Below are 134615 nucleotides of genomic sequence, written 5' to 3'. Positions count from 1 at the left end.
GGAGGGTGGAGGCCCCATCGGGAAGAAAGGAGGAGCTACGGAGTAAAAATAAAACCCCCAAACCACCTCCTGAGATCGCGGTTGGGGCCCAAGGCACCCAAGCCACAGGCAGGATGAGGTCTGCACACACGAGCTGGGGCAGGGAGAGGGCTGCCAAGGTGCAGGGCCTGCAGGTCAGGGGAAGGGACAGGGACTAAGGAGACAGAGCAGGGCTGGGCCAGCTCAGGAGCTGACCCGACAGGATCGGTGACCTCAGGAACAGGGGGCCTCGACCATGGTACCACTGATGTTCGGGGTGACCTGCTCTCGGGCAGGGGCTGCCCTGTGCACTGCAGGGCATTTCACAGCATCCTCGGCCTCCACCGTGACCCCCACTGTGACAACCCAAACTGCCTCCAGATGTGGCTGAATGCCCACTGAAGAACCACTGTTGTGAAGGAATGGTGAGGCCGTGTGGCCTGGAACCACTGGGCAGCCTGCCTTCTGGGGGTGCACCAGCTGGAACCCACCTCACAGTGGAGGAGGCTGGAGCAGGTGACCCGGGTGCCAGGGCCCTGTGGCACTCTGCCAGCAGGCAGCCTCCAGGCGTCTGGGTCTGCACGCCCCTGCACAGGCCGGCCAGTTGTATCCCCAGCACTCATGGCCCCAGCTGAGCTCTGTCTCCAGACTCAGCCAGGGAAGGGTGGGGTGAGCCACGGGGCAGCTCCCGCAGGCGGGCTGGAAGGAAACACCGGGAACAGATGCTCAGCGGCCATGGGCGTCAGCCAAGGGCGCCACCGGCAGGCCAAGGCCCTGCTGGGAGGCCTGTGGAGCTGAGGCCAGACTTGGCACCAGGAGGGCATGGTCCATTCCACCCGAGGGAGGCTCCACTGCTGAGGCCCAGGCCTGGCCCTGGGACCCCTGCCCCACCCACAGTTGAGGAAACTGAGACCCAGAAAGGATGCCCTTGTCCTGGTCCTCAGCCGGGACCCAAAGGGCTGCCAGAGGCCTGAACACTGCCCCCTAGTGGCCGCCCGTAGAAGCAGTCCTGTGCCCTCAAGGGCCTCTGGTCTCCTCCAGGTCAGGGTCAGCTTCACCCTTCTCACATCCACTCTACAGCTGCTCTAGAAGTCCATCTCCCCTGATGGACAGGGACTCAGGCCCCACGGTTAGAAGCCTGCTTACCCGGCTGGCAGGCACGCACAGGACAGGGGCCCACCTGGTTCACTGAAGCATCGGGGTTGTCTGTTCCCTTCCAGGAGAAATGCTGGGAAGCCCGTGTCCAAACACACCCCCTGACCCCAGATCTGCTCGACCTGCAGGGAACCGAACGCAACCCAGGCCACAGATGCATCTCTGACAAAACACGAGGAGCCTGCACCGCCCTGGTGTGAAGCAGGACGGGGGCATGAGCAACGGAACTGTGCCCCTCGCAGATGCCACTCCGGGGCTCAGGAGAGACGTACCCACCTTCCCCTCCCTGAACCCAACATCAGAAGCAGGGCAGACACTGAGGATGCGAACGAGCCTCGCCTGCACTCACGGACTCTGACCAGGCTCCTCTGCCCGCAGTCCAGCCCCCCAAGCCTGGATACAGAGGCCCAGGGGGCCACCACTATTAGCGATAACACGTTCCCCTCCACGCAGGAGAAACCTGGGATTTCTGAGGACCACTGGCTCACATTAAGGCTCCAGACTTCCCCAGCTCCATAAACGGCACCCCTTCCTCAGCCGGCCCAACCCTGGACCTTCCAGAGTAGGCCATCCCTTCCTGGTGAGCCCCTCGCCACCCCCCTTCAGGGCCTCAGAAAGTGGCAGAGGCCAAGGAGCCCACAGCAGGCCACACGTCCCCAGCTTCAGCTGAGCAGGACGGCTCAGAAGGTCAGTTGAGGCCCAGGTAGCAGGGCCTGAAGGACTCCACCCATCATCTCTGAGATCAGGGCGTCTTTCCTGCCTCCCCTCCCTGTCTCCCCAGTGAGGCCCTCTCTGCCCCCTCAACTGTGCAGGTCCAGCTGCACGCATGGTTTTTTTCCAATAAACAGGTCTTACAGCACCACACGCTGCACAGTTGGTTGATCCTGGCACCACAGAGAAGGAGCGCTGACTATGAGCTCTGCTCGGGTTTTTCGACTGCAGAGGGTCAACCGTGTACCCTAATCACGTCACCGCCTGCATCCGGGCACTCCCTAACCTCCGAGCTGGTCCCCTTGGCACAGTCCCCATCTGCGTGCTCATCAGGGGCTGGGCTAGAACTCTTCTCAGCTGTCCCCACAGAACCGGTTCATGAACAGTCAGGCTGTCACCCCTGCAAGCCCTGGCACCAGGACAGGGGCCAGCTCGGGGAAGGGACTGCCAATCTGCCACCCAGGACCCTTGTGTCTCTTTTAATAGTAGATGCTGGCGCCAGCCTCAACCCCAAGACAGCTCACCCCAGGCAGAAGAGGGTCCAGGCCGGCAAGGATGGCTAAATTCTCCAAGTATTTATTACAATGGGTCATCCACAGTAACAGGGCTGGGGGAGAGACACAAGAGACTCATCTGCCCTTCAGGTAGATCTTAGGGGTCTGCCAGCCTGCGGGGGCTTCCTTCAGGCCCGCCTTCCGCCAGATGCGCCTCAGGTCTCTCTCGAATCTCATCTGCGAGGGCAGAGAGAGGGACCACCAACAGGTCTGCGGCACAGCCACGCACCTCAACCACCCTGCCCAGCTCTGGAGCGAGGGCCCACACTCACCTGCTTCCGTTTCAGGCGTCCCTCCCTGACTTTCCGCCGCAGGAACCGAGTCCTCTTGACCAGCTTGCGGTACTTGTGATGATTCATCTTCCGCCGGCGGATCTTGAGCACGTTTTTGCACTGTATCTGAGGTGCGTCCCAGACCTCCTTACCCCCCTGCTCGACCCCTTCCCCCACCTGGCTGGGCGGACACTCATAGACTTGGGCTGGGAACACAGTCCCTGAGGTCCCAGCGTCCAGTCTGGGCAGGAGGTAGCGAACGGTCAGCCAGCTCTCCAGGGGACTGACAGACATCTTCCTGGGGACCAGCATCTCCTCAAGCTCCATGTGGACCCGCCTGTCAGGGAGGGACGCAACCCCACCTGGGTCTATAGGTTGCATGCTGTAGAGAGGCCTGCAGGCATGCCTGACCAACACCCCGGAGAAAGGCCAAGGCCCACTGCACCCTACAGGAGACAAGATGGCACAGTTAGTTACCGCTCGTGGGCCTACACGACCTACGCACGGCCACCGGGCCTGGGGAGCAGAACTTCCTGAAGCCCTGCTGACATTCTCAGGCCCAGACTTCCTCTCTGTGAAATCTGGACGTTTACGAGGTCGTTTGTGGCCGGGCCCCGCCTCCAGCTGGTGAGGAACAGCAGCGGGGGGAACTGAGCTGCTGACCCCACATTCCTAACCCAGGGGCGCCTCCCCCCCATCTGCCCCCACGGGGCCTCTTACCTGCCCGGGGAACAGCCCTGAGCAGCTGGGAAGTCAGGCGCACCACGAACATGGTCTGTGCTTGGCGGCGGCCCCAGGCACTCAGCGGAGCTGGAACACAGGTGCACGCCTAGGTCACTCCGGGGACTCCGGTCTCGCCCTGATTCCCGCACCCCGTCTCCCTCACCACCCTATCCCACCACGAGGAGGCTGCTTCGAGCACGGCTCCGTCCCTCAAACCCTCCGCCGCTCCCCAGCTGAGCGACCCTGGGCAGGTACTGACTCTCCCTGAACCTAGTTTTTCCCCGAGGCGCCCACCGCGCGGGTGGTGTCGACGCTCACGTCTTAGGCCCCGAGCCCCAGCCCGCCGCGGTCGCCTCCGCCGTCCCTGGAGCCCGCACGCCGCGGCCTCACGCCGACTCTTCCCAGACGCAACCTTCAGACTCAGCTGACCATGCCTCCGCCGCGCTCAGGCACTTCCGGTCCGTACCTAAACTGGCCCCCAGCCCGAGCACGGCCGCCCGCTGGTTCCTACTGCCAGCGCCCCCTAGCGCCCCACGGCGCCCCGCTCCGCGTCGGTGCAGGTCCCACCCGGCCCAGAAAGCGACGGTTTCCGGCCGGAGGAGCCGCCCCCCGCGCCCCGCCCCAGCTTCTCCCCCGCGGCTCGCCGGCTCTGCCTGTCCCTTGCGGAGGCTGGAAAACTACATTTCCCACATTCCCCCCACCCCGGGGGGGGGGGGGGGCTCTGCGCCTGCGTGGCCCAAATTCCCGTCGCCCCCCCTGACTGGTCAGGGGCCCTTAGTCCCGGGAGGCCGGAAGTGGTGTTTCGGGACTGCGGAAGGGACGTTATCCCGTCGACGGAAATAGGGTTTGCGGGAGCGACGGAAGTGGCCGGAGATACTGCGGCTGCTGGGGCCGGAGGGGAAGAACCGGAGCTGCCGGGCCTGCGGGGCGTGGCCTCCATCCCCGAGCTCTCCCCCGCGAGGATGGGCGGCTCGGACCAGGCTTCCGCAGCCCGGACGCCAGGAGTGCCGTGTCGGGCGTTGGGGGCAGAGCCGGGTAGCCGTCAGGAAGGACTCGCGGGGGGGGTGGGGGAGTGGTGTCTTGGACCCGCCGCCCCATCCCTTTGGCTTGCAGCCTCCTCTCTCTGCCCGTCTGGATAAGCGGAGGAGGCCCCGCGTCGGACGCGGGATGGACAGTACGCTTTTTGCATAGGTGGAGTGTTTTTTCCTTCTTCAAAGCACATAAGCTCCCATCCTGTGCCCGTGGGAAGTTTTTGTCCGAAAACCAAAAGCAGCCTCCGTGGAGCATGGTGTTTGGCTAAGACCCAGTGTTGCTCCTCAGGGTAGGGGGCTCCAAGGGCACCACTTCACCCATCTAGTCCGGAAAGGCTCCGCTGTCCTCGCTGAGGTTGGCTAGGATGGCAGGATCTCACAAATGGACGTGCGGAGGCTCCTGCTGGCACTGGGATGTGGGGAGTCCCATTGGCTCTACTGGGAGGCTTGCCCTGTAGGAGGGTCTTCCAGTGAGTCTTAGGCAGGAAATGGCCAGGCCTAGACACCCCCAGGCCCCAACCTGGCTAAGCAGGGAGTGGATGAAAGGCCAGTAGGAAGGCAGAAACAGTAGGCTCCCGGCCCAGCCCCGTGAGTCACCAGAGAACACCCTTCCGCCCAAGGGACTGCTTCCGGTTCCCAGGTCGGAAGGTCTCTGAACACGTCCTGGAGCCCACCCCTCCCTCCAGCTGCACGGCCTCCCCAGACTTTTGTGGTTTGGCCATAAGAGTGAACCATCTGCACCCTGGGCGCTGACCCTGCCGCTTTCACACCTTCTTGGCTGGACTGACTAAAAAGTACCTTTCTCCAGGCCCACTGGCTCCAGGAAGGCCACGCCTCCCACCCGCACAGAAGTGCTGGTCTGCGGAGAGCCAACACGGGGCATAGGACAGCCCCCCAACAGCCCTCGATCCGCACAGAGCACACACAGCACCCAGAGAGAGGCCCGACGCCCATCGGCCCATCCTGCTCACCTGCGCCACCAACCTGTCTCCTCGCCCGCCACCCACTCTGACGGAGGACCCCTCCGGGGTGATGCTCCTCTAGGGTCCTTGTTCCGGGCTGCCGCCAGCCTGACAAAACCTGCAGCGCATTACAAACCAATGTCCCTCAGGCACAAGGGGACTCCAGACCATTGTGTCCTTTTCAAACCCTCCCTCTACCCCACCAGCAGCAGACAGCTCAGACTCCTTACAAACCCTCACAGAAGAGCAGGTGCACAAAACTCAACACAAAACCCAACGCTTTAATGAGATGAGAGAGGGCAGCGCAGACGTACCACTACTAGCGGCACTGCCAGCTGTGCACGGGGGCGAGCAAGCACGCCGACAAACCACAAATCCTTTAACGTTCCAAGTATCCTGAGTAGAGAATTGTGTTTATTTAACCACATAAAATGCATATATAGGAAACTTCTCTATTTAGGAGCTGGTGGCCTGCACTCAGCATTGCACAGATAAAAATATATACGACTTTCAACACAGATCTAAATACCTTCACATTTTAAAAATCAGAATTCTCTACACAAGTTTTAAGCTGACAGAATTCAAGTTCTGAGTTTTCGTATATAGCTTTAACTTGTATTAAACATATGTTTATTTACAACGTGGACAGAGTGAGGGGCTGTTAAGGCCATTTTCTCATAGTGAAACATTGCAAAATACGTACATAAGTACAACCTAATATAGGCAAAGGTTCGAAAAGTCATTTTCTTGGTTTAACATAATCGAGTATCGGTACGGAATCGAAGAGACAGCCTGTCGTAGCACCAAGCCACGCCGCCGGGACGTGCGCACCCCGCCTTTGCAACCAGCAGGATTGCAGCTGAGGCGGGCGGGATGAGCTGGGCCCGGGCCACACTAAAGGGCGGCTTGCTGGCCTCTCCATTCCATCTCCAAATTCATCACACGGTCCCGAGTCAACAACCATTTCCAGAAAGAGTCACGCCCCAGGGCCGGTGGCCGAGGTGCGCGTGCCGAAGGCCGAAGGGCAGACCCTCAGGGACCCCACCCTCACCTCCGGTGCCTGCTGTGCCCAGGGTGGTCCCGCTCGTAGCGATGGCCCGCTCGCTCGTAGGACCGAGAACGCTCCCGTCGCTGGTCTCTACAGTAATGACTTTTCTTCTTGTATTTTCCAGAATTATCTGCCCGTTCCCGTGAGCGGCTCCGAGAGCGGGAGGAGCTCCGGCTCCGAGACTTGTGTGGCTTCTGGGCGGAGTACTTGCAGTCCTTGGACCTCCGGTAGCTCCTTACCTTGGAGCCTTTGTAGGGAGCGCCCCGATGGGCCTGTCTGGGTGGGGAGTCACTCCGGCTCCGCGAGCGGCTCTGTGACTTGGACCCGCCGGACGTAGAGCCACTGTCGCTTTTCCTGTGAAGGAGACCACTGGGCGGGTGACCGCCCACCCCGACCACCTCTGCGTCAGGAGCAACTGTCCTGAGGAGAGGCCACACCACCTCCCAGGGAAGACACCCACCCTGCCAGGTGCAGCCCCAAGCGCCCCGAGCGGCACACACCTTCTCTTAGGAGAAGCAGATGGTGACGGGGACCTGGAGTAACTCTGCTCATGACTCCCACTCCGACTTCGAGCCCCTCGCCCCCTCGGCAAGCTGAGAAGAGGGCGGAGCGCAGAGTTTCAGAGCCCACGTCTCTGCAGCCAGCCCCAGCGGCCCACCGGGGCACGCGGACACTCACCCGTTCACCGGGCTGTCGGCCTTCGCTCTCTTCACACCCTCCACTTTCCTCCTGGCGTTCTTCACAGAGAGTGGGGAAGGCTTGTCTCCTTGGCCTTCCTTGGGGGATTCCGCTAGAATCAAGTATGAGGAGTTACAACCCGACAGCTGTTCTGCTGAGAAACGGCTCAGCCAAGCAAGGTGGGGCCTCTCCCGCAGGACTGCCGCTGCCGACCGTGACTCCCTGCTCCCTGCCGGGATCAGAACCACCAGACGCAGGAAGGTCCCCCGTCCCGCTCGCCTTGCCTCCGGGACCGGGGAAAGGCATCATGCTTAACTCTACGATATAACAACATGATCTGCTCCAGATTTATGAGATTTTCATCAAAGACAAACTATTTGGCTAGGCTGGATAAAGAGCCATTTCAGGAACCTGTCCATACCCCTTCCTAATGAAAACAGAAAGACAGACTTCATAGGCGCCCCCCAGAGTGCTCAGACTAGCTGCAGACGTGATTCGAAGAGAAACTTGGAGGAGAGGGCCATCCCTGAGGGGAGCACACACGCGCCAACGCTCACCCGGCTTGGGGGCAGGTGAGAACCGCGACGCGCTGTCCAGCACCTGGGTGCCGCCGGGCAACAGGCCCTTGGCTTGTGCCTTTGCCTCGTCGAGGGCGTACCTGCGCTTCTCCACTTCACCTTCCAGGTGGGTCAGGTCAACCTAGAAAAGCCAGAGTGCAGGATTCAGACCAGATGCTTCCAGTCAAACAGAGGCACATGTGACATGAAAAGACACAGAACCTTTTTCCGAGTATATAGCTGCAGAATTTTTAAGCAGATTTCTTGAATTTCTTCTTCAGTCGCTCCAAACAAAAGAAACCAATGGGGACGACTGGGCAAAGGGATCTGTAAACGCAGAAGTCATCACCGTTACACTTTTCTTCATGGCCGACAAGACTCTCAGGGCGATAAAACAAGCCTGCCGCTCTCCAGCAAGAGGGCTTTTTACCGGCCCCAATGAGCATAATTTGAAGCACAGTACGTAGAAGTTCACTCGGGTCAGTGAATCCCCCGGGGTGGCCCAGCACTGACCTCCAGCGTCCTGGCAGCGAGATAGATACAGGCACAGGCGATGCTCTCAGGCTGGAACCTCACAAAAACGTCTGTGCGAAGGCTGTCATTCATGTAGTTCCTGAAAAGCAAATGCAGGAAGAATTGCAGCACCCGTGGCAACGTGAACAACACCTGTCTGCACTGTCTAAGTCAAGTCACGGCTCCGCTAAGTAGTCTACTGCCAGGACTTAGAGCTAGACAGTCCTGTGAATCTCACAAGTTCATGGAGAAACGTTCTAGCTGCTTCTTCTGAATACATGACAGGAAGACAGGGAAATAACTGAAAAAATTTTTTAAAGCTGGCTGAATGTCAGACAATAGTGTTGCTATGAAAGAGAACCGACTTTAACTTTACTTTTCCCTCTCAACCTTTGGCCTGCTCTCATGCAAAACACAGTGCCTCAGAAAGATGTCTACTGTGGCAGTTCAACGTATCTGATTAAGGAAACCTAAATGCTCAAAATCCATAGTGCATAGAAACATGCAAACTCAAATGAATGGGCTCAGCACAAAGCCTGCGAGGGCCTTTCTGAGACAAGTCGTCCTCTTGCGCTCCTTTTCCGGGGAGAGGTGCTCACGGCGTGGCTTCTTCCACACGGGAGTCCACTTGAAAAGGAAGGAAAACGCCCTTGGGTGTATGGGAACGTCATGCAGAGGGCTCAGTGCCCCAAGGGAAATCCTCTTCTCAGGCTTATCAAAGAACCGTTTCCAAACTGTCCCATTTCAACAAGGAGTCTTAAAATGAACATTCATAAAATCAGATAAAAGCAACAAAATACTACAAGTTTCATCACAATCAGGACATTTAAAAAACTTTATCACATTTTAGAAGATATAAAAATACAAAACGTTTGCATTTTTTAAAAAATTAAAGTTTTGACATTGGCTACATTTTCAACATTTTCATTTAGATATATTTCTCTAAGATTCAACAGACCAAAAATCAGATCTCACCTTAACTTTATCAACATTGCAAAAACAAAAGATTAACTTCACAAGAAAACAGTTGCACGGGTCATGTATTTAGTGCTCGTAACATCCCCCAATGGTACCAGGCTCCATCCAGAGGGGAACCAAGTCGTGCTGGGGTCTGACTGATGCACCCCCCACCCTGGTTATCTCTGCCCAAAATCCTGGAGAAGGTGACCTACAAACCCACAGAAAAATTCCTCAGTGATAAATTCTACATCTGCCCACTAGCAGCACCTGGCTCAGAAGCTCTCGCTCCAGGCACCAGACGGGACCAAGGAAAAGCCCGTGTGATGGAGCCAAGGCTGCATGTCCCAAGAGTTGCAAGTAAACGGTTCAAACATTTGATAAACATAACCATCAGTAACTTTTTTGATTCTAATAAGAAAACCTTTAGTACTCAGATAGTGATAACATTATTAAACCGTTAACTCTTAGGTCCTAAAAAAAAAAAAAAAAAAGTCCTCAAAACATATATTTAAACTTAACTACTATTTTTTAAATAAGTTACAATATAAAAAGTGTCCATGGAATGATTTAAAGATGCACACCTTTTACTAGACTGTGTCAACACTTAGGGCTGAAAAAGCAACTCTAGGACTTTCAGAAATAAAAACACCATCCCACACTAGTCTGAACTCCCACCAGCCAGTTTTCACAGCTTCCCATTTTTTTTTAAGAGAAAGGTACTGCATCTTTATTGCACAGGTAGAGAAGTTTCAAATGGACAAAATTCATGTCAAGACAGTTATCAACTCTAATCAATACAATTACCAAGCACGACAGAGGATTAACAAGAAGCACAATCGTCAGAGAACCACAGCAGCAGTGGGCCAGCACTAGACTATCGTGCGCATACCACCATCTAGAGCCAGCCTTCGGCGGAGAGCCTGCACTGGATTGGCTGAGGACGGCCGCTGTCCCTGCACCGAAGCGCTTGGACAGGAGAGGAGAAGTCTTAGTCACTTACCCTCAGAGGCTACCCTTTGATTGAAAGAGTACAGAAAAGAAAAGTCAAAATAGGTTCTCCATTAGACACAGCACAGCACCAGACAATTCAGGCAGCAAAAAATATGACCCTTACACACTTCACTCTGTGGGAAAGCACCCAGCTCTGAACCGTTACTTCAGGCTTCACTTCTAGCAAATGCATTGTTAAAATCAGTCCCCAGATTGTAGGAAGGCTTTACACCCCCTCTTCCTCCCATAGGATTCCCTTAACCAAGGCAGTCAGAAGCAAGTTCACGCTACCGTGAACCTCTAAGTCCACACTGGCAGCTGCGGGAAAGACCCTGATGTGCCAAATCCGCAGCCCCCAAAGGGCAGCCCAGTGACTGCTCTCCTCCCGGGGCAGGGCGGGTACGGGCCACCTTACCGTTCCACCAGTGCCTGATAACTGGGGTGTCTGGCTGGAATTTACATGGCAGGAACACTGGGCACTCAGACAACTCCAGCCACAACCAAGTCATGGGACCGACTACCCACTGCCCAAGTGCCTCAAATCAACACACTCCTGCACCGCCCCGGCTGGTCTCATAAAACAAGGAAGGCCAACTCACCATGAGGTCTGGGCCAGGGGTCGGTTACGCTCACACTCTAACACCTGAAGGTACATAACGATTATCTGGAAGATACGGGTCAGGCAGTTATTATCAAGCACCTTGAGAACCCAGAATTCAGATCCTGAGGGCATCCATGCAGCAAACAAGAGCCTTGTGCTAGATCCCAGGGGTGGCTCCTGGTCACACGCCCCGTGCACAGCTCAGCTGGAGGGGAGTTTTTGCTGACATGCCTGCTCCCTGCTTTTGCAGCCAGGTGTCACAAAAGCGCGTGAGGACCTAGCTGCACCCAAGCTTGTCTCGGCCAGTACAGGGCTGATGCTTGTCTTCGACACACTTTCCACCAGTGAGATTAGCCTGCCCTGAACATTTCTGTACCCCAGTCACCAACTTATACAAAACGTGGTGTGAAAATACTTTCAGCAAATGAAAAAAAAGCTCTTCAATCTATGGTGAGTAATCTACCGAAATTTTGAACTAATGCCAGAAAATCCAACAAGAGAGGATATGAGGAAACCCCGAGTAAAAAAAAGGATGGAAACAGAGATGAAAATAGCACTCTTCACGTTTGAGTGTAACACAGAAGATATACGTGGTATCGTATGCTCGACTGATGCACACTGCAAAATAGCTTTCGTTCATCTCCAAATAAAGGGTTCAGAATTCTTCCAATTCCCCCATAAAAGAAAATAAGGTTATTACTAAAGCAGCTTTAGAAAAAGAGCTGTTGAGGAAAAAAAAGTAAACTGACAGATTTCATTTTTACAAGTTCATCACCATTTTTGAAAGCTCAAACTTAAAAGATGCAATTTCGAAAACTTTTAAAAACATATTATTAAAATAAACATAACACAAGAAGGCTAATAAGAAAGCAGTTATTTTCCAATTGTAGATAAAAACTGGAAAACCAAATCAGGGACACATTTAATCCTTTTCAGTTTCCAATCTAGTTGAGAATGAAGCAATGACTCTGGTGGGCTCACGTGGCAGCTGGGCCTCATACCCACCTTGTGAGGGTGCTTCACATGGACGCAGAAACCCAACTCTTTGAGAACTCGCCTTTCCGCCTTTATAATTTGATTCTTTAAGTTAACATAATCTTGATCCAACAGTAGAGGCACAGGTTTTCTACAAATACAAAGCACACGATCTGCATAAAGCTCAAATAAAACGAAGCCTATCAAATCCCACGGTTACCCCCAAACAGTGACAATCTACCATAAACACAATACAGAGTCAGGAAGTTTGCTTCCTGTAATTAACAAAACCAGTTTTCCTCAAACCCCAGTGCTGACCTACTCACCCCGCCTCAATGACCCTCTCCCTGTTTTCTTTACGGATGATAAACACCGATTGAACAGAGTGGAGGGTCTCACGATCTCATGGCCCAAGGACTACATGTCGTCCATCCGCCTCAAGATACAAGCAGATGTATTGAGGATGGAGGGAAAACCAAAACACCAACAGAAGCATGGCATTTAAACAGCCAAGGCTGTATTTTACAAAGGCCCTCCATTAGCTGGAGCATTGGAAAGCCTGGGCCAAGAATGCTTCTAAACATCCTGCAACACACAAAACAGTCCCCCCAACAAAGAATCATCCAGCCCAAAATGTAAACAGTGCTGAGGTTGAGAACCCAGTTCTAGAGCATTCAGGCTGACGCGAGCAAAGCACGAAACCGAGGCCTGCCAAACTACAGCCACAGTGCCCTGTCCTCCTGACTGTGGTTCCTTCACTGATTAAACAGCATCTGTTGGGTACACCGCCGCCCCCGCCAGGCACCAGGCCTCCTCCTGGGCACAGGTTTAAAACCTCAGCCCCTAAACCTTGTTTCAGAAATATTAACGTAACTGAAAAACCGTGAAAACAGAGGCAGATATCTACAACAGGTCTGATAACGGCTCACTTTTTCTCTCTCAGGTGTCGAAGGCGATGAAACACGTTGATGACGTCCCGTATGCGTCTTGGAGCCTCTTCTATCTTGGAGGCCAGGTGAACACAGGCCATTGACACGTGCTGAAACGTAAGCGATGCAACACAGAGATGTTTGTTCCAAGGACGACAGTCTCCAACAGCTGAAGAACGGCGGTTAAGAGCAGAGGGGGTGCACCCTGAGAAAAAGGCCACTTGGAAAAAACCCCCTCTGCAGTACAGGGGGCTTCCCAACCCCCCCAAGTACAGCGCTGCAAATTGGAAGACAAGTACTCGTTCCTTTGAGCAACGGGCAACGCAACAAACCCAGGTTTCCTGTCAACACGTTTCTGGGGGAAAGAAAGACGGGAGGAAGCCTCACCTCCATGGAATGCTTCACAAAGGACTTGGTGTAGAAGAACCGCTGGAACAACACCTGCCCGGTAGCCATGGCCACCTGCACAATGGAAAGGTTCCATCCTTTTCAAAACCCAATTCAAGGGTCTCAAAGTTAAATTATTAGGTTTCACGAGACTCCTAACAAAGAATCCAAAACTAGAATGTTTCCGCGCCCTGCTGCCTCGCCTCCCTCATCACCTCAGGTGGGCGACAGCGGGGACGCCCTAGGCCTGGGCCGGCCAGTTGGCCCGGAGCCAGGTGGGCATGAGGGGCGGGGGCGGGGTCCGAAGAGGGGATCGGCTCTGCGCCCGGGTGCCGGGCGGGGACACGGAGCGGGCTCCGGATAAGGTCCCCCCCGCCAACAAAGGGGCCGGCAGCCTTCCCGGCGCCAGCGCGGCGGTTACCTCGGCCCGAGGCTCGCGGCCGCTCCCTCACCTGCGGCAGGCGGAGCAGGATGCCGGCCGCCTGGATGAGCTCGCAGCCCACCACGCGGAGATCGGTCTCCGTGTCGGTGTCGAGGCCACTCGACATGGACGGCGTGAAGCGGAGCTTGTCGTCCGGCAGGAGGCAGTTCTCCAGAGTGATGAGCACCCCGGAGTACAGCCGGTCCCCGATCAGCACCCCCTGCGACCCGGGGGCTGTGCCCCCGGAGCCCGGCGTGCCGGTCGCTGCCGCGGGGGCCGCCGGCACCGGAGCCCCGGCCCCGGCCGTCGCCGTCGTCGCCGCCATTTTGTGCCGCCGACTCCGTCTTGGGCTCCTTCCCGACAGGGCGGCTCCCCGCGACGCACTACGGCCGTGACCGCCCTGCCCCGCCGCGTGCCATTGGTTCGACCGGCGGGCCTCACGGCGCCCCCTTGCTGCGATTGGCTTGGCCGCCTGTCCGTCAGCGGCGCGGCGGACGCCGGAACCCGGCGCGGGCGGGAGCGGGCTCGTTACCCGGGAGGCCCTGCGGCGCCGGGCGACACCGCGGTCTCGGCCACGACCCGGAAGCACTAGTCGCAGGTGCCGGCGCCGGTACGGCCGTGCAGTCTGCGCAAAGACCCGTGACTTCTCTAGGTTTCCACTGTAGCCCGAGGCTCCTTAGGGGTCCGGCAGGTGTTGAGGGGGGCTCAGGGGGCCCGGGGGCGACCCCGGGTGGGCACGGCCAGGCGGGACGCCTCCTGCCCCGAGGGCCAGCGCGGCGGGGCCGCGGGGCGGCTCTCCTTCCGCCTGGATTGCGTCCTTCGGGCCAGTGGTCCAGGGCTTGAATGGAGCTGTCGGAGGTTTCCGAGGCCCCCGACCTGAAAGGATGGGCGCACGCGCTAGTAAGTTGTCCCCCAGCCCACGCACAGCAGCAACGAGATGGTGTTTCTCTGAGTTAATTTGTGGTCGCCGGCGCGGTCAATTACTCTCTAGCCTTTACTGAGTCCAGGTTTTGGGTTACAGGTATTACCGCCAGATTTCCAAAGTTCTCGCCTTCAGAGCTGAGTCCAGAGAGGAGAGGGTAGCTGTAAACGTTTAATTCGATGTTTCTACAAAGCCACAGCAGCTACAAAGTTGCAAGAGGCATGAGTTCCCCCAGGGTTGGGAGGAAAGGAGCCAGGTTGGAATGCCCCGGGGGCCATGGGAAGGGGCTTGGACTTTATCCTGCCAACAGCGGGGAGCCATCCAGAGGTTTGATCCTCCATTTCCTCATCTGTTGTACCAGGCGCTCTCGGGATTAGTGATTGCCAGCCTCTGGTGGTTTTTATGTCATCTGACAGCAGTGTTACTCTCGCCTCAGCTGCGACGACATCTGAGTTATCTAGTTACCCGTTGCTGAACAGTTATCCCGAACTTTCACCAGGACCAGTGAAAGAACCTGTGTGAGGGTGATGGGAAAGCAAGACTGGGTGAGGGGGAGCTTGGGGTGGGGGGCAGGTTGGAGAGGAGATGCAGGGTAGGAGCCTCGGTAGGGGCAGGTTCAAACACTTGGGAGCTGCCAGTGATCGCACCCAACTCAAACCTGCCCAAACCCAGTGGTTGCCATTGACTTTCACTCCTGCTGAGATGTGATCCTGCAGTTCAGACCTGTGCGAACTGTCAGTGTCCTGTCTTCTCTTCACCTCCGTGGGCAACATGGCTACAGTAGCCCACCTCCCCTACCCCAACCGGCAGCTCAGGGAGGTTTCCTCTCTGCGGGCCACAGCAGCACACTCCAGAAAAGGAGACCCCAGGAAACAACTTGTTTCTCGTGGGCCCTGCCTGGGCTGCCTGTCCATCCCCTAACAGTGATTGGCCAGAGAAGAGGGAAAAGCTGATGGCTCTAGACAGAGCCAGACTCTGGAGCTGGGGACACGGCCACAGCACAAAGGGATACCTGGTTCTGTGGCCAGGGCAGGGGTGCCAAGAACAGCCCCCAGTTGTCCGCCACGTCCCCACCTGCCTTTATCAAGATAAACGAAGAGAAGGCAGCTCCTTCACAGCGGTGCTTCTTGCACAGAACTTGGTCCGCCACGCCAGAGAGCTCTTTGTATCGTCCACCCTGTTGTTTTCAATAAGAGCCATTTTCTGACAAGGTGCGTAGTCAGGCACTGCACTCAGCATGGCAGAACAGGACTCAGCCACCTGCCTCCAAGTGCTTGGTCCAGTGGCCATGTTTGGACACAGCGACAAGGGCCAGGAGGAGGGGCCTCTTAAGAAGCCAGAGCAGTAATTGCAGCTGGAAGATATGTTCACCCGCATTAGGATGGAGGAAAGTGGACGGAGTGAAAAGATTTGACCGGCTCCGTACTGAGCTGGAGGTGGGTGTCGTCTGAGGGGGGTGACTTCCAGGGCAGGGCTGGCAAAGGGTGGGGGACGGCATCGCCACAGGGCCCAGCATGGGGGTTCGGAGTGTGGTCAGGCAGGCATCGCCAGGTAAACGCAGGGGTCATCAGCAAGTAGACAGCGACTGCCCTCCTGGGCCTGAAGAGCTCTCCTAGAGCGGAGTGTGTGCAGGAGGGGAAGGAGGGCAGAGTCCTGGAGGGAAGGGAGCGCATGGTCCTCCAGGGCAAGGGCTGACTGTGTCCCTTGAACTTGGGGGCCAGGAGATGGCTTTGGTGAGAGCTGTTGGGGCGTGGCAGAGGTGCTCAGACCCAGTAACAGGAGGCCAGAGCTGGAGGGGACTCAGAATGCAGATGAGGCTCCTGGAGAAGGCCAAGGGGAGGCCCTGTTCATGAGCAGGAGGGGCACACAAGTTCCACTGTAGCCCAAGAGGAGGGTGGACACCTCTGCGTGGGAGTGGTCAGAGGGGGAAGCACAGGGCTGGTAGACCTGCTGTGAGGCAGCCCCTGTCAGAGATTTCTGGGCTTGACTCCGGAACTAATGAAGTCAGGTATTGGGGGGGGGCGAAACCCCTACATTAAGGCTCCCCAGGTGATTTTATGGTCACCCTGCCTGCGGGGGCTAAGGTGAGCCCAGAACCCGGACAGCCACCCTGCCTGCTGGTCTGGGGAATGAGGGAAACCAGCTGGTGCTCAGTGGCTGAAAAGCTGAGCCAGGGAGTCCCTGCTGGAAACCAAAGGAGGGGGAGGGGGAGGTCAAGCACCAGCAAGGCCTGCAGGAGGATCTAGGGTCCCTAGGGGAAGCCTTGCCCTGATTACCACCCAGTACACGGGCACTCAGGCAGGGCCGACCCAAGGTGTTTTGTCTGTGCCAAAGAACGCAACTCATGACCTTGCATTTGCGTTCCCCACAAACTTTATTTACACAATCCATGTGAGATTTCTGAACCATGCCAAAAGAGGCAAGATAAGGCCTTTTCTCTCAGGCCTGTTACTGAAATGTAAATTAACACAAATGCAAGTCAAACTTACTCACTGTTGACAAACAACTCTTAGTCCCTATTTTAGTATAATCACTGCATGGGGAAAAAAAAAAAACTTTTCCTAAGATGCTCAGCCTCAAAGGGCAGTCAGTGGGTGTCAGCATCCCCCTCAGAGGTGCTGTGCCACCCTGGAAAAAATGCCTTCGGGCTCCTTCCCATCCCCCAAGGCAGCAGCAAATCCTTCCTGTCGCCTCCTTTTGGCCAAAGCAGCCAAAGATTTAAAAGTCTTTGGTTCGTAGATGGCTAGATCTGCAAGTACTTTCCTGTTGAGCTCCACCTGGCACTGGGAAGAAAATCAGAGCATCAGATCCTGTATCAGCATCAGAAATGCATTTCAGTGAAACAGGAAGACTCGGAACACGGCTAAGCACCCTGTGATTTGAATCACCTTAGCACAAACCACTTGAGCACCAGTGGGGGAGAGGGAGTGGTGAGTCCTGTTCAAGCAGGACGCGGGAGGAGAAGCGGGGTGGGGGGCAGGGGGGGAACCAAGGGCTGTCAGCCAGACTTCGGGCCTGGGGTACCCTTTAAGGCAGCTGGGAAGAGGAAACCACAATTTCCATTTCACAAATGATGAAAAATGTGGCACAGAAAAGGTGTGTGAGGCACAAGCAGAGGAACTAAGATCAAAACCGGGCACTCCTTATTCCCATGAGAGAGCCAGAGTCATCTATCAAGTGAAGCAACAGAAAATGGATGGACAGTGCCAGTGAGTCTGGGGCGCAGAAAGAAGGGGGGATGGTCTCCTGGCATTAAAGGCAGCTGCGCAGGAGTCGTCAGTCCTCTTCTACCACCTGCGACCCCTGTGCTGTGGGCAGCGTCTCTCTCCTTTTGAGCCTAGTTCCCCATCAGTAAAATGGAGGTGTTGCACCTACACTTACCCCGAGGGTCTTTGTAAAGTACCAGACCAGACGCGGGGCCTGGAACAAGGACCCATTCCCCCTAGCTTTTTAAGAAAAAACTTAAATGCACACAAAAGCAGAGGGAATAGCATACTCACCAGATGCAAGCGACCAAGATTCTGTGGCACATGCTTGCTCTATCCCCTCCAAGATGTTTCCCTCATTTTTGACTATGATTCAACTTGATCTGCTACCTCAACACAATTCATTCAGTGTAAAAACTTTGAAATTAAACTTTAAAGTTAAAGCCAAGTTTTTCTACCTTTTTCTCTTGATGGGGAAACACCAGGGCTTATGTCTTGGTGCCACATGCCCTATTACTAATTCTGCTACCAGCGGGGCAGCGGCAGAGCCAGTGTGGTGAGTCCCCGAACCCACCAGAATCCCACTCCAAGAACGAAAGCAACGTTGGGCTAACACTCCACTACCCGCGCTGCTGGACCACGGCAACTGGACGGGTTATGAAGACGTTTAACGTCTCGGCAGGACCACATCCTCGACCATACCTTAATCAAGTTGAGGATGAATGCTGGGTACTTCAGGCCGTGTTCCTGGGAAGCAGCTGTAACTCGACTGATCCAGAGCTGAAATGAGAAACACTGAGATGCTTAACCAGTTGTATGTTACATCCACACCTCCCAGCGAAGGTTGTCACTAGACTAAAAGGTTTTTTTTTTTGTAAGAGCAAATACAAAGCTCAGTTTCCCATTCAGGCTTAAGTACAAACAACAGTGAGCAAAAGCTGATGCTCTTTATCCAAATGCCGGCTGTAAAGCAACTCCATACACATCTTTAGGCGCCGAGGGAGGATACAAAGATAAGCAAGAGATTCTGGGGCAGACACAGCCCCGGGCGTAGCAAGGGTCCAGGTGGAAGCTTCAGGGAGGTGAAGACCTGTAAGGGAGGAGGCAGGGGCCTCGAGAAAGGCCAGGTTGGCGGGGCAGCGGCGTCCGCTCCAGGCTCAGCGAGAGATCTGAGCGCTGCAAGGGGGAAGCCAAGCTGGGGAAAGCTCTGCGTGCATCTGTCCAACAGGTTCCGTGTGACGCTGCCGCGCCGGACTCGCTGCCGCCCTCGCGCCCCCGACACCCGCACACCGCAATGGGCCCAGCCGGTGCCCACGGGGCCGCGCGCGAACCGCGTGTACAGGAGGGGCTCGCCGGGCCTGGTTCACCTGCGGCCGCGAGGCCCCGCGGGTTCGGGAGGGCGGGGGCGGCGGGGCGAGGCCGAGCGGGACGCGCTTACCGTCCGCAGGTTCCTCTTCTTCAGCCTGCGGGCTCGGGTGCACTGCACGAACGCTCGCGTCACAGCCCTGACGGCCAGCCGGTAGCACCGATTCTTCCTCCCCCGGAAGTGCTGGTCAAAAAACGGGAGAGGAGGTGGTCGGCGGGGCTCGCGCGCGCCGGGCCAGGCCGGGGCGTGGGGCGCACGGCACACTCACCCGCGCGTGCTTCAGCACCTCCTGGACCCGCCAGTAGCGGTCGGTGATGCGGTTCCGCAGCCAGAGCTGCGCCGAGAGAAAAACCATGGCGCCCGCAGCCCGCGCCTCTGCTCAACAAGCTGAGCGTCGCGCCGCCGCCGCCACCCTCCCCAAGGATTCCGGGTCAGCTCCTCCCTCCCACAGGGGAACTTCCGGGCCTCTGCGCGTGCGCTCTGGGTGCGGGCCGCTATCCATCTCCTGTGCGCATGCTCGAGCTCAGGGGACGGTGCCGGGCCTGGGCAGGGCCTAGGCGGCGGAAGGAAGGATCCCGGTCCCCCGGCAGCTGGAGGGCGGACGGCCGAGGTTGGCGTCCGGCGGAGCGGAGAAGCGCTGCCTACCACCGAGGGGCCTGGTCCTCTTTGCGCCGCGGAGCTGTGCACTTTATTTTTTTTAATATATTTATTTATTTATTTTGGCTGCACTGGGTCTTTGTTGCGGTGCGTGGGCTTCTCGTTGAGGTGGCTTCTCGTTGTGGTGGCTTCTCGTTGTGGAGCACGGGCTCTAGGCGCGCGGGCTTCAGTAGCTGTGGCTCGCGGGCTCTAGACCGCAGGCTCAGTAGTTGCGGCTCACGCGCTTAGTTGCTCCGCAGCATGTGGGATCTTCCCGGACCAGGGCTCGACCCCGTGTCCCCGCATTGGCAGGCGGATTCTTAACCACTGTGCCACCAAGGAAGCCCTCCATAAATGTTTATAAGCACATTATTGAGGTTTTCTTCTGGTCCATTTGAAAGGAAGTTGGAGATAGCTAAATACTTCACTGTGTATTTCCTAAGAACAAGGACATTCTCTTACAAATCCCAGCACAAGGATCAAAATCAGGAAATTCAACATTAATGCAATACTGCTGTCTAGTCCACAGTCTGCCTTCCAGTTCTGTCACATATTCTTACCGTTTTTTTCCCTGTCCAGGATCATGCACTGCGTGGAGTTTTTATGTCTAATTTTCAGCGTTAATCTGGAACAGTCCCTCAGCCTTTCTTTGTCTTTCTTGACCTTGGCATTCTTTTTTTTTTTTTTTTGCGGTACGCGGGCCTCTCACTGCCGTGGCCTCTTCCGTTGCGGAGCACAGGCTCCGGACGCGCAGGCTCAGCGGCCATGGCTCACGGGCCCAGCCGCTCCGCGGCATGTGGGATCTTCCCGGACCGGGGCACGAACCCGTGTCCCTTGCATCGGCAGGCGGACTCTCAACCACTGCGCCACCAGGGAAGCCCCAACCTTGGCTTTCTTAAAGAGTACAGGCTACTTACTTTGTAGAGTGCCTCTCAATTTGAGTTTGTCTGATGTTTTCTCGTGATTAGAATCAGGTTACACATTTGTAGCAGAATACGGCAGAAATTATATTGTGTCCCTCTCGGTGCGTGGCACCAGGAGGCCATGATGGCAGCTTGTCCCAACACGGGTGATGTCAGCTTTGACCATTTGGTTACGGTATTGTTTGCCAGCTTTCTCCACCGCATTTACATTTGAACTAATACGTAGTTTGTAGTGAAATACTTTGGGAGTCATCACAGGCTCTCCTGTCAGCAGATGTTGAGGTAGGAGCACAGAGGTGTTCAATTTTGTGCCTGTGAAAGAGGGAAGATGCAGACCGGACAGCATCTCGGCCAGCCCGACGGTTCTGGAGCAAAGACTGCCTAGTAGGGAAGCCTTGTGTTGGGCGGAAACAGCCAGACCCCAGCACCTGTGCTGTGCTCAGCCAGCGTCTGGGGCTGCCAGGAAAAGCGTGCCATCGGCTGAAACGCTGCTGCAGACTTGAAGCTCCACGACACGTGGGGCCTCGAATGGATGTGTGAGTTCCTCCGTGGCCGCTGCGCTCCAGGACTACGGCACTCGCTCGTGCCTCTGTCATTGACTTTGTCTTTCCAAACTTACTGGCAATATCCTTAAAGAAAAGCTTTCCCTTGGAGGCCACCCAGAGGGTGGCGGCCTGTGACAAAGGAAATGGTGATCAGCCAGGCAGAGAGATTGGCAAGTCTGAGGCCCAGTGAGGGCGAGGTCAACAAAAGGCCAGAGTTGTGGGAGCGGAGCTAGTGCAGGTCCAGGGCCGTGAGCAAGTCAGAGGCTGGAGACGGAGGCTGGTGAGGACGCATGGGCCCTGGATGTCAAGGAAGGACTGTGATGTCCCGGGTACCTGGGCTTCCTCACAGCATGGTGACCACAGGGCAGGACCCCGGAACCTGGTCGCCCTCTCAGCCCGCCCTGGAAAATCACACAGCATCGAGTCAGCAGCGCTTGGGCGCTGGACCAGTCACAAAAGTGCACTCAAGAGGCGGAGACCCAGACTCCATCTCTGGACGGCAGGAACAAGGGGATCCCACTGGAAGGAGCATGTGCGACGGGCCAGATCGCTGGGGCATCTGCGAACAACACTGTCCACCACATATGGTCTACACTCTGTGAAAGGGAGCCACTGGGGGGTTGCGCAGGAGAGTGAATAGGATTATGGCTACTATTCTGAGAACAGCCCCTTGGGAGGCAAGGGATCAGGTGAGAAGACCAGTTAGGCTGGGGGCTGGCCTGGTTACGGCAGCATTCCAGGCAAGGCTGATGGTGGCCTGGACATGGTGGACGCAGTGGGGGAGGTGAGAGGCAGTCGGGCTGTGGGTGTGCTCTAAGGTCGAGCCCACAGGCTCTGCTGGAGGCTGGCTGGAGGTCCATCCTGCAGCTTTAAAAAACCACCTCAGGACTTCCCTGGTGGTCCAGTGGGTTCAGACTCCACACTTCCACTGCAGAGGACTCAGGTTCGATCCCTGGCTGGGGAGCTAAGATCCCTCAGGTCCCACAGGCCACTTGGCACGCCCCCCAAAAAACAAAAACAAAACAAAAAATACCAACCCTTACTCTGAGGACTCCAGAGATGTCACTCCAGGCCTCATCTTTGCCCATTCTCCTCTCCTGTGCATCTGTTCTCCCACCCACCCCTCCACCTCGGGCCCGGCCCCGCCAGGAGTCATTGTTATGTCTCCCTTTCTCTGCCCCTCCCCACATCCAACCATCAGCAAGTCCAGAGGTCTGTGCCCACAGAACCGTCCCAATTCTGTCTGTTTCTCCCACCTCCACTGCTAGGCCGCCACCATCTCCCTGGTCTCCTGGGTTTCCTTTTCCTAGTCACAGTCCACTCTGCACTTGCAGGGCCCGTGAGCCAAAAAGACCATGTCACCCGAGCTCACCCTCCCCAAAGGCTTCCGTTGTCTCAGGGGTAAAATCCAAGTGCTCCCAGGGTCCCCGGACAGAAGCACTAATTTAGCAAGACAGCTCTCACTTTCGAAAGATGGAATCTGTCCTCTAAAGCTGTTCTTCCAGAAAAATCTTATAAGGACATTGATTTTCTATGAGGATGCAGGTATGGACAATCAGAGACAACTGTCACCCTGTATCTGTTGTACTACAGGATTTTTAATTCACAGAGATGGCTGAGTGATGACAGGGAGAGGGTAAAGCTATTGAAAGCAGGTTTTTGTTTTATTTTAATTTTTTTGGCTGCGTTGGGTCTTCGTTGCCGTGCACGGGGGCTTTCTCTAGTTGTGGTGAGCAGAGCCTGCTCTTCGTTGCGGTGCATGGGCCTCTCATTGCAGTGGCTTCCCTTGTTGCAGAGCATGGGCTCTAGGAGCGTGGGTTCAGTAGTTGTGGCACGTGGGCTTCAGTAGTTGTGGCTCGCAGGCTCTAGAGTGCAGCCTCAGTAGTTGTGGTGCACGGGCTTAGTTGCTCCGTGGCATGTGGGATCTTCCCGGACCAGGGCTCAAAGCTGTGTCCCCTGCATTGGCAGGCAGATTCCTAACCACTGTGCCATCAGGGAAGCCCCTGAAAGCAGATTTTTATGCCTTATATTTCCTGAGGGGAGGGCACACCACGCCCCACAGGGACAAAGGCAGAAGCAGCAGTGTTGATCGGGAGGCAAAAGCAGGGGCCTGAGGAAGGCTCAGACCTTTATTGGGGTTCCCGTGGGAAAGGCAGGGCAGGGCAGGGAAACAGCTTCTGATTGGTTTGTTTGATAATCCAGGGGGTCTTGGTGCACAGAGGCAGGCCTGGCCCTGGGCGGCTTCGGGCAGGGGGTTGTCAGCTGGGCACGTGTGAGAAGGCAGCCGTTCAGGGCGGTGGGTCGGGACGGCAGGGGAGAGGAGGACAACTGGCCGTCCGTTTGGCCCTGTCATTAGTGAGTGGGTGCCAAGAGACAAATACTGAATCTAAGGAAACACAGTAAGGGTGCCGGTGTGCCCGGGGGGAGCACCGAGGCTGACACCCCGGTGGGGGGACGGACAAACGGGAGCCCATCGGGTTTTGGTCAGTTCTGTAGCCACGACTCAGTCTCTCCGCCAAAGAGCGTGCACAGGGCTGGAGCTGCAGGGCTGACGTGGCCCTGGGAGTCTGGAATGGTTCCAGGTCAGCTACACGCTTCTTGCTGGGTCTCCAGCCACTGCTTCCTTCTTCTCCAGGGACCTCTGGGGTGTTCTCCCGTGCACCCTGGCAGGTGGCCTCAGGCCAGCAGAGAGGAGCCTACATGCCCCGAAGGCCGTGGGAGCCTGGAGCCTTTGGTCCTGCTCTGGCCCTGCAGCCCTGGGGCCCTGTGCCCCTAGGGCTCCTCCTGCTCTCCACAGACGGCAGGCCCCAGGTCCTGGGCCACCTCCCCCCACTGCGTCCTCCGGATGGGACTGGCCCCTCGGCTCAGCAAAAGCCCTGCAGTGGAGCCGTGGCCGCGCTCCATGGCAAGATGCAGGGGGGTCATTTGGAGCCAGCCAGCAGCGTCGACCTTCGCGCCCCTGGCCAGGAGGTGGCCGGCAACCTCCATGTGGCCTCCCCGGGCAGCGTGGTGCAGGGGGGTGAAGCCCAATGTGTCCCGAGCATCCACCTCTGCTCCCCACGCGGCCAGCAGCTGGACAGCGAGCAGATGTCCACCAGCAGCAGCCCTGTGGAGTGCAGAGCGGCCGTGCCTGTCCTTGAGGCCTGGGTCGGCCCCGTGCTCAAGCAGCATCTCCATGTCCTAGAAGAGAAGGGGGCAGGGGCAGGGCTGGCCTGCGCGGGCCACACAGTGCTCAGCTGCCCTCAGCACCCCCTTTCTCCACACTGCTTCCTTATTTGGTGCTGCTTATGGCACCTGCTGGTGCTCTACTTGGAGACCCCACTTGCACCCTAAGGGTCCTGAGCCGCCTGTGGCCCCTCTGCACCGCCCGGGGCCTGGCTGGACTCAGGCCCGCGGCCGGTGCCCAATAAATATTTGGTGCTGCCGGCCCAGCGCCCTCCCTGGGCTTCCAAGAGCTGGTTACCAAGGGGAGTGACGTCAGGGAGGCACGCAGAGCGCTGGTGCCCGGCCACTCCCCACCACCCGCACGATCTCTCGGGGGGCCGGGCCGAGACGTACCTGCCGGCGGCCCAGGTCGGCCGCGACGCCCAGAGCCGTGGTTCCCGCGCTGTTTCGGGCGTCCACCCGCGCCCCGTGAGTCAGGAGGAGGCGCAGAGCTGCCGACTGCCCGGCCGCGGCCGCCACGAGCAAGGCGCCGTCCAGGCCCGCGCCACCGCCCGCCGCCAGCAGCTCGAGCACCGGCAGCCGGCCGCCCGAGGCCGCCCAGTGCACCGCCATCCAGCCGCGCGCGTCCACCGCCGCGGGGCCTGGGCCCGGTGCATCCAGCAGGCGCCCGGCCAGCAGCGTGCAGCCCAGAGCGGCCGCCCAGTGCAGCGGCGTGAGGCCGGCCCCGCAGCGCGCGTTCGCTGACGCCCCGCGCCGTAGGAGCAGCTCAGCCGCCCGCGAGGGCCCGTGCCAGGCGGCCTCGTGCAGTGGCGTGCGCCCCGCGCGGTCTGCGGCTACGGCCCGGGCCCCGCGCTGCAGCAGGAGACGCACCAGCGGCACGTGGCCGCGCAGCACGGCCAGATGCAGCGGGGTCCTGCCCGCGCGGTCCCTGCGGGGAGGGGAGGGCGGCATGGGCGCGGCACGGGGAAGAGGCCTGCTACCTTTGCCCAGGAGGGAACCGTCTCCACCCTGCAAAGGACTGCTGCCTCCATCCCCCACTGAAGGGGCACCAGCCACCACCCCTGCCCCCACCCCCGTGGAGCAGCCGGTCCTGCGCCTGGGCTCACCTCTCCTGCACACTGGCCCCTTGGCGCAGCAGCTGAGTCGCCAGGCCCAGGCGACCCTTCCACACGGCCTGCAGAAGGCGCCCCCAGGCCTGTGGGGCGCTGGGCCCCTCTGTCCCAGCTCCTGGGGCCTCCTCGGAGCCCAGCTCCAACCACCGCAGTTCCTGCTCTGCCCCTGCCTCTGTCAGGTCCTGCTCCCGGGGCTCAGAGACCCTAGAGTCCATCTGGAAAGAACAGGAATCCAGCATGGATGCTGGAGGCCCAGGCTGGACCCAGCCCACTGTCCCCAGGTCGACATGGATCCCTTATCTCCCCAGGGGAACCTGGCTACCACTTAGCCTTCTGACAGCCTTGGCTCTCAGCTACCCCCAAAGCGAGCCCACCCAGGGGCTGTCCTCCGGCTGGGGGTCCTCTACATGCCGTCCCAGCCCAGCCACAGTCTGGTGGCCCTTTCATGAAACTCCCCCTGAAGGCACAGCGGTGGGGTATCTGCTCCCGGAAGGTGGAAGGCTGGCGCTGCAGCTGTGCGGTGGTGGTGGGGCCTCCCGGGGGCCGGGCTAAGGGCCAGCTCTCCACCTGTTTACCCAGCAACTTAAGGGGAGGCCCTGCCTGCGGGCCACAGCCCCTGTCCCAGCAGCCATCAGCCCCTGCCAACTGCCAGGGCCTCCGGCTTGTCCTCCCTCCCGGGAGACAAAGACCAGGCAAGCAGGAACTTGCCCGTGGACCACAGCTCCTCAAGGAGCACAGCCTTTGATGTGCCACAACTCGCCCCCAGGAGACACCCACACACCTTCCCCCGGGGCCCCGCCTCGAGCCCTACCCGCCAGCCCCACTCCTGTCCCTGCCGGTTAAGACCAGGCTGGGGCGGTGGGCAGGGTGAGGTGGGACCCCTCCCCCCACCCGGATGCTGCACGAGGACAGAAGATTCTCCAGGGACACCAGGCAGGCAACCTGGACCAAGGGGTGGGATAGGGAGCCTCCTGAGAGGAGACTGAGGCGGGTCTCCAGGGGCTGTGAAGGGGCAGAGCCACAGGCAGTTGAAGGAGGGAGCCAGGCGGAGGGAGGACTGAGAGCAGACGGGCTACATCTGGAGGGTGGACGTGGCGCTGCAGGAAGGCCTCCAGGTTGGTTGCCTTGGTTCTGGGGCCCTGGGCAGGGTGGGTCAGGGTGGGTGGCAGGTCCTGAAGGTGCCTTCCCATCCCCCAATCCCTGGGTGAGGCCACCCGTCCAGAGCCCAGATGGGAGAAGGAGGTGGGGCGGCTTCTGCAGCCTTGTCCCACCAGTGCCTCTCACGACCACCCACCAAGAGGCAGCACGGCTTCGGGGTGGAGGCTCCCACCCCAGACCCTCCCCGGCTTCCAGAGACGGACGAGGTGTCCTCAGGGCCCTGCCCTCCAGAGAGGGCAGCCCTTCCAGGTGCCGGATCCAAAGTGTGGGTCTCCAGGCAAGGGGTTGAGAGGCCCCCATCCCACTCCCAAGCCACACAGATCCTACCCCATAAGCCACAGTCACTCTTCTAGAATGAGAGCTTCGTGACAGCACGTCACACAGGCTGGCAGATTCGTCCCGTAAGGAGCAAGGTGTTCTGGGTGGACACAGACAGTCTACTGGTTAAGCAGCCGGCAAAAGCCAGAAAAGCAAGGGTGTCAGCCCTCTGCACCGTCCCCATAGGATGACCCAGCAGGACCAGATGACGGGGCACGAGGACATGGGGTGGGAGGGGCACCCTGTTGCTGAGGAGCAGCGTCTGTGCTGCAGCCGCGCCCTGGGGGCCCCGTGCGCCGTCCTGTCCCTCATCCGAGCCAAGGAAGCTAGAACTCGTGGTGGCCTCCCCACAGGCAGAAGGCAGTGAGGGTGGGCCGTGGGGCCTGTCCCCGCCGGCTTCTGCCGTGGCCTGGGCACTGCAGCTTGCTCAGTGACCTGCAAAGAGCTGTCCCGCTACAGGCAGAGGCCTCTGTTGGCCTCCCTCTGCGTTGAATCCACAGGCGCCCATCGTGCCTGGCCCACAGCGGGAGCGCAACGGAGTGCTTGTTGAATGAGTGAATGAACGAGTGGAGGACCTCGGGGAGAGAGTGGGGCGTAGAAAGGAGATGAGTCCAATACACTTGTTGTCTGAACTCTCTTTTTTACCCCAACGTCACTATCAGAATAAATAAACAGCTACCGTGAGATCTTCAGACGCATGCACCAGTGCAAGCAGTTCAATTGCACATGTGCTGGGCAGCAGGGCTTGGTGTGCATTGCAGGGGGCCTCAGCAGCTGTCCTGGCCGGCGTGTCTCCACCCACGTCCCTTGAACAAGCTGTGCATGTCGCTGTCATCGTCCCGCATCCCTGCGTGTCTGAGGGGTGCTGGTGAGCTTGAGAGGCCTGGAAAACGTTAGAAGAAAAGTTGGAAGGGATGAGGCGAACTATAGGCAGAGGGAAAGAGAAACATTCGCATCTGGTGCCCTCCGGCCTCCTTCATCCAGCTCCCAGACAACCTACTCAGTGGTTTAACTGTCAGCTAGTTATGTCAGTGGTGTTTATTTATTTATTTATTATTATTTTTCAAATAATTTTATTTATTTATTTATTTTGGCTGCGCCGGTTCTTAGTTGCAGCATGTGGGATCTTTACTTGAAGCATGCAGGTTTCTTAGTTGCAGCACGTGACCTCTTAGTTGCGGCATGCATGCAGGAGCTAGTTCCCTGACCAGGCATCAAACCCAGGGCCCCTGCATTGGGAGCACAGAGGCTTACCCACTGGACCACCAGGGAAGTCCCTGTAAGTGGTGTTTAAAACACTGTATGTCGTGCACGGAAACCCCAGGAGATTGTTAGGTGCTAAGCGTATTTTGGTAATATTTGGAGAAATTAGTTGGGGTTTTCAGAGGGGCTGGGAATGCTTCCCCCCTTACTTGAAATCACAGAATACACGTTCCCCCTGTTTTCAGGATGGATTGGATTCTGACACAAAGGATGCCTGTAATGGTAGCTGCCATTATTGAGCGCCTACTGTGTGCTGAGTCCCACATTAAGCATTTCACATGTTACCCATGTGCCCTCTCAACAGCCCTGCAGTGTGGGCACCCAGCATCTTCTGGGGCTGTTCTGATGCTGAGAGGGGCCAGGTTTGGGGATGAGGGAACCAGAGGAGGCTAGGCCAGATGTTGACCTTCCCGTGGCAGCTACGGATGGGGCAGTTGCCAGAGTTGAGACTGATGAAATGAAACCATTGTGTGCAGGGTCTGGAAGTGGGGAGAGGGCGGGACCTGGGGGGAGGACGGCCCAGTGCTGAGCTCCCAGGACAGCTGTGCAGGCTCTGACCAGAGCACGCAGGGGCTGGCAGGGGAGACTGGGCAGGGCTGGAGCTGTAGTAACCTGGAAGAGAGAGGGTCAGCCTGGCAGTGAGGAGGCTCAGGTGTGGCCCTGGAGACTGATGGTCAGGGCTGGACCTACCTGGGCCAGGGTCCTGCCCTCCAGCTGAGCCCACTATCTGGTTGCTGGGGTCTGGGTGGAGGTCTGACCTGGCAACCTAGGGTTAAAAGGTTGCTAATCTGACCTGAGAGGGGGCGGAGGGTGGGCACCAGTCCTGCCACGTGACCACTGCTGTGAGCCCACCAGGCCCACTGCCAAGAGAGCATGAGTGAGCAGGAGAGAGAGACAGAGGAGGATGAGGGAGGAGGCGCTTCAGACACGGCACCCATGCTGCCCCGAAGGCTTCCTGACCGCCAGGCCTCAGACCTGATGTCCCCAGGGTGGGCAGGCCTGGCTGCCCAAGGCCTGGGGACCCTGCTGCTGCCCGGTCGGGCCCTGGCTGGGCTCCTGCTCTATCTGCTGCTGCCCGCAACCGTGTTTCTGCTGGCGCTGCTGCCCGCAGCCACCACTGTGTACCTGGGATTCCTGTGCCACTCGAGGGTGAGCTGAACCGTCCACGGGCGCGGGGCTGAGGAACTGTCTGGGGCCCTCGGGGAGTGCAGGTCCCTGGAGGCACGTGTGCCCCTCCCTGAAGAGCTCCTTCTCCTGCCACCCCCCCCCAATGGCCACAGCAAAAGAAGGGCTTTTGTTTGCCACCCAAGGGGAAGGCTCTCTCCCCTCCCCTGAGACCTCTCAGCCTTGTACCAGGAACCGCCAGGGCCTGGACAGCTGGGCAGGGTGGGAAGAGGAGGAGGGTTCCAGGAAGAGAAGATAAAGATATTGTCAGATTTAACCAGTCCACAGTCCCCAGCCTCCCAGCCTCCCCCCTGAAGACCCCTCCTCCCCTGGGATGGGTTTCCCCACGTATGGAAGGGATTATGGCTTGGTCTGGGATAGGGAGGGTATAGGCAGATGGGCCGCTTTCTGCCCATCTGGGGAAGGGGGTGCCGGGGGAAGGGGGCCGAACGCTGGGCCGCAGTAGACAAGGTGGCACCAGCTGTTGACACCCCAGGGTACGGCCTCGGGGTCAGATGCCAACTTAGGAAAGGGCCATGGGAGAGCAGAGAGAGCTAGTCTCTGAGCCTCCCCTCAGGGGACTCCTACTCGGGCCATTTACCGCCTGGGTCCCCATCTCCCATCCTCGGCTGAGAAATGCCTGGCTCACAGCCAGCCCCAGCCCCCCGCCACGCCCGGTTTACCAGACCTCAGGCCCGGCCGGCTCCTCTCCCGGCCCCGCCCCGGTCCCCCTGCTCTCAGGCCCCGCCCCGGAATTGAGGCCCCGCCCTCTCCCCGGTCCTTTTGTTACCAGGCCCCGTCCAGATCCGTCTGCACCGGCTCCCCACCCCGCCCAACTCACACCCGAAGCGGGGCTTAGCTCCCGCCCCGTCCACCTGCTGCCAGGCCCCGTCTCGGAACTGAGGCTCGTCCGCCCCGCCCTCAGGTCCACCCGGCGCCCCGCCCCGCGTGCCGCGCCCTGCTGTCCGACCGCAGCTCCGCGGCGCTCATCGTGTCGGGATTCCTCTCGCTGCCTCCGCTGCTGGTGCTCGCCTCGGCCGCCCGCGCCCGCCTGGCCCGACGCCTCCGCTCGCTGCTGCCACCCCCGACCTGGAGTCCCGGACCCCGCCGCCATCCCGACGGGGAGGAGCAGCTCTAAGCCTGGGTGTGACCCCAGAGGCCTCTCCAAATCCCGGAGGCCCCTGAACTCCCCCCGTGTCCCCCATCGGTGGCTCCAGGCTGGTGAGCTCAGGGTCTGCGTCCAGGTCCCGGCCGGGAAATCCCGTGCGCGCCGCGCGGCCCTGTGCGCAGTGCTCCGAGGGGCCGCGAGGTGGCACCGGACTCCCCCGGACCGGGGCGGCCCTTCCCCACCCTCACCGGCCTCCGCAGGCCCCGCAGCCGCCAAGGTGCTGGGACGCCCCCAGAGAACAGGGAGATGGCTCTCGGAGAAGGGGCGCGTGGCCAGGCTCGGAGAGAGGCGGCCTTCCTGGCTTCTGCCACTGTGGCTGTCCTGGGCTCCTGCGCCCCGACAACGGGCAGTCCTTGCGGGCCCCCTGTCTGGTCCGGCAGCGGCCTCCAGCGAGTCCCAGAGGTGGGGAGACTTCCACGCTCCACGGTTCCAGAACTTCAGCGGCCAGAGCACTAGGGCGTGCAGGGCTCAGCCCGAGACCCGGGTTAGCGTTTAGTGAGGGCTCTGTCTGTTTTCTCTGGATAATTTTAAGATCTTTTCCGTCTTTTGCTTTCTGTGCTTTTAAGCATGTTTCTGGTTGTGGCTATGTACTTATTTATCCCCTTGGTACACACGGTGTGTCCCGTTTCTACAGATTCACGTGTTTCAGGAGAATTCTCAACTATTATTTCTTCAATTCTGCCTCATTCACTGTACATGTTCTTTCTTGAGAAACACCTATTACATGAATGCTTCCCACTGTGCTTTTACCACTCATGTCAGTTCAACTCTCTTCTGTGTTTTCCATCTCCTTGTCTCCCTGTGCTGCGTTCTGGGCAATTTCCTCATCTCCCTCTTTGAGTTCACTAAGCACTGGCTGAGTCTAATCTGCTGATTATCACATCCATTTAACTTAAATTATTATGTCGCCCTATCTAAAAGTTATACTACTCACTTCTTATTCAAATCTGATGATTCTGATGATCTCTTGGTGCATGCTCGTGATTTGGATTCCAGCTTTGACTTCTGGAACATTTCACACATAGTTGTTTCTTTTTTTTTCTTTTCATTATTTTTGGGCGGTGCCCTGCGGCGTGCAACATCTTAGCTCCCCAAGCAGGGATCAAACCCTCACCCCCTGCATTGGGAGTGCGGAGTCCTAACCGCTGGACCGCCAGGAAGCCCCACACCTAGTTATTTTACAGACTGTACCTAACAACTGCACTTCCTCTGCCTTTGGGGGTCTAAATCTGTTCTTCGCTGCTTCTGCTGACTCAGTGACAGCATAGCGTTTCTTTGAATGTTTGTACTTGTCAGCATCAGCCCACACCTGTGAACATTCTGAGGCCACACCTCCCTCCACAGAGGATGCCCCTGTGAGGCGTGACCAACCCGGGCCCCCGTTAAGGTCCTGGTCAGTACCCCAGTGTGCAGGGAACCCACACTGTGGCCCCTGATGCAGTGTGGCTCTCCATCCCTGTGTTCAGGGAATTCTCTGCTTTCCCATTTGTTTCCGTTCATCATTCTGGGTTTCTGTTCCCTATTCTTCTACCTGTTTATGCACTTCTTTCTAGCGTTTCCTGGAGGGGAGGGGGCTTGGAAGACATCTACTGCCTTGTAAACCCAGCAGTGTATTAAAAATGTGTTTGTTTTAACTCGTCCAGAATTTAGTAATAGCTGGAAGGCCTCAGAAAGGATCTAGCACACCATGTGGCCACACCAGGGCTCCACCTGTGACCAGGAGATCAGGGCCCAGATGTGCCCAAGGATCAGCGCTCAGAGCTCACTCGTGGCTTGAACAGGGCCCGAAGTGGGGCTGGCTCAGGTCCAGCAGGAGTCCTTGGGGTTTTCCAATTGTCTGTGGCCGGTCAAATGGGAGCCTGGCTGGCTGCCCTGTGCCCAAGGAGAGCGTCCCCGGTCCAAGGCCGCCTTCCTTCCCCTCCCGCCTAGGGTTGGGCAGGCTCTGGCCAGGCGTCAGAGGACTCTCCTGAGGATCCGCCTGGCCCTGGAGTCATCAAAACAACAGCTGGGCCTGGTGGGGGCGGGGAGGCCACCATGGGGAGCTCAGCTGCTGAGCCCACTGGTTCCTAAGGTGTGTCCGGGCTTCCCAGGCCTGCCCAAGCCCTGCGTGGCCTCCAGCTGGCCCCGGGGACAGCCTGCCTTAGCTCCAGCTCTGCCCACCCACTCACAAAAGGAATACTTGTAGGAGGCTGTGGAAGGAGCCTAGGGGTCTGCTTTAGGGGACCAGCCATCAGGGAGGATGGAAAAGTGGAGGGTAGAGGCCCTGAGCTACTGGGTGGGTCAGAGGTGACCTCCACTTTGGGCAAAAAATTCTCTTTCTGGGCTTCCCTGGTGGCGCAGTGGTTGAGAATCCGCCTGCCGATGCAGGGGACACGGGTTCGTGCCCCGGCCCGGGAAGATCCCACATGCCGCGGAGTGGCTGGGTCCGTGAGCCATGGCCACTGAGCCTGTGCGTCCGGAGCCTGTGCTCCGCAACGGAAGAGGCCACAACAGTGAGAGGCCTGCATACCACAAAAAAAAAAAAAAAAAAAAAAAAAAATTCTCTTTCTGCAAGTACCCAGGCCCCTGCCCCGAAAGAGCGTGCCTGGCCGTGGGGGTGCACGTGCATGCGCGCGCCTGTGTGTGTGCACGCGTGTGTGCATCGTGTGTGGGTGTACATGTGTGTGTGTGTGAGGGCGTGCCTGCATCCCCTCTGTCTGCCGGCCCTCACACCCCTGGGGGGGGCACTGTCCAGACCCCACAGGTGTAGAGTCTGGACTTCGCCAGGTTCCCTGATCTGCCCAAGGCCACTTATTGATTCACAAAGCATTTCCTAGCAGCCCAGATGTCTGCAGGCACACTCTTGAGTGGTGAGCAGCTCGGCAGGGCTAGGAGAGCTGGCCCGTTCTGTCCCCACGGTCTGTACCCCAGGTGTGAGCCCGGCCCCACCCAGGCATGTGGGCCAGGCAAGGGGTGCCAGGCAGAAACTGAGCTGTGCTGGGTGGGCTGGGGAGGAACATGCAGAGCAGGCCCTGTGCTGACTCTGGGGACCCTGGCCCCTCCCCCTGCCCCGTGGTCCCACCCCCACCCCTGGGGACTCCCCCCAACCAAGGTGCTGACACAGTTCTGTCCCTCCCTGCTCTCTCTTTCCCCATGTAAGTCTGCCTGGACCCTGCCTGGACCCTACCCTGGGGCTAGGACAGGGTATGAGGGTCACATCCCCGTTACAGAAGGTTCCAGCACAGGGAACCCACACTAGGGAGGGGTCCCACCTTGGGAAGGGCACCACTGTTCAGTTCCCTGCCCAAGCTGAAAACCAGGAGCACCTGGCTGCCTGCCTGCCTTTCTGCCTCCCAGCTGTGCCCTTGGGCCTCTACTTCTTCGAGGCCTGGCATCAGTCCCCATTGTGCCCCTGGGCCCTCGCCTCCCCCATGAAGCCTGCCCCTGCCCTTCACGCCTCCCAGGCATCCTTGCTGCCCTCACATACACTGGCAGGCCCCCACCCCAGGGCTCTGGTACTTCCTCTAGCTCCTGCGCCCCTGGTCTGACATGACCCCACCCTCCAAGGGGAAAATGAGTAGACATGCATCTTTGCAAACTTGCTGCTGCCCATCCCCCTTCTAGCCTGGCAGGAGTGGGAGGACAAGGGCTCTGCCCAGTGCCTGCACGTCCCCGGTGCAGAGTCTGTCGTGTGGCTAGGCCCAGCACAGAGAGAACTGATGAATGCAGATGGGGTGGCACCCACCCCTGTACCCAGGCTGCCCACCCCGTCAGCTGTCTTCCCTGCCACCCTGGGTGTTGTTGGCTGAAGGACTGGGCAGGGGTCGTCTCTGGGGCCACAAGGGGCAGGCCCGGGCCCCTAGGGAGTGAGATGATGGGACCACCAGACCCCCAGGACTGGCCCTCAGGCCCTGGCACGTCCGTGACCACAAACAGGCAAGTCGAGCCTAGAAGAATGTGTGGGTGGGTGTCAGCAGGGGCCTCTGGGCCCTGTGGCTCTCGGCCACCCCTTCCCTATGCTCCTGTGACTGTTGCATGCAGTCAGGGGGCCTCGGGCTTGCCCACGCCTCCCTCCAGGCCCACAGCAGCCAGCCAACCCCCACTTCTGCTTTCTGCGTTCCCAGCCGTGTGTGTGTGGGGGGGGCTGCCTCTATGTAAGATACAACTGACCCGAAAACCAGCATCTCAGGCATCCCTGCGGCGCGGGGTGGGGCCAAGCCACTCTGCCCCTCGACTCTCAGCTGGGGTCAGGGTTGGGGTCAGACGCCCCGGGAGCTGCCCTTTTCCCGGGGGTCAACATGACCACAGTGAGCTGGGGACAAAAGGCCCTTCTTCTCTGCAGAGGCCTGGACGGTGCGGAGGAGGGTGCGTTCCCGCGGGCCGACGGGGAGCAGGGGCCGTGCCTTGGAGAGCAGCGTTGTTCCTGGGTTCTGCGGAGCGCCTCCAGCCGCCTGTGAACCGACAGGCAGGGTGCGCCAGCTCTGGGAAGTGATGCTTGGGGACTCCCGGACTGGGCCAAGGCCACAGGCTGCTCCCTTCTCCTGGTCCCCAGAACACAGGGCCAGGCAGGGGCTGGCCCCGGGGGAGGGAGGGCTGGGGCCAGGGCCGGATGTGTCCTGGACGCCTCCGTCCTTCTCTGCCCCCCTGCCCCCAGGCCTGTCTTCCTTCAGAAAGGATGTTTCCCGGCCATTATATTTGTGCTTCCTCTGGCGTCTGTCTCAAGCCCAGCCCTGGCCCTGACCACTCACTACACCCCTGGCTGACCCCTGTGTTCTCTGGGGACCCTCCCGTCTGCCCATGTCTCACGTCGGAGGCTGAGGAGACTCACCGTGATGCTGGCAGCAGGGTGGGGTGTGGCCGGCTGAGCCACAGGGCAGATCAGGGGACTGAGGGGGGCAGAGATGACCCGGTGGGGGTGGGGTGGTATCGGTTTGGGGGGGTCAGGCCAGAGCTCAGCACGAGCATCAGGAGGGACTCTCGGCCAAGGCAGGTGGCCAAGCTCGGCCAAGGCTAGAGAGAGGCCCTGGCTGACCACTCCGAAGGCCAGGCTGCCGTCCCTTCTCCCTCTGATCGGGAGGCTGGAGGGAGGACGCCTGCTTCCTCGAGGGCTTGAGTCATGGCCAAGAAGAGTAGCTCAGTTTTTCCAGAAGGGCCAGAAACTTCCCTGTCAGCCCAGCAGCACAGCCGAGGTGTGACAGTGGGCCCGCCACTGGGCAGGAGTGGGGACCCACAGGGCAGATCCAGTGTGGCCCGCTGCCTGCTGGTGGGTGCCCAGCAGCTGGAGCAGAAGCCAAGCCGTGTAGGCCGTCTGGCCCTGGCTCAGCTCCCCGTGGGGCCCCAGGTCTCCTCCAGCTGCCTCCATTCACAGCCCCATCCCCACAGCAGCGCTGCTCAGCTTCGGGGGCTGGAGGGCTGGGGGCCAGGCACGGTCCCTCTGGGCGGTACCCCCCGAACTTTGGGGCTTCGAGCCCATTGCCGCCCCCCCGGGGCCCAGGCGGAAGCACCAGGCAGTTTCTGGTCCCAGCCGAGGCCTGAGGTCTGTGGAGCTGAGCCAGCCCCACCACTGCCAAGATTCCTGGTGGGGGGGGCGGGCGGGGACGGCGGGGACACAGTTCTTGCTTGTTCCTGCCCCAGCTCCTCAGGCTTAACTGAGCTGCTTCCTTTTTTAGGCAAAGCCAGAGCTCCAGTGTGTCTCCCAGCCTGGCGTCTCACCTGCCAGAGGGAGGAAGGAAAACCATTGAGTCCCATCCGTCCTCCCTGCTGGGCATCCTCCTGGGGAGGGGGAAAAGGGAGGGGACATCCTGGCAGAGATGGCCCTGCCGCCTCCCCGTGGGGGACCTGTGCCCCCACCCAGCTGCACAGAGAAGAGTGGCTGGGAGAGCGTGGCGGTGCCCCCACAGGAAGGCATCTTAGGAGGGAGGGGAGCAGGGCTCTCCTGGACCTCACTCCTGCCCACGGACACTGCCCCATCTCACCTAAGGGCAAGGAATCTGCCCTGGGGGCACTGAGTGTCCCTCAGGATGTCCCCTGCAGCCAACCACCTCTGCTCTGGTCTAGCTAAGATCCCAGATGCAAGGCTCCTGGTCACAGTGGAGGGTTTCCCCAGTGGGCTGCTTGGGGGGTTCTGTCCTCAGTCCTGGAGTTTGGCCTCAGCCCTGGGCCCCTCATTGGGCAGGACCTATGGGGACAGCTACATGCCCAGCATGACCACACTGGACAGGCCTGAACCAGCCATCCTCAGCTCCTACGCCTCTTCCTCTAAGAAGCCAGCTGAGGTGTCCCCCCGGAAGCTCCCCCTTGAAGGTCTCAGGCTTCTTTCCCCTCCCGATGCCGTCTCCTTTCTAAGTTCCACCCGTCTGATCTCTGTTGGTCAGTCCTTGGAGGAACATGTCACAGCTCCCATACACCTGCCCCTCCCCAGTCTCTGTGGCCAGAGCCGGGACTTGTCAGGGGGGCGTTGTTTTTGGTGTCACCCACACACTCTCATACCCCCGGGGCTCTCTTGGGCTTGGCTTCAGGGACTCCCAACACTGCGGAGCCAAGGGCAGCGGGCCTAGGGATGACCCAGCTTGGTGGCTCCCTGCTTGGCTCCTGGCTGGGGGCAGGGGGCAGGGGGTAGGGGACAGGGCTGACTCCAAGGCCTTACAGCCGGAAGGGGGGACCACAGTGTCTGTGTGTGCATGCCACCCGCGTGGGCCTCGGCGGCATCCCGGTGAGTGCCGCGTGTCGCCACACGTTTGGGCCCTTTGTGCACGCGCCTCCCCGGAGCCGGTGCTCCTCCGCACGCGGGGCATAGTGCGCGCCAGGGCGGGACCTCGGGGCGGGGCCGCGGTGGGCGGGGGCTCCTGGGGGCGGGGCCCGGGTCCGGCCCGCTCGGCCGCGCGCTCCGCAGCTCAGGAGCGAGCGAGCCACGAGCGGAGGCAGAGCGTGGCCGTCCCGTCGCGCGCGATGCTGCCCTGGACGGTGCTCGGCCTGGCCCTGAGCCTGCGGCTGGCGCGGAGCGGCGCGGAGCGTGGTGAGTGCTGCGGGCGGCCGGGCCGGACTCAGGTCCCGGCGCCCCGCCCCCCCCCCCCCACCGTGTCCGCACCGAGCCACGCTCTCCTTCCGCGGCTGTGGGGCGGGGGCATCTGGCAGGGGACCACACCCACCTGCGGCGCGGGCTCCGCCGGCAACTTCGCGGGATCTTGGGGCCTGGACGGGGAGGGGGAGGGGCCTGTCGCGGAGGCTTGTCCCTGCCTCAGTTTCCCTTTCCTTGGCGTGACCGTTAATAGAGGGATGGTGAGAGGGTTGGCGTCGCCCCACTGTGTTAGGGGAAGCTGAGGCCGCAAGGCCGGGACCAGAACCGAGACACCCCAGGCCCCTGTCTGCTCATGGCAAAGGGCCCCATCTGCCCCGCGGGGTGCCGGGAGGAAGGGGGAGGCCCCGTAGGGGCTGATAGGGCCCTCGGGCTGCTGCAGCAGGTAACCTGCTTCCTGGGTCCAGGTGGAGCAGAGGATGGGGGCCAGGGGAGGGGTGACATCATCGGTAAGTGGGGTCAGGACTCCAACCGGGACTCCGGGCTGTGGGAGGGGCTGCGGTCAGCACTCTGTCCCCCCATGCCTCCACCTCTGCCTCCAGTCTCCCCAGCTGCTTGTGTGCCCCCACCGCACGCCCCACCGGTTGCTCTACCTGGAGGCTGAGCGGTGTAGCTGCTTCTTGAAAACCAAGCCCTGGCGGCCCAGACCCATCCACCCACCAGTCCTGGGGGCTGGGCCGGGTCCAGCCTGCACACAGAGTCTGCTGAAGACAGGGAGGGTGTGGGGGCTTGGAGGGGTCAGCTCTCCTTTGCAGACAAGACATGAGCCCAGGGGGTGCCCCAGGCATGTGGCCAGGGTGCAGCGTTGGAACTGCTGAGTGTGGACCTCTTGTTGGCATAGGACCTCTCTCCCCCCTGGGGTGCCACCCCAGGACCTTTGGGGTGTGACTGAGCAGGCTTTCAGGGCTTCCTTGGGTAAGGGCAAGTGCCAACTTAGGGAAAGCTCAGACCCTGGGGGTTCCCTGGGTGTGGGGCTGTCCGGGGGCCACCACCTGGGGCTGAACCCTTCCCTCTCCCCCAGGCCCCCCGGCATCTGCCCCCCAGGGGGACCTGCTGTTTCTGTTGGACAGCTCGGCCAGCGTATCTCATTATGAGTTTTCCCGAGTTCGGGAGTTTTTGGGGCGGCTGGCGGCCCTGCTGCCCCTGGACCCTGGGGCCCTGCGTGCCAGCCTGGTGCACGTGGGCAGTCGGCCGCACACCGAGTTCCGCTTCGGCCAGCACAGCTCAGGCTCGGCTGTCCAGGACGCCATACGCGCTGCAGCCCAGCGCATGGGTGACACCAACACTGGCCTGGCGTTGGCATACGCCAAGGAGCAGCTGTTTGCCAAGGCGGCGGGGGCCCGGCCAGGGGTGCCCAAGGTGCTGGTGTGGGTGACAGACGGCGGCTCCAGCGACCCCGTGGGGCCCCCCATGCAGGAGCTGAAGGACCTGGGCGTCACCGTCTTCATCGTCAGCACCGGCCGCGGCAACCTCCTGGAGCTGTCGGCCGCCGCCTCGGCCCCTGCTGAGAAGCACCTGCACTTTGTGGATGTGGATGACCTGCACATCATCACCCAGGCGTTGAGGGGCTCCATTCTTGGTAGGTGGGAGGAGGCAGGGCCCGGGTGAACCCCAGCAGGGAACCTCGCACGCCTGGAGCCGAGGCCAGGGCTGCAGGGACAGGGGTGCACACGTGGCTTCTCCAGGGACACACTCCAGCCGTTCACCCCAGGTGCCCCCCAACCTGGGCTGAGGCGGGACAGAGGGGCAGGCTTGAGTAAACACCTCCAGGTGGGGCTCTCTGCTGGAAAGTGGGGGACTTGCTGCGGGCTGAAGGGCTCAGGCGCTGCATCTGGTGGAATGTGTCTACCTGGAGAGGAAGCGTAGGAGGTTCCAAGCCTGGAGACTGCAGAGGGGCCCACCAAGCCTGGAGGGAGGGCGAGGGCCAGGTCAGGAAGGGCCGAGACTGCCCCCCAAGAGCTAGGGCCCTATTTCCCCCAGGGTGAGGGCAGCCGTGGAGGGGTTGGAGTGGGACTGCACTGCAGGCGGTTGTGGGCATTGCTGGAGAGGAGGCCAGACCTTGGAGGGCCCACTGTGGGGGCTAGCAGCTCCCCTCTGAGTTTCTTGTGGAACCCCCTGACCCAGCTAAACCTGGTGGGAGAGGGAACTGGTGTTGAAGGGCCTGGTCACTGGCAAGGTTGGCTGTAGCCACTGAAAAATGCCAACGACCCCAGGGTCCTCCCAAGTCTCCACCTGTGGTTAATCGTCCACCTGAAACCGGAAGGGGTTGAACTGTGGGTTGGAGGGAGGTAGAGTGTCCTTCCGAAGATTTACTCCAGGACACCTGGCCCTGGTGGCCCCTGGGTCAACCACTGTGGCTGAGCCTGGAGGCGACAGCAGGAGAAAGGGCAAGCAGCTGGACAGGAAAAACCCAAGGCTGCAGGGCAGTGAGGCTGTAGGGCGGGGGCTCCTGGGAGCGGGGGCAGGGTCTGAGTGTGGGGGATGGGCGAGGGGCGTGCCAGCCGGGCAGCTGCACACCCAGCATTAAAGAAGGCAGCATGGGGTCCCGAAGGGCTTAAGCCTGTCCAGACATTTATCAGCTTCACCCCCCACCCCACTGTCACTCAGACAGCCCTGTGGTGCTCGGCATCAAAGCTCAGGAGTAACACACGTTTGGGGTTCCCACCCTGGAGCGCTCCCAACACACTCTCCTGGGGACTGGACACCGGCAGCACCCGAAACTCCAGGTCCAGCCGCTCCTGGGGTTGTCATATCTCTTCTGCCCCTCGGAGCATTCTCCAGTGGCTCCCGTCTCCTGGCTGTACTGTGGGCCCCCTTTTCCTTGACTGTTCAGAGCCGAGCTGACCCCAGACTCTGTGCTGGCCAGTCAGGCTGGATGGGGGCTGGTCCTCTGTTCTCTGACATCATGACATCAGTTTGGATCCTGCCACCTTTGAGGGGCCCTTGTCCAGGCCACTGGACTGGGTGGGAGGTGGCTGCTATACCTCCGCACTGGTTTGAGTTTGGAGCCGAGGCCAGGAGGGAAGCTCCTGACAGGGCAAAGTAGAGGGCTGGCTGCACTCATGTCCTGCGGATCCTTAGCATCTGGTGGGCGTGGCTGGGGCTGGCCTGGCGCCCCGCGCCCTGCTCCCTGCCTCTGGGTGTCTTCCGGGAGTCAACAGTCAGAGCCCCAGGGTCGGGCACGAGGAGGCACCTCTGTTCTCTGACCCTCTGCCCACCCCCACCCCCACCCCGCAGACGCGATGTGGCCGCAGCAGCTCCGTGCCTCCGAGGTCACGTCCAGCGGCTTCCGTCTGGCCTGGCCACCCCTACTGACCGCCGACTCGGGCTACTACCTGTTGGAGCTGGCGCCCAGCGCCGAGCCGGGGACGGCGCGCCGCCAGCAGCTGCCAGGGAACGCCACGGGCTGGGCCTGGGCCGGCCTGGACCCTGACACGGACTACGACGTGGCGCTGGTTCCGGAGTCCAACGTGCGGCTCCTGAGGCCACAGCACCTGCGGGTGCGCACTCTGCCGGGTGAGGCGGGACGCGGGGCCGGGTGGGCTAGGGGTGCGGGCGCGGCCGGGCAGGGCGCGGGGTCGGACGGCGCGGCCCCCTCCCAGCTCACAGGCGCTTCCCCCGCAGAGGAGACCGGGCCAGAGCGCATCGTCGTTTCGCACGCCAGGCCGCGCAGTCTGCGCGTGAGCTGGGCCCCGGCCCTGGGCCCGGCCGCCGCGCTCGGCTACCACGTGCAGGTCGGGCCCCTGCGGGGTGGCGCGGCGCAGCTCGTGGAGGTGCCCGCGGGCCGGAACAGCACCACGCTGCAGGGCCTGGCGCCAGGCACCGCCTACCTGGTGACCGTGACGGCGGCTTTCCGCTCCGGCCGCGAGAGGGCGCTGTCGGCCAAGGCCTGCACTCCCGACGGCGAGCGTAGCCGCGCCCCGCGCCCCCAGTCGCCGGGCGCCGGGGGCCGGGAGCCGTGAACCGGCCGCGCCCGCGCACCCGAGGGCGCCCTTCTCCCGAGCTCGGTGGGTCTTGACCCGGGGGTGGGATGCTGGCGGGCCTTTGGCCCGCGGGACTCCCGGCAAGAGGGCGCCCTGCTCCGGCGTCCGCCCTCCAGGACGCGGCCTCGCCTGACCCTCCGCGGCAGCTCTGGCAGCGGCGCGTGCCCTCGCGACTCCCTCCCCTGCCCGGCCCAGAGCTTGGGCAGGATTTAGCGGGGAGATGGACAAGGAGTCGGGGTCCTGCTGAGAACGTGAGACCCGAGATGGCTCTGGGCCCAGGACCACAGGGCGCCTGGGCGGCCGGACCTTACACTTGTATTAAGGGCCACACCCTCTGGTGGCAAAGGCTAGCATTTGTTTGAAGGAGTTTGGTCTCCGTGGCAGCCCTGAGTCCCCTCCAGCCACTCAGATCCTGGGTGGGAAAGGAAGGAGGTGGCTCTGGCCAGGTCCCCAGAGGCTTCCTGGAGGGAGCAGGGTCTGGGAAAGGGGAGGGGAAGTGCTGCGAGTTGATCATGTGGTCAGCAGCTGGGGGCCTGGAGGGACAGTCTTCACCGGCATGCTCAGCCGGCTTGGGGGAAGTGCTTGCTGGGAACAGTGGCCCTTCCTGCCTACCCAGGACCCCACTGGGCCCAGCCACAGCCACCGGGACGCAGATGGCACCTTTTGGGAGGAATGGGACAGGAGCTTGGCATTTGGGACCCTGGAGACAGGCGAGCTTGTTCCTGTGGGACCCCAAATCTGGCACTTGCAGGGAGCTTTCCCTGCTTATGGCTGGAGGGCCTCCAGGCAGGGGCAGGGACAAGCAAGGTTCCCCTGGGTGCTGTACTCTAGCCGTTCTCTGCAGTGTCTTCTGACCCCACCCCCTGTCACTCCTTACTATCCTGGGGCCACCAGGCAAGTCCCAAGGGCAGGCAGTGCTGCTCTCCCTCAGCCCCACCAGGCACCTCCTCCTCTGCCCGCGCTGACTCAGTGCTCACTTTGCCTCTTCCCTACTAATGCCCCAGACTTTAAAATACAGTAAAATCAGATGTAAACCTAGCCCTGCAGTCTCCTGAGAGTGCTTTATTCCTTGTCAAAACACGCCAGCCCTATAAAAGGTTGCAAGTTAAAAAAACATCTTGGGTGGAGGACGGACGGTAATCCGGCTGGTGCTGGAGAAGAGGAGGGGGGAGCCTCCCCCTCCCAGTGCTGGGACTCAGGCCCCCGTGCCCCCTGCGGCCTCCCCCGTGCATCTCCTCTTCAGAGAGCATTTGAGGGTATTTGAAATGCCCCTGTTTCTGAGGGCATTGCTGGGACCTGGGACGGCAGGCCCTCTGCAGGGCTGCCGCCACCTCTGCTGGCCCAGCCACACCCTCAATGGCAGTCTGGCTCCTGCTGCCTCCTGCTAATGGGAAGGAGAGCCCCCCTAACCCAAGCAGCTGCATGTTGAGAGGTGGTCTCCAGGGCCCTGGTTGGTGCCTCAGTGTGCATGCCCCCGCCCGGTGGGTGTGTTGTCCGCGAGGCCTCAGGTGCGCCCGCCTGCCACCACTGCCCGAGCACCTGCCGCTGAGCATCCCATTGCCCCTGCTCAGGCGCTCAGGGCCCGCACTGCCCACCACTTCACTGAGCTCGGCGTTCGTGGGGGCAGCTGTGTGGGAAGCCAGGGACCCCTGCCCTGCCTGCGTGAACAGAGTGGGGAGTGGGGCTAAGGTGGTGAGTCAGACGCGGGGGCAGACGGTAGTGTCTGGCCAGGCCGGACTTGGGTGGTGGGGCCCTGTGGGTGGGTGTTGTTTCTCCTCCACATCCCCGAGCCCCTCAAGGCAGGCTGGGGGAAGCCCGGGACTGTGGCCTGTACCACTGCAGGTTTCTGCTTACACCCCGAGCGGCGTTCAGCAGTCAGCTGAGGGTCAGAGGCTCCTGTGATCTCAGCAGCTGGCCCCATCCCCAGGCTGGTGAGTGTGGACAGCAGAGCCCCAGGGTCCCAGACAGCACTGAGCAGGGGCGGGGGGCGGGGGGCCTGAGCCTGGTCCCTCCCTGATGGGCAGAGTTCCCCCTGTGGAGGCCTGCATCCCCCAGCCCAGTCCCCTGGCTGCTCGCGTGTCACAGCCCACTGGGCACCCAGAGAGGCACCCCTTTCATGCTGCGCCCCTGAGCCCAGCTTGCAGCGCACAGTGCAGGCGGCAGGAGAAAAAGCAGGAGGTGCTGGCGGGGCGTTTCCTAGTGGCTCAGTCACACACGGAAGACAAGTTGAGCTGTGAGCCCCTTCCCCCAAAACATGCCTCCAACCCCGAGAGAGGGCAGAGCAGCTGGGAGGCACACGCCCCCACCCCCTGGAAGGGGCTCCAGCCTCGCCTCATCTCTGCTGGACGCTGAGGCCCGGGGAGAGGAGCCCCACGTCCACCTCCAGGCCAAGGAACGCCCCTCCTGGAAGCCCTTGTCTCGGAAGTGCCGCCCTTGCATCATCCCAGGCAGTTCTTAGAGGTCTTGGAGTCTGGGCCACGTCTGGAAAGAGTCTCCAGGAAAAAGCTTTGTCCCGGTCTCCACCCCTTCCCTCTACATCCCCTGACTCGCAGGCCTTGGCTCCGTGGTCCACTCTGGGTCTGGGGCCCAGGCTGAGGCCTTCAGGGACCTACACGTGCCACTTCCTAAGGCAACTACAAGCTTCTGGGAGCACCTGAAAGTCAGAAAGGGCCATGCAAGAGGTTATGATCCACATGGCAGCCCAGGTCCATGCGGCAGGAGTGGGCCAGGTGGGGGAGGATCCTGCTGCTTCGAGGGGACCCCAAAGGGAGGCTCCTCTGGTGGTGCTGGGTGGGCACAGCTCTCACACTCACGAAGGTTGCTGCTGCTTCCTAACCTGATGAGGAGAAGCCAAGGAGCTCCCCAAGGCTGTGTGTCACACTCACCCCGCGTGGGGTCTTCCCTGAAGCCCAGGGCTTGCCCGACGGCAGGGAGCTGCAAGGGCCAGGTAATGGACAAAGGCTGTCTGTGAGAAGGCCAGGTGGCTGCTGGGTCTGGATCAGGTCTCCGGAGGTGGGTGTCCATAAGTGGGTGGTATGGCCACTGGTAGCTCCCTGGGGCAGAATCTGTTACCATGGTGACAGAAATAAATGGCGTCAGACAGCTGTGTGAGTCCTCACAGCCTCCTGCTGTGGTGAGGGGGCAGCTCAGGAAGCTTGAGGCCGACAGCTGTGTGTCTGCTTTTCTTCTGGGATGAAAAATTTTCTTCCAACATCCATTAAAACAAAAATGCCAGGGCTTCCCTGGTGGCGCAGTGGTTGAGAATCCGCCTGCCGATGCAGGGGACACGGGTTCGTGCCCCGGTCTGGGAAGATCCCACATGCCGCGGAGCGGCTGGGCCCGTGAGCCATGGCCCCTGAGCCTGCGCGTCCGGAGCCTGCGCTCCGCAATGGGAGAGGCCATGACAGTGAGAGGCCCGCGTACCACAAAAAAAAAAAAAAAAAAAGCCGGTGGAAGTCATAGCTCCCCCTAGAGGTGAGTGTGATGCGCGCCCCCCCCCCCCGCCCCCCGCCGGCGGAACCCTCCCCCGCAGGTCCCAGTCCTTGGGTGGGAGGTGGAGAGGGCAGGGTGTGCTTCTGGCTGCTGGCCGCCGGCAGGGGGCTCCTGGGCCAGAGCCCTCCTTGGGAAGGGAGAGGGCTGAGGTCTCCCAGGCAGGGGCCGGGTGGGGTGGGCGGGAACCCTTTTCACTGACAGGTTCTCACCAGGAGTTAAAACTCCTGCCACTCATTGCTTATGTTTCAGAAGTGTCCGTGAATGCACCCATGATAAATTATATCGTCCTAGCCACAGACACTAAAGCCTCACAGGAAGGACAGGCCCCCGTCCCCACCGGTGTGTGTGCACAAGCACAGGGAGCACAGGGAGAGCAGTGGGTGGCCAGCGGCTGGCCTGAGCCCCTGACCACAGTGTCCACGGGAGCGGAGACCACGACCTCCCGGCTCTGGTGCTGCACGTGGGGCGCACAGCACTTCCCAGGGGAGGGGGTGAGAGCCACAAGCTTCTCAACTCGTGGGCCTGGGGCCCTGGCCAGCCCTTACTGGACATGAGGGCACTGGAGTCCGGTCCCAAAGGCGCCACTCCCAGCCCCTCCCAGACGGCACCGGGGCTCCAACTGGACATGAGGGCACTGGAGTCCGGTCCCAAAGGCGCCACTCCCAGCCCCTCCCAGACGGCACCGGGGCTCCATCAGTGCCACAGGGCTTGAGCAACTTGCTTCTAAGGTCTGTCCAGACTATGCAGCTGATCCCGCTCTTCTCCTGGGAAGGGAGAGGTCCCGGCTCAGCCCTTCAAGGGGCAGGCCAATGCTCATGACGGCATGTCTCCTGTCCTCAGCGTGGTGGCCAGGCAGCTGAGCGCCTGTGCTGAGGGTCCCCCCACCCTGTGTGCCTCTGGGGATGGCCTGGCTATGCTGGCCTTCTGCTGGGTGGAGGGCATGGCTCCAGTGGGGAGGAGAGAGCCGCTGGCTGGCCTGCTCGCCAAGAGCAAACAGAATGCAGGAAAATGAGGCCCTGAGGGCTCCGAGCTCCCTCCCCTCGCAGCCTCTTCACCCTGGAGCCTGGAGGGGAGGAGCTGCAGGAGCCCAACGGAGAGGGCTTGGTGGGTAGGGTGGGGACCAGCATCCGGAGGCCCTGCCCTGGGGGCTCGGGCCCAGGGTGACCAGGCCGAGCCAGCAGCTTTTCTTTCGGCTGGACTGGGGCGCGTGAGCTGGGGTTCCAGAGACTGGAACCAGCAGGTCCTTTTGGAACCTGAAGCGAGAATGGGAGCGGAAGGGGCCCAGCTGGGTGAGGGAGAGATCAGCCCCTGAAGGCCCAACTGTCCTAGGAGAGCAAGACCGAAGAGTGATGCCGGGGGGCTCCAAATTCAAGTGGAAAGGCTTCTGTCCCTGGGAGACACTGGGCAGGCTGGGCAGCTGGTGCTGCAGCCTCAGTGCTGAGAAGTCCTGGGGCCTGACGGAAGGCCCCAGCTCCCCAAGGGTCCGACCAGATGCAGGGGACTCAGGAACCACACCTGCTGCCCGGGCTCTGGGGGCAGAGTCCTCTGCACTGGGCCTGGGTGGGGCCCACTCTGCTCCTGCTGGCCTGGGCTCTCAGGGGCAGCTGTTGTCCCCTCACCCCAGGCTCCAGGTCAGGCTGGAGGCCAAGCTGTCCACCTATCCACCTTTAACTTCTGCAGTCTCTCCTCCAGGTCTTCAAAGCTGGAGGACTCCTTCAGAGAAAAAAGAACGTCCTGTGGGGAGGGGGGATGTTGGGGGAATCCCGTCAGCAAAACAGCGCAGCGTGACTGGCTGAGAACCCGTTTGTCAATTAAACATGAACAAGACGTCAGGTAGAAAGCATCATCCTAATTCCCTTTTTTTTAACTTAGTGTCTTTAGGAAAGCTGTGTCTGTCCTGCCGTGTGGCCTCCACCTAAGACTTTAAGTGACAAACATGAGTGGACTGCACATTCTGCGTGGTCCACTGGAAATCGGAAAGTGTGAAGAGCACTGCTCTGATGAGGGAACCTGGAAGGAACCCCTCCATCAAAGGGAGGCGGTGCAAGCACCTAAATCTTAAGACAACAACTTAAGATGTCTGTTTCTTAAGCCAAGTTAAACGAAACTGACTTTTTTGTGAAACTGACTTTAAAAAATATATATTTATTTATTTGGCTGCCCTGGGTCTTAGTTGCAGCATGTAGGATCTTTTGTTTGTTTGTTTGTTTGTTCTAGTTGCAGCGTGCACAGTCTTTAGATGCAGCAATGCGGGATCTTTATTTTATTTTTAAATAATTTTTATTATTATTACTTTTTAATTTTTTGTTATTTTTTAATTTGTTGTGGCTGCGCTGGGTCTTCGCTGCAGCATGTGGGCTTTGTTGCGGCATGCAGGCTCAGTAGTTGGGGTATGTAGGATCTTAGTTCCCCGACCAGGGATCCAACCCAGGCCCCCTGCATTGGGAGCACTGAGTCTTAACTGCTGGACCACCAGGCAAATCCCTGAAACTGACTTTTTAAACGCAGAGCTTTATTTTAAATTATTCCTTGTCATACAAAAGTACACAAGCTTTCCAAGTGCTGGCCTGTGGATGGAGCTAGAGAGTTGCCTGTGACCCAGGACCTCACTTTTCTTACCCATTTCTTCTTTAACCAGCGAAGCCAGCCCGGAGTTCTATTGGTTGTATGGTTTGTGGCTGGTCTGTAGAGACCTTGATGATGGCCAGTGAGGGACATCTTTGGTTTTTCTCTTCATTTGGGGAAACGAAACAAACAACAAACCCCAGACAGAATTATCTTAGATTTTTTTTTTCCCTATTTTTCTTCAGGCTTAAGACAGACTGTTTTCAATCTAGTGGAGGAACTCCGTATAATACTGGGAACTCAACAAATTCCATCAGGGAAAGAACGCAGGGGCAACTTGGATATTGGCCCAAGAAGCAAACTCTGCTAACTTTGGACACTGGGTTCTAGAGCAACGCTGGCCTCTGTCCATCCTTGTCTCCCTCTGTCCCCGGCGGTCCAGCCTGCACCTTGGTCCCCGAAGCAGGCACGTGGCCTCTGGGGGTTCCCAAGGAGAAACCTCACCAGGCAGTGACCAGAGCCAGGACCCCTGGGCCTTGAGGAGCGCTCCTTCCGCGAGGGCGCCCTCTCTGGGGCTCAGGGGCTCTGCCGTCCCATACTTCTGTCCCCTCCCTTGGGAGCCACTTTACCTACAACCACGGACCGCTGAGTTTTGCTGTGACGCCGAAGAGGAGGATCGGAAGAGCCCTTCATTCTACTGACGGTTGCGGGAGATTGGCCGGGGCCGCGCTTCCGCCCTTCCATCATCTCCGTAGCACTAACTGTATGCGCTAGCACCGAGAGCCATTAAGCAACGGGCCGGATTGCCCCGCGCCGGACACGCCCGGCCCCCCGACCCCGCGCCCGCCCCGGGCGGGGTCCTCCCCCACCTATCGGCCGCCTCCCACACTCTTCCTCTCGTAGCGTCTCCCTCGGTCGCGACGCCGCGCATCAAGTGGCCTCGGCTCCAGCACTGGCCTCTCTGAGGCCCCGGGGGCCGGAACTCTATGGGCGCCTATAGCAACGGGGCCAGTGTCGTTGCCACGCGGAAATGACGAACCCAAGGGCGCGCACGCGCCCAGACCCTCAATTTCGTCCCTGACCAACCCCGGTCACCTGGCACCTCGCCCCGCCCCCAGACGGCCTACCCGCCCCACCCACCGAGCCAGCTCCTGCAATCGCTGCAGCGATGCCTTGACGTCACGATCCTCGCAGCCAATCTGAGGGCCGCCCGGGGGACGTGGACCTCACGCGCACCCGTCGCCCAGGAGGAAGGGCCGCCGCCGCGCCTGCGTAGTCTCTGCCGCCGGCTCGCGGCGCGTGGACCGTGGTCTACGCCGCGCGCGTGCACAAGGCTCCGGCTTCCGGCGGCGGCGACGGCGCGTGGAGCTCGCGAGCCATGTCGTGGCTCTTCGGCATCAAGGGCCCCAAGGGCGAAGGCGCGGGGCCGCCGCTTCCCCTGCCGCCCGTGCAGCCCGGGGCCGAGGGCGGCGGGGACCGCGGCACGGGGGACCGGCCTGCGCCCAAGGACAGATGGAGCAACTTCGACCCGACGGGCCTGGAGCGCGCGGCCAAGGCGGCACGCGAGCTGGAGCACTCGCGTGAGTGCTGGGAGTGGGCGCGGGCAGGGCGGCCGGGCGGCGGGCTCGGGGGCACGGTGGCCCTTAGTGGTCTGAGAGATCGGAGCGACGAGTGGCCGTCGGGGGGAAACCGGTCTCCAGCGATAAGCCCGCCGGAGCCACCCTGCGTGCAGGGAGGTTTGGGATCCCCTGACCCTCTGGCATCTTCCCAGTTGCTACGCGTCTTTCAAGTGGGGAAACCGGTGCCGAGGGGACTCAGAGGGTACAGGCAGCAGCTGGCAGGGCTGCACCCTGATCTCCAGTTACCGCCTCTTGCCGTCTCCACGTGGAACGGCCAAGGGTGGCCAGGTCGGGGATCCGTCCATGGTGGTTGCTCGGCAGTTTTCCGCTTAAGAAGGGAGACGTGTTTGAGAGTCCTTGGTGTTAAGGGAAATAAAGCAGATTTGCATTTATCATTGGAAAAGGCTAGTGTGCAGGTAGGCGAGGTCTGTAAAGCAACAGATCAAGCAGCCCTGGGCCAGTTGATGACTTTCCTGACCCAGGCCCTCAAGACATCAGCGGTGAGTGTACCTTCATTAAGCCCATGGGTTTTTCTCACAACCTTCTTTTTTCCTGTGGCTTTAACAGTTTTGGCCAAGATCAAGATTAAGGGTCTGGGATATAGCACATTCTGAGTAGATAATAGCGGAAAAAATACAGCGGCTCTTAAACGTTTAAGCAGAGGTTCTCTATCGTCAAAGGAGATTTTATAGAGCAGTCTTGTGAGCAGAGGTGAGCACAATCTTCCTGTCTGAGGAGGGGGTGGCCTGGCACTTTGTGGCTCAGTCCCCGCCTTCCCGTTGGGGCCACGAGAACATCCTGGGCAAAGGTCTCCAGCCTTTCTGGTTCTCAGATCCTGGGGGGGACATTCCAAACATGTGGATATTTGGGCCTGGGCCCAGAACAGCCTGTTTCCTTAGGCCTAGCTGGAACACTCCCCTTCTCAGAGTGAGTATTAAGTCTATTGGATGTATTAGGTTTGCAAGATAATTTTCGTCATTACCTGATGATTGAAGAGAGGCTTGCAGAGGGGCTTGAGAGGCAATGGTTGCGCTTCAAGAAACCTCAGGTGACAACAGACTTCTGACATGAGACCTAATTTCTTAGTTTTGTTGCGGAGGTTGGCCCATTCACCGTGCCCAGAATTTCAAAGTTTGCCTCCTTTTGGAATGTGAAGGCTGACTCTTGGTCTCTGAAACCCACACAGTTGTACAGGCCGGTGTGAATAGCCTTGGGTGTGTCTGAGGGTGGCAGCGACTTCCCGTCTGCTCCTGTCTGTGAATTGCTCCCAGGTCTCCTGCAATGGCTGCCCCAGAGCTCTTGCCCTAGGACATTCTCCACTGTTCCCCCATTTCCCCACCAAGCAGCATCTCCTGCAGAGTCCCCAGCTACCACCACCTAGAGGCATGGTCCACCCCACTGGCCTCCACATCCGATGATACTGTCTCAAGTGTGGACTCCACTTCATTTTTCTTTTTTTTTTTTTTGGCCGCACTGCATGGCATGTGGGATCTTAGTTCCCTGACCAGGGATCGAACCTGTGTCCCCTGCATTGAAAGGTGGATTCTTTACCACTGGACCACCAGGGAAGTCCTCTACTTCATTTTTGTTCTTGCCATCCTTCCTGGCCAATGGGAGAGGTTTCACCCTGGGCTGTGCCCCTTCTGTCCCCAAAGCCTCCTTCCCAGGGTGCCTCAGCCCCTCTGTCCTTAGCCCCTCTGCAGGCCCGTCTTCTGGAGGTGCTCCCAGTTCACAGCCAGAGTGCCTGCCCTGGTTGGCCTGTACCCGCTCCTGTTCACCCCACTGCTCTCTCCATGAAAATCAGAGGCGTCCCCAGCTGCTTCTTACAGCCTGACTGCCGTCTGTGTCCTTCGGGGCCCAGCCTGATGCCACCTGGTTCCCCAGGTTTCCCAGGCCCTCCTTGGACGCCAGAGCAGCACATTTGGCCTTGAGCTGTGTGCTCCATGCATGTACAGAGTGCCTGAAAGAGCGCCCTGCCTGTGGTGGGTGCAGTTAATGTGGCGGCTCGCACATCTCTCGGTGCAGGATGACTTCGAGGTGACAGTCATCATCGTCAGCACTGAGGCTGTAGCTTGTGATTAGGGGGGCTCGCGGGTGCCTACACTGAGCAATTTACGTGCTTTCTCCGGTGGCAGGCAAGGTGCTCGGAGTGGTCAGCCTACCTGCCAAAGGTCACGGCACGACTAAGCAGGCCAGCTGCAGGTCCTCTCCAAACTGAAGCCAAACCATGGGCCCCGCCTACCTCAGCCCTAGAGCTTCCACCACATGCCTAACGCGTGCTTGAAGCCGGCGAGCCCCAGGGATTACGCTGTAGTCAGTGATGCAGGTGTTGCAGCTTGGGGTCCTGGGGTCTGCAGCTTACCTTGAAGGCCTCAAAAAATAAGACAGATTGTGGTGGGGGGTAGAAGGGTGGACGTGTGGGCAGCAACCTGGGAGCGTGGTAGCATCGGGGAGGTGGGCTCATGGGGTCCCAACTTTCTCTCCGTGCTTTTTTTTATGTGTTAGAAAGTTTTTGTACTGAAGCGTGGCACACAGGAGAACTGTGTCATCACGGATCTATTAGAGAGGCCCGACTTGCAGGCTTTTTTAGCAAGGAGAGCACCGGACACCCGTGTATTTCCACACGTGAATTCCCTTGATGAGGAGAATACACCTGGAAGATGTCAATCACACACACACGTGTTTCTAACATGTGGCCTGTGAAGAGCTGTCAGCCTGCGTGCATTGACTTCTCCCTGTGGTTTGGTGTGTGTTTTTTTTTTTTTTTTTTTTTTTTTTTAACATTTATTTATTTAGCTGCACCAGGTCTTAGTTGCGGCATGCGAACTCATAGTTGTGACATGTGGGATCTAGTTCCCTGACCAGGGATCGAACCTGGGCCCCCTGCACTGGGAGCGCGGAGTCTTAGCCACTGGACCGCCAGGGAAGTCTCTTCTTTCTGGTTTAATCCTCGTTTGCCCCTTACTCACGTTCTCACCTGCCTGTGCTTGCCTGTCTGTGAATCAGTAACAGGTATCAGAGGCTCAGGAAGAATGTTCGCACTGGAAAAATAAAGGACGTTCTAGCCACAGGCTTGCTTTTCGTTTAATGGGGAAACGACCGCCATGTTGATCCTCCTGCTGTCAACAGGCGGGCGGGGGGACAGCCTCTCTGATGGAACCCTTTGGAGTGTGACAGTCCCCTGGGGGCAGACCTCGCACACACGCTTTCCGCTGCGGATGGAGCGTACACAGGTGGCCCTTGGAGGGAGGGGTGGCTGAGCAGGTCTGACCAGGGTGGCCACGTGTGCACTCAGGTCGAGGTGGGCTGTGGCGTCCCTGAGCAGCCCCTGGCACTCAGGAACACTTGCCCGCTATCCTGGTGCCCACACACCTGCCCCCGCTGCAGGACACGCCAAGGAGGCGCTGAGTCTGGCACAGATGCAGGAGCAGACGCTTCAGCTGGAACATCAGGCCAAGCTCAAGGTGAGTGTGGGTGTGGTGCTGGCAGAGGTGGGCTGCAGCCCCGAGGCTGAGGGGCCCCCGGACAGACAGAACGTGGGCGGTGGGTGCAGCACCTCCCTCTAGGATTTGAGGGAAGAGGGGATCAAAGACAGGTGTGTGGCCTGAGTTTTGCTCAGAACTATCTGGAAGGGCAGATGTGGGTGAGGAGTCCGGTCTCCCCGAGGGGGGACTCCTGCCGTCACTCTGAGCATGTAGGGAGCGAGTGTAGGAAAGACACAGGCTCCACCCTCCACCACGGGCTGTTGTAAAGCGAATCAGAAAGCGAGCCCGTGGCATAAGCCCGGTGGGAATGGTGTAGGGGGCTGGGGGAGTGACAGGCTCCCCAGGAGGCCGTCTGGCTGCTTTGGGGCCTGGCCCTGTCTGTTTTCCTGGCTTCTCTCTGCCTGTGCGTCTGGGTCCTCCCGGGCCTAGGTGAAGCTACAGCTGAGCACCCACAGGCCTGTGGGGTGCAGAGCAGGCTGCATCCCTGCCCAGGGGCTGCACAGACTGTCCGGCCCCTCTGGAGCCCACGAAGGGGAGGGGCGGGAGGCCTGGCCGGGCGCTGGGCTCAGGGCGGCCGGTGTGGCGCGCAGGAGTATGAGGCCGCCGTGGAGCAGCTGAAGGGCGAGCAGATCCGTGTGCAGGCCGAGGAGCGGAGGAAGACCCTGAACGAGGAGACGCGGCAGCACCAGGCGGTAAGGAGGCGGGGGGGGGGGGGGGGGCTCATAGCGGCCCCGCGCCCGCACAGTCCCACCCTGGGCCGTGGCTTCCGTGCCCCACCGTGCTCACATGGCCCTTTCCCGCCCTAGAGGGCCCAGTACCAGGACAAGCTGTCCCGGCAGCGCTACGAGGACCAGCTGAAGCAGCAGGTGAGCTCTGCCTGGCTGCCGGGCTTCCCCGAGGGCCTGGGCATCCGTCGGGGCGGGTGGGGGCCAGAGTCCTTGGTCTGCCCGGCGGTAACCACCGTGTTGGAGGGGTGGGGATGTGCCCGCGCCGCCCGGAGGGTCTCCCGGTGGGACCCTGACTGACGGGTCTGTGGGGGGCATTCAAATGTGGAGCCTGTTGTGGGCATTGTATTTAAATTAAACAGTGCAGCAAAAAGCCTGTTCTGTGAGGACAGCTGTGGGTCAGGGCTGCTCTGAGGCCGAGCTAGGCTGGGCGCTGCGGCTCCTGCCTCGGGCCATGCAGCCTGCAGGCCTCAAGGTGACCGTCCCCTGGGGCTGGAGCCCCCAGGGCGATGGGGACATCTCTGAGGCCAGAGCAACTAACCTGTGGTGTGATGTTGACCGTTTCCTAATTTCGAAGCCCTTCCCTTCCCCCTGTGGCTCCTATTCAGCAACTTCTCAACGAGGAGAGCTTACGGAAGCAGGAGGCGTCCGTGCAGAAGCAGGAGGCCCTGCGGCGAGGTAGGGCCCCGGCCTGGGGGCTCTCGGGCCAGGGGTCACGGGCCTCACTTTAGGTCCTTTGCTTCCCAAGCAGCATGAAGCAGCGGGCATGCTGAGACCCTTGGGAGTGGGGGGGGTGCCCTGGGCGTGCTCTTCCTCCCCAGCCCTGGGTCGGCGGGCCGCGGGCTGAGTGCTGCTCCCCGCTCCCCCCGGGCAGCCACCGTGGAGCGGGAGATGGAGCTTCGGCACAAGAACGAGCTGCTGCGGGTGGAGGCCGAGGCGCGTGCCCGGGCCAAGGCTGAGCGCGACAACGCCGACATCACCCGCGAGCAGATCCGCCTGAAGGCTGCCGAGCACCGCCAGACCATCCTGGAGTCCATCAGGTGAGGCCGTGCCCGGCGGGCATCGTCTTGCCCCTTCCCCTGAGCGGGCACCCCGCTGCTCCCCTGGCCGGTTCTTCTGCGGTGGCCTTTGGTCTGACCTTGGAGCCGGGGCCAGGCGTGGGGGAGCCGCCCAATTCCTTCCCGGTCATGCCACTGCTTCCCCTGCAGGACGGCGGGCACCGTGTTTGGTGAAGGCTTCCATGCCTTTGTGACAGACTGGGACAAAGTGACAGCCACGGTAAACACCGCTGCCATTTTTCTTGCGGTCTGTGTCACGTGTCGGGATCCCTGCCGGCCGTGAGAGGTGCGTGGCACTCTGAGCGTTCACAGACGTACGGCTGAAGCGGTCGCTGCTCCCACGCCCCCCACTGCCGCTGGAAAGCACGAGTGACGCAGCCTTTAGGTTTGGGGTGCTTGGAACAGCTCAAGTGTTGGTCCTGGTGGGGCTGGGAGGAGGGTGTGGGAGGGGTGCCGGGCGTCCGTTTCGTCTCCGCACCAGTGCCTGCCCTTTGGAAAGGTACTGATGGGGCCCAGCTGAGACTCAGGGAGCTGGTGGGGGAGCCCCTCTCTTCTGCTGGGGACGCGGTGGGTGCCACCTGCCTCCTCTGCCCTGTTCCAGGTGGCTGGGCTGACGCTGCTGGCTGCTGGCATCTATTCTGCCAAGAACGCCACGTCGACCATAGGGCGCTATGTGGAGACCCGGCTGGGGAAGCCGTCCCTGGTGCGGGAGACCTCTCGAATCACGGTGCTGGAGCTGCTGAGGCACCCCGTGCAGGTAACGGCAGGCCTCCTGGGTCCGGGTGGCCTTACAGCCGAATCACACGTGTGGCCCCTTCTCCCCTTTTTACCCAAATACCGCCCTGTCCTCCCGCTCACTGATTTGCACTTGGCTTTTTCTTCTTGGTGCTATTCCTCTGGCCCTATGGTGTGAGCACTGGGGGGGCCCTCACGCCTGTCCGCTCTATCCCTCTGTGGGTCTGTAGGCATGACCGTCCCCCTGGGTGGACTGGAGTTTGTATAGAAACGTCTAGGGCTCCAGCAAGCCATCTTCCTGTAAGAGAAGTTGCTGGAAGCAGCCCGGTGTTGGCTGCCTTCCTCGAGGGGAGCCAGGCTTCCTGCCTGGCATGGGTGCTGTGCACCCACGGGCAGTGCTGTGGGCCGTCGCTAGAGGTCAGTGTCGCCGACAGTCTCCCCTGAAAGCTGGTAATGCGTGTTCTGGGGTGGCCGCGCCGTTGCACCACCGCGCGTCAACAGGCACTGCCGTTGACCCTGATACCCCCTGTGCCCTGCAGGTCAGCAGGCGGCTCCTCAGTAAGCCTCAGGACGCGTTGGAGGGCGTCGTCCTCAGCGTAAGTGGGGCTGCCTACCCCTGGGACCTTCCCGCCTGGGCGGGGCTGCTCGACCTTCCTGGAGTCCGGTTTGCTGGCCGAGCCCCAGCCGGGAAGAGGCAGCCTCTCACGCCGACCCAGGCGCTCAGGAGGGATGGACTCAGCAGCAGAGCGTCCCCAAACCTCCATGTCCCCTGGCAGCCCAGCCTGGAAGCTCGCGTGCGGGACATCGCCATTGCCACGAGGAACACCAAGAAGAACAGGAGCGTCTACCGGAATATCCTGATGTATGGACCACCTGGGACTGGCAAGACACTGTTTGCCAAGGTGAGGGCACAGTAGCTGGGGGTTGTGGAGTCTCACCTACCGGGGAGAGGTGCCGTGGGCAGGGGACACGTGGGAGGCGACCCTGCCCAGCTCTTCCAGGCAGGGCGTCTCCCCACACGCGGCCTGGCCCCCAGCGACCGGCGAGGTGGGGTGGAGAGGGCATGCGGAGCAGGCGCTAAAGTGCCTTTCCCGCCCAGAGACTCGCGCTGCACTCAGGCATGGACTACGCCATCATGACGGGTGGAGATGTGGCCCCCATGGGGCGGGACGGCGTGACCGCCATGCACAAGGTCTTCGACTGGGCCAGCACCAGCCGCCGAGGGTGAGCCGGGTGGCCCCTGGGTGGCCCTGGGGCTCCTGCTGGGATGGGGGGGTTGGTGAGTTGCCCCACAGCCTGTCCCCAAGGTCCAAGAGCCTCTTGGTCCCAGAGACTTTATTTTTTTTTGGCTGCATTGGGTCTTCGTTGCGGTGTGAGGGCTTCTCATTGTGGTGGCGTCTCTTGTTGCGGAGCACGGGCTCTAGGCGCGTGGGCTTCAGTAGTTGCAGCCTGCAGGCTCAGTAGTTGTGGCTCATGGGCTCAGTAGTTGTGGCTCACGGGCTCTAGAGCACAGGCTAAGTAGTTGTGGTGCACGGGCTTAGTTGCTCCTTGGCACGTGGAATCTTCCCGGACCAGGGCTCAAACCTGTGTCCCCTGCGTTGGCAAGTGGATTTTTTTTTCTTTTTTTCCTTTTTCTTTAAATTTTATTTATTTATTTATTTATTTATTTGTTGGTCGTATCAGGTTAGGGTTATGGTTAGGGTTGCTGCACGTGGGCTTTCTCTAGTTGCAGTGAGTGGGGGCTACTCTTTTGTTGTGGTGTGCGGACTTCTCATTGCAGTGGCTTCTCTTGTTTTTGTTTTGTTTTGTTTTGTTTTTTGCGGTACACGGACCTCTCACTGTCGTGGCCTCTACTGTTGCGGAGCACAGGCTCCAGATGCGCAGGCTCAGCAGCCATGGCTCACGGGCCCAGCCACTCCGCGGCATGTGGGATCTTCCTGGACCGGGGCACGAACCCACGTCCCCTGCATCGGCAGGCGGACTCTCAACCACTGCGCCACCAGGGAAGCCCAGGCTTCTCTTGTTGCAGAGCACAGGCTCTCGGTTCATGGTCTTCAGTAGTTGTGACACGCAGGCTCAGTAGTTGTGGCTCATGGGCTCTAGAGCGCAGGCTCAGTAGTTGTGGCGCACGGGGTTAGTTGCTCCTCAGCATGTGGGATCTTCCCGGACCAGGGCCTGAACCCGTGTCCCTTGCATTGGCAGGCAGATTCTTAACTACTGTGCCACCAGGGAAGCCCAGTCCTGGAGACTTTAAAACGTTTAAGACAAGGGGTCACCAGCCTGTTTTTAGTTACTTTCTCATGACACTGGCACTTGACACGCCCCCGTCTGCGGACAAGGTCTGGGTCCCAGTGGGGGCAGTGCGAGGTCTGGGGTTCCCGCGGGGCCGTGCCCCGCCTGCCTCACGTGGCCTTGCCCTTGCAGCCTCCTGCTCTTCGTGGACGAAGCAGATGCCTTTCTCAGGAAGCGAGCGACCGTGAGTGTCTGGAGGCCCGCCATCTGGCCTGGGCCGGGCTGGCCGCCGGGGAGCAGGCAGGGCGGGCGGCCCGGGCCACGGCGTCTGTACTTCCTGGGAAGGTCATCGGGAACCTGCTCCTCAGCTGCGCTTTCTTGGTCCATTTTGTTTGAAAAGTGGAAGTTTAGCGTCTTTGGAGTCAAGCTTCAGCCTTCGAATTTAGATTCATTCTGTTGTGCTCGAGTGGGGGCTGCGCCTTTCTGCAGAGCCTTTCCTTAGTGCCCCCGTGACTGCTCATAGAACTCAGGCGTGCGGACCTGACGCCGGACTTTTCTCTCTGCAGGAGAAGATCAGCGAGGACCTCAGGGCCACCCTGAACGCGTTCCTGCACCGGACGGGCCAGCACAGCAGCAAGTGAGGAGAGCCCGTGTGCGGGGACCGTGGCACTGCTTCAGCTCACGCGGCTGCTGTGGGGCGCCGACTGAGCAGGCTCACGCCTGACCCACGTGGCCGGCCGCAGTGCGATGGCCCGTTGGGCTCCCCGGGGCGTCTGTGGAGCCACGGAGACAGTGTGCTGGGGTCTCTGACGCAGAGCCGAGGGGCGCAGGCTCGTCCGCAGGCCACTGCCCTTGGCTCAGGCCCTGGGCGTTGAAGGCTGCCCGTGAGATGTGTTGTCAGGGGCTCACCCCACAGCCAGGGGCCCCGGGTCTCCCTAGGATTGGGCTGGCCCTTCGGAGCCCCTAACCTTGCTCCTCCTTGTGGGTGAGGCCCCTCCAGCCCCCTGCCCGCTTGTGGCATCTAGCCCTGCCGATCAGCCACGTGGCTGCCACGCCAGACCCACTAGCCTTGCCCACTGCAGCTGCTGCCGGTGGAAACACTACCCCCGCTGAGACCCCCGGGGGTGTGTCGGGTTCCTGCTGAGTTGGCACCTCTGCTCAGCTGAACCCCAGGCTTCAAGACCCCAGCACTTGGTGTGTGGGAGGGGCCGGGGTCTGTCTCAGACCTGGGTCCCCGGGTGCCCTGGTCCCCGTCCCTCTTGCACGCGGGGGGCTTCCGTGGCTGGGCCAGCAGGCGGGGAGAAGCACGAGCTGGGGCAAGGCGGGGAGGGACGGGAGGCGGAGGGCAGCGCTGGCGTGGTGGGGTCTTGCGTGTTCAGAAGCCGCGCGGCGGGTCTGCTGGCCCAGAGCCCCGAGCTCTCGTGTGCTGGCTGCAGGTTTATGCTGGTCCTGGCCACCAACCAGCCCGAGCAGCTTGACTGGGCGATCAATGACCGCGTCGGCGAGATGGTCGGCTTCGACCTGCCGCGGCGGGAGGAGCGGGAGCGCCTGGTGAGAATGTATTTTGACAAGTATGTTCTTAAACCAGCCACAGAAGGAAAGCAGTAAGTGTCCCCGCCGCCACAGCCGCTCCCCACCCGTCACCCTGCCCCTGGGTTTCACGCGTGGGGTCATGACCGCCCATCACTGGAGGCCCTGCTGCCCCGTCCTGTCGTTGAAGCGCTCAGGTCCAGGCCACAGTCAGGGCCTGGCAGTGACGGGCTGTGACAGCCCGTGTCCGGCCTTGCTGGGCCGCCCTCTGGGGCCCCTCCCCAGCCCACAGCGGGGCCCGCCAGGTCGGGGGTGCCCTCCGTGCTCGTCCAGGCCCTCTCTCACCGTTGTCGGGAGTGTTCCAGATAAGCCAGCACTGGTCTATTTGCAACCCTCTCCGGGGACCAGATCTCAGCCCTACTGACCTGGTTCCCGCCTGGCGCTGCCGAGCCATCTTCTGTTCTGCGGCGGGCTTCTCCTGCCCCTGCCTCCGTCTGTCAGCTGCCCCCAGCTCTCTTATCTGGGTCTCTTTTCCCTTTTGCCCCTGGCTGGCCCCAGTCCCCCGCCTCCCCACCCTGACCTCCAGCTCCCGATGGCGCATCCTAGCCCAGCTGCAGCCTGGAGGACTTCTTCACAGGAGTCTGAGCGGGCTCTCTTGGGCCTTCAGCCGGGCCTGACTGGGCTTGGGATCCGCATGCAGGGGCGGTATTAGGAGTTCGGCTGCTGTCTGAGTGCTGGGCGGCCTCCGTGCCCCCAGGCAGGCGGTGGAGCTGGGAACAGACCCCCGGAGCTCCTCCATTCTCGCACATCCTGAGCGGCCCCACAGCCGCCCCTGAGCCCAGCATGTGCCCCACCCGTGTCCCGTCTTGGGCTCCACGAGGAAGGGACGTGTGCCCGGCAGGGTAGGAAGGTGGAATGGCCAGACCTGGCCCCAGCAGTGGACGATGGGCAGGGGATAGCTCGTGAAAGTGAGGGCGTCGGGCATGTCCCGCCTGGGCTTTCCCAGCACGGGCTCCTGCTCTCCATCTGTGTGGGAGCCTGGGTCCCTCACGGGCCTCTGCTCTGGCCTGGGTCCTGCGGGCACCCAGGCATCATTTGGGAACTCTTTACCAGGCGCTTGAAGCTGGCCCAGTTTGACTACGGGAAGAAGTGCTCCGAGATCGCCCAGCTGACGGAGGGCATGTCGGGCCGGGAGATCTCCCAGCTTGCTGTGGCGTGGCAGGTGAGCTGGGGGTGCGCCGCGCAGGCCGGAGCCCGACCGAGCCAGGGGCCCTCGGAGTTGTAGAAACGTGACTGGGCTGGCACCTGCACCTCCCCCCCACCAGGGTGTCTCTGAGTGATTTTCTGCACAGACGTGACACGATGCTCCCTTCCCGCCACCACCCTCCTCTCCCCCCTGCAGCAGGGAGGACGGGCCCGGGCCGTCCGTGGCTTTGCGCGTTACGGTCCTTCCCGCTGTCATTCTGGCCCAGGTCCGGCGTGGCCCTCTCAAATCAGCATGTCCGGTGGTCCTCAAGCTCAGTGTCTTAGGAACCTGGGCTTTGTCCCAACCTGGGGCCCAGGACAGTTGACACAGCAAACTGCAGACGGGTGGAGGGTCCAGGGGACACAGCCTGGGCCAGGGGTGGAACATCCGTGAGCTGTCAGTGGGCTCATCCGAGGGCGTGGGACCTGAGGGGCCAGGAGGTGACTGACCTGATAAGGAGTCCGGCGTCTCCTTCCCAGCCCCCGGAGGGAGGCTGCTGCCTTCAGGACTGTCTGTGGGGGCGTGAAGGCCTGAGGTGTTCTGGCTTTTTGGATGGGTTTGCTGAGTCCCGAGGGCCTGAGGACAGCTGGACCGCAGGAGGTGATTCCATCTTCACATTGTGGCTCAGGGCACACAGGTCAGAGTGGCCCTCGTCATTCCCAATACCCAGGCTTTCATCTGAAACAGCCCAGCGGTGGTTCCACGGGTGCCCAGGGCAGGGAAGCCCGTTGACCCCCAGGAGCCTTGGGTGCAGCCATTCGGAACAAGTTTCCCCGTGGTCCTTGCCAGGTGGAGGGTGCTAAGTGGCTCATGTCTGTGGCCATGTGACAACCTGGCCACTGTCAGCTTAGCACGAATGCTAAGCAGACATCTGCTTGGATTTGAACATCCTTGCCCAGATACGCAGGGGGGCTGTATTAGTCAATGAACTAGGTTATGCTGCTGTAACAAACAGCCCCAGATTGCAAACTCTGTCCTCACGTGAGTCACAGGGTGCTCTGCTCCAGGCTGGCCTCACTCAGGAACCAGGCCTCACGAGGCTGGCTGTTTCCACGACCAACAAAGTGGCAAACAGGGTGTCTTAGCCTGGGCGGCTGTGACAAAATGCTGCAGCCAGGCGCTTGAACAGACATTCATCTCATGGTTCTGGAGGCTGGAGGTCCCAAATCAGGATGCCAGTAGGGGGGTTCTGATGCGGGTCCGCTTCCTGACTGCCAACCAGCTGCCTTCTTGCTGTGTGCTTTTGCAGAGCCCTTGGGGCTATCTTCGTACAAGGACGCCAGTCCTGTAGGATCAGGGCCCCACCCTTAGGACCTCACCCAACCTGAATCGCTTCCTTAGAAGCCCCATTTCCATGTGCAGCCACACTGGGGGTTAGGGCTTCAGTGTGAACTTGGGGGCGACAGATGCTCAGTCCCGGTGGCGCTCAGTCCCAGTGGTGGGGGAGCGCCCTGGCGCACTCCCCTCCCCCACCCTGCCCTGCCCTGCCCTCCCTGCTCGTTGGGGAACCAGGGGACAGGCCTGTGTGTGCCTGCGTGTGGGGAGCTGAGGGTAGTGGACCCCACACGCACGTGGGAGGGTGGGCGTCTGCACGTGGAGGCCCAGAGCCCGTGGGTGCTTTCCCTGTGTGTCCAGTCCCTGGGCAGCTGGGCCCTGGGCGTGTCTGCTAGTCCCCACCCCCACCCCGTGCGAGAGAGGGCCCAAATGCCTTGGGGTCCCACCGTCTGGGACAGGACGTGTCAAGTGTGTCCCCTGTCCCTTTGGAGTTTCTCCCCTGTGGCCCCAGGTGCACAGGGCTGGGCTGCTGTGGTGGCCTCTGCCCACCCTCCTCCCTCCAGGCTGAGCAGCCGGGGACCTGTGCAGCTGCTCCCTGAAGCCCACCTGCTGGTATCGCATGGACCCCACTGCAGCTGCCACCCCCACGCCACCCCCATGCGACTGTCTTGTCAGTGCAAGTCTGTGCTGCTTACCCTGCAGCTACCTATCACGGGGACCTACTGTTTTGTTGTTTTTTAACGTAAAACTCATTATTTTAACCATTTTCAAATGCATAGCTCTGGCATCGAGCATATTCACATTGTTGTGCAACCATCACCACCATCCATCCATCTCCAGAACTTTCTCTTCTTCCTGAGTTGAAACCCTGTCCCCGTTAGACACTCCCTCCCCCAGCCCTGGCCCCCACCCTCCTGCTTCCTGTCTGAGTGCGATTCCTCCAGGGACCTGATGAGGGATCATACAGGATTTGTCCTTGTGTAACTGGCTTATTCGCTGAGCACAGTGTCCTCGAGGTTCATCTGTGTCGTAGCAGGTGTCCGTCTTGTTCCTTGTTGGGCTGCCTGACACCCCAGAGTGCGGCGGATGCCCCTTGCGCACTCGTCCAGCTGCGGATGGACACTTAGGTCGTTTCCACCTCTTGGCTGTTGTGAATGGTGCTGCTGTGAATGGGTTTCGCCGCCTCTCAGTTTTGTCGGGCACATTCTCACAAGTGGGATGGCTGGTCACACTGTGTGTGTGTGTGTCTGCTTTTTGAGGAACCTCCATACTGTCTTCCGCAGCAGTGGTGCCCCTGCGTCCCAGGTCCCCCACGTCCTCGCCGACACTGGCTTCTGTTTTTTGATGGCGGCCGTGGGTGTGAGGCGGTGTCTCGCTGTGCTGTTGATTCGCGTTCCCTGATGATCAGTGATGCTGAGCATCTTGTCATGAGCCTGTTGGCCATGTGTGTGTCTTCTTTGGAGAAAGGTCTGTTCGGAGTCCTTTGCCCTTTTTGTTTGTTTGTTGTTTGCGGTACGTGGGCCTCTCACTGTCATGGCCTCTCCTGTCACGGAGCACAGGCTCCGGACGCGCAGGCTCAGCGGCCACGGCTCACGGGCCCAGCCGCTCCGCGGCACGTGGGGTCCTCCCGGACCGGGGCACAAACCCACGTCCCCTGCATCGGCAGGCGGACTCTCAACCACTGCGCCACCAGGGAAGCCCCTAGAGTTGATTTTTGTATATAGGGTACAGCTTTGTTCTTCTGTATGTGGACATCCAGGTTTCCAGCACCATTTGTTGAAAAGACTGTTGTTTCCATTCGGTGATCTCAGCATCCTTGTTGGAGGTCACTTGACCATATGTGAGGGTTTATTTCCGGGCTCTTTGTTCTGTTCCACTGGCCTGTGTCTGTCTTAGTGCCAGTACTATACTGTCTTGATCACTGCAGCTTTGTAGTAGATGTTAAAATCAGGATGTGTGAGACTTCCAACGTATTCTTATTGAAAATTGTTTTGGCTGTTTGGGGCCCCGTGAGACTGCATATGAATCTTGGGGTGGATTTTTTTTTTAATTTCTGCAAAAAACATCATTGAAACTTTGATAGGGTTTGCATTGAATCTGTAGATCGCGTTGGGTAGTACTGACGTCATAACAACGTCTTCCAATGCATGAACGCAGATATTTTTCTATGTTTTCACGTCCTTAATTCTAGCAACGTTTTCTAGTTTCTGGTGTACAAGGCTTTCACTTTCTTAGGTAAGGTAATTCCTAAGTATATTATTCTTTTTGATGGTGTAAGTAGAATTGTTTTCTTAATTACTTTTCCAATTATTCAGTGTTACCGTGTAGAGACACAAATGGTTTTGTGCGTTAATTTTGTGTCCAGCAACTTTGCTGAATTTATTACTTAGGGTTTACTATATATACTAAGATCACATCACCTGCAGACAGTTAATTTTACTTCTTCCTTTCCAGTCTGGATGTCTTTTATTTCTTTTTTTTGCCTGATTGATCTGTCTACAATTTCTAGTGCTCTGTTGACTACAAGTGGTGGAAACGGGCATCCTTGCCTTGATCCTGATCTCAGAGGAAAAGCTTTCAGTTTTTCACCATTGAGATGATGTTTGCTGATGTTTTCATGGCTTTTATCAGCATGAGGAAATTTCCTCGTATTCCTAGTTTATTGTTTGTTTGGCTGCACTGCATGGCTTGCGGGATCTTAGTTCCCTGACCAGGGATCAAACCCGGGCCCTCGGCAGTGAAAGTGTGGAGTCCTAACCCCTGGACTGCCAGGGAATTCCCCCTCGTTTATTGTTTTCATCAAGAAAGGGTGTTGAATTTTGCCAAATGTTTTTCTGTATTAATTGAGACGATCAAGTAGTTTTTGTCCTTCATTCTGTTAATCACTTACCTAGGTTGATTTTTCCCGAGGTGAACCATCCTTGCACTCCAGGAAAAAAATCCCACTTGGTTGCGGTGTATAATCCTTTCAGTATGCTACTGAGTTTGGTTGTTAGTGTTTCGTTGAGGGTTTTGGTCCAGTTTTCACAGAGGCTCTGGTTCTGTGTGGTGTTTGGTCTGGTTTTAGTATCAGGGTGATGCTGACCTCTGAGTGAGTTAGGAAGTGTTCCCTCCTCTCCCGTGTTTAGCAGAGTTTGAGAAGGATGGGTGTTCTCCTTTAAGCTTTTTTCAGTGAATTTTTTTGTTTTTCAGTAATTCCAGGTTCGCAGAAAAGTCGCAAGGCTAGCACAGCTCCCTCCACGTTGTGGCCATCTCACCACATCCCTCGATTCCACCTCAGACGTGACCTCTCCCAGAACCCACCCAAAGGCCCGTGACATTCAGCCCTCCTGTCTCAGGCTTCTCGGGGCCGTGACAGTTCTAAGCCGTCCCTTGTTTCTGACGATCCTGGCAGTTTTGAGGAGTGCTGCAGGACGTCCCTTGCTGGGTTTGTCTGATAGCTTTCTCATGAGTGGACTGGGATTGTTGTGGGTTTTTGGAGGAGACCAGAGGTGAGGGCCCCTTCTGGTCACGTCGTATCGGGGGGCCCCAGACATCCACACGACATCACAGGGATGTTGGCTTGGATCTCCTGGTTACCATGGTGCCCACCTGGCTTCTCCGCGGTAAAGTTGCTGCACACCCTCTACCTGCCCCTCCCCACCAGGGACCCCCTCTGGCTGTCACCCCACCTCCTCAGCTGCTTTGCAGAACCCGTACTCCTCGCGGGAGGCCTCAGGGACGGCCCCTCCCTCCACAGCTTCAGCCAGGCGCTGAGGACAGCCGTGTCCCATGGATGGGGCCAGCCAGGGGGAGCAAAGTGACGGGTCATCTCGGAGGGTGGGAACTTGCTCCCTGCATCCAGCGTGGGCTGAGGGACCTGGAGAGAAACAGCTGGGCTGGTTTGGGCTCCCTGCTTGGTGGACGCTTAGTGCACGTGTCAGAGCCACAGGCTGGGTGACAGGAAGCACATGGTGCACTCGGTCACCTAGGAGGCGCGCAGCCTGGCCAGAGGTCACCTGCCTTGGCAGCTGAAGTGCTGTGGAGCACAGTGGGGCCCGATGAGCCGAACTTTGGTTCCCCCGCCCACGTGCATAGCCGGGGAGCCTGGGCAGCACGGGTGCAGAGCGCCGTGGGCGGCCTGGACTGCAGCAGCCTGCAGTTCTGGGAGAGCCATCTGCAGACAGTGGGGCTTCGGGTGCTCTGCGTGGAGGGCAGTTTGGCTCCGGGGGCTCTGCCTCTCTTCCGTGTCTGCGTGGCCTGTGGTTCTGTTGGCTGCTCCCTGGCCTTGAGCACAGCCCTTCTATCCACGGGGCAGGGCCCTCCGGTCTGCGGTTGGGGGCGGGGCTGCTCCCTGACAGCGGGCCTCTGGGTTTCTCTTCTTCGAAAGTCACCGAGAAAGCCAGCCGAGCAGGCAGCACTGGCGCCCGCCGGGGACGCGGGCAGGGCCCCGGGTGTTGCAGGGATGGCGGCCGCTCTGGGCTGCAGGGTTGCCTCTGCGCACCTGTGTGCGGCCACATGTCGGCGTGCACCTTCTGCGAGGCCAGGCCCCTCCTGCAGCTGAGCGCAGGCCCGGGAGAGCAGCCCACGCTTTGCCCCCACCTGCCCCTGCCCCAGAGGAGTTGGGTTCTGGAGGGCATCTCCACGGTGGGCGGCAAGTGCGGCAGGGATGGGGCTGTCCAGGCTGCCTTGTCCCCGCGTCAGGCCCTGGCCTACACGGGCGAGTGGTGACTGGTGGACCCTGAGAAGCCTCAGGCTGAGGCCCTTCCCCCACGCGGGCAGCCCCTCTGCTGCCTTGCCTCAGTGCTCTCTTCCCCTGCCAGGCCATGGCGTATGCCTCTGAGGATGGGATCCTCACCGAGGCCATGATGGACGCCCGGGTCCAGGATGCCATCCAGCAGCACAGACAGAAGATGCAGTGGCTGAAGGCAGAGGGGAGCCGGCCCCTGCTCCCAAGTTCACAGGCCGAGTGAGCCGGGCCTGGACACCTGCAGCACACTGACCAGGTGGTATCACCAAGAAGAAGCACCCAGGTGCCTTGGCACCCAGCGGACGTGGTGGCACCACACAGCCGCCCCCCTCCCGGCGTGTGTAATCTTCCTCTGGTCAGGCCCAGGGTGGCAGGGCAGCATTAAAGGCCTCTGCTCAGGACCAGCTGCGCCGTGCAGCCTTGAGGTGGCATTGGTTCCCCTGACCCCCCAGCCTCCCAGGACACTCCTGGGAGACGTGTCCCTCCAAGCCCAGCTCAGACAGGGAGCAGGCACTGTCCGCCATGCCCGGGGCAGCGGCCAAGCTGGCAGCACAGCTTCCCAGGCATATGCTGGCTGCTGCAGCTGTGACCAGCAGTAGAGGGGGCCCGGCCAAGGGAGGGGACCTGACCTTGCCCAGTCCCTCCCAGGGCCAGAACTGAGCCCATGATGAGCAGAGCTGGCCTCTGTGCAGCCCAGCGTGCCCACCGCTGCCCTCGGGAGGGCAGTGCCCTTGCGGTCCGGAAACCCGTAAAGCCGCGTGCGGAGAACCAGCCCACCGACCCGCGATGGCCACGGATGTGCGGAGCAGGGGGACTGTCCAGCCCACGGAAGCCGAAGCTCTCCCGGGTTGGAATTGGGGGTCTTTTTATCCAGAACCTAATAAAAACCGACAGATGCGTCTCAGTGTCTGTTTCGTGGATGAGGTGTGGATCCCTGGGTCAGAGGCGAAAAGAAGAGGCAGAGGCTGGAGCTTTCTGGAGAATTTATCGACCAGCAGGGGTGGGAGTCACAGTGAGGCGCCCGACCGGGGCTGCCGCCGCGGGGCTCAGGAGCCTTATTGCTGGGCCCGGGCCTCCTCCGGACCCCTGCCCCGCGCCCCCACTGCGGGCCGCGGACGCACACGCCTCATGCACGTGCTCCCGTGTGCAGACGTGGGCGCACCCGGCTCCCGGCCGTGCTCCCCTCCGACGGAACTGGCTCCGGCTCCGGAAACCAGACGGACGGATGGAGAGACAGACGCGGGCGCACAGGAAGCCGCCGGTTTCCAGCGACGGACGTGGTCCCGGGGCTGGGCGGGCGGTCCCACCCGCGCCCCCGGTGCCGCCGTCCCCGCGCCCCCGCCCCGGCCCCACCCCGACCCCCTTTATAAAAAGAAGAGGAGACAGCACCTTCCGCCGGACGCGCCCGACGGCCGCGGGCGCCCTGGCCCGGGCCGGCCGTCCAGTCCCGTGAGCGTGGGCGCAGTGGCCGGCGGCCCCGCGAGTCCTGCGCGCGGCTCAGAGGTGCCGCGGGCTCGGGTGACCGTTGTGGTAGAGTTTCTGCTTCACGTGCACCATGTTCCCGGCCGCCTCCTCGAACGGCCTGTGCGGCCGCCGGCCCAGCTCCCGCAGGCTGCACAGCTTGGGCAGCCAGGTCCACGAGCCGTCTGCGGGGCGGGGGGCGCGGTCAGGGCGTGGGCTGGTGGGAGGGGCCTGGAGTGGGCGTGGCGTGGGAGGGCGTGGCCCCGGCGCGGGCGAGGCTGTCCCCGGGTCCCCGCGCCGCGCACTCACCGTAGCGCCGGCCGGCCCTCCAGGCGCGCACGGCGCAGTGCAGGACGCCGTCCATCCACACCAGGAACCAGCTGATGCAGAAGCCGAGCAGCAGCCCCAGCATGAGGTCGATCTCCTGCTTGGTGACGTTGTCTGTCACGAAGTAGTTCTCGGAGGCGTCCACCACAGACTGGTCCCCGTCGTACGGGATCACGTAGTGGACGTGGTGCCTGGGGGCGGCAGGGCGGGCTGGCACCTGTCCCGCGGGGTGGGCGGGGACCCCGCAGCAAGCTGCACCCGTTCGCCTGCGGGGGTCTTTGAAGCAGACCTTGTGGGGCGCTGAGGTCGGGAGGGGCCAGCGCACTCGCCCAGGACCCAGGTCACCAGGTGGGAGGCCGCCCGCAGGATAGGAGTGTGCGAGGTCATAGGTCAGCGTAAAGTCCAGTGGCTGGCCTCCACGCATCACCCTCCCTCCTCTGCCCAACCCGGGGCTCAGAGGCAACCCTGACAAGGTGACAGGAGTACAGCGCAGGTGGAGAAGGCGTTCCGGGGCGAGGTCCCAGGCGGGGTGTCCCCGCCCAGCGACGGGGTCACAGCCCGCCCGTGGGCCTGTGCCCAGAGGCCCCCGCTGGCTCCTGGGGCACTGCCCCTCTGGCCTCTCCCTCCCGCCCTGCAGTCACTCCACCCTTTCCTCAGCTTCCCCTCCAAGGGATGAGCCCTGCCTTGGGCCTCTGGTCTTCCTTTTGCCCCTCTGTCCCTTGCAGGAACCTCCCCTGCCCCAGTTCTCTGTGCTTGAGGCCCGGGGGCACCCCCTTAACCGTGCCCCACACAGATCCCAGCTCCTGGGACGGACCCTGGACCACGGTCCTCCATCCCCTGCATCCCAGCACCCACTGAGGCCTGGGCCGTTCCCCTCAGCCTCCCCTCCCTTGACAATTCAGGCGGAGGCCACACTGAACCCTCCCCACAAGGCTCCCTCCGGCCTCAGGCCTGCCTGGATCCTCTCTTCCTCCAGGAAGCCCTTTGGGCCCCACGATCCCGGTGGGGTGGCCCTGCCCAGAGACCAGTACCCAGGGCAAGACTCAGGGCTCCATGCCCCCCAACCCACGACAGGAGGGCCGGGGAGAAGGAGCTGCTGGCCCTGGGTGCCCGAGGCGCGTGGGGTCCGTGCACCCTGAGCCCGCAGTCACCCTGGGGCCCCTCCTTCCCCGAAGTGCAGGAGCCACCTTGGGGTGCTCCTGCCTGGCTCCCCTCCTACCGAGCCCCTCAGCTGGCTTCTCCCACTCTCCACCCCCAGCACATCCCTGCGGCCCCCCACGTCTGCTCTGAGCTCCAGCTGCTTGCATGGCGTCTCCACGTGGGATCTACAGACACCTCAAACTTGCACCTAAAAATAGCTCCTCCCTCCCCAACCCGCTTCTCCCCATCTTCTCTCGGTTACATGTCGACACCTCTGCCTGGTCTCCAGCTGAGATGGGTCCCCGTCCCCCCCTAGCAACTGGACATGAGCCACCCCCCCCCGGGACCTCCTCACAAAAGGAAACCCCCCAGGACATCCCTGACCCCAGGCCCCTGCTGCCCGTCCATCACCGACATCCCTGTGCCAGCGGGGGCCACACAGTGCCTTCCTCCCCGTGGAGACGGCAGCGGGCAGGCCCCATCTCACCCGCCCCTCCCGCTCCCCTGGGGACTCCTGGAGCCCATCCCACTCAGCTTGTCCAGAGTAGGTGGGGCCTCAGCCACCACAGCCCCTTGAGCAGGGGCCCCCACACCCGGGTTACTTGGAGAGGACTGCCTGACACATGGCGGCCGTAGCTCATGTGGTCACAGTTCGCCAATGGCCCTTATCAATCATCGATAAGAGATGGAGAACCACTGATGACCTCCCGGAATGCGTAGCGGCAGAGGACGCCCTTTGTCACCCGTCAGCAGTCCCGTCCCCTGGCCAGGCCAGGCCTCCCAGCAGCTGATAACACGGAGCGTCGCCGCCATCTCCTGCCCTCCTGCATTCTGGACCCCGACAGGGAGGGTCTTCCTCGGGACCACGACCTCCTACCCCTGGACAGGGCAGGAAACTTGAAGATGGAGTCACCAAGGAAGCCAGAAACGCCCCTGCAAGTAGGACAAGGCCAGGGCCCCAACCGCCCCGGGGGTGGGGGGTGGGGTGGGACCTCCAGGGCGTCAAAGGTCATGACCTGTGCCCCCATCGCTGTCCTGGCATCTGCCGCTCTTCCCCTGCTCCTTGCCCTCCTCCTTCCCCCAAGTCAGGCAGGCCCCGGGGTGGGGGGGAAGGTGGGAGCTCAGGTCACCCACGTGCACACGTATTTCCATGATGTGTACATACATGTGTCCTGCCTGGGCCACGCATGTTGCATGTGTCTACCTGAGGTCGGACGCATGTTGTGTATACACGCCGGCCACATGCACAGGACATGGCGTGTATACCATGGACTCGGCCCATGAGCTCCACATGTGTGCATGTGCACGCTCGCCCGGGCACGAGCACGGTGCGTGTCACATGGAGATGCACATGCACTGGGCTTTGCACACAACCATCCTCTCTGTGGGCACCGTGGCATATGCACGGGTGTGCACCCACAGACACAGCCTGCTGGCACGCACGCTTCACAGCATTTACACACGTGTCCTCTGTATAAAATTCTCCGTATTGGCACGTAGAAGGCACACAAGTGTGTGTGTGCCTTCTCTGCAAACGGGGTGTACACACAAGTAGAGTCCATTGTGGCAACGTGTGTACATGGTTTTGTACACAGAGGCCTGATGTGCCAGACTGTACCCTGCAGACATTCACTGTGCCCACGGGGCGCACACGGGTCCTGTATATTGTGTTACACACATGTACTGCGCATACACATGCATGTTGTCAATATACAAGAATACTTTGTACACGGAATTTACACATCCTGTATGTAGTGATGTGTACAAAGCACACATACATGGACACATACACACAAGGAAACACTCTACGCCTACAGCAGGTGTGGCTCTCGTGTTGTCTGTGTGTAAGCTCTGCACGCAGGCCTCGCTGTGGCTTGCCCTCCGTGGGCACTTGTTTTACACAATCCACGTGTACTCTGGACACTACGTATGACCCATACACACACCCGGAGCAAATGCACTCTGAAAAAACACCCTGTCTGCCCAGAAGGGCCTCAGTGTGAGGTCCTAGGCAAATATGTGCGGGTCACGCTGCAACAGCCCCACACGGAAAATGGGCCTTACTAATGTTTAGGGAGCTGAAGCCTGGGCCGGTGGCGGGCACACCTCCGGTCTCCGGGAGGGTCTCAGGACCCCCGCTTACACCCCCAGTCTGGGTCAGCCCAGGAAGTGTGGAGCTGACCTCCTGCCGTTCCTTGGCCTCGGGCCATGTGCACCAGGCAGGAGCACAGGGATCTCCGCGAGGGTGTGGCCACCCAGCCAGCACACTCTGGATGATTCTTGGCCAACACACGTGAGGGCCGTTTACACGCCCATCTCCATCTGCCCTGCTGCCCATGTTCTGCTTTGACACCCGGTCTGCACACACAGGCATGTAGCATGCTAAGTGAGGCATGAAACTGTCCTCTCACACCTCCCTCGCCCAGTACGTGTGCACACGTCCCTGAAGCAGGAGTACAGGGCAGGGTCAAGAACACAAGTTCCCGCCGGCCGCGTGGCCCCCTGGACAGGTCTGTCTGCTTGGCCTCTGTCCGCTCTCTCGGGGCCCCAGTGTGCGTGGGGCTGAGGGGCTGCTGCGTGTGCGCACATGTATATGCACAGACGGTACACACATGCGCGTCTCATGAGAAGATGTTTATTTCGTACATGGACGTACAAACATGCATGGCCAGTAAGACTCCATCACTACATGTGCACAGAATGGGGGGGGTCACAAAGTGGGTGTAGGGGCCTGGGCTCTCCCCTCTCTCTGAGTGACCTTGAGCAGACTCCACCCCCGGCCTCAGTTCCTCCCATGGACAGCGAGGGGGTTGGGCCAGATGCCCCTCGAGGTAGGCCCTGCCCACCTTGACCTTCTGCTCTTCCCCCTGGCTGGCTCCCAGGAAATTTCACGGACACAGCTCAGGGCCCAGGGAGGAGGATGGTGTCCTCTGTGGGCACAGCCGTGCGCAGGATCCCCTCCCGGGACACCAGGCCGGGCTGCTGCTCTCCTGGCCTCCACGCCCCGGGCCAGGAGGCCCTGGACCCGGTCTGCCCATCGCCCGCGGGCCCTTTCTCTAAAGGCAATTTGGGAGGGGGTCCTACTGCCTCGGGCATGCTCCCCGCTCCCGGAACACCTCTGTGCCGCGGAGGCTGGCCGGTCCTTCTCCCACCCGGCCTGGCCCAGCTGGGCCTTGCAGCCCGGCCTGCATGGGGCTCGCTGGAGCTCCAGTGGGCCCCACCTCCACCCCACATGTGTGATCACGCGTGTGCCCCTCTGGGCGCAGACTCACCGGCCACAGTTGCAGTGGCAGACGCGGTCCTCGCCCCGCAGGTGCGGGAGGATGTAGTTGTGGAATCGGTCCAGCAGCGCGTTCATGTCCATCAAGCACGCGATGGCCTGGAAGAGCCCATGACCGGTCAGCGCCGAGGAGCGAGAGGCTGGGCCGGCGCCCCCAGGCGGGGGCCGACGCGCTGGGGATGGGGGAGCGCAGGCCGCGCGGGCCGGTAAACAAGGCGCGGGAGGGGGAGGCGGCGCGCGGGCGCGGAGGCGGGAGCGGGTGCGGGAAGCGGGCGCGCGGGAAGCCCCTCCGCTCACCATCACGATCGACGCCCCCAGAATCATGAAGATCATGGTGTTGGCGCTCATGGACATCGGGCGGGGCCGGGCCGGGCCGGAGCGCCGCCCCCCGGCCCCGGCGCCCCCCCGGCCCCGGCCCGATGCTGAGCCCCCGCCGCCTCTGCAGAGGTCAGCCCGCCGCGCACCCACCGCCGCCGGCCGGGGAGGAGGCGCGGGACCGGCGCGGGGCAGGGGACGCGGCGCTCCCGGGGTCCTCGGCCTCCCGGCCCGCGCGCTCGCCGCGCCCGCCGCGCTCCGCTCCGCCCTCGGCTCTGCCTCCCGCCCTGCGCGCGGCGCGGCTCCGGCCCCCTCCCCCCGCGGCCTCCCCCGCGCCCGCCTCCCGGGAGGGACCTCGCCGCCCGCGGCCGCTCGCCCCCGCGACGCCGGCCGGACCCCTCCCCGGGGGCCGCAGGGCCCGCTCGCCCCCATCTGGCCAGTGCCGGCCCTGGCTGCCTGCCCAGCGCCCCTGGACCACGGGCCGCGTCCCGTCCCGACCCGCCGGGGCGATCCCGGAGAGGCCCCGGGCTTCCTTCTGCTCTCCTCCTCCCCACTTCGCAGCTGGAGGCCCCTCCTCCCCGCCCGCCCGGGGTCGCCGGGTGAGGGGCTGCGGGCAGACTGGTCAGCACCCAGCCTCCTACGGCCAGAGGCTGCCTTTAGTGGCGGGGCCGCAGGGCCGCTGCCAGGGAGGTCACTCCGGAGTCATGGCCACATGGCGCAAGGATGGGGCCCAACAAAGGCTAAAGGGTCCCCCACTGCGGGGGCAGGGCCAGCCTCAGCCCCAGCTCTCCTCAGGGGTGGGCCACGGAGCCCAGGGGCCCGGGTCGTGGCCCTGATGTGGCTGCCCCAGGTTGCTGGGGGCTGAGGAGCCCATCATCCACAGGCCGGGGGACAGCACTGCCCACAGAGGAGTCCCCACACTTCCCCACGGGGGCCCTGAGATCTCCCATGGCTGCGGAAACCAGGAGGGGTCACCAGGCATGAGCGGTTCCCGCCCAGGGAGCAGGTGCCACATTCCTCCAGAGTCCCAGTGGACGGGAGGCACGGGAGGCCCTCGGGGTGGTGCCAGAGAGCTCAGCTTGACCCACAGGCCCGGACTGCCCTCTGACGACCCTGACGGGAGGGCCAGGCCAGGCAGGGTGCTCTGGATGAAGCCAGGACGACCAGCAACATCTACTGATGAGACAATGGCAGGTTCTTTCCCAAAAGGTACAGCCTGTTGCTTTATTCAGGGATTTGTACATCGCAGCCGGTTAGGGGAGACGGGAAAGGGGCGCTCAGTGAGAGGCAGGTTGGCAGGGGAATGTGCTATCAACCGTTTTTTTCTTTTTTGGTTAAAGAAAAAAATACTATAATCAATATCCCACTCGTAAGTACAAGTGGGATGGGAAAAACTTGATTGTAATCTGGCATTTATGTATATCTTCTCATTTCATATGTACAGTTTATTTGGGCACTGCTACCGTCCACCGGCAGAATACCTAAAGGTAAAAACAAATGTCAGGAAGGAAGAAGTATTAACAAAAGGAAGCTCGGCAAGGTGGCTCCAGGCGGGCGGCGGGCCGTCAGTAGAAGCAGACGGTGTGCAGGAAGGTCCTGCCGCTCTTCTCCTCAAACTCCTGCAGCAGCTCGTCAATCTCGTTCTCCATGTCCTCCGTGTGCTGGATCTGGAGCCACAGGAGAGCCGCCCTGAGCAGCCCGCCCCCAACAGGCAGCCCCGCCCCCAACAGGCAGCCCCACCCCGCCCCGGCCTGGTGCCGCCCCGTGCGTGCGGGGCGGGGCCGAGGGGAGCCCGACAGGGACGCGACACTGAGCAGCTGCAGCAGGGAGGGTGGCCTCAGATGCCCCACGTAGGTGCCCTGCAGACGCTCGCCGCCTGCACTGTCCCCACCCTGAGAATGAGCAGACCCGACCCAGACGGTACCGTCATGGGCCCGCAGTCAGCCAGCGAGGAAGCCCAGGGCCGGCCCGTGCGCTGTAGGGGGTTGAGCACCTGTGGCCCCTACCCGCCAGCTGCCACTAGCGTCTCTCCTGGCTGTGAGGCCCACCGTGGGTGTGGTTAGATGTCCCCTGGTGGAGAACCACTGCCCTGGAAGGAGGCGGCCCTGCCAGGGGACAGCCCCAGGGTGGTCCGGGGCCAGCTTCTCAGCCCACCTGTCCTGGCAGGGGCTGGCTTGTGGCCGAGGCACCTCGTTGCCCCCAGTCTGGGCCTGTGAGCAGTGCCTCTCCTCTGCAAGCTCTCGCCAGCAGGACCCACGTGTGCTATTTCTGGGACGTGTCACCCCCTTCAGCCCTGTGTTTTGCATGGTGGCCAGATCATGGGAACAATTGCTGGAGCTTCAGCAGCCACCTTGGACCATGAGACACCTTGGGAATAGAAGCTGTGCTGGGCAAAGTAAGAAGAGAGCAGGGGCCTGGGCCCCTCACACAGCAAACCCGTCCAGGCCTGCCTGTCTCCAGACTTCTTGGTTAAGCCTCTTGTTTTCCTTCATTTTTCTATCACTCACAGTTAGCTGGCCTAAATGCAGAAGCCACAGGCCAAAGATATGACAAGACATATGAGTTGGGTAGGTCCTTTTGTCACATCTAAGAGAAAATGTTTGGCTCTGAGCACAGCTGCACAGTGGCTGCAAAAGCTCTTGGGGTTTCCTGCACAAGGGAAGGTGCCCAGGGCCACTCGGGGAGGGCTGGACGTCTGGAATGAGAAGTGCGGGGGCAGAAGAGGACCAGAGCCCTTTGACGCCATCTCTGGGGGCACCCGGGCTCCTCTAGCAGTTTGGGGTCTTGGCAGGGGGCCTAAGTCCTGGGAGCCATCTCCACAGAAGCCAGGCCCGGGCAGGTCACTCACACTGCAATCAGTGTAAAACGCTCTAAGGTGGATTCTTTAGCCAAAGCCGACTCGGTGACCCTCACCTGTGGGCACCTCTGCATTTGTGGGTTTTAACGTTTGGCAACAAGCGGGCCGTGAACCGAGTGGCGTACTCGTCACGTTCACGCTGAAGCCCTTGTGTGCAGGACGCAGGCCCGCCCAGGGCCCGATACTCACGCACTGGCAGAGCTCACAGATGAGAAACGCCCCCAGGGTGGCCTCCTCGTGGTTGTCCTGGATGTCCACGTTGATCACATGCACAGGCTGACAGGTCTCCTGCTCCCTGGAATTCAGATCTGACCGTGACAAGAGGACAGAAGTCAGAGGCCTCAGAACAGAGCGAGGAGGCTGTGCACTGCCCAGCCTTCCCCGGCCTTCGGGGATACGGTTAAGGACCAACCCAGCATCAGAGCATCTGACCAGGCCGAGCAATCCCCCCTCCACCCCGGGAGGAGCCTCACGCCGAACAGAGCTGGGGCCGCAGGAAAGCTTGTGCTCATGAAGCTGGACCCCAGGCCACCTGGTCACACCCGCAAACTCCAGCCTGTCCCTCGGAAGACAGCACCCTCACAAGGCACCAGGCCCCGGTCCCTCCGCGCCACACGTGCTCCTTCTGTGCCGCGAAGGCCCTAAACCCGCACTATGCTGTTGGCCGGCACGGTTTTGCCCCGGTGAACACGATCAGCCCAAAGGCCACCATCTCCTGCCCCCACCCCCCTCCCAGGGCCCACACAGGTCAGGGGCCCTCTGTCCACCTCTCCGTGGCCTTGCCCGATTTCCCCTGCCTGCCGGAGCCCACAGACACCGCCAGGAACCCTTCTTCAGCCCTGGGCCAGGAACAGACACCGTGCACAGGACGGCCCGGCTGCCTCAGAGGCGCTGGACGCACAGCAGGACAGAGGGCACGGCGCAGGGCCGGGCGCTGGAGCTGCTGCGCTTACCTTCCACCACCTGGTCGTACACCCGCTCTTCACAGGTGAGGATCAGATCAAACAGATCTTTGCAGTTCTGGAACCTTTCTGGCCGGGGCTTGATCCTCTTATTTCTGTCCAGCATGTGTAAAATGCCGTTCTGCGTGTAGCTGAGTGCCCGAGTTAAGGAACTCTGGATAAAGGCCCCGCCCATCCCCAGCACCCGCGTAGGTGCAGCCACCCCGCCCCCACCCCCCGGAGCAGGAGCATCAGGGCGACGGAGGCGCGGAGGCACGTCGCGGCGGGCTGGGCCGCGATCCCCCATCCCGCAGGAGACAAGTCAGGTGAGGGTGCTCGCCCCCAGCCCAGCCTACCGGCTGCCCTCGGACCCACACCTCTCCAGAAAGCAGACCTAGTGTCTGCAGCCTTCTCCCAGGTCCGTGTTTCCCCGACCAGGGACCGAAGCTGCAACCCCTGCAGTGGAAGCTCAGAGTCTTAACCACTGGGCCAGCAGGAAGTCACTGATGGCCTTTTTCGTCCTGCAGCGTCTTGGCAAACGCTCATGCTGAACCCAAACCCTTCGGCAAAGACAAAGCTAACCTGGAGACCCAACCCCGAGCCTGGCTCAGCATGGCAGTGAGGAAATCCGGAAGCCCACCCAAGAGAGGACATGAAGAGTGTGTCCAAGAGGGAGAAGCCTTGGGTGAACTGAGAGCAGTGAGGGGAGCCCAGGCCCAGGACCTGGAAGGGCCGAGTCCCTCAGAGCTCGGATGGGCCGCACAGGTCCCACAGTCAAGGTCTGGGCCATGCAGGCGGCCCTGAGCTGGAAGTGCCTCCCCTGGGACCCTCCAGACAGGCCCCCACCCCCACCCCCAACCCCGATGGCTGTGTCCTTGGCCCCAGGAGAGGGCTCACTGCCCCAAAGACGAAGCCCGTGGCCTCTAAGGGTCATTCCAGATAGTTTGGAACAAGCATGTCGCCCGCTCTACTCAGGGACGCAGACGAGCTGATTTAGGAACTCTTGAGGGATACATTTACTGTCTTTCCCAGATTTTAAGTTATGAGAGTTTATTTCAATAAGCTCGTATTACTCAAAATACATTTCCTACCTTCTTGGATGGTGAAAACAGCTTTTAAAACACATTTAATTAAGAGTTTTCACTTGAAAAGACATTTGACTGTTAGCTGTGGGGCGTGTTTGGTTCTTGCCATTTTTTAGACAAGCGTAATAACCACGGCCCTCACGCTGGCCTGCATCCCTGGGCTGGCCCTGCCACCTCCTGGCTGCCCACAGTGGCTGCGCTGCTACATCTAGGTCTTCCCAGAACCCGGTCCTTCAGACGCCTGGCATCCACGTCCAGCAGAAAGACACGGGCCAGGGAAGCCCTGGGTGGTGCAGGGCTGGTGGTGGAGGTTCCCTGCACTCCCACAGTGGCTCCGAGACTGGCCACCCAGACGGCCCGGCTTCAGGTGACACCAAGGCTCATGGTGACGGACCCCTAGGAGGGGAGGCCACCAGGTGCTCGGGGGGGCTCCTCAGGGTCCCCAGCAGTCTTGCAAAGCCCCTTCCTTCTTTCCTTGACCCTCAATTATGCACATAGATGATGTAACAAATGAAATTCAGCTGCACGTAACTGAGGACAAAAGGCCCGGTTCACAGATCAAAGCGTCACCTTCATCAGTGTAACAAGGAAGGCATGACAGCGACCTTTGGAGACTATTTTCTGGCAAATCCCGGAGACGCAGGGCCCAGGCAGTGCCAGGCAGGACCAAGGACAGCGCATGCTGGGTGCGGGGGTGGGGTGGGGGGTGGAGGTGGGGTGGGTCCTTGAGGATGAAACCATGAAACGCTGGATTCCCAGGGACCTGCCTGAACTCCCGCTTCACACCACGGGTGAGACAGGAAAAGCGGGGATCAAGATGGAGACAGTTGTCTGCCACCAAGACGAAGCCTTCATTAGGGTCTGGCTTCTGAGGGAAGGAGGGAGGGAGGCGGGGAGCGTGCTCAGCCCACGGAGGTTGGGATGCTGCAGACTCAGGGGCCGAGCACTCCTGGCTGAGCCACGACCTGCAGGGGCCGAGGCAGCAGGGGCCCCCCTGCAGGGCCCTGGCCACTTGAGGCATCTGCACCGAACCCATCAAGGCTGAGCCCGTGGACCAGAGCTGCAAGGGAGCCGGGCAGCCAGGACCACCCCCGCGACCCTGCCAGGTGGGAAGGACACGTTAGGTCCTTAGAACCACTCCCACCCCACACGGGTGCTCCCGCAGCCAACAGCGACCTTGGGCCCAGAGGCAGCGGCAGGCCTGGCTGACCACAGTGGGCAAAGGGCCAGCTGACCTGCCGAGGCAGGAGGCCTCCTCGGGGGAGGGAGAGCCGGCTGGGGCCTCCCTTTGAGCTCACATGCTTGTCAGAAATAAGCCCCCCAGGCGGGGAAACGCTAGCTCAAGAGCCCAACCCAGGCGGACGGAGGCCCCAGCGGGTGCAGGCAGAGAACGCAGTGTCTGGGCCCCTGTTCCACGCCTCCTGGGCTGCGGTTGTGCGCCCCAGCTCACGCCTGGAGCCGCTGCACCTTCAGAGGGCGGGTCTCCCCCTCTCACCTGGGACAGATGCAGGGCGGCGTGGGCACCTCCTCTGCGGTGCAGATCCGCAGCTCCTCAAGGGTGGGGGCCCCAGAAAGATGAGAGGTTCTGTCTGCTGCCACAGGAAGTACAACAACAAAGGATCGTTCTCAAACACTCTGGGGTCCGATCCATCAAACGATGCAGACCCTGTGGGCGGAGAGCACGTGCTCTCGAAACTGCTACATGGGCACCGGCAAGCCGGCGGGAGCGACCCCACGGGGGGCACTCAGATTCAGGACGTGGGCCCAGGGACTGTCCTGAGGGGAGCACAGCAGGCACGGGGGGCGCGTGTCCAAAGTGCAAGGTCAAAAGGCAAACATACCGGAGGGCCTGAGATGCACCCACAGGGACCACAGCCAGGCCTCGAGCCAGGACCTGGGCCTGGAGGCTACCCGCCCGGGATGGCAGAACCTGCCCTGACCCGGGTGCCCGAGGGCTCCAGTCTGCTCTAGTTCAAGGCAACTTCTCAGATGTGAGGTTTAGCCCCCAACCACGAGTTCATCCTACATACGTGTGTGCAGCACGGAAAACAGGTTCAGCCGAACGCTTCTGTCTCAACAGTGATGCTGAGAGATACAGGCCTGACAGTGCGTCTGGTGGACGTGACTTCTGGGCGCCCAAGGCAACGCCTTCCCGAGCCCTCGGAGCGTGAGCACATCATTCCTCCTGCTGCCCCAGCCCAGCCGCGTGGGGGGATTCGGCGGGGATGCGGCTCTGCTTCCCGTCGGACAAGGAGGGCCCGGGAGGTGAGCAGACGGGGCCAGGCTGGCACAGAGCAGGGCCCGGTGCGCAGAGCCCACGCTGGGAACCTGGGGTCAAAGCAGAGATGCCCCCTGTGAAGGCGGGTGGCTGCGGGCAGAGGCTGGGGCCAGACCAGTGAGGAGACGGATGGGCCGAGTCCAGGGCAGGGGTGAGGCGCCGACAGAAGCCACATACGGGGTCAGACGCTCCCTCGGAGGTTTAACAGTGGAGCCCACGCCCCCACGTCCCCGCCCAGCCCAGGGACCAGGCCTCTGCCGAGGACCGGCGAGGCTCCCTCTCCCCCAGGGACAGAAGCGCTTCCCTTCCCAGGGTCGGAGGTGAGACAGCTCAGCCTGGTCACCCACAAACATCACCCAGCACATGTGATGGAGGCAAACCTGGGAAGAGACAGCCTCGGAACACCAAGAACAGGAGGAGGATCTCCAGGTGGAGCCAGAACCCCGAGGAAGAGGGCGAGGGGGCCAGGCGCAGTGCCAGCTGAGCCCTGGCGGGAAGGCGCTTCCGGCAAGTGGCCTCCCAGGCCCGCCGGCCGCCACCACCCGTGGTTGTCTCCCAACAGCCAGGCCGGGGAGCCCGGCTCTGCCCCCGCACCAGAGCTCTGGGAATGGAGCAGGCAGGCGGCGGCTCGGGCAGGCCCTGGCTGGACCGCTGCGGTGTGTGCTTCACCGAGAGAGGATGCCCTCGTCCAAGCTGTTCCTCGGATGTTGACCAAACGGAGCCCAAGCACGTTCTGAACCATCAGCATCAGCACCCCTGCCCCCAAACGGCCCCAGGCGTTTCCCGCCTCAACGCTTAGCCTAGGGTGTGAACCCAAATCCCATGGATGGGGCTGGCCAGGTGGGCTGTGCCCCCAGAACACACTCGTCCCAGGCATCCTCCAACCTAATTCTACTTCCAGTTCTGAGCTTGATCCAACTGAAACAGAAGGGGCAAAACCCCTCACAGAGGGGCCCAAGTGCCTCTGGGGGAAGGTCCTCGAAGACAAGGACCAGCCCCCAGCTGGCGGAGCTCAGGCACTCGCTGGCCTGGACGGGTGACCGATGGCCAGCCACGGGCAAGAGCTGGGGCTTCTGCAAACCCAATGGGCCAAGCACAGCACCAAGGTAAGCAGGACCTCGTGGCTCTGGAAGCCCACGGTGACCTCCCAACTCCAAATCCAGGAGTCTGGACCCCTGGTCAGCGGCCCGGTGCTCTTCTCTGCTGGATTCAAGACTCCGCTCAGGGCCCTGCCCACCTGTGGGGCTTCCCTCTGGGGTGCACGTCCCGGTGGAGGGGGAGGCAGCCAGGAGCCCCCTCCCTGCACGTGAAGCCTCCTGGGCACGGAGCGGATGCGCAGCTCTGCAGGGAAACGGGCCTCCCACCCCATTTTGGGAACAAGATCTAATCATTTTGCTCAAGTTTTAGCCTCACTACCTAACGACCACCTTGCCACCTTCGTTTCAGATGGGCACCAAGCGCGGCTGCACGGGTCCAGCCCTCACCCATGCCTCCCCTGTGCTGCCAGCAGTCTGCTGTCACCACACCCCCAGGGTTTTGTGTCAGAGCCATTAGCCTCATAAGGCCTCGTGAAAAGCACAAGCCCGAGAAGCACAGTCACTGGCCACTGGGGGAGGCAGGACGGGTGACAACCTCGTGTCTAAGTGGCCACATCCCCAGAGAGAAAACTTAAGAACAAACTGGGTGCCGCAGACACGCATGCTGCACAAAGGACGCCCTGGAGGACAGCGCAGGGAGCCACGGGATGCATAACTGGGCCGTTTTGGGGAACAGGTATCACGGAGGAAAAGAACGATGAAAATCAGAAAAACAAACCTCTTGAGCAGCACGTGCAGAGAGGGTGCTCCAGATGGCCTGAGGCCCACAGGGACCAGAAGCCTGTCTCTCGTGAACCGCCCGTGGGGCCGGGGCCGGGCGAGCAGGGCCACAGGCAGCCAGGAAAGGGCAGGACAGACCGGAGCAGAGGAGCGGCTACAACTCCCCAGGCTGCAACGTAGCAGCGAGGTCGCTTTGGTTGGGCCAAAGTCAGCCAAAAATGAACCGGGAAGTAGCAAATACATTCCATCCGTGATCATGTTTTACACACACTAGTCACAGGCCCGGCTTCCAGAGCACATCCCGGTTGTGTGGAGCCCCCCGGAGGGCCGCTGCCGCCCCCCACCCCCCACCCCCGCCAAGAACACAGCCTGGGCCGGCAGGCGAGGAACACTCACCCATCTGATCAACCAGGGCCCCTCCACCAGCCCTCCCGGGACGGGCACAGCATCCTAGGGGCTCTGCTCGCCCGGCCTCTTCTGCACGGGGCCTGGGGCCCGGGAGGTGAGACCCCGCCATCCCTCGTCTTCAAAGGAAACACTCCCTGCACAATGGTGTTAGAAACAAAACAAAACGGTGACGGCCAGAAAACAGACTCTGCAACCCTCCAGTCCAATGTCTCCTCCTCAGAAACCCAACCTCGGAAGCCACCTAAGTCAGCCTGAAGGGGACAGATGGCAGAGACAGACAACACCGTCTAACCAGGTGAGGCTTTAGCAGACTTTAAATAATACAAGTGGGGCTTCCCTGGTGGCGCAGTGGTTAAGAATCCGCCTGCCAATGCAGGGGACACGGGTTTGAGCCCTGGTCCAGGAAGATCCCACGTGCCGTGGAGCAACTAAGTCCGTGCGCCACAACTACTGAAGCCTGCACTCTAGAGACCGCGAACCACAACTACTGAGCCCGTGTGCCACAACTACTGAAGCCCGCGTGCCTAGAGCCCATGCTCCACGAGAAGCCACTGCAATGAGAAGCCCACGCGTCGCAATGAAGAGTAGCCCCTGCTCGCCGCAACCAGAGAAAGCCTGCGTGTAGCAACAAAGACCCAACGCGGCCAAAAATAATAAATAAATTTATTTTAAAAAATAAATAAATAAAAGTGGTAGACTACTTGTCCAAATAGGGTAAAATGCCACATTTATTTAAATTTGAGAGGAAGCTCAAGAAAAAATTTTTTAAATAAATTGGCTGGATAAATAAAAATGCAACGGGAAAAATATCTTTAGTCTTCGTGTTTTGTTTCAAATAGACACATACCTGCCCTCCAGCTATGTGACATCATAAAAATTTTAACCTCAAAACAAAAGAGAAAACCTGAGTCCTAGGCTGGAGCATTTTAGTGAAAATTAACTTACTTTTTGAGAAAAAACCCTCAGATCATGAATTAGTCTGCAAATACCAAATCACTTCTACATAAATGGTTCAAAAGACTAAATCTCAAACTTCACAGGGCGGCGTGTGTGCGTGTGCATGTGCGTGCGTGTGCGCGCGCGGTGGGGGAACGACGTGGTGATGCTCTGGGTGCCGATCTCCTGGCCACCCACCGCCCACCTCCCAGTAGCGCCCGAGATCCACCCCCAAACACTGTGAGTTCAAGGAAAAATAAAATGACCCCTGTCCTCGCTGAAATTCCACTTACTGAGTGACGTAAGCAGGAACAGCACCAAGCCCAGGGTGGCCACCGACCCAGACAGCCCTGGATGACCCCCGGTGCTCCCTGCCGAGCCCTGACCAAGCCTGGCGTTCTCGAGACCACACAGTTTGCACAAGAAACCAAACCGTCTGGCTAAGATGGAGGGAGGGTGGGGGGCTGGTCCAAGAGGCCAGTGGTCACTGCAAACCAACCCACCTGTGCCCAGCAGGGTTAAGAATCTCCAGGTGGAGATTCCCCTGCATTAGCAGGCAGATTCTTAAGGGTCCCCACAGGGAGCAGCCAGGGTCGACAGGCCTCTGAGAAACACAGCAGCAGAGGAAGGAAGGGCCGTGAGCCTCCCAGGCAGGAAGCAGCCGAGAGGAGGGGCACCGCCGAGTGTCCCTGGCACCTGGGATGTGCCAAGGGCTGCCCGACACGGCCCGGCAGAGCCTGTCCTGACAGACTGTCCGTTCTTATTCTGGTGGTCATGGTGACGCCCTGCCTGTCCTGATGGGGCTGGGACGGGGTGGCTGCACTCCTGCACACGAGCCAGGGAAAGGCAGACGGCGGAGTTCAAAAGCTTACAGGTGACACCCATGGGCTGGGGAGATGCTCCACGAAGTGTCCGCGGAGACGGCACTTTGGGGCCAGATTCCTCGAGCCCAATCCCGTGCCAGGGAGAGACCCTGCCCTCAAACACGGACGTGCGACCCAGACCCTCCCTGAAGGCCCCCATGACAGTGCTTCTCTAGTTTCCAGGACGTGTGTCCCCAAAGACGCACTGCTCAAGTCCTTCCCTTTAGAGGACGGCATCGGGAAGGTGCAGGTTCACATGTGGACGGGGCATCTCGGGGGCAGGAGCCTGGGGCACCTGCTGGCGACACAGCTTGGGCACGAGGCCGCTGGTGTACTCACTCCTTCAGTCCCCATCCACACGAGGAGAGGTCAGTGCCGAGGTGGACGCGGCCGGACCCCATCAGGGTTCAGGGCCAGGGGGAAAGCCGTACCCACGCGGTGCTGGCAGCCAAACCCACCCGCCCGCGGCAAGGCCCACCCAGCCCACCCCCACACCTCCTCACAAGCCCTGCCCTGAGGTTGGGGGCAGCGCATTCCTGAAGCTCACCGGCCCCCCGCCCTCGGAGCTGTCACAGCTCACCCAGATTCCCACCGGCCGGCCAGCCCTCCAACGCTGGCCACAGGCCACGGCCACCTCAAATTCAGACTCCAGATACATGCCAGGTGCCAATGGGAGGGGGCCAGAGGCTGACTACTGCCCCCCACCCAGGGAACCCTGACGACCCCTCACCTGTGATGGATGGAGACACCCTCCCCTCCAAGGCACCCAGTCTGTTTTCACGGCAAAGCGCTAAGCAGCACGGATGCAAGAGGTCTCCCTCGAGCCACGGGGCTGGGGCAGCACGGGCCAAACTGTAGCCCCCCATGGCTCTGAATCGGGCCCCTTCCTCCCTGGAGCCAGGGGACGAGGCCAGGGCTTCAAGAGCAGGCTGGCGAGTGGGCGGGTGGCGCTGCAGCTGCTGTGCGTGGTCACGAGAATACACTCAGCCACCAGCCGTGGGAGGGGTACCCTCAGCACACCTGGGTGTGAGCAAGGCCGAAAGCAAACAGCTTGAGGCTTGAAATACTCTCAAAGGGTTGTGGCCACTGCTGGGACCTGCGAACGTGAAGAGCCGATTCACAAGCGGTCACGAGGCCCCACCGCTCCTGAGGCTGGTGGCAGGAGCTCTGGCAGGGTCTGCAGTGGCCTCGCCGCCCCGGTCCCCAGTCAAAGGTGAACCCACCAGCTACATGCCGCATCCGCACCCCACCTGCCGCATGCTGTGGCAACCGGGCAGCCAGCTGCTCGACTCGGGGCAACGCCTGTCAGACATACAAGCTTCTCTTCCGGCCTCATCTGAAATACCTGAAGGCCTTAATTTTTATTTTAAGCCTGAGTGCTTTTCTAAAATCCAAAAGCTTAAGTATCAGTAAAACTAGATCAGAGTTTCCCTGGGAATCAGTGTCTGGCTAAGGAACACACTTGTACGTTAAACAGACACTGTTTTCAGTAACCACTTGAAACCACAGCTGCCAACCAGGGTGAAATGAGGTGGGGTCAGATAGGCGAGCTCACGCCAGGCATGCATAGGACCAGTGAGGGTGACCAGGGACCGTCTGCGACGGAGGTCAGGCAGGACACGCTGAGGGTGGGAGCCCAAGGGGCTTGGACTTGAAGTGTAGGAAGCGTCCTCAGGGCAGGGCCGGGGGCTGGGCAGCCACCCCACGCCACTGAGTGCAGCACGAGAAGGCAAGGAGGGTCTGATGAGACCCCAAGAACAAGGTTCTGGAAAAGCCCAGGGGCCTTGAGCAGGACAGAGCTGCTGGGTCCACTAACCTCGTACTCAGGATGGAGGCCCGGAGGCTGTGAGATTTATACTCTTAGAAATCACATTTATTTTTAACTTTTACCCCAAGACAACAAAAATTACACAATGAAGAAGTGAGTATATACATAAATTAATCTAAGGCCTAAAAGACAATGAAATTGAGAAACTGAAAATGAATAAACAAATAGTTAGAAAACAATCTAAACCCCAGAGGTATTTAATTACAAAAGAGCCACAGGAGAAAGCGGGAAAGTATGCTAGATACAAGTTCAACGCGCAGCCTCCACTTACGAGGATAAGGTCAGGATCTGGGCAAGTGTTAGTTGTATCTGCACGTCAGCTCACCGTTTGGGGAGCAACTGGCCACATGCATTAAAAATCACATTAACTATATGTACAGCCACACATCCACTGGCTTTTTAAGACAAGTGGTTTTGTAACTCACAAAGCAATTATCCAAAACCAACGAAAGGTAGCTCTCCTGGAGCCCTGAGGACACTGCCAGCCCCACCTTTCCTGGTGGCCCCTCCTCTGTGACTGGGCCCAGGGACCCTGTTCCTTAGGTCACAGGTTGGCCAGTCTTACATTTAGAAGAAAATGACTTATCTTCCCCCAAAAGTGCTCCAAGTAGGCTGAGGTTCAGCCGCAGATTCTGCTCGACCGATGCTGGAGAGCCCGGGAGGAAGCTCAGGTGGGGAAAGTGGCTCAGGCAGAAAATGGAAAGATCTGGAAGCCTCCACCAACTTGACACAGGAGGTATGCTACAGCCCCCAAATGGAACAGCAAGTTTGAAGCTGCTCTGTATTCAAAAGGACTCCAAGGCAAAGGGATGAAAAAACTTAAGGTCCATGGGAATATTTACACGTAAAAGAGGACAGCTCGACGACGGCCACAACAAAAGGACAGCTCAATGTCGGACTTTAGGCAGAAGCCGGCTCCTAAGGACCCGTGTTGTACGACCCGTGGATCAGAAACGTCCAGAAGAGGCAGAGCCACAGACGGGGACTGGGCCAGCAGCTGCCGGGGCCTTCCTGGGGTGAAAACATCCTACAGTCTGCTGGGTGCACAACCCCGTGGCCCCATGGAGCCGTGCACTTGAAGCAGGTAGATCGTCTCAGTCAAGGACAGCTCCCGTCTTAGAGGTGTCCAAAGAGAAGGCCCTCTTACATGTCTGGGGAGGGTCAGGTGAACCCAGATTTCCTGCACTATTGTTGACAATTCCCGCAGGGGGAGGGAAACGTAAACCTCACCAGGCTGTCTAGCTCCTCACAGGGCTGGGCGACACTGGGCAGGTGCTCTGCGGCCACACCTGTCACTGCAGGACCGAGGCCAGAGCCTCTCAACCCAACCCCACTCCTGCTTGTGGCGAGAAAACCAAAAGCAAAACCCCTATTTACAGCCAAATAATTAACAAATAAACTGCTTGGATACTAACAACTACAGACCAGAACTCACTGAGGGCTCAAGAACCACAGGGTCCCAGGCCCCAGCCCACGGGGGGGGGGGGGTGGGGGCGGCGGCGGCGGCGAGCGGTGCCTAGGCAAAGCCCGCAGACGTCTCCAGTGCCCATCTGTCCCTGCCAGCCACTTGGCCTCAACTACCGGCTCTGTCCAACCAGGGGCATCTTCTCTCTCCTGAAAATTCAAACATTTACCGAATGTTGTTTTATCCTTGGGTTTCATCTTACAGTATTTTCCTAGTCTTTGCACTGTAGTTACAAAAGCCACCACTCTGCAAATGCCCAGGTATTCTATGCTACAGACTTAGGTTTTTAGCTCGTCTGCTGTGTCCTGAGCACATGGGGAAATGCGGGGCACCCTGCCCCACACCTGATCACCAACCCTGCCCAAGCTGGCAAGGCCTCTGGCCCCCCACCCCTGGCATCCTGCCGGCGTCCCAGTGGACTCCACCCCCACTGCCGGCAGATGCTCCTTTGTTACTGGCCAAGGGCTGACTCAGCAGAGCTGAGCATGGTGCTAGACACAGCCCTGTTTTGCCCCTTCCCACCGTCCCCAGAAGGCAGAAATCCCACCCAAGTGAAGCGAGCAAAGTGTGAAGGGCAACCAACTGGGGGGGGGGGGTGTCTATGGAGGCAACTTCCCTACACGGGGCCCCGCCAGCAGGCACAACCATCCCCTGGACTGGATGCTGCTGGGGAGACCACAGGCCTGCACAGTCACCCCGAGAGGAGAGTCTGAGTTCCGAGAGGCTGGGCTCTGCCCCTTCGTTTAGAGCCACCAGGGACACGCACAAAATCCCTCCAGATTTGGTCTACAATGTGTAAATGCTGTCCATTCCCAGAAATAGGTCTGATGTGAAAGGACCTAACTTATAGTAATTAAGGGAGTACAGACAAGTAACTGCATTATGTTTTCGTTTCTCTCGTTGAGTTTAAGTCTTTAAAAAACGAATGGTGTGGGGTTCCCTAGTGGTGCAGTGGTTGAGAGTCCGCCTGCCGATGCAGGGGACGCGGGTTCGTGCCCCAGTCCGGGAGGATCCCACATGCCGTTGAGCGGCTGGGCCCGTGAGCCATGGCCGCTAAGCCTGCGCATCCGGAGCCTGTGCTCCGCAGCGGGAGAGGCCACAACAGAGGCCCGCGTACCACCAAAAAAAAAAAAAAAAAAAAAAAGAGTGGTGCTAACTGAACAGTAATCTTCAAAAATACGGGTTGGCCAAAAAGTTCTTTCAGGTTTTTCTGTAACATTCTACAGAAAAGCCCGATTGAACTTTCTGGCCAACTCACTACATGGGGTTCTCAAGTTAAGCTTATCGACACAGAGTTTTTGCAGTGCAAGAACCAAAAGCCTGGAGTTGGATCACAGCTTTCCCAGAGGAGCGGACATGGCTGGTGCCTCTCCACAAGGTTAGGACGGCTCTCACCACACGGCACCACCGTGCAGAGCCCAGGACACAGCTGGCATCTCCCCAGCAGTACGCAGAGCTGTTCCTAATGTGGTCTGCGCCTTCTGAGAAAGGAGTGTGTGCGCAAGGTGCGCTGCAGGGTCTTTTGGGGCTCCCGCACCCCCGGGAGGGCACTGGGACTGCATGGGGTGGTGGGGGGGTGCTGGTTCTGGTGGGCGTGAGTCCTGGACCCCCAGCATCAGTGCCCGGCTGGGGCACTGATGAGAAATACCTGTGTTTCTGCCCCAATGCACCCGACGTTTCCCTTGCAGCTGGGGAGGAGGGGGCATGGGGTGGAGCGTGCAGCAACCACCAGTGTCAAGTACATGTTGCTGGAAATGACCTCCGGGGCCCCTCGCAGCTAACTAATTCATCTACAGGTGTACAGAGAACGTTCGTAGTTTATTCACAATTGCAAGAATGCCGAAGTGAAGAAAGCTTTCCACCCGGTGTCTATACTCCTCTCGTTTGGGATGTGTCTGGTCTCCATCCTGAGAACTACCCATCACTCACAGTAACATGAGGTGTCCCAGGAACTTAAAGCAGCCCGGGGTGACCGTGAAGTGTCTGGTCAAAACCCGGCCGGCAAGGACGATCTTAATATCCACAGCCTGGGGTCACATTCACACGAATCTGGCTTTAAAATACCTTCCTTTCCCGTGAGTCTTAGGAAGCAGACAGTCTGTTTTGTCTCTTCCTGAAAGGAAGTCAAGTCCTCTCAAATTCCCTGCTTCTAACATGCTTCCTTTGGCACCCAATGTGGCCCTCTCACGAGCTGACCCTCCAGAAAGAGCACGAGAGTGTGAGGCAGCCGCCCATGAACCAGTGCACACCCACGCGCACACCTACCTGCAGTGTGCAAAGCCACGGATGGCGGGGTCCCACCTTCCTCACCTAAGCTGCTCTAATACCGTTATCACAACCTTCCCCGACTGTGTCCACGTGGACTGCAGCCCACGGCCCCGAGTGGCTCCAACCTCTGGACAGTCCCGTGAGCACCAGAACAGAAACCCAATGACCCCGCACACCTCAAACGGGCCGCCGCGTCCCCTGCCTCACAGGTGCCCCTGAGTGGTGCCCACAGGTGACACCTGTCAGAGACAAGCACACAGGGTTAAAGGGCAACCACTGGGATGCAGTTCTTTGTCTTTCCTAAGGAGATCGTTGTACATCTGGTCATATGTGGTTTTGAAATCATAAACGTTTGGCTTGTCGGGTGCTGGTCCTGGAAGCTTCACGTGAGTTCCTGTTCCAAAGGACCGGACGCTGAATCCTCGTTTGCTGAAAGACACAAAACGACAAGAGAATCACAGTTGGATTAAATGAGACACAAAATGCTAAAAAGGAAAATGAAATGGGAAATGGACTATATGAACAATTTTGTTGGTCTCAAAGAACATGTTTCTCAATTCTTAACTTTAAGTATTTTATTTGCAAATTTTAAAAAATCCTGTAGCATGTTACACAAAAGCTAGACGAAGCCAATCCAAACAGAAGACAAAGGATCCTGGGACATAGGGGAACGAGGTGGATGGCTGTGGTGGCCACAGGACAGACACGTGGTAGAGGGAAGATTTCACCCAGAACGTCTTGTCATCTGACTCCTGTCCCAGTCTCTAGAAGGAAACCATTTGTCCAGGTTTCCGGCTGCCGTGCTGCAGGCTTCCCAGGACCAAGAACGGGGCTCTGGGAGCCCCGAGGCAGAGGGACACGCCCCTGGCCTCCCACCTTGAGGCGCCGCTGCTGCGAGGGCCAGAGACAAGGGAGTGGCCAAGTGTCCCCTAATAAACGGAGGGAACCTCCCTGGCAGGCAGCGACCACGAGCCACAATCGCACACTAAGGAAGGAAGGTCATCGCACACACCGCAGCCCCAACGCCATCCTCACTCAAGGGGGTCTGCTGCAGACCCCATGTTCCCTCAAACTCACAAGCGGTGAAAGCCAACATTGGGAGTGTTCAAAGCATCTACGTGAAACGGCCTTCTTAGCCTAACCTAGTGTTTATACGTCACTAAACGTCCGTGTGGACACATCCCTGCCCGCCAACTCGGGAGCAGGACTCAGGCCCACCAGCCCCGATGTTCTCCTCACAGCCCCACGGCCCCGCAGGCTCTGAGGCGGCCGCGGTCACTGCCTCAAGCTTTTCTCTACATTTTATTGCGGCTGAGGGGTGTCTGGTCACATCTGGAGATGGTTTTGGTCCTCGTGAGCAGAAGGCGCTGCAGGCATCTGCAGGCCCACGGAGGACTGAGCGTGTCCACACACACACGTCCCGGCAGGCGGGGAAGCCCAGGTCTGCGGGCGCCACTCCCCCGACCCCTCGTGGGCACCGATCCCTCTCTGCTGAAAGGCGGACAAATAGGGAGGAAACCTCACTCGGTCCCCGGCGCCCGTGGAGGGAGACCCGTGGTCTCTCCCACCAGACACAGCACGTCTAGAAGCCCAGCCCGAGAGTCACTGTCCTCCCACAAAAGAGAGGAAGGACCCATAGGTCACTTGCTGTCACTGTGAGAACTGGAAGGGACGCGAGGAGTGCAGCCACTGCGCCTGGCGCGACAGAGCCTCACGGACACATTTTTTTTTTTTTTTTTTTTTGCGGTACGCGGGCCTCTCACTGTTGTGGCCTCTCCCGTGGCGGAGCACAGGCTCCGGACGCGCAGGCTCAGCAGCCGTGGCTCACGGGCCCAGCCGCTCCGCGGCACGTGGGATCTTCCTGGACCGGGGCATGAACCCGCGTCCCCTGCATCGGCAGGCGGCCTCCCAACCACTGCGCCACCGAGGAAGCCCCAACACACGTTTTTAAAGCGCTTCTCATCCGGTTTGGGTCAAACACCTTGCCTGAGTCCTCTGAAGCTGGTAAAAGTCGAGTCATGTCCCTCTGTCTCTGGAAGGCCTGAGCTGTGCCCACAACCAGGCCCCAGAGGTCACTGTGATGGAGAACACGGGGGATAGCAGGCACGACTGAGGAGTGAGTGGGGCCATGGCCACCGGAGCCGTAAACGGACTACAACCAACCCGGCCCCAGTTTACATGCAGCGCTGGGCCCCGGGGAGAGGGAGAATGGGACACCCCCACCCACAGGCCCCAGCAGGTGCCCAACGACCACATCACCCAACCCGTTTCCTCACCAGGTCAGGTACATACAGTAAAAGAAAGGTTTTCTATCAAAGCACCAACAAGCCAGGGATGAAGGCCCCCTTGACAGCAGTCGTGCGGGGGTCACTCTCCCAGACCGACGGGAATAGCTCAGGGCCACGAGCGCCATGGGCACACACAGCAGTGGGCCACGCCTGTCTTGCTGGCTCCATGATTTGCCGCTACTCCCCAAGAACTGCCCGAAACAGAGAGCTTATCCTCGTAGTGCCAAGACCCCCACCCCAAAAATACCCTGGAGGGAGCAGGTTCTTGAGGGAGGAATGTGTGCTACGGAAAAACCCTAACCCACAGAAGCAAGGTCCCTGAGGGCCTGGAGTGGAGTCCAGTCCCTGCAGAGGGAGCCCAAGGTGCGACCTTGCCAGGAAGCGACACAGTGGCTGCGTGAACGCAGCTGCTCAACACACACCTGCGGCCACCCCGGGCCTGTCTCCAAAGGCCACGCATCTGTTCACAGGATCTCGGGAGAAAGGCCTGTCTTTTGGTAGCAGCCCTAAAGGCCTAACTTCTGGTGGACGCTTTAGAACAAGTCATTTGGGCTTCCCTGGTGGTGCAGTGGTTGAGGGGCCACCTGCCGATGCAGGGGACGCGGGTTCGTGCCCCAGTCTGGGAGGATCCCACGTGCCGGGGAGCGGCTGGGCCCTTGTGCCATGGCCGCTGGCCCGCGCGTCCGGAGCCTGTGCTCTGCAGTGGAAGAGGCCACAGCAGTGAGAGGCCCGCGTACGGCAAAAAAAAAAAAAAAAAAAAAAAAAAACCAACCAAGTCATTTGAAACCAAATAATGAGTATGTTAAATGTGTGAGAGATAGTGCCTTTACAGGTCAGAATAAGAAACCACGGTTGAGACCACTTTTCTCAGCTAGCTACCTAAGAAGCCTGCTCCAAAAGGGGTCCCAAAAATCATTTGGGGGAACAGTGGGAAAAACAAAATGCTTCCCAACAAAAATAAGTGGAAGATTTATTTAGACACAGTTCCTCCATCACTTTTTTAAAAAAAATCAGTATTTCTACATCTCAGTCATTTCCTTCTGGTCATTCCTTTGAGATACTTACTCATAATTAAAGAACTTATTTACATGAGCCCAGCTCTTAAACCTAAGTTCAAATTTATTAAAATGAGCCCAAACACAACTACTCTTGAAATACATTAATGAAAAATATACAGTGAATAAGCCTTAATTTAGCCAGGCAGCAGCAAAGACTGTTAAATCCCCAATGGCTAAAATTTTAAGATTGAAAAACCACCACCATTTCTACTGGTAGCAAGTTAGCCATTCCATTTTTGATCCAACAGTATTTTCTGGAGCTTACTATATGTGCTGGGGATTCAGTAGTGATCGAAACAGACCTAAATCCCTCTCCTCAGATGCTCTGGGAGTGGGAACAAAGTAGGTAACCCTCCAGGACACAGGACAGGGGATGCGCAGGGATGGCAAAGCTGCAGGGCGGGGCTGGGGGTGATGGGAGACGGGGTGCCTGGGGGCTCCCAACACATCCTGTACCCCGTGACGGACGTGGGCCCCAGACAGGACCCCAGGGTGTTCCAGGTTGGGGTAGGGCAGGTGTGCCACTGAAAAGCTGCCCACAGGGTTCCCAAGAGGCCCCAGCACAGGGTCTCACATGCCCCCGCCTCCTGCCGGGGCAGCGAGCCTGAACTGCCCGGGTGGACAATCTCCTTCCCTCACCTCCTGTCACAACGGGGGCTGAAGTTTGTGGTAGGTGTCCAAGTGAAACACTGTCCATAACCCTAAAAGTAAATCACCCCAAAGATAACCTGGGCCCATTTTCCACCCGGCTGATCCCTAACAGGGCTTCTAAGAGGATGCCTGCTGGGTCTCTGAAAGGCTGGGTGAGGTCTCTCCTACTAGAAACTGTCGGGGGAGGGGGGGGCCACAGCTGCCCTCCCAACTGCCTGAAATGTTACTCAAGCATATTTAAAAATAAAATGAAACCCCCAAAGAGAAATTTACTGGCAGAAGAATGTAAACCACACACACAAAAAGGAACCCAGTTTGTTCTTCCCCCAACAAAATGTTCACAAGTGGCAAAAAGCCTAGTTAACAACAGAAGCCCTGTTTCTTCTAAGCTCATGCAACTGACAAAACAGCCCATCCTGTGTGTGACTACGTACAGTGACAATGTGTTTCTTACATAAAAGGACGGAGTGCTGTAAAAATATTGCTGACCACCAAAAGGCTTTGTCTCAGGGGCCAATTATTTTGTATGTTAAACAAATCTTCCAGACAAATATTTATCAAACTTGTCTTTATAGGTATCAAAAACCTATCAGAAAGATATAGAAATTATGTTACACGTTAAGATATAGAAATGTTAAGCTATAGCAAAGACAGATTACAGTATCATAAAAAATGTTGAATTTTGGGACAGAATTGTTTCAATTGTTATCCTGATGCTTAAAGGTAAAATAATAAAGTTAAAATGAACACCAATCAAGAAAACACCCAAATTAACAGTATGGGATATGCCATTTTTTTTTCTACTTTCTATAGTGTGGTTATTAACCTATTTCAAAGCATTACTGTGCCTAAGACTGAAATCCTAGATCACTGCCAACCTTCTGAAAGAACAACCTGTCTCTGAGTAGCACACAACATGCTTACGAGCACAAGTCACCTTTACTGCAGGTAAAATCGCCCACTGCTTAATCAGCTCAGTTTCCAGCTACACAATGACCTCATGTTTACCCAACACAAATCAACTGCTCAAGCACCATCACACTTTAACGCCTGCCTACAGTTTCACTGTGGTATAGCCACAAGCCTGGGAAGATCAACTTCCTGAAATGTTAATATTCCAGTAAAGTTGATGTCACCACTAGTAAAACGTCGGCCTAAGCACATCCCAATGTTTTCTAGGGTTTATTTTATTTTTACCCTCCCACAAGGTCAAGAAGAAACCAAAAGGCCTCTCAGCATGCGATCACCACGCACGGAGCTTGTCAAACGTGCCACTTTGTTTAGCCCCCAAAAGAGCTCCTGCTTAGATGTCCCTGCTCCAGGCCTGCTCTTCCTCGACTCTGGCTTCTGGCAGGCCAGCTTGCTCTGCCGGCCACTGTCGGCCTCCCCAGGGTGCAGGGCCAGCAGAGTAGGTCCTCAAGATCTGGTACTTCAGCTGTTCCAGCCCCAGCACAGAGCTAAGCACTACTAACCATGGTGAACCCACTCAACTATCTTCCCTGGGCTTGACCTGTTCTCACCTACAGAAGGTTGGAGATGATGATCCTTAAGGCAGGGGAAAATGTTTTAGCTGCTGGAACTGATACCATGCTTGGTCTACCCAGTTTCGGCTCAACGTTCACATCCAAACAGAAATCTACCTTCTTCCAACCAATCCTTCTGGTCTTAGTTCTGCCTCCTGAAGACAAAAAGCAAAAAAACAATGCAGAGTCCCTTAAAATCTATGATGGCAAACGTGTCCCCTGTAGGCACCTCTTCTATCCTCATACACACAATTTCAAATCTTCCATCTCCCCGGATAGTTTCCAGTTTACCTTCTTCAAGTGTACCCAGAAACAAAGTATCAAAAATGCAGCCAAAGGGGCCGCAGGGCATAGCGGACAATCCCTCCCTGGTTTAGGACAAGAGGCTTCTGGAAATGTGTTCAAGACAAGGGGAGAGTTTAGCACCATCTGGGAGAGTGCTGTGTCAAGCCGCCTGGGCTCACTCAGATCCTGTGTTCAGATGCCAGCAGCCCTGAGACTCAGTCCCCTCTGGGAGAGGATGTCTGAGTACCTCCATCCCAGTGTGGAAGGGGTCCACATACTCTACTCACGACATTAAGGCTTGAGCACCCCCCCCCCAAATCTCAGACTCACGGGACCTCAGCTGACCGCTGCACTGCCCACAGCCTGGACCCTCCTCCAGCTCGTGTTTTAGCCCTTCAGTTCTGTCACTCCTCCATCAGGACTGGAGCCCCTTGTATCCAGATCCTTGCTGTCACTCATGAGCTGGGGCTTCTTGCTCTGGGTATTATCTCCTCACCTGTGTACGTGTGCACATCCTAAGAGTTGTGAGGATGAAAACAGATGGCATTTGCAAAGCACCTGGCACAGAAGAGCTCAAGAGACTGATTCTAACCTTGTTTCTTCCACATCTGCAGCCTCTCTGCTCATCTTCCCCAAATCAAACTGCCCAGGAAGTTATGACTAAAAACATTTAGAGAACTCTTTCTTTAAAATCTGTTTTGAATTGCTACAATTAAAAACAGCTTCTAGGGCTTCCCTGGTGGCGCAGTGGTTGAGAGTCCGCCTGCCGATGCAGGGGACACAGGTTCGTGCCCCGGTCCGGGAAGATCCCACATGCCGCGGAGCGGCTGGGCCCGTTGAGCCATGGCCGCTGAGCCTGCGCGTCCGGAGCCTGTGCCCCGCAACGGGAGAGGCCACAACAGTGAGAGGCCCGCGTACCGAGAGAAAAAAAAAAAAAAAAAAAAACAGCTTCCAAAAATCAGCAGGCCCCTTGACATCTAAGAAAGAGTTTGGAACAAAAAAATAAATTAATTGGCTCCAAAGGGACACCTTAATCCACAGAGTACAAAGAACAGAGGGCTCTGTAGAAACTTAGTTTTCCTGCACCCCTTAAAAAACCTGAATGGCTCCAGGGATCAAAAGATCAAAAGTGATCACCCCAGGGAACATTATGACTAGCTCTAGAAAACGCCAACATTTATTATTATTAACACTTGTATTCAACTTCTCAGAAAAATATAGCCTGAGCAGATTTTCAAGGGGGCAAAAATAAAATTGGGTTTCACTAATAAATGACCTAGCGTGCATGTTTGATCAACTACATTCCTTATGATAGTTCATTTCAGAAGTTTTCTTATGCATAGTTTTATTTAGTTGTAACCAAACTGCATACACCATTTTCCTGTTTTCACTTACACCTTTTTTTTTTTTTTTTTGGCCATGCCATGCAGCATGCAGGATCTTAGGTCCCCCACCAGGAATTGAACCTGTGCCCCCTGCATTGGGAGCTCGGAGTCTTAACCACTGGACCTCAAGGGAAGCCCCTTATCGTACCATTTTTAAATGCTTTTCACAATCATCTTCAAGGCCTAAGTCTCTAAGTCTTTTATAAACTCTACTAGTTTTAACAAAAACCATTATATAAGTTTCTTAAACATGCTTTTAAACCCTGTAAGTTATCAAAATAGAGATAAAGGCATAAATAATTTTCAAAAGTGAAAACGACACAAAAAGTTGTTCAATCTCAATAGCAATTTTAAAACTAAAGGGCGAGATACTTTTGCCCCAGCAGCATGAAAAGATGTAAATAATGCCCATATTGTGAGGAAATGGGAATTCTATAAATAGGTACTTCTCTGGAAGGCAGTTTGGCAGAATGTATGAAAATGTAAAATATGTCTACCTTTTGACTCAGCAATTTATGCCAAGGAAATAACTAGAAAAGTGTACGAAGATACTTAAAACAGCACAAAGATGTGGACATTGTAAAACTGAAAGCCAACCACCTGTTACGGGGAGTGGTTACCAAAGTGACTGCTGCACAGGACTGCTGAGTACTGGGTCATGCTTTTGTAACCGCTGCTATTACTCAACATGAATAGATATGTTCAAATCCAATATATAAAAATAAAAGCAGAAATGAATATTGAAACCAAACTACGTTCACTTTCTGTGGAGAGATTACCTAACAGTGTTTTGACCTCCCTTAAGTGTGTGTCTGTACATTCACAAGAACATCCAGAAATAAGGATGTACCCCCAAATGGTAGTGATCCTTATCTTCTTCATCTTCTATATTTTCTACAGTGAAGATTTTTTGCAACAAGCAAATACTATCATTTTAACAAAGGAAAACACCCCCCAAACATAAGCATTTTAAAAATTAAAGATTCATGTCTAAAATAATTTCACATTCATGATACAAATAATGTACGTTACCCTAAACTTACCTCCTTTTGCCCTCATTCTGAATCTACTCTTCTCATGAGTAAATTTGAAAGACAATAAAATGGGTAAAAGTATACAAGCATTCCTACTTGGTGATTATTTGGGGGCTCTTCTGCACCCTCATTTCCGCAGGAGACCCAAGGCTGTGCCAGTTACTTTGAACTAAGCAAGGGCTTAAATCTTGCGGTGACTGTCTCAGGGCTATCAGATAGGCAAGACTTTGGAACTGATTTACTAACAAAGTTGCTACAGGAAATTTAAAGACATTTCCTTTTGTAAGATTTTCACCCCAACTTTGTTATGCAGATAGAGAAGAGCTTAAATAAAGGACCACCAGCCAGACCCACCAGAATGAGGTGGTCTCCAGATCACTTGTCATTCTAATTAAAGCCATTAAATTTTATTTTCCTTGAATAATTTTCCTGGAGCGTGAACCTTCCAATTTTTCCCTTAAATTTACCACTTTCAGCGACTCTGAGCACATAAATGCAGTGCGGGGACCAGACCCAGCGCACACTGTAATTCTGGCACTTTTCCAATTTTAAAACAACTTTACAGTTTAAAAAATTCTAGTTTAGAAACGAACTCCACATTGGTTTGTTAGGTTCCAAGCATATCACACTAGACCAAAAAACAACAATAACTGAATATTGCAGACAGTGTGGTAGATATTAGGAAGAATTAAACTGATAACTAGCAGATCGTGGACACCTAGTGCGTCCAGCTTCATTAAAAACGAGGGGCGAGGGAGAATTCTGATTTCCCCAGCAGAGTCAACGCTGACTGCCGTAGTAGGAGAAGCAGCGAGGCACGGTTGTCCTGTAATGTCCACATAAGGAAACTTCGGAAGAAAAGGCAGTTTCAACTTTTACTATCAAAGTTGACATGTACACCAAAGTTTAACTGTAATGCAAGGGGTCAATTTCACATTCTATGAAGTGATTTTGAACGAAAAAAAATTTATCAAACGGGAATAAACTTTTATTAAACATATACAACACCAGGGTCACAAGAGGGGAGTCAGCACTGAAACGTGAAACCAAACTCACGTGTGGTTCAGAAATTATCGACTGGAGATTTTCCAAGGGAGGAGAAAGGATTTTTTTGCATGAGACTTGAAAAATGTAGACAGAAGAAAATACAGAAATGCATGAAGTTAAAATAGACCATTTCCGTGTTTTTACGACTTGTTCTATCCTGAGATCTTGTCGCTCAAGTTTTCCATATTTGATAAAAAGGCGACACGCCCTGGACACAACCGGCCTACCCTTTCGTGGACCCTAACCTTCGTCTTGCAACTTACCGCCTCACTGCTGAGCATTTTACAGAGGCCATGATTTTCAGATACACAGACGTGCGTACGAAGTAGACGCAAACAGCATCAGCCTTTCAGGTTTACTAGCAGCTTTGAGGTTTCGGCGACCCGGAAACATTTCGCCTCAGAATGTGAATTTTTCGCGACGCTAAGCACACGTGGGGGACCGCGCGGCGGACCGAGTTTTGTCGATTCCTCGCTGCGCTCGGCCCTGGAGCCAACGAGCCCGGACGCGGCGAGGCCCCTCGGCCGTCCTTCGGGGGCCGCCGCGCACCGCCCGCCTAGGAACCTGGGCCGCCCAGCACGGGTCAGGGAGAACCGGGGCCGGGAACCGTGGCCGCCGCCACCCAGCACGGGCAGGGAGCCGGAACCGCCCAGCACGGGACGGGAAGGCCGGAGGGACGGCCGGTCGGCCGGCGTCCGCGGGGCGCGCTGGGCCAGGGCGGAGGCCCCAACTACCTGAGGATGTTGTGCGCCTCCATGCTCCGGTTCTGGTTGCTCGAGCACACCACCGCCACCCGCAGCGGCGACGACGGCATGGCGGCGGCCGCACGCTCCGCGACTCCCGCTTCGGGACTCCCACCCAGCCGGGCCGCTTCCGCGCGAGCAAGATGGCGGCCCCGGCGCCCGGAAGTCATGACGCGAAGCGGCGGCGCCGGCGACGTAGCGCGTCAGGAAGCGCGGCGCGGGCGTGTGTACGGCGTCCCGGCGGCCTCCCAGCGCGCGCTGGACCGCGGACGGTGGGAGGCCCAGGTCCCCGGGCGCCGGACCGGCCGGCGAGCGCGCCGCTGCTTCGGGCGCGAGCGCCGAAGCCGGCGCTTGGCACGGGAGCCTCCTGGCGCCCCGCGTTGGCGTCCTGACGTCACAAGCCCCCGCCGCCGTCGCCGCCAGCGACGCGTGAGGCGTCGCTCCGGCTCCTGTGACGTCACGCGCGCCGTCGCCGTCGCTGGGAGTGACGCGAGAGGCGCTGCGGCCCCTGGGGCGGGCGTTGGAGTTGACTGGTCGTGCCCGGCGTTTCCAGGTACCCCTCTGCGCGCTCCGTCCACCTCGGTTGTTTTCGCACCTGCCGCCCAAGCCGGCGCTCCTCCCGCGCCTGCTCTCCGCTCTCCCTCAGCCAGTCCCTGAGATCCTCCATGTCGCTCCTTGCGCTCCTCCACCGCTCTAGACCGAGCCCCCGCGCCCCTCCTGGGACGACTGCCACGGCCTCTTACCGGCCTCCCGTCCCCAAGCTCGCGCAGACGCCAGCGCGTGGCTGTTCTCTGAAAACCCTGGGAAGTTTGACATTTAAGTGAAGTTGTGAAAGTATTTGAAGAGATGATTAGAGAGGAGGCGTACGGAGGTGTGAGGAGACCTCCCGGGTTGGGAGAGCAAATTGACTTAGTTCCTCGGGTTGATTTGGAGGCGCTGCGGGCGTGAGGTTTGGGGTCATGATATGACAGTGGAACTAATCAACCTGGTTTTGTTGTTCTCCAGCCACGTCCGGCCGCTTGGAGTGGCCAATGAGTTGGTGTTTTGATCTGGGAGCGCAGCAAAGGGAGGGGGCAAAGGAATGGCGATTCTCCGTCAGGGATCCAGAAATGATGAGACATGAAGGGACCTGAAGGGGTGGCGGCAGTGGAAAGGAACTATGTGCTCTGAATTGGAGATCCCAGTGGAAGAAATGTCACCAGAGCCAAACGGTGGTAGAGCAGGATACTTGAAACAGGGTGTGGAGGGAGCCGCTTTTTGAATACCTATAGGCTGGGTGTGACTACAGGCGTGGGTAGACGACAGTCTTCCTGTTGGAGAGGGAGAAACTCAGAAGCCAGGGCAGTGAGGGGCCACCCTCACTGATGTCCTACCATTACTCCTGATGTTTTCACAGAGAAAAAAGCTGAGAACCAGACGTTCAGAATATTTAAGGACCCTTGGGCGCGGTGTACGGGAGGAACAGTGCGTGACTGCAACAAGGAAGCATTTACTTGGAAGGACCAGGGGGTTGAGGGATGAATGAGGAGGAATGAGGGCATCTTCCCCCCACTCCCCGCGCCCTGCTCTTTATGTATTTGAATATATGCAGAACATAAGTCCAGGAAGACATACACTGAAATTTGGCAGTGGGAAAGACGGCATTTATTTTTATTTATTTAAATTAATTAATTAATTTTATTTATTTATTTTTGGCTGTGTTGGGTCTTCTTTGCTGCACGCGGGCTTTCTCTAGTTGTGGCGAGCTGGGGCTACTCTTCATTGCGGTCCACGGGCTTCTCATTGCGGTGGCTTCTTTTGTTGCCGAGCACCGGCTCTAGAGCGCAGGCTCAGTAGTTGTAGCGCACGAGCTTCGTTGCTCCGCGGCATGTGGGATCTTCCCGGACCAGGGCTCGAACCCGTGTCCCCTGCATTGGCAGGCAGACCCTCAACCACTGCGCCACCAGGGAAGCCCCGGAAAGAGGGCATTTATGGGTGGTAGGGTTAACAGTGCTTTGAATGCCCGTTATACTTGTTTGAATTCCTTAACTTTGTATTTTATGATGTGTATTTTCTCTTACCCCCACCACAAATAATAGCTCTGTTTACATTTTGAAAGGAAGGCCCCCTCCATGGCTTCTCCAGTATGTGCTCCTGAATTCAAAGACATTATGGTCTGACGGTACCGGTGCAATACCGAGCTTTCCTACCTCACTTCTCCCTGCTTCTTGTTTAGAACTTAAGGGACCACCAGCTGAAAACTGTCCCATGCCTTTTTTACCTCTGCGTATGCCACCCCCATACCTCAAGTCTTAGTCCAGGCACTGAGATTCATATAGGTAACCCCAGCTTCCAGAAAGCTTACCTGCGCCCGCCTCTTCTCCCGCTGGCCTTTCTAGGCTCCCAGTGTCACCCTCACCTTACTCCTGTGGTTCTGAACACTTAGCATTCTGTACGTCTCTGCCCCACTGCGTTCATAGACTCTGAGCTCCAGAGGGCTAGGGCCTCCACTTCCAGCCCAGATGGCTTTGTTGCCTTATGTGCAGTGCATTTAGAAGTGTTCCTCTAGAGGCACTCAGTGAGTGCTCATTGGGCAGGGATGAGGGAGAAGGTGCCCAGGTGGGTGTCAGAGCCCTCTGTGCATTGTCTGTGCTTATGCTACCAACATCTGAGGAACTTTATACTTTCATCATGGTGTGGGAACCCCAAGCTGAAATATAACTAGTCTTGGGAACTTCCCTGGTGGCGCAGTGGTTAAGAATCCGGCTGCCAGTGCGGGGGACACAGGTTCGAGCCCTGGTCCGGGAAGATCCCTCATGCCTCAGAGCAACTAAGCCCCTGCGCTACAACTACTGAGCCTGTGCTCTAGAGCCTGCGAGCCACAGCTACTGAGCTCATGCGCCGTAAGTACTGAAGCCCGGGTGCCTAAAGCCCATGCTCCACAATGAGAAGCCACCGCAATGAGAAGCCTGTGCACCGCAACGAAGAGTAGCCCCCGCTCCCCGCAGCTAGAGAAAGCCTGCGCGCAGCAACGAAGACCCAACACAGCCAATAAATAAATAAATAAAATTTATTTTAAAAAACAATAGCAACAAGATAGTATTTATCCCCTTCAAAAGGTTCTTCATACCCCTTTGTAACTCCTCCCTGCTCCCCCATCTCACCAGGTGACCACTGAGCTGCTTCCTGGTGTATAGATTCGTTTGTAATTTTTAGAATTTTATATAAATGGAATCATAGAGAACTTTTTTTGGGGGGGGGTCTGGTTTCTGTCACTCAGCATAATCATTTTGAGATTCACCCATAATGTTGCATGTATAAATAGTTCATTTCTGTTGCTGAGAAGTATGCCATTGTATGGATATACCCCATTTTGTTTACCCATTAACCTGTTGATAGACATTTGGGTTGTTTCCAGCTTCTAGCTATTACAAATAAGGCTGCTGTGAACATGCATGAATGAGTCGTTTTCTTTTTCTTTTTCTTTTTTTTTTTGGCTGCGTTGGGTCTTCATTGCTGTGCGTGGGTTTTCCCTAGTTGTGGCGAGCAGGGGCTACTCTTTGTTGTGGTGTGCAGGCTTCTCGTTGCAGTGGCTTCTTTTGTTGTGGAGCATGGGCCCTAGGCATGCAGGCTCCAGTAGTTGTGGCTCACGGGCTCCAGTAGTTGTGGCTCTCAGGCTCTGGAGTGCAGGCTCAGTAGTTGTGGCGTACGCGCTTAGTTGCTCCACAGCATGTGAGATCTTCCCGGACCAGGGCTTGAACCCGTGTCCCCTGCATTGGCAGGGGGATTCTTAACCATTGTGCCACCAGGGAAGTCCCCATGAATGAGGACTTTGTATGGACATATTCTTTCATTTCTCTTGGCTTAATGCTTGGGTGTAGGATGATTGGATCATATGTTTAGATGTACGTTTACCTTTTTAAGAAACTGCTGCTAAATTGTTTACAAAGCAGATGTACTATTTTTTTTCTTCATATTTTCTTGGCCATGCCATGCCACACATGGGATCTTAGTTCCCTGACCAGATATCGAACCTGCACCCCTTGCATTGGAAGCATGGAGTCTTACTGACAGGGAAGTCCCGTGGATGCACTATTTTACATTCCCATGAGCACTGTTCCAGGTTCTCCACATCCTTGCCAGCATTTGATGTGATTAGTCTTTTCAGTTTTAGACATTTTTAGACGAGGTACCTCATGGTATCTCAGTGTGTTTTTAATTTGTTTTTACCTAGTGACTAATGAAATGGAGCATAATTTTGGGTGCTTATTTGCCGTCACTACGTCTTCTTTGCTGAGATGTCCAAATCATTTGTGCATTTATCATTGTTGTTATTAAGTTTATGTATATATTTTCCAGATATGTGATTTATAGATATTTTCTCCCTGTGGTTCGTCTTATTCTCTTATCAATGTCTTTTGAAGGACAAATTTCCTAAGTTTGATAAGGTACAATTTACCAACTTGTTCTCTTATACATTGCACTAAAATATCTGATATGAAAAATATACTGGATGGGTTTAATGGTAGATTAGACATTGAAGAAGAGAAGGTTAGTGAAATTGAAGACATATAAATAAAAAGTATAAATGAAACAGAAAAGCGAAACAAAATGAAAGAGAAAAAATAAACAGAGCATCAGTGAGCTGTGGGGCAAATTCCAGCAGCTGATACATGTGTAATCGGTGCCCCGGGGGTGGGTTTGCATTCTGGCTGGTTGTCAGAGACACTGCTCCTGGCCCTGCTTGAACTCTGGGGAGTTTTGCCTCTAATCCTGTTTGTTGGCTCCTTTCTTGGCCTGGTGATTCCCTCACACACACACTAGTCAGTCCTAAGCTATAGATTTTCACATCCTCTTTCTTTCTTCTTCTTCTTTTTTTTGTGGTACGTGGGCCTCTCACTGTTGTGGCCTCTCCCATTGCAGAGCACAGGCTCCGGACGCGCAGGCTCAGCGGCCATGGCTCACGGGCCCAGCTGCTCCGCGGTATGTGGGATCTTCCCGGACCGGGGCACGAACCCGTATCCCCTGCATCAGCAGGCGGACTCTCAACCACTGCGCCACCAGGGAAGCCCCACATCCTCTTTCTTATTCTGTGTTCTGCCCCCCCAAACTCCAGCCATCTTGGCCTCCCTGGCCTCCCAGATCCATCCACTCAACTCAGAACAATATTGGGTTCTGCCTGAGTTTCTCCTCCTTGCTCTGCATCCTGAAAATCCTCCAGACAATAAGCTGGAGCAGTCACAGAACTCAATTCATTTCTTTCCTTTCTCTCAGAGGTCATGGTCCTTCATTGCATTATAGCCAATGTATTTTGAACTGCTGTTTCACATATTTTGTATGATTTTTTAGTTGTTTCAGGTGAAAGGGTAATTCTGGTCCCTGTTACTTCATCTTGGCTGGAATCAGAAGTCTCACTAAGTCCATTTTAAAGGAGTGAAATGTGGGACTTCCCTGGTGGTCCAGTGGGTAAGACTGTGCTCCCAATGCAGGGGGCCCAGGTTCAATCCCTGGTCAGGGAACTAGATCCTGCATGCCGCAACCAAGGGGTCCACATGCCATAACTAAAAAAAAAGATCCCGCATGCCACAACGAAGATCCTGCATACTGCAACTAAGACCTGGTGCAGCCTAAATAAGTAAATATTTTTTTAAAAATATACATATAGGGCTTCCTTGGTGGCACAGTGGTTGAGAGTCCGCCTGCCAATGCAGGGGACATGGGTTCGTGCCCTGGTCCAGGAAGATCCCACATGCCGCGGAGCAGCTGGGCCCGTGAGCCATGGCCGCTGAGCCTGTGCGTCCAGAGCCTGTGCTCCGCGATGGGAGAGGCCGCAACAGTGAGAGGCCCGTGTACTGCAAAATAAATAAATAAATAAATAAATATATAAATTTAAAATAAAGAGAGTACAATGTGGAAACTCATCCTACAAATGTTAAGGTTATAATAATAAAGATAATATGGTACCACTGTACGAAAAGACAAACAGACCGATAGAATATCATAGCCCATAAATAGACCCATGCACCTGTGGGGATGTGGTGTATGATATGGGGCCACCACATACTGGAAAAGGTTGGATTGTTTCTGCAGACTGGATTGGGGAAATTGGCTCAGTGTGCTGATATAAAAAGTTGGATCCCTACCTCACCATATACAATGGGACCACTAGACAATTAAATATGAAAAGTAAAGTCATAAAGCCAGTCGAAAAAAATATTCTCATGGGGAACATTTATGTATTCTCTGGGTGTGCAAGGATTGCTTAACACCAAAAAAAATGCATACAACATATAGGGAAAAAAAAGATAGGTCTGATGATGTCATCAAAATTAAGGATTTGTTTTCAACAAAGGACACTGTTAACAATGTTCACAGTATAGGAGAAAATATTTGCAATATCTAGACAGTCGAAGGGGGGCTTCCCTGGTGGCGCAGTTATTAAGAATCCACCTGCCAGTGCAGGGCACATGGGTTCGAGTCCTGGTCCGGGAAGATCCCACATGCTGCAGAGCAGCTAAGCCCATGCACCACAACTACTGAGCCTGCACTCTAGAGCCTGTGAGCCACAACTACTGAGCCTGCGTGCCTAGAGCCCATGCTCCGCAGCAAAAGAAGCCACCGTAACGAGAAACCCACACACCACAATGAAGAGTAGCCCCCACTAGCCACAACTAGAGAAAGCCCGTGCATAGCAATGAAGACCCAGCGCAGCCATAAATTAATTAATTAAAAAATAAATAGTCAAAGGTATGTATCTAGAACTGTGCTGTTCAGTACAGCCCCACTAAATATATACGGCTATTTAAACTTAGGTTTAAATTAATTAAAACTTAAGATGTGGTTTCTTGGTTACACTAGTCACATTTCAAGTTCTCAATAGCCACAATCACTAGTAGCTACTGACTAGACTAGTGACTACTGTGAATCGTGTTCCCCAAAAGAATATGTTGATACCCTAACCCCTGGTACCTGTGGATGTGCCCTTATTTGAAAATAGGGGTCTTGGCAGATGGAATAAAATTAAATTATAATGGATTAGGAGACTTCCCTGGTGGTGCAGTGGTTAGGACTCCGTGCTCCCAATGCAGGGGGCCCGGGTTCGATCCCTGGTCAGGGAACTAGATCCCACATGCATGCCGCAACTAAGAGTTCACATTCCACAACTAAGGAGCTGGTGGGCCACAACTAAGACCTGGTGTAACCAAATAAATAGATAAGTAAATGAAATACTTAAAAATTATAGGGCTTCCCCGGTGGCGCAGTTGTTGAGAGTCTGCCTGCCGATGCAGGGGATGCGGGTTTGTGCCCCGGTCCGGGAAGATCCCACATGCCGCGGAGTGGCTGGGCCCATGAGCCATGGCCGCTGAGCCTGCGCGTCTGGAACCTGTGCTCCGCAGCAGGAGAGGCCACAGCAGTGAGAGGCTCGTGTACCGAAAAAAAAAAAAAAAAAAAAAAAAAAATTATAATGGATTAGAGTGGGCAGTAATACAGTGAGTGGTGTCTTTATAAGAGAAAGGAGATGGAAATTCAGACACAGAGGCTCAGAGGAGACAGACAGACAGGAGGAGGCCATGACAGGGGTGTCCTTGGAGATTGGAGTGATGTGTCCACTAGCCAGGGAGCCCCAAAGATTGCCGGCCACACGAGACACTGGAGAGAGGCATGAAATGGGCATGAAACGTTCCCTCAGAGTCTCCGGAAGGAACCACCTCTGGCAACACCTTGATTTCGGACCTCCAGCCTCCAGTACCATGAGAGAATAAATTTCTGTTGTTCTAAGACACCCAGTTTGTGGTTTTGTTACAGCAGCCCCAGGAAATTAATACAGCACAGATAACATTTTCATAATTTCAGAAAGTCCTATTGTACAGCACTGAGTATTTGTGGACCTCTTGAAAATCAAGAGGAAAAGGCCACAGCAGTGGGAAAATGTATAAAAATTATGAATAAGCAGTTATTCAGCAGGGAAATTCAAATGGCTAATAGGAATAGTAAGTGGTGTGCAGCCTCTCCAGTGATCAGAAGAAAGCAAATTAAAATCAAATCCAGTTACTGCTACACAGCCAACAGATGGGCAAAGGCTACAAAACTGAACAATACAGTATTTATGAGAAGTTGCGGAAGTAGAAACCTACCTGCCCTGCTGGTGGGAGTGTTGACTGCTTTGGCTATTAAGGACAAACATAATATTGGTGCAGTTAGGTACACACCCCCCTAAGATCCATTGCCCCTCACCTAGAGAAATCCTCACATGGGTCCCTGAGGAGTGTGGATGAGCGTTTTCATGTCGACATTATGATTAGCATTGCAGCTACCCGTGTTCCCTCAGGGCTGAGGACAAGTCAGCCTGGTGGACACACACTAGAAATTGCATGCAATGAACAGAAACAATTAAAAATTCGTGCATTCTGCAACGTGGATAAATCTCAAAGACGCGGTGTTGAGTAAAAATTTAAAACAAGATCAGCAGCACAACATCGGAGTGGTTGCCACGAGAGAAGAAGGGAGCGTGGGCATGGGCAGAATTCGTCGCACTGGAATCCAGGCTGAGCAGGACAGAGACCCCGGGACAGAGGAGGGAGAGAGTCCAGATAAAAGTGGGGGAGGGGAAGGAGAGGCAGATCTCAGACGTGTGAGGCCATGTAATTAACGCAGTGGTTAACAGCAGAGCTGGGAAGTTCTGAATGCTATCCCAGCCCACCCACTCCCCACCTAAGAGCGAGGTAAACCCAGCTTCGTTACCTGTGACCAAGGGGACAGAGCAGCGAGTGACTCCCACCCAGACTCTCCATAAGAAAAAAAGAAAAGAAGCGTGCTGACATCCCTGTAGGTAGAGAAGACAAGCCAGAAAGGCATGCCCCAAATCCAAGTAGACATTTTAACTGAATACTTCATCATAAGCTAAACAGAGTTAGGAAAACGATGAAAGTTACGAAAGAACACCCTGCATCAGAAATGGAGGGAACATTTTACTGAGGTCATTAGAAAAAATGAAAGTTTGAAAAGACAGCAGATACAGCATAGAAATGAAATAACATCTCTAAAGGAGGGGGGATACCTGGGACCTTGAAAGAAAGAGGCAGTGTGTGTGGCCCTTGGGCTCCTGACTTGAGAAGGTGCAGCCTGACCCCACCCTGGGATGTGGACACTTCCTCCCCTCTTGGCTGGCGCTTGCTGGGGTCACGCTTCCAGTCCCCAGAGAGATGCGGCTGGAGGAGGCTCTGGGTGTTAGGGACCCAGGACTCTCTAGACTCAGGCTGAAGTGGCCAAACTGCCCATCCCCCCGGCCAGGGTCTCCAGCAGCTCCCTGGCTGTCCCCGTAGATGAGCTCCAACAGCCCAGACCCCCAATCCTGAGATCACCAGGGAAACGCCAGCCCCACAGCCCTGCCCCAGTGGAGAAATGTTTCTTTCCTCCATCGCACCTGATGCCGCTTGCGCGTTTGTGTGTCCGCCCACCCCCCACCCCACCCCACCCCGCCCCCCGCGGCTTAGCGGCTCCTGGGAGTGTGAGGTCCTCACAAGCCAGCGCTGATGAAACCAGCTTCTCCCAGCAGGCCAGAGGCCTGAATCTCTGGGGGACCGGGGAAGTTAGCACCTGCCCTGGGGGCCGTAGGGAGGGGCCTGAGCAGGCCGGCCAGCCCACATCTTACGTCCGGTGTCACTGCTGGGGCCCCAGAGCCTGCCACACAGGGCATTGGGCATGTGTCCACAGAATGACCGTGAATCCCTCCTGCTGGCTGAGCGAGGAACACAAGCTGTAGGTCAGCTTTGGGGAGTGAGCAGGAAGTGTGTTTGGTGGTGAAATTTCAAAGACCTCAGGATTCCGAGCAGGGTCACGCTAGGGATGCAGCCGTGGCCAGGTTGTGGGGGGCGGGGTTGTCTCGGCCTGGATGCACATCAAGTCGTGGCATAGACAGGAACAAGCACGGACCACTTACTCTTCTCCGCCTGGCTGATCTCACATAAGCCTCCAAACAAGCCTCTGAGTTAGGTCCTACGACTGTTTCCACTTCACGGACAAGGAGACTGAGGCATTAAAAAGCTGCATGGCTCTTAAAAGGAAGGGCCAGGCCGACAGCCCAGGCAACCCTTCAGTGTTATTAGAATCAGAGCAGTTCTTTCTACTCCACGTCAGAAAATCATAAGCCTAAGGAAGTTACCTTCAGGCACCATGAGAAAGACAAAGTCTTGACTGAGGAACGAGGCATCCGGACCCCCACCTCCAGGGCACAGGGAAGCCGCACATCTACTCACCAGCCACAAGTCAGAGAGCGCGACCGGGGGTGGGGGTGGGGGTGGGGGCTCCTCCAGGATGTGGTGGGGATGGAGGACTGGGGGCTGCCAGCCCCACCCTTGTGGAAGACACCTGAGCACCTGTCATGGGTGGCCTAGGGCTGCAGGAGGAAAAGGTCCCTCAGGGAGCCAAGCTGGAGGAATTGGAACCCCTTCTACTCCCGCTGGCTGTCTAGACACTTCACTGCACCCCGCCCCCTTGGCGGGAGGGGGGATGAGTCACTCCTCAGAGCATGGCCTGCCCCCAGCTGTTTGCCCCTCAGGGTCACAGCCGGCTCTAGGAACTCAAGGCTGGCCTAGCCCAGGTCGGGGAGGCCCAGTAGGGAATGCAGGGGGTGGCGCAGTGTGCGCCACACACACAGGCGCCCCAGGTCCGTCCTCTGGCCCCCACCCCCCAGCTCTAGCACCGCATGGGGAGGCCGGGGAGGGGGTCCTCTGGAGCCACCTCACTGCTGCCTATCACAGCTCAAGCGGGTCATCCCTGAGGTGGGGCTATTTCTCCCCACCGCCGCCCCACAGAGCGGGCCCGGGAGAAGATGCTTGTCCAAGCTCTGAGGGCGGACAGGCCAGCTGGGAGACAGCCTGCCTGTCCCTCTGCCACAAGCCGCAAGGGCAGGGTGCCTGTGCTCCCGGCCTGGGCCAACCCCACGTGACCTGGCAAAGGGTCCGGGACCAACCACTGGGCTGACGCCTGAAGAGCTGGGAAAAAGGGGTTCAACTCTCCCCTTACCCTTCTCTCCCCGCTCCCAAATAAGTACACAAGACAGTGGTTTTGGTCTAAGAATGATGGACATTTAGACACTGGCGCCAGGCTCACGCCTGACCAGTGCCACGCTGGGGGCGGGCAGAGCAAGGACAGAGAGGTAGGGAGTGGGCGCTGCGGGGGCACCAGCCAGGCTGCTGGTGTGAGGGTCGCTGGTGGCTGCTGGGGGAGGGGAGTTAGCCAGTGACTCCAGACGTGACGGGTCCAGGACAGCCAGTCGGGGGCTCACGCAGAGCCGGGTGAGCCATGCTTCGCCCCTCCCAGGACCCAGCGTCGTCAGGCGGCTGGCACAGGAGGGAGCCTCGGCCAAGACGCTCAGGTCTGCCCAGAGAGGAGCAAAGCCATCCTTCAGTCCACGGCGAGCGGGTAGGTGGGCAGGGGGCAGCACCCAGCCAGATCCAGGGCAGCTGGCCACTGGCTCGGGGAGGGGGTGGCGTGGTGCTGTCCGTCATGCCGTGGTTGAGGCTTGGGATCCAGATCACAGTGGAAGGTCCAGCTGGGCAAGTGGGCATCTACCTTCACCCTCTGGATACGGCGCGTCTCTTTCGGACCCGGCCTCGTGCTCCCCACCACCTGCCCCCAGTCACCATGGAAAGTCCTCACCAGACACACAAAAGGCAGGGGAGGGAGGCCAGCCCTGGTGAACTACCAGCTTCCCCCGAGGTCAGGGGACACTCACCCCCGGAAACAACAGCTGGACGCTGGGCCGCCTGCTGAGCTAAGTCATGGCTCCCAACTTGTCAGATGCCCACATTGGGAAACACCGCAGGACGCTTCTTACCCAAACTGGATGCTCCTGCAAAGCTTGAAGGGAGGGTTCCCAGGGGGGCTCTGGCCAGAAGCACGCACAAGCTGCCAGCATCGGGGCCACAGACCCTCTTGGACAGCACTGGAAGGGTGGCTGGCTCCCGCAGTGGGCCCGAGATACTAAGGCACGAAGCTACCTAAGCCCATTGGGGTGGGGCGGGGAGAGGACAGGCTCCAAGTGGCCCCCTTGAGTTGGCAAAGCACACAGTGACCAAGCCATGACGACAGCCTGGTTTCTTCCAACTCGGCACAGGCTGGAGGCGCAGGGTGACGGCCCGGGGGTGCCAACGGCTCTTGCGAGAAGGGTCTCTGTGCTCTGACGGTCCCCCCCCAAGGGCTCTGGAGAGCGGAGGAAGCCCTGCACGCGGCTGGCATCTCCGCTCAGGCCCAAGGGCCAGTCCCGAGCTGGAGTTTGGGAGGCGGCTGCTCAGCTGGAAAGGTCGTGCGGTGATTCCAAGGCCCTGGGAAGGGCCGGCGGGTGCCCCATCTATCTCCAGCGAGCCCTGCGTGGAGATCCTAAGGAGGGAGCAGGAGCGGGGAGGGGAGAGCGGGCCAAGGGCCTGGGGCCTCCCGCACCCTAGTCGGGCAGGCAGAGCCCGGGCTGGCGGGCGCCTCGCGCTTCAGGGCTGCCTGCGCAGGCCCGGGCGCCCAAAGGCCGGGTGCATGAGGTTCTCCGTGATGTAGGCCACGAGCAGGCAGATGACCACGAGCATGACGCAGATGGAGCCGCCCACCGCCGTCATGGCCACAACGATCTCCCGCATGCCGGCCGGCTCGGCGGCGAACTCCACGCACTCGGCGGACGCGGGGGGCTCCGGGACGACGGCGGGCTCCGGGGCGGTGGCGGGCTCGGCGCGCAGCGGCAGCGACTGCAGGCACAGGCGGTAGCGCACGCCGTCGTGCACGTCGGGCAGCAAGTAGTCGCGGCAGGAGGCGCCGAGCAGCACGCGCTCGCACGGGAAGCGCGTATAGGCGCCGCGCCACGAGCAGTTGAGCGCGAAGGCGCGCACGCGGCGCGCCTCGGCCGGCGCCAGGCGCCACTGCAGCAGCACGCTGCGGTTGCGCAGGACGCTGGCGCGCAGCGAGCGGCCAGCAGAGGCGTGCGCCGCGCAGCCGGGCGCCTGGCAGCGGAAGCCGCGCGCCGGGCTGCGGAAGCACAGACGCCCGCCGCCCGCCTCGGGGCCCTCGGGCAGCACCTTGTAGGGGCACCAGGGCGCGTCGGCCGACGGCTCCCAGCCCGGCGGCGTCGGGGCGGCCGCAGCGCAGGGCGGCGGCGCGCAGGCGGCCAGCAGCAGCAGCAGCAGTGGAGCGCGCATCCTGCGGCTGGGCCGGGCGGCGGCGGGGCGCGGGCTCAGGGGCGCACGGGCGCGGGCAGTGGGTCACGCCGGCCGCGCCGCCGCTCCCCGCGCTCGCCCGGCTCGCCGCGCCCTCCGCCGCCGCCCGCTCCGACCCGCCCCCGCGCCCCGTGCGCGCTCGGACCCGGCGCGACGGCGGAGGCGGGGCCACCCCGCGCCCCGCCCCCCTTAACCCTCGCCGGGCCGCGGCCCCCACCCCCCGGAGGGTGGATCTCGAAGGAGAGGGGGCGGCCGCGCGGGTGGGGTGGGGGCCGGCGCAGCCGGGGCGGCTGTGCCCCTCGGTCTCTCGCCGTGTGAGCGCCCTTCGGAGCCCTGCCCTTTCCCCGCCCCTGCCAGGCTTTTCCCGGGCTTTTCCGTGCGCCGCAGCAGGCTGAGGTCTCGAGTCGTGGCACCCGGGGGCAGCTCCGCGACTCTCCCTGGCCACACCTGTCAAGGATGCGGTGCCTCCGGTTGGTGGGGAGCAGCGGCCTGGAGCGAGCGCGCACGGCTCCACGCCGCCCCATCCCAGACCCGCGGTGGGGACCGGCAAAGAAAGGGTCCCATCTGCCGTGACCTGGAGGGGGTGAGGACGGAAACTCCTTCGCCTTCAGGGCTTCTGCTCCTTTAGAGGTGGGCAGCGCCGACCTGGGAGGGGCGCCAGAGATGAGACTTCCTCTGCTGAAAACTATTCACTCCGCACCAAAGAGGCAGCTACAGGGTGGACCACTCTCGGCTCTAATTAATTCTTCCCCCGCCTCCCCGCAGATATGGCTCTGGGGCAGCCCTCCGGATCGCCCGGGAAGAGGGCCAGGGCTGGACAAAGGGAACAGCCGCGCCACAAGCCCACCTGGTGCAGCGGGTGGGCATCACTACCCGGGGAAGGAGGGATACATACCTTCCCCCAGTCCGGTGTCCAGGAGGTCTGAGACCATAGGCCCTCCATCCCCTCCAGCCTAACCGTCCCGTGCTCAAGACGCCTCTCCAGGGCCAGGGGACACCTAGCCAGGGCTGCCTGACGTTACTGGATGTGAAGTCGGAGCACATCATGTGCAGGGAGCACACCTCACACCCTGGAGGCGAGGAGGGGTCGCTGGCAACTGTCCTGTGGACTGTAGTCTCTCGGCAGCCACTTCCAGATGCTGTTCTCATCTGGGGGAGAGAGAGGAGAGACTAGGAGGGCTGCAACACTCACTGAGTCCTTGGTCCCCATACACCCACCCAAGGAGCACCCCACCTCCACCCCACCTCACTATTTCCTGGTCATCCCCCCAAATTCTGGGTCAGCACCAGATCGCAAGCCCTCTACCAGAGCCTGAAGCCAAGGGTCAGCGGCCCCCTACCCAGACCCAGCACACCGGCCAGAAAACCCTGCCCCCAACTCCAGGCCTCTCCAGCTCCTTGAGACCCCAAGCAGGGTCTACCCAGGCCGCTGCACTTAGTGGGGGAGGGCTGGGGGCGAAGGTTTGGAGAGAGGCACCTCTGGCCCTGCCCCTGGCTTCTACCCTCTCCCCAGGCAGGGAGGGCCCTGGGCTCAGACTCCTGCCCAGCTTTGTGGGGGACTCAGGGGGCAGAAAGTGTCAGTGATCCAGGGACCCCGCGTCCTCACCCCGAGCTCCCTGGGGCCTCGACCAGCTTGCTCACACCGGTTTCCCGGGGAAGCTGAGGTTGCTGCGGCCGCTCTGCCCAAGGGGTAGGGACGGGACAGTGGTCAGAGGGGGCCGTGCTCTATGGTGGCCCAGGTCTCCACTGCCAGGTCTTCTGGGCCAGAGAGCAGCCAGGTGACCGTTCCACCTGCCCACTCCAGAGAGGAGCTGGGCAGAAACGGGACTGTTCAGAGCTTTTGCAGCTGGTGGGGGGTAGGGGAGAGAATCCAGTTAGATCCAGCCTGAGGCCTCCCTGCGGGGCCTGGTGCCCATGCCTTTAGCCTGTCCTCAGGCGGGGGGCTCACCAGCGCTGAGCTTTTCCTGGTCTGGCAGCTCCTGGCTAGGTGCCAGCTCTGCTGCTCCCCCACCTGGGCATTTTCTCTGTGCAGGGCATCTTCGGGCAAAGAGCAGGTGAGAGTACGGGGAGGGCTGTGCCCTACGAGTCCCTGTGCAGGATCTGTTGAGCTGCTGCAGGATTGGGGAGGGCAGATGTGAGAAAGCTCTGCTTCCCAGCTGAGGGTTCTGGGCTGGTGAAGCAAACTAACTGTCCCCAGAGATAACGGGGGACCCCACCCTTCACCCCACATCAGGCCCCATACCCACCTCTGCAGCTGCCCCTGCCAGTGGCTAGTGGGGTCGCCGTCTGTTGTCTTCCGAAGGCCCAGTACCAGGGCTTAGCTCTGTGGAGGGGCTGGAGCCCCCTCTGCCACCAGCCACAGCCTCTGAGGAACGTGGATGGATTCTGGGCCCCTTCCCCTGGCCCCATAGAGACAGCCCATCTCAGATCCTGGATCTACCAGCCCTGAGATCCCCCAACCAGAGCCCCCCTGACAGCTCCCTGCCCAGAAGTGGGAGCTACTGGGGTTTGCAGGAGCATCTGAGGCTGCTGTCATTCCTGCCCCATTAAGGGAAGGTGAGGAGGAAGTCAAGGTCAGTACCCACCTTCCCCAGGTAGCCGAGCGTGGCACCAGTGGCCTCCCTCCCATCAGGAAGGGCACGTGGGCAAGACCGCTAAGACCAGATGGCCCACCTTTAAGCTGCTGCCCACCCATCAGGGTAGCTCCCTCACTGCACAGAGACCCTCCTTCTGGCTGGAGCCAGCTTCCTAGGCAATTGCACTGGAAACCAGAGGATAGAGCCCCGGCTGTGCAGACACAGAAGCCAGTGTTGGGCACAGCCATGCTGGAGTGAAGACAGGGAAGGGGCAGCAGACAGAGAGGGACCAACACGTGGGCTGAAGGCAAACCCAATGCCCCCACACCCCACACCACGTCATGGGCGGGTGGCACCTTCCTGCCCCACGCTTGTCCTGACTCCCAGTGCTATAGCGCCTCCATTTCCCTTTGGGGGCCTCTATTCTCTGCTCTCAGGCTGTGGGGCTTTGGGTGGGCTCACCCACCTTGCCCAGGGGCTGGTGGAGCACCCAGGCCTGGCCAGTCAGACCTTCCCCTTGGCCTCAAGGCCTTTGCCGAAGCTTACGGGAAAGTGTGGTTGCTCTACTGGCAGAAGTAGACGTCCAGCTGCTGACCGAAAGGTATCTCAGGGGAAGAGCTGGTTTGAGAATTAAGCCACCCCCTGAGAGAGGCAAGAAACCTGCCAGAGGGACTTCCCTGGTGGTCCAGTGGTTAAGAATCCGCCCTCCAATGCAGGGGACACGGGTTCAATCCCTGGTCAGGAAACTAAGATCCCACATGCCACGGGGCAACTAAGCCTGCACACCGCAACTACTGATCCTGCGAGCCACAACTAGAGAGAAGCCCACGCGCCGCAACGAAAGATCCCGCATACCGCAACTAAGACCCAACGCAGCCAAATAAATAAATAATTTTTAAAAAAAAAAAAAGAAAGGAAGAAAGGAAACCTGCCAGAGTACCAAATGTATGGATTCATCCTTGCCTGAAGCAAGCCCACCCCTGGACTTCAAAGGCACAGGAGCCAGGAAAGCCCCTCTGTGCAGACACTGCTCAGAGTTCTACCCAACGTGTGGCCTGCAGGCCCCGCTGACCTGGCCAACTCCACCTCCCACCCCTCCACCCTGACCCCTTCCCTTTCCTAGAACCCCCAGGTCAGCCCCTCTGCCTCACCCCTTCCCTTTCCTAGAACCCCCAGGTCACCCCCTCTGCCTGATGTCCCCTCCCTGAAGACCTGAGCATCTTCCCCCAGCCTCACCCATCCCCGGCCCTGGCTGGGGTCCAGAGGCCCGCCCCCTTCCCCAGCTGTGGACTGTGGACACAGACCGGACCCCAGGGCTGAGCTTCCTGCAAGGGGCCAGCAAGGTGAGGCAGAGACCACAAGGAAGGAGAAACCATTTCTGTGCAAGGAAAACGTGGTTTCCTGGGTCTCCTGTTGGGTGAGCAAGCGGGGGCTGGCCCTTGGGAGGTCCAGCTGGGGCTGGCCCTGAGGATGGGGCAGGCAAGGAGGGGAGAGGCCTCCATCCGGCCCCCGCAGGTCCAGCTCGGACAAGCTTCCCTGTCTGAAGGGCCGCTTTCCGGAGGTCACCAGCTGTGTGGTTATTTCCTGGACGTTTTCTTTAAATCCATTTACAGGAAACCTCATATCACAACCACAGATAAAAGAAAAGTCAATGTCAGATGGTGTTGGCTTCTGGACTTCCTGCTTGGAGGCTTCAGACTGACTGTCAAAGTGTGTCCGCAGAAGCCTCCACGGCCTTCATCCTCTCCAAACCCTGCCTGCCGCCTGAGCCCAGCAGGCTGCTGGCCGCCCCCAGCATCCCTGTATTCCCCCCCCGACTCAGGGAGGGGCGTACAGGTGACTTCACCCAGGTCGCACCTCACTGGCGGAGATCCGAGCTCCAGGACCTGTGGGAAATGGTTCCGCCCAGCAGGGGAGGTGGGACCAGCCTGAAGCAACAACAGCAACTTCCAGGGAACCCCCTGCCTCCAGACAAGGGGATCCCCCCGCAGCCCATCCAGGCTGGGAGAAAGAAGCTGGTGTTGGGCCGCTCGGACCCTGAGCATGGAGGTCACGGGGACACACAGGTGACCACTGTGTGGGTTGTACGGAAAGGAGAGGGTTTGGGGCGGCAGCTCGGGCCAGGAACCACCCCCTCTGCTGCCTTTGCATCTCCGGCTGCCGAGGGTCCTCTCTCTTCCAACCGGCCAGACTTGCTCACACCCCAGAGGACCAGGGGGGTTGGGGGTGCGGCCTGACATCCGGGGAAGGGGGCCTTTTCGGGGCGCAGTGCTCCCCTCTTGGCAGAGCTGGGCTCTGAGAAGCGGGTCGTCAAGCTCAGGTTGGTCTCTGTGGGGCTGCGTTTCTCACCTGCGGGACCTGAAGTTGCCTCCAGCCAGTGGCCGGCCCAGACCGCTGTGTGGCCTCAGGGCTCCAGTGCCCCGTCCCTGGTAGGTGAACCTGAGGGGGGCGACCCGCACCCCATGCCCTGTGAGGGGAGGGAGAGCAGAGGGGACACTAGAGAGAGGCTGCCTGGGTGCCCGGGTGCCCCAGGCCCCCCTCCCAGTGCACGCTGAGAGCCTTCATACAGCTCACCGCCTGCTTTGCATCTGCAGTGAGGTGGCCGGGGGAAGAGGGGACAGGGGGACACCCAGCCCCCACTGTTTTCCTGCCCAGACATCCTTGCTTCTCTGCTCCCTGAGGACAGAGATGCCCTGGGCGTTTGCAGGCATGTCCCCAGGGCAGAGTGGGCAGGAGGCTGGCATCTGTTTTCTCACTTGCAGACTCAGGAGAGGAAGGTCCTGGTCTCCAGGGCCCCCGCCAGGGAACCTGCCTGCGCAGCTCGGAGCTCAGGGCGGCTGGCTTCTCCGGGCCCCCAGCAGCTCTGTCAGAGCAGAGCATGCTGTGGACCATAAGGGGCAGACTCTGTGCCCGAGGCTCCCAGGACACGCAGGACAGGACCTGGCCTGGGACCCGGCTCCCTTCCCTCCCTAGTATAGATGAGCCGGGAACCGGCAGTACCAGGGGACAGCAGTTGGGCCCAAAGGGACGCCTGACCACGAGCTGGGCAGCAGGCAGGGGCAGAAACTGAGGCTCAGGGGGTCCCCGAGGTTGGGACATGGGGCAGGTCCCAGCCGGGGGTCTTCCCTGTGGACGGACCTACAGGGCTCTCGGTGGGTCCCTCCCTTCCCGCCCTCCTCACAGTACAGGTCAGCACAGGCCTTGGCAACGTGATAGCTTTTGCTGAAAATGCATTGAATTGAGCAAAAAAAAAGTGGTGAGCAGAGAGTAGAATCTGCTGTGTTGTTTCCAAGAACTGGAGGGGAGGCCCATATGTGAGGTCACTCAGATCCCCTCTGGCCTGTTTCTGCTTTTGTACAGATGCCCTCATGGAGCCAGTGGTGGCCGAGGGTCTCAAGAAGGCTGGATGAGGGCTGGGCCTTGCTGGTCAGCCTGGGCTCAGGGCATCTGCAGCTCTGCTGACCCTCATCAGCCCGGCCCCTGTCCACCTCGTCTCAGGCCACTTTACTGACTGAAAGCTACCCAGACACCCTAGGAAATTGCCCATCTTGTCTACATTTTCAAATGTATCGGCATAAAAACGTCCACAGTGCTCTCGTTCCCGCTGCACATGTAATCATCTTCTTTTTCATTCTTAACGTGGAAAAAAATGTATCGCTCACCACGCCCCATTTGTGTTTAGAAAGGGTCTGTTTTGCCCTTCCCTACTCTCTGCAGGCCTGTCTTTCTGGAACATGAACCGCGGTGTTCCAGCCTCCGGCCCTGCTTAGTTCCCAGCTGCTGGGGGGGATGGATCCAGAGGGACAGCGAGAGGGCGTCTCAGCCGCCCCTGCTCTGCTGTGTCCTCAGAAATTCGGGCTCTGGGCATGTACACGTCTCTCCTCTCCAGTTAGTGTGGAGAATGGGGATAAACTTCCCCTGTTCTCCTTCCAATGCTATAAAGCTGCCCCCGGGCCTGCAGTTGGCACAAAGGCACCTCCTCTGACCCCTGGACTTCCAAGAGTGGACCCTTCTCCCCCCACATCCAGCCTCCTGATTGGGTCTTTGCCCTGATAACACTGAACTGACATCTCTCAGTGTGATGAGTCCACGTGGTCTTCACGGGCATCCCCCACGCTGCTCTGTGGCCAGGGCCAAAAAGGTGACAGTGCAGGCCTCGACCTTGTCTTCACGCTTGCAAAATAGACCTTGGCTTCAGGAACAAATGAATATGCTGGTAGAGGGCTGACCTGTTTTTTTTTTAAAATTAATTAATTTATTTATTTTTGGCTGCATTGGGTCTTCGTTGCTGTGCGAGGGCTTTCTCTAGTTGTGGCAAGCGGGGGCCACTCTTCATCACAGTGCACGGGCCTCTCACTGTTGCGGCCTCTCGTTGCGGAGCACAGGCTCCAGACACACAGGCTCAGCAGTTGTGGTGCACGGGCCCAGCTGTTCCGCGGCATGTGGGATCCTCCCAGACCAGGGCTCGAACTCGTGTCCCCTGCATTAGCAGGCAGATTCTCAACCACTGCACCACCAAGGAAGTCCCTGACCTGTTTATTTATTTATTTTTGGCTGCATTGGATTTTCATTGCTGCACATGGGCTTTCTCAAGTTGTGGCCAGCGGGGGCTACTCTTTGTTGCAGTGCAAGGGCTTCTCATTGCGGTGGCTTCTCTTGTTGTGGAGCACGGGCTCTAGGCACACGGGCTTCAGTAGTTGTGGTATGTGGGCTAGTAGTTGTGGCTCGTGGGCTCTAGAGCTCAGGCTCAGTAGTTGTGGCACACGGGCTTGGTTGCTCCGTGGCATGTGGGACCTTCCCGGACCAGGGCTTGAACCCGTGACCCCTGCATTGATAGGCAGATTCTTAACCACTGCAGCACCAGGGAATCCCCTGACCTGTTGGTTTTGATGAGTGTATGAACCTCGTATTATGTGATCAGAAGAAATTCATTCAAAAACAAAGTCAAGGAAACAACAGGGTGGATCATGCTAGAAGCAGATAATATTACTCTGCTCCAAAGTGTCTCCAACCAGAATTTATCAGCAAAGTGAGAAATTGTTGGGAAGGCCACACAATTTTTTTAGGTGTCTGAAACATTGATTCATATTGTTTATTTTATTGCTGCATAGTTGATTTGCAATATTATATTAGTTTCAGGTGTACAACATAGTGATTCAATGTTTTTATAGATTATACTCCACTTAAAATTATTACTAGGACTTCTCTGGTGGTCCAGTGGGTAAGATTCCACATTCCACACTCCCAATGCAGGGGGCCCGGGTTTCATCCCTGGTCGGGGAACTAGATCCTACATGCCGCAACTAAGAGTTCGCATGCTGCAACTAAAGATCCCACGTGCCGCAACTAAGACCTGGCACAGCCAAATAAGTAAATAAATAAATATATTTCTTAAAATTAAGTAAAGTTATTACCAAATAATGGCTCTATTTCCCTGTGCTAAACAGTAAATCCTTGTTGCTTATCTATTTTATACATAGGAGTTTGCATCTGTTAATCCCATACCCCTATCTTGTCCTTCTCCCTCTCCTCTCCCCACTGGTAACCATTAGTTTGTTCTTGTATATGTGAGTCTGATTCTATTTTGTTATATTCACTAGTTTGTTTTATTTTTAAGATTCTACATATAGGGCGTTCCCTGGCGGTCCAGTGATTAGGACTTGCCACTTTCACTGCCAGGGCCTGGGTTTGATCTCTGGTGGGGGAACTAAGATCCCGCAAGACACGTGTTGTGGCCAAAAAAAGATTCCACATATAAGTGATAACATACAGTATTTGTCTTTTCTTGTCTGACTTATTTCACTAAGCATAATAATCTCTAGGTCCATCCACGTTGTTGCAAATGGCAGAATTTCAGTCGTTTTTATGGCTGAGTAATATTCCATTGTGTATATATACCACATCTTCTTCATCCATTCCTCTGGCAATGGACACTTAGGCTTGAAACATTTCTTCATATTGTGTTGATCACCCTTATGTCAGATGACAGCAAATGTTGTGGGATTTTAAAAAATCAAAAAACAAAAAAATAATAAGTCAACATCTCTCTTTTCAGAAGGGCACCTGTGCGATTTCCGTGTGAAGCCAGAAGAAAGCTCTGGAATTCCTTCTTCTCCCTTTGTGCAAAAAGTTATGCTAAATCTCATAATTTTGTTGGTTGCCTCACTTGGAGTCGAAAGTCAATTTCCTTTCACACGAATGTATTGTTTTTTTCTTGAAATCATTATCGTTAACATTACTCTCCCAGGACACACTTCTATGTTGGCTCGGCTGTCTGTTCTGTTCACTCTGTGTCCCCAGCTCCTTCTTCTGTACACCTGCAGCCACGCCTGCTACACAGGCAGAATCCACTCACTTGTGACGTAGTTATTTTAAAGTGTTGGGCCCGCTGGGCTGGGAGAAATGGAAAGAATACAGAATGCCCCCCGCCCCCCCAGCCATGCTAAGCCCAGCAGTGTCCCCAGCTGCACCCCTCCCCTACTGGCAGCTGACCACGCCCCCTCCTCCGGCCCACTCCTCCCTGCCTGCCCCCCCGCCCCTGCCCACCTCCCCTACACGCCGCACGTGCTGGGGCTCAGCCCCCTCTTATGCTCCCGGTTTTTCTGCATTTGGGGTTGCTGTTTCCCTCCTGACCTTTCTGTCATCTCGGTCATGCATTCAAAATGACGCTTTCTGTATTTTACATCGTTTTCCATTCCAAAATCCAAACGATCTTCCATCGTTTCATTGAGAAGGCCTTTCGAGTGATCGAAAACACCTTGTTGTTGAAAATGAGGCTCTTCCTTCCTAATCGTTGATTTATTTTTGTCAGGGGCCGACCTGGCTGTAACTCGCTATAACAGTGTGTTGGGTGAACCGGCTCCCTCCTGCCCCAGCCCCAGGTCTCCCCGTAGTCCGCGGCGCTGGTTCCCTGCACCGGCAGCTTCGCGCCCCGGGAGATGGGGGTGTACCCGCCCCCCGCGTTCACATTTGCAGGCTAGTAAATGCTCCCCCTCTGGCCTCTGGTGAGGGGTGCACGTGGAGGTTGTGTGGCAGCGCCCGTGGATGGAGAACCAGCCTTGGGTTCGGCGTCTAGCGTCTTCAGCAACCACGGGCATCGCCGGGGAGGGGCGCCTCCCTCCGGCACCTGCAGGAGCCCCGGCCCAGTGCCTCCGGGCACGTCCGGAAGGGGGCGCGCGGCTGCGGCCCGGCGGGCCACGCGGCACCGCCACCTGCCGGCCGCGCGGTGAACTGCGGCCCCGCGGACCCCGCGCTCCCAGCGTCCGGGAGGCATGGGGTCCTGGCCTAGAGAAGTACACGGACTGTCACCTTTTTAGCCTCCTCTTTTTCTGTCTCTTTGTGTCCTGGGCCCATGTTCTCTCCGTCTTCCCAATGTGTGTTGCTCAGCCTTTCGTCTATAGTGTAAGTTGCACATAGGTCTCCCAGTTTGGGGCCTTCTGGCCTTGCTTGTGAGGCAAAAATGCTTGATTTTTACGTGGAAATACTAGCACCCTTTATTTATCAGCTCTGGCTTTGGAGTCATGTTGACAAAAATCTTCCCAGGCCTGAGGTTAAGGAGGGATTCTCCTTTGGGGGAATCTCCCCCAGTCCTTCCATGGTTCTGTTTATTCTGTGTCTAATTTTGGTCAAACTGGGACTTGCTCCGGATTCAGCCGCATTCCTCACATGGTCCGCTTTCCCCGGAGACTTATGAGCCGCTCTGTGCACCAGAGTTCTAATTATCCGGCTCTGAATACGCTCTACCCGCCACTAAGGCTAGTACCCCTTCAGGACTTGCATTTTCCAGAAGTGTTCTGGGTGTTCTTGCTTGTTTTTTTGTTTGTTTGTTTGTTTGTTTTGCGGTACGCGGGCCTCTCACTGCTGTGGCCTCTCCCGCTGCGGAGCACAGGCTCCGGACGCGCAGGCTCAGCGGGCACGGCTCACGGGCCCAGCCGCTCCGCGGCATGTGGGATCTTCCCGGACCGGGACACGAACCCGTGTCCCCTGCATCGGCAGGCGGACTCTCAACCACTGCGCCACCAGGGAAACCCCTTGCTTGTTTTTAAAATTTATTTTATTCAAGTACAGTTTATTGACAATGTTGTGTTAATTTTTTTTTTCTTTTTGGCCGCACCGTTTGGCGTGCCTGCGGGATCTTAGTTCCCAGTCCAGTGATGGAACCCATGCCCCCTGCAGAGGAAGCTCAGAGTCTTAACCACTGGACCACCAGGGAAGCCCTGTTCTTGCTCTTTTAATGTATGAACTTTATCTACCTTAAGAAAAATGTTATTGAGGTATGGTTTTTTTAAGTAAAGTGCCTCCATTTTCAGAGTACAGTTGGATGACGCTCGACAAATGCGCAGCGGCACCACCCACCTCCCACAAAGCCCTGGCAAGCCCTCCCTGCCCACTCCACTCACTGGAGCCTTGCCTGTTCTTGGACTTCACGTGAATGGAATCGCACTGTCCATCCTCCTCTGCGTCGGGCGTGTTCACTCAGCGTAAGGATGTTCACTGCCTTGTATCACCAGGCGGCATCCCAGCACACAGCTTGAGTCACCCCCTGCTGCTGCTCGCCTGGCGGGGTTGGCCAATCTCGGGTGAGCTGCTTGCTACCAACGTGCATGTTCAGGTTTGTGTGGCTCTGTATCTCTATCTTAGGTGAAGACTTGGGTGCGGTGGAATGTAGGGAACATGATGTAAGGAATATGATTGACACTGTCCCGTCTGCCAGATCATTTTCCTCAGTGGCTGTTTTATAGCTTATATATATTATATTTCTACCAGCAAAGGTGTGAAACCTCTAGTTGCTCCACATCCTGGCCAACACTGGGTATTTTCGGTCTTTTTAAAGCTAGTGAGTGGGTAGTGATATCCCATTGTGTGTGTGCAACTTTTTATTTGGAAATACTTTAGGATTTCAGAAAAGTTGAAAAATGAGTACAGAGAGTTCCCATATACCCTCCATCCAGGTCCTCCTAATGTTCACAACGAACACAGCCTTAGAACAATTCTGAAAAGCAGGCAGCTACCTTTGACACACCACTAGTAACTACAGGACTTGTGCAGATGTTGGCCACTTTCCCACTATGCCTTTGCCCCCGGACCCATGTTGTGTTGGGTTGTCATGGCTCCTTTGTCCACTTCCGTCAGTGCTGGGTCTTCAGTGTTTGCCTGTTTACTGTGACCTTGACACTTTTACAGGGCACCGGTCAGCTCTTCTGTTGAATGCCCCTGAATTTGGACATGTCTGATGTTTTCTATGGATTAGGATGAGGTCATACATTTTGGCAAGAAGCGATGTGTCCTCCGGCATCGTAACGGGGACAACACGGCATCCGTCTGCCTCATGGCCAGTGACGTTAACCTTGATGCCAGGATAAGGTGGATTTCTCCATGGTAAAGTCACTGTTTTTCTCTTAGTGATCAATAAATATGTAGTGGGGAGAGACTTAGAGATTCTGAAAACATCCTCTTTCTCATCACACGCCCTCAACACTAATTTCAGCTTCTGCCCACGGGTCTTGCCTACAATGATCACTGTGGTGTGTTTGTCTAATGGTGTCTTCAATTTCTCTCATTCCTTCCATATTTATTAGTTAAGAGCTTTTCAGTTAAGAAAGAGCTGTGCCTTCCCCCCATTTACTTATTTATTCAATCATTTATATCAGTATAGAATCTTAGATATTTAACTTATTCTATGAGTTATAGTCCTATATTATCATTACTTATTTTCTTGCTCAAATTGTCCAGGCTCGGCCTTTGGGAACTATTTCAATCAGCCCATGTCCTTTTAACATACCTCCATTGGGGCTTCCCGGGGCTTCCCTGGTAGCGCAGTGGTTAAGAATCCACCTGCCGATGCGGGGGACACGGGTTCGAGCCCTGGTCCGGGAAGATCCCACGTGCGGCGGAGCAACTAAGCCCGTGCTCCACAACTACTGAGCCCACGTGCCACAACTACTGAAGCCCGGGCGCCTAGAGGCCGTGCTCTGCAACAAGAGAAGCCACCTAAACGAGAAGCCCACGCACCGCAACGAAGAGTGGCCCCCGCTCGCCACAACTAGAGAAAGCCCACGCACAGCAATGAAGACCCAACGCGGACAAAAATAAAATAAATAAATTTATTTTAAAAAAACCTCCATTATTTATTGTTAATTTAGGTGAAATTCACAGGACATAAATTTAACCTTTTTTTTTTTTTTTTCGGTACGCGGGCCTCTCACTGCTGTGGCCTCTCCCGTTGCGGAGTACAGGCTCCAGACGCACCGGCTCAGTGGCCATGGCTCACGGGCCCAGCCGCTCAGCGGCATGTGGGATCTTCCCGGACCGGGGCACGAACCCGTGTCCCCTGCATTGGCAGGCGGACTCTCAACCACTGCGCCACCAGGGAAACCCTAAGGTTTTTTTTTTAATTATTTTTTATTTTTTTTTTGGCTGCGTTGGGTCTTCATTGCTGTGCGTGGGTTTTCTCTAGTTGTGGCGAGCGGGGGCTACTCTTTGTTGCCGTGCGCAGGCTTCTCATTGCGGTGGCTTCTCTTGTTGCAGAGCATTGTCTCTAGGCGCACAGGCTTCAGTAGTTGTGGCACACGGGCTTCAGTAGTTGTGGCTCACGGGCTCTAGAACACAGGCTCAGTAGTTGTGGCACACGGGCTTAATTGCTCCGCGGCATGTGGGATCTTCCCGGACCAGGGCTTGAACCTGTATCCCCTGCATCGGCAGGGGAATTAATTTTGTTTTTTGCATTTGTTTGAACCCCAACTATTTGACAATTGATATAGTTGAGATAAGAAGCAAACTATTTTGTCCACCCCTAATTGCATTGTATTTTGTTCTTAATGATAGCTGTTGTCAGCAGTTACTTTTTTTTGTTTGTTTGTTTGTTTTTTTGCCGTACGCGGGCCTCTCACTGCTGTGGTCTCTCCCGTTGCGGAGCACAGGCTCCGGACGCGCAGGCTCAGCGGCCATGGCTCACGGGCTTAGTTGCTCCGCAGCACGTGGGATCCTCCCGGACCAGGGCACGAACCCGCGTCCCCTGCATTGGCAGGCGGACTCTCAACCACTGCGCCACCAGGGAAGCCCGGCAGGGGAATTCTTAACCACTGTGCTACCAGGAAAGTCCCTGCATTTAGTATTTTTAATATAAATAGTTATTCTGAAAAAAAACCAGAAAGTTTTAAAAAATGATAGAAAAAAATTCAAGATCGTGAAGACTTACCCTGTATTTTCTTCTAAAGAGTTTTATAGTGTTAGGTCTTACATTTAGGCCATTGATCTATTTTAATTTTGTAGGTGGTGTGAGGTGGAGGTCCAACTTCATTCTTTTGCATGTGGCTACCCATTTTGCTGAAGAGGAAGTTGTTTCCCCATTGAATGGTCCTGGCACCTTTGTTGAAAACCAATTTGCCATAGATATATGGATTTTTTTCCAGACTCTTGGTCCTACCCCATTGATCTCTATGTCTGTTCTATGCTGTAACCACACTTTTGTTTTGTTCCTCTCTCTCTTTTTATTTTTAATTTATTTTTTATTTTTGGCTGTGTTGGGTCTTCGTTGCTGCGTGTGGGCTTTCTCTAGTTTCAGTGAGCAGGAGTTGCTCTTCATTGCTGTGCACGGGCTTCTTGTTATGGTGGCTTCTCTTGTTGCGGAGCACGGGCTCTAGGCACGCGGGCTCAATAGTTGTGGCTCGCGGGCTCAATAGTTGTGGCTCACGGGCTTAGTTGCTCCGCGGCATGTGGGATCTTCCCAGACGAGGGCTTGAACCCGTGTCCCCTGCATTGGCAAGCGGATTCTTAACCACTGCACCACCAAGGAAGCCCGACAATGTTTTGATCATGGTAACTTTTTAAGTTTTGAGATCAGGAAGTATGTCTTCCAACTTTTTTCTTTTTCAATATTGTTTTGGCTATTCAGAGCCCCTTGAGATTACATGTGAATTTTAGGATCAACTTTTCCATTTCTGCAAAAAAGAATGTGGGAATCTTAATAGGGATTCTCTTGAATCCATAGACAGCTTTGGGTAGTACTGCCTTCTTACCAATATTAAGTCTTTCAATCCAAGATTGACGGATGGATGTCTTTCCATTTATTTAGGTCTTCTTTAATTTATTTCAGCAGTAATGTGTAGGTTTTTTTTGTTTGTTTGTTTGTTTTTTGCGGTATGCGGGCCTCTCACTGTTGTGGCCTCTCCCGTTGCGGAGCACAGGCTCCGGACACGCAGGCCTAGCGGCCATGGCTCACGGGCTTAGTTGCTCCGCGGCATGTGGGATCTTCCCGGACCAGGGCACGAACCCGTGTCTCCTGCATCGGCAGGCGGATTCTCAACCACTGCGCCACCAAGGAAGCCCAATGTGTAGTTTTTGGTCTTTCATCTCTTTGGTAAAATTTGTTCCTAGGTATTTTTTTTTTGGATGCTATTGTAAATGGAATTGTGTTCTTAATTTCCTTTTCAGATTGTTCATTGCTAGTGTGTAGAAATATAACCAATTTTAAAAATAGTATTTATTTAATTTCTGTCTGCGTTGGGTCTTCATTGCTGCGTGTGGGCTTTCTCTAGTTGCGGTGAGCGGGGGCTACTCTTCATTATGGTGCGTGGGCTTCTCATTGTGGTGGCGTCTTTTGTTATGGAGCACGAGCTCTAGGCGCACGGGCTTCAGTAGTTGTGGCTTGTGGGCTCTAGAGCGCAGGCTCAGTAGTTGTGGCACACAGGCTTAGTTGCTCCACGGCATGTGGGATCTTCCCGGATCAGGGCTCGAACCTGTGTTCCCTGCATTGGCAGGCGGATTCTTAACCACTGCACCACGAGGGAAGCCCCTATAACCAATTTTTCTGTGTTGATCTTGTATCCTGCAATTTGTTAAATATGCTTATTAGCTGTGGTCATTATGGGAGAATTATTTAGGATTTTCTATATAGAATATCAAGTCACCTGTGAATACGGGTCATTTTACTTCTGCCTTTCCAATTTAGATGCCCTTTCTTTCTTTCTTGTTTTTCTAACTGCTTTGGCTAGAATTTCCAGTACAATGTAGAATAGAAGTGGTGAAAGTATAGTTTACCTGTCTGTATTCATGTTTTAAGTTTTACTACAAAGAACATCTGAAAGGCCACTGGCTGTTCAGAAAAGTTGGAAGATTATTGGAAAGTGACAGAGAAAGCAAAAATACTCTATCATGGGACAGAGAGAAACATGTCATTGTGATTTTTATTAAATCTATAAACATCTGGGGCTTCCCTGGTGGCGCAGTGGTTGGGAGTCCGCCTGCCGATGCAGGGGACACGGGTTCGTGCCCCGGTCCGGGAAGATCCCACATGCCGCGGAGCGGCTGGGCCCGTGAGCCATGGCTGCTGACCCTGCGCGTCCGGAGCCTGTGCTCCGCAACGGAAGAGGCCACAACAGTGAGAGGCCCGTGTACAGAAAAAAAAAAAAAAAAATCTATAAACATCTGTTTAATAAAAATTACAATGACACATTTCTCTGTCCCTATTTTATTTATGTCCTCTTTTGTAAAACTTTTACGTTTATGTATATTAAAAGTACAAAAAAAAAAGGGGGGGGCTTCCCTGGTGGCGCAGTGGTTGAGAGTCCGCCTGCTGATGCAGGGGACACGGGTTCGTGCCCCGGTCCGGGAGGATCCCACATGCCGCGGAGCGTCTGGGCCCGTGAGCCATGGCCGCTGGGCCTGCGCGTCCGGAGACTGTGCTCCGCAACGGGAGAGGCCACAGCAGTGAGAGGCCCGCGTATCGCAAAAAAAAAAAAAAAAAAAAAAAAAAGTACAAAATATTATTATTTTTGATATAAAAAGTTAAGAGACAAATCACTGTATCACAAAACAAAAAGAAACATCATAAAAATATTGTTATATGTTTAGCACATGTATTGTTTGTTTAATTAGTCCTACTGTTATTACTAATGCCATGTTAGTCATTGTTATTTTGTTTAAAAATAGCATTTATGTAACAGAAAAGTAAATAACACAGAACATATAGTTTCAAAAAGTCCTGTTTCTGGGCCCGTGAGCCATGGCCGCTGAGCTTGCGCGTCCGGAGCCTGTGCTCCGCAATGGGAGAGGCCGCAACAGTGAGAGGCCCGCGTACCGCAAAAAAAAAAAAAAAAAAAAAAAGTCCTGTTTCTCATTTTTTATGTTAAAGTAACAACAGTTGTTAGGAGACTTCCCTGGCAGTCCAGTGGGTAAGACTCCCAATGCAGGGGGCCCAGGTTCTATCCCTGGTTGGGGAACTAGATTCCGCATGCGTGCCGCAACTAAGAGTTCTCATGCCACAACTAAGGAGTCTGCATGCCGCAACTAAAAGATCGTGCATGCTGCAACTAAGACCTGGTGCAACCAAAATAAATAAATTTTTAAAAGTAACAACAGGTATTATACTCTGTTGTGTAATTGTTTATTACATGTGGTGTTTCTCACATATACTGTTTTATGTATCGTGCACAGTAGTAAACGTCGTCAGGGCTGTGTCTCTGGCTGGATGGCTAAAGGTTGCTCGGGAGCAAGCCTCAAAGGCACCGCTGCTGGGGGAGCAGAGATCTCGGTAGGTGGGTTTCTCTCTGACCTGAGGGTGGACACGCAGGGCCCCCTGAGAGAGGATCAGGAGAGAAGATGGGCGGGTTAGCTGGGGAGCCCCACAAGGCTTAGGACAGAGAGCAGTGCCCTCATCTAGGGACCGTGGCCTGAGCAGGTCACAACTGGTACCTCACGCTCCAGGGTGCCTGCCCCTCCCTGGTAGGCAGGGTTCACACACACCCCCACTTCTGTTTCTGGAAGGAAGAGGCCCAGGCTTCACTCAAGGGGAGAAATGGAACAGTCCCAGAAGAAACAGAAAAAATGGTCAGCTCTGGAAGGTGGAGGATTCTCCAGCTCCCCTGGGAGGCCTCTGGAGGGGTCCAGGGTGATGAGCCCAGCCCAGGTACACAGCGCTTCCACCAGCTTCCGAGGGCGGAGACGCTAGTTCCCCTTGATCGCTGAGTAACTCCACCTCGGGCTGACCTGGGTCCTCCCCAGCAGCTGGACCAACAAGTTCTGAACAAGGGGACGCCAGCCGGCGGGGCGGCCCTCCTCCCGTTCCCTCCCGGGCTCACAGGTGGGACCTGAGCCTGGGCAGGAGCCCCCGTCGAGGAAGCCGGAGCTGCCAAGGAGAGTCAGGCGGGGTCCCTGAGTCCTGGGGACCCCACACCCAGCCCTAGACCACCTCTACTAAAGGGGGAACCGTCCTCTGCCCTTTCTTAAAAATTTAGTATTTATTTATTTGGTTGCACAAGGCCTTAGTTTCGGCAGTCGGGCTCCTTAGTTGCGGCATGAGAACTCTTAGTTGGCATGCATTTGGGATCTAGTTCCCTCTTCAGGGATCAAACCCAGGCCCCCTGCATTGGGAGCACGGAGTCTTATCCACTGCGCCACCAGGGAAGTCCCCCGTCCTCCGCCTTTTCAAGCCACTTTTATTTGGAGGTGTCCCGACACTCTCAGTTGAGCTGGATCCCAGCCAGGACAGCGGCCCCCTGACGAGGGCTCCAGAGACAGCACGGAGTGGGGAGACCAGCTCAGACAGAGGAGAGGGACCTGGATGAAAGGGGTCAGTGCAGAAACCAGAAGACAGGCCTTTAGAAATCTGTAATTGAACTAAAATGAGAAAAAAAGCTGCACTTAGGAAAGAGTACTATCTATGAGGAGAATCAGAAGAAAAACAACATGAACTCAGAAAGGTAAATAACCCAGCAATTCTCCACGTCTGTGTGGACACTGACCCGTGTCCTACAATTTAACTCAATTTTTTAAAACCAAATGAACTACAAGGCTTTATTGACATCACAGTATATGAGAGAATAATTTTAAGAGCATTACAGCTGAAAGATAATGGCATGTTTACTGTCTTGTCATGCACTATTTTTCTGGGAAAAAAAATAGAAAGTAATACAAAGAAATCCTATTAAGTAACTTGGAGCAGCATTTGGAAAAAGTACACCTACTTACAGATTTTTTAAAAATATGGTTTTACCTACATAGTCACAATGTGCCTCTATAAGGAGACAAGCCCTTAAAGCTCATGGGATTTTGTAAACATCGTGGCATTCTTACCACGTCATTTCTCATCATTTTCCTTGGGGAGGGTCGCTCATCGTGGACTGAGCCCATCAAGGTTTCCACACAGCTCGTCGATTCGCTCCCATCCGGACTCCTTCTGCGCTGGACCACTGGTCCAGCATCTGGGGACCACTGTCCCTCCAGCATCTGTCCCGCCCCGTGTGCCTCAGGGAAACCTGTGATTTCCTGCTTTTTCTCTTTCAAGGCCGCTTCCCTTCGACCTCCTCAAACCTCTGGCGCTTGTTCTAGACAGCTTGCTCTCAGTGTACAAATAATAAATGTTGGAGAGGGTGTGGAGGAAAGGGACCCTCTGACGCTGTTGCTGGGAATGTAAGTTGGTGCGACCACTGTGGAAAACAGTATGGAGGTTCCTCCGAAAACTAAAAATAGAGCTACCAACAATCCCACTCCTGGACATCTATCCAAAGAAAACTCTAATCCAAAAACACACATGCACCCCTATGTTCATAGCAGCACTATTCACAATAGCCGAGACACGAAAACAGCCTAATGTCCATCAACAAATGAATGGATAAAGAAGACATGGTACATATGTACAACAGAATATTACTCAACCACAAAAAAGAATGAAATAATGCCGTTTGCAGCAACATGGATAGACCTAGAGATTATCATACTAAGCAAAGCAAGTCAGAGGAAAAACAAATACCATATGATATCACTTATATGTGGATTCTAAAATATGGCACAAATGAACTTATCTATGAAACAGAAACAGACCCACGGGGCTTCGCTGGTGGCGCAGTGGTTGAGAGTCCGCCTGCCCATGCAGGGGTCGTGGGTTCGTGCCCCGGTGCGGGAAGATCCCACGTGCCGGGGAGCGGCTGGGCCCGTGAGCCATGGCCGCTGCGCCTGCGCGTCCGGAGCCTGTGCTTCGCGGCGGGAGAGGCCACAGCAGTGAGAGGCCCGCGTACCGCAAAAAAAAAAAAAAAAAAAAAGAAAGAAACAGACACAGAGAACAGACCTGTGTTTGCCAAGGGGGAGGGGGTTGGGGGAGAGGTGGAGTGGGAAGTTGGGATTAGCAGATGAGACCTATTATATACAGTGGATAAACCACAAGGTCCTACTGTAGAGCACAGGGAACTATATTCACCATCCTGTGCTAAACCATAATGGAAAAGAATATGGAAAAAAAGAATGCATATATAGATATAAAACTGAATCACTTTGCTGTACAGCAGAAATTAACAAAACATTGGAAATCAACTACACTTCAATTTTTGAAAATGTAAAAAAGTAGGCAATTTGCTCTTGAAACCGGGAGGGGGCGTCCCTGTAGGGTCCAGGGCACAGAAGCCTTCTTTTGTCCCCTGTTTCTTGTAGGCAAGACTCCAGTCCATGACCTTCCCCGAGTTCCAAAGGGTGGATTTGAACAGTTGCTAATCAAGGGAGGAGCGACCAAGAAATCACCTGAGGCGAGATTCCAGGGACCAGAGAAGCTCATCAAGATTTGGAGACAGACCACCTGAGATGAGATGATGGGAGTACAAGCCTTGCACACACCCTGATCTTGTCAGCAACTCCTCCCTTGAAGTATTGAGTATTGATGAGTACCTCCTCATCAAATCCTCCCAGGTAGGGACACATAGTTTTTCAAGGCAAGTGTCCCCCTGTGCCTGACAAAGCAATAAAGCTATTCTTTTTCTACTTCACCCAAAACTCTGTCTCCGAGATTCCATTTGGCACCGATGCATAGAGGCCGAGCTTTCGGCATCACTCTCGATTTTCATTCTGTGAGAGTAACTTCTCCTCCTACTGTGTCCAGCCTGAGTGGTTGGGGATCTCCTATTCTGCCTCATCTTCTTCTTAGGAGATGACACAGTGTGGCAGCTGCCGGCATTAGAACCGCGTGCAGAATTGGGGGTGCCCAGCTAGTCAGGCGGGAACCACTGCCCCAGGACTGCCTCACCTACTCCTTGTCTGTTTCTTTTTCTCTCTTTCTTTTCTTTAAATTTATTCATTTATTTACTTATTTTTGGCTGCGTTGGGTCTTCGTTGCTGCACATGGGCTTTCCCTAGTTGCAGCGAGCAGGGGCTACTCTTTGTTGCAGTGCGCAGGCTTCTCATTGTGGTGGCTTCTCTCGTTGCGGAGCATGGGCTCTAGGTGCGCGGGCTTCAGTAGTTGTGGCACGTGGGCTCAGTAGTTGTGGCTCACGGGCTCTAGAGCACAGGCTCAGCAGTTGTGGTGCATGGGCTTAATTGCTCTGCGGCATGTGGGAGCTTCCCGGACCAGGGCTCGAGCCGTGTCCCCTGCGTTGGCAGGAGGATTCTCAATCACTGCGCCGCCAGGGAATCCCTGTTTCTTTTTCTTTATGCTCTTCTTTTTTCTGGTTCTAAAGCTGATGTTTCATTTAGGGTTCTTTTCTTTAACCTCATCACCGCCTGCTTCTCTTGTTTCTATCAGATCAAGGATTTTGCTCTGTACGGATGAATTCATTCACCTCTTTGGTAAATGACAATCCAGGTTGTCTGTCACCTGTGTTACCAACCCACAGACTATATATCGGAGCTTCCTACAGCCCCCTCCTCAGATTTGATGGATTTGCTAGAGCAGCACGCAGAACACAGGAAAACAGTTTACTTAGTAGTTCACCACTTTATTATAAAAGGATATAACTCACGGATGACCAGATGAAAGAGGTGTGTAGGGCAAGGTGTGTGGCAAAGGGCATGGAGCTTCCATGCTCTCTCGGGGCACAACACTCTTCCTGCATGTTCATCAACCCAGAAGCGCTCCCAACCCCATCCTTTTGGGTTTTTATGGGCATGACTGGTTAAATTATTGGCCAGTGGTGATTGAGCTCAATATCCAGCCCCTCCCCCCTCCCCAAAGGTCAGAGGGTGAGGTTGAGTCCCAACCCTCTAATCACTTGGTTGGTTCCCCTGGCAACCCGCCCCCACTCCTAGGAGCTTTCCAAAGACCACCTTGTTAACATAAACTCAAGTGTGATTGAAAGAGTCTTGATATGAATATCAAAATGCAACTTTATGACTTTTTTTTACTTTAATAGAATTATTATTTGTAGTATTTACACACATAGTCTTCCATGGTAATGTTAAAGTTACCATTTTCTTCAAATGCCACTCAAAATAACATACTTTGCCTTCCTAAGTGAATCTTGGACAAGGAAATTCAGTGAAAGTGATCTACTTACGACTGTGTCCCATGTCTCTTTTTTTTTAAACATCTTTATTGGAGTATAATGCTTTACAATGGTGTGTTTGTTTTTGCTGTATAACAAAGTGAATCAGCTGTATGTGTACATATATCCCCATATCTCCTCCCTCTTGCGTCTCCTTTATGACTCTTCTGACTTAGCA

General features: G+C 57.6%; 10 protein-coding genes and 3 long non-coding RNA genes across 27 annotated transcripts in view; 5 read left to right on the top strand and 8 right to left on the bottom strand.

Moving 5' to 3' along the window:
- The window catches only part of AURKAIP1 (aurora kinase A interacting protein 1), a 14550-nt gene extending 10649 nt beyond the window's left edge, over positions 1 to 3901 (bottom strand). Inside the window, exons 1-4 of one of the 5 annotated variants that reach the window (XM_067019636.1) lie at positions 3752 to 3901; positions 3431 to 3520; positions 2711 to 3156; positions 2445 to 2615 (exon numbers count right to left, since the gene is read on the bottom strand). In XM_067019636.1, the coding sequence (XP_066875737.1) occupies positions 2514 to 2615; positions 2711 to 3156; positions 3431 to 3482 (600 nt within the window). In that variant the 5' untranslated portion in view covers positions 3483 to 3520; positions 3752 to 3901 and the 3' untranslated portion in view covers positions 2445 to 2513. Of the gene's footprint in view, positions 1 to 2444; positions 2616 to 2710; positions 3157 to 3430; positions 3521 to 3727 lie in introns of those variants that run through there. The other 4 variants (XM_059065369.2, XM_067019621.1, XM_067019647.1 and 1 more) reach the window with 4 other exon arrangements.
- A 1786-nt stretch (positions 3902 to 5687) lies between these two features.
- CCNL2 (cyclin L2) lies at positions 5688 to 13831 on the bottom strand. Of its 6 annotated transcripts, XR_010837810.1 has the most exons (13): positions 13517 to 13831; positions 13065 to 13139; positions 12678 to 12787; positions 11779 to 11899; positions 10772 to 10836; positions 9987 to 10196; positions 8733 to 8978; positions 8223 to 8322; positions 7932 to 8036; positions 7710 to 7851; positions 7153 to 7264; positions 6975 to 7067; positions 5688 to 6828 (listed from the first exon to the last, which is right to left on the bottom strand). XR_010837810.1 is itself a non-coding variant. In XM_059065015.2 (11 exons), the coding sequence occupies exons 1-11, from the start codon at positions 13808 to 13810 to the stop codon at positions 6474 to 6476; spliced, it is 1587 nt and encodes a 528-aa protein (XP_058920998.1). In that variant the 5' UTR covers positions 13811 to 13826; the 3' UTR covers positions 5688 to 6473. The 6 variants fall into 6 exon arrangements, 4 of the variants coding, with proteins under 4 accessions (XP_058920998.1, XP_058921007.1, XP_066875677.1 ...); XR_010837809.1 differs by having other exon boundaries at positions 8223 to 8978; positions 13517 to 13826; XM_059065015.2 differs by lacking the exons at positions 8733 to 8978; positions 9987 to 10196 and having other exon boundaries at positions 5688 to 6843; positions 13517 to 13826.
- Positions 13832 to 16762: 2931 nt separating this feature from the next.
- Positions 16763 to 19419, bottom strand: MRPL20 (mitochondrial ribosomal protein L20). The gene is made up of 4 exons (XM_059065458.2): positions 19248 to 19419; positions 19052 to 19162; positions 18316 to 18393; positions 16763 to 17190 (listed from the first exon to the last, which is right to left on the bottom strand). Exons 1-4 carry the CDS (start codon positions 19332 to 19334, stop codon positions 17017 to 17019), a joined length of 450 nt encoding a protein of 149 aa, XP_058921441.1. The 5' UTR covers positions 19335 to 19419; the 3' UTR covers positions 16763 to 17016.
- A 3779-nt stretch (positions 19420 to 23198) lies between these two features.
- ANKRD65 (ankyrin repeat domain 65) lies at positions 23199 to 29527 on the bottom strand. Its single transcript, XM_067019534.1, has 6 exons — positions 29225 to 29527; positions 27516 to 27719; positions 26846 to 26936; positions 25355 to 25575; positions 24642 to 25176; positions 23199 to 24263 (listed from the first exon to the last, which is right to left on the bottom strand). Exons 2-6 carry the CDS (start codon positions 27590 to 27592, stop codon positions 23856 to 23858), a joined length of 1332 nt encoding a protein of 443 aa, XP_066875635.1. The 5' UTR covers positions 27593 to 27719; positions 29225 to 29527; the 3' UTR covers positions 23199 to 23855.
- Positions 28623 to 32065, top strand: TMEM88B (transmembrane protein 88B). Its single transcript, XM_059065435.2, has 2 exons — positions 28623 to 29248; positions 30189 to 32065. The coding sequence occupies exons 1-2, from the start codon at positions 28973 to 28975 to the stop codon at positions 30399 to 30401; spliced, it is 489 nt and encodes a 162-aa protein (XP_058921418.1). The 5' UTR covers positions 28623 to 28972; the 3' UTR covers positions 30402 to 32065.
- Positions 32066 to 37278: 5213 nt separating this feature from the next.
- VWA1 (von Willebrand factor A domain containing 1) lies at positions 37279 to 42506 on the top strand. 2 transcript variants are annotated; one of them, XM_059065084.2, is made up of 4 exons: positions 37279 to 37425; positions 38507 to 39064; positions 40723 to 41001; positions 41110 to 42506. In XM_059065084.2, exons 1-4 carry the CDS (start codon positions 37359 to 37361, stop codon positions 41445 to 41447), a joined length of 1242 nt encoding a protein of 413 aa, XP_058921067.1. In that variant the 5' UTR covers positions 37279 to 37358; the 3' UTR covers positions 41448 to 42506. The 2 variants fall into 2 exon arrangements, 1 of the variants encoding a protein (XP_058921067.1); XR_009335940.2 differs by lacking the exon at positions 41110 to 42506 and having other exon boundaries at positions 38902 to 39064; positions 40723 to 40811.
- Positions 42507 to 48763: 6257 nt separating this feature from the next.
- Positions 48764 to 67059, top strand: LOC131757430 (ATPase family AAA domain-containing protein 3). Of its 3 annotated transcripts, XM_067019518.1 has the most exons (17): positions 48818 to 49105; positions 52532 to 52608; positions 53220 to 53321; positions 53436 to 53495; positions 53963 to 54032; positions 54229 to 54394; positions 54563 to 54632; positions 55014 to 55169; positions 55687 to 55743; positions 55924 to 56049; positions 56247 to 56371; positions 57572 to 57623; positions 57946 to 58016; positions 58816 to 58983; positions 60023 to 60131; positions 60635 to 60755; positions 66233 to 67059. In XM_067019518.1, exons 1-17 carry the CDS (start codon positions 48904 to 48906, stop codon positions 66250 to 66252), a joined length of 1752 nt encoding a protein of 583 aa, XP_066875619.1. In that variant the 5' UTR covers positions 48818 to 48903; the 3' UTR covers positions 66253 to 67059. The 3 variants fall into 3 exon arrangements, 2 of the variants coding, with proteins under 2 accessions (XP_058920891.1, XP_066875619.1); XM_059064908.2 differs by lacking the exon at positions 60635 to 60755 and having other exon boundaries at positions 48764 to 49105; XR_010837804.1 differs by lacking the exon at positions 60635 to 60755 and having other exon boundaries at positions 48806 to 49105; positions 58816 to 58930.
- A 459-nt stretch (positions 67060 to 67518) lies between these two features.
- Positions 67519 to 72876, bottom strand: TMEM240 (transmembrane protein 240). The gene is made up of 4 exons (XM_059065414.2): positions 72665 to 72876; positions 72360 to 72466; positions 67930 to 68138; positions 67519 to 67805 (listed from the first exon to the last, which is right to left on the bottom strand). The coding sequence occupies exons 1-4, from the start codon at positions 72719 to 72721 to the stop codon at positions 67657 to 67659; spliced, it is 522 nt and encodes a 173-aa protein (XP_058921397.1). The 5' UTR covers positions 72722 to 72876; the 3' UTR covers positions 67519 to 67656.
- Positions 72877 to 73877: 1001 nt separating this feature from the next.
- SSU72 (SSU72 homolog, RNA polymerase II CTD phosphatase) lies at positions 73878 to 99832 on the bottom strand. Its single transcript, XM_059065329.2, has 5 exons — positions 99434 to 99832; positions 89714 to 89857; positions 76493 to 76632; positions 75729 to 75847; positions 73878 to 74349 (listed from the first exon to the last, which is right to left on the bottom strand). The coding sequence occupies exons 1-5, from the start codon at positions 99610 to 99612 to the stop codon at positions 74248 to 74250; spliced, it is 684 nt and encodes a 227-aa protein (XP_058921312.1). The 5' UTR covers positions 99613 to 99832; the 3' UTR covers positions 73878 to 74247.
- Positions 76706 to 89697, bottom strand: LOC136793050 (uncharacterized). 3 transcript variants are annotated; one of them, XR_010837792.1, is made up of 4 exons: positions 89426 to 89697; positions 82057 to 82202; positions 79596 to 79893; positions 76706 to 79231 (listed from the first exon to the last, which is right to left on the bottom strand). It is a non-coding gene; the product is annotated as an uncharacterized lncRNA (long non-coding RNA). The 3 variants fall into 3 exon arrangements; XR_010837794.1 differs by lacking the exon at positions 82057 to 82202; XR_010837795.1 differs by lacking the exons at positions 76706 to 79231; positions 79596 to 79893; positions 82057 to 82202 and adding an exon at positions 85864 to 87309.
- Positions 80799 to 82707, top strand: LOC136793051 (uncharacterized). Its single transcript, XR_010837798.1, has 3 exons — positions 80799 to 80949; positions 81290 to 82363; positions 82445 to 82707. It is a non-coding gene; the product is annotated as an uncharacterized lncRNA (long non-coding RNA).
- A 10654-nt stretch (positions 99833 to 110486) lies between the features above and the next one.
- On the bottom strand, positions 110487 to 112602 carry FNDC10 (fibronectin type III domain containing 10). Its single transcript, XM_067023169.1, has 2 exons — positions 111159 to 112602; positions 110487 to 110800 (listed from the first exon to the last, which is right to left on the bottom strand). Exon 1 carries the CDS (start codon positions 112600 to 112602, stop codon positions 111907 to 111909), a length of 696 nt encoding a protein of 231 aa, XP_066879270.1. The 3' UTR covers positions 110487 to 110800; positions 111159 to 111906.
- A 17035-nt stretch (positions 112603 to 129637) lies between these two features.
- On the top strand, positions 129638 to 132953 carry LOC136793053 (uncharacterized). The gene is made up of 2 exons (XR_010837802.1): positions 129638 to 129726; positions 132618 to 132953. It is a non-coding gene; the product is annotated as an uncharacterized lncRNA (long non-coding RNA).
- Positions 132954 to 134615: the final 1662 nt, after the last annotated feature.

This window comes from Kogia breviceps, chromosome 1, assembly GCF_026419965.1.
Source record: "Kogia breviceps isolate mKogBre1 chromosome 1, mKogBre1 haplotype 1, whole genome shotgun sequence".
NCBI classification, from domain to species: domain Eukaryota; kingdom Metazoa; phylum Chordata; class Mammalia; order Artiodactyla; family Physeteridae; genus Kogia; species Kogia breviceps.
The sequence above is the reverse complement of the archived record's forward strand: the minus strand, read 5'-3'. Positions and strand labels throughout refer to the sequence as shown.

Coding starts and splice junctions, on each gene's coding strand:
- CCNL2 (XM_059065015.2), bottom strand. CDS start 13,810: ATGGCGGCGACGACGGCGACGGCCGGGGCCGGGGCTCCGGTGCCGGCG. Junction 10,837..11,778: donor ATGTGAAGCACCCTCACAAG/GTGGGTATGAGG, acceptor CGTATCTTCCAG/ATAATCGTTATGTACCTTCA. Junction 7,852..7,931: donor AGCTATATACTCGGAAAAAG/GTTCTGTGTCTT, acceptor TGGCTTTTCTAG/GTTGACCTGACCCACCTGGA.
- MRPL20 (XM_059065458.2), bottom strand. CDS start 19,334: ATGGTTTTTCTCTCGGCGCAGCTCTGGCTGCGGAACCGCATCACCGAC. Junction 18,394..19,051: donor AGAAGAGGAACCTGCGGACG/GTAAGCGCGTCC, acceptor TTCTCATTTCAG/CTCTGGATCAGTCGAGTTAC. Junction 17,191..18,315: donor TCATCCTCAACTTGATTAAG/GTATGGTCGAGG, acceptor TTTTCTTCCCAG/TGCCAGGTGGAGCTCAACAG.
- ANKRD65 (XM_067019534.1), bottom strand. CDS start 27,592: ATGCACACCAAGCCCTGCTGCCCAGCACATGTGCAATTGAACTGCTTG. Junction 26,937..27,515: donor ATGCGTCTGAAGATCTCACG/GTAGCTGTTTAT, acceptor GTGTCCACCCAG/AACACCTTGCTCCTTACGGG. Junction 24,264..24,641: donor CCGACCTGGGCCGCCGGCAG/GTACGTCTCGGC, acceptor CTTCTCTTCTAG/GACATGGAGATGCTGCTTGA.
- TMEM88B (XM_059065435.2), top strand. CDS start 28,973: ATGAGTGAGCAGGAGAGAGAGACAGAGGAGGATGAGGGAGGAGGCGCT. Junction 29,249..30,188: donor GATTCCTGTGCCACTCGAGG/GTGAGCTGAACC, acceptor CCCCGCCCTCAG/GTCCACCCGGCGCCCCGCCC.
- VWA1 (XM_059065084.2), top strand. CDS start 37,359: ATGCTGCCCTGGACGGTGCTCGGCCTGGCCCTGAGCCTGCGGCTGGCG. Junction 37,426..38,506: donor GCGGAGCGGCGCGGAGCGTG/GTGAGTGCTGCG, acceptor CCTCTCCCCCAG/GCCCCCCGGCATCTGCCCCC. Junction 39,065..40,722: donor GTTGAGGGGCTCCATTCTTG/GTAGGTGGGAGG, acceptor CCCACCCCGCAG/ACGCGATGTGGCCGCAGCAG.
- LOC131757430 (XM_059064908.2), top strand. CDS start 48,904: ATGTCGTGGCTCTTCGGCATCAAGGGCCCCAAGGGCGAAGGCGCGGGG. Junction 54,033..54,228: donor GCAGGAGGCCCTGCGGCGAG/GTAGGGCCCCGG, acceptor CCCCCCGGGCAG/CCACCGTGGAGCGGGAGATG. Junction 55,744..55,923: donor TGGAGGGCGTCGTCCTCAGC/GTAAGTGGGGCT, acceptor GTCCCCTGGCAG/CCCAGCCTGGAAGCTCGCGT.
- TMEM240 (XM_059065414.2), bottom strand. CDS start 72,721: ATGTCCATGAGCGCCAACACCATGATCTTCATGATTCTGGGGGCGTCG. Junction 72,467..72,664: donor TGGGGGCGTCGATCGTGATG/GTGAGCGGAGGG, acceptor GGGCTCTTCCAG/GCCATCGCGTGCTTGATGGA. Junction 67,806..67,929: donor GAGGGCCGGCCGGCGCTACG/GTGAGTGCGCGG, acceptor CCCGCCCCGCAG/ACGGCTCGTGGACCTGGCTG.
- SSU72 (XM_059065329.2), bottom strand. CDS start 99,612: ATGACTTCCGGGCGCCGGGGCCGCCATCTTGCTCGCGCGGAAGCGGCC. Junction 89,858..99,433: donor GAGGCGCACAACATCCTCAG/GTAGTTGGGGCC, acceptor TGTGTCTTTCAG/CAAACGAGGATTCAGCGTCC. Junction 74,350..75,728: donor TCTGTGAGCTCTGCCAGTGC/GTGAGTATCGGG, acceptor CTGTGGCTCCAG/ATCCAGCACACGGAGGACAT.
- FNDC10 (XM_067023169.1), bottom strand. CDS start 112,602: ATGCGCGCTCCACTGCTGCTGCTGCTGCTGGCCGCCTGCGCGCCGCCG.